At 41.6% G+C, this 143,562-nt stretch overlaps 9 protein-coding genes and 4 long non-coding RNA genes across 17 annotated transcripts; 4 read left to right on the top strand and 9 right to left on the bottom strand.

Annotated features, from left to right (window-relative positions):
* Positions 1–2,052: 2,052 nt before the first annotated feature.
* Positions 2,053–2,809, bottom strand: LOC120895929. Its single transcript, XR_005738392.1, has 3 exons — positions 2,647–2,809; positions 2,446–2,579; positions 2,053–2,367 (listed from the first exon to the last, which is right to left on the bottom strand). It is a non-coding gene; the product is annotated as an uncharacterized LOC120895929 (long non-coding RNA).
* Positions 2,810–8,628: 5,819 nt separating this feature from the next.
* LOC120893918 (protein ovarian tumor locus-like) lies at positions 8,629–9,780 on the bottom strand. The gene is made up of 4 exons (XM_040296151.1): positions 9,559–9,780; positions 9,353–9,450; positions 9,117–9,271; positions 8,629–9,047 (listed from the first exon to the last, which is right to left on the bottom strand). The coding sequence occupies exons 1-4, from the start codon at positions 9,778–9,780 to the stop codon at positions 8,629–8,631; spliced, it is 894 nt and encodes a 297-aa protein (XP_040152085.1).
* An 8,760-nt stretch (positions 9,781–18,540) lies between these two features.
* On the top strand, positions 18,541–19,223 carry LOC120896265. The gene is made up of 3 exons (XR_005738415.1): positions 18,541–18,703; positions 18,771–18,904; positions 18,983–19,223. It is a non-coding gene; the product is annotated as an uncharacterized LOC120896265 (long non-coding RNA).
* Positions 19,224–27,521: 8,298 nt separating this feature from the next.
* LOC120894928 lies at positions 27,522–28,278 on the top strand. Its single transcript, XR_005738261.1, has 2 exons — positions 27,522–27,840; positions 27,917–28,278. It is a non-coding gene; the product is annotated as an uncharacterized LOC120894928 (long non-coding RNA).
* A 7,673-nt stretch (positions 28,279–35,951) lies between these two features.
* Positions 35,952–55,363, bottom strand: LOC120895594. 5 transcript variants are annotated; one of them, XM_040299094.1, is made up of 8 exons: positions 55,080–55,359; positions 53,888–54,502; positions 42,699–42,815; positions 40,961–41,037; positions 40,089–40,597; positions 39,840–40,011; positions 38,213–38,679; positions 35,952–37,866 (listed from the first exon to the last, which is right to left on the bottom strand). In XM_040299094.1, the coding sequence occupies exons 3-7, from the start codon at positions 42,796–42,798 to the stop codon at positions 38,218–38,220; spliced, it is 1,320 nt and encodes a 439-aa protein (XP_040155028.1). In that variant the 5' UTR covers positions 42,799–42,815; positions 53,888–54,502; positions 55,080–55,359; the 3' UTR covers positions 35,952–37,866; positions 38,213–38,217. The 5 variants fall into 5 exon arrangements, with proteins under 5 accessions (XP_040155028.1, XP_040155029.1, XP_040155031.1 ...); XM_040299095.1 differs by lacking the exon at positions 53,888–54,502 and having other exon boundaries at positions 55,080–55,363; XM_040299097.1 differs by having other exon boundaries at positions 39,840–39,975; positions 53,888–55,360.
* Positions 42,832–45,002, bottom strand: LOC120895595 (odorant receptor 82a-like). The gene is made up of 4 exons (XM_040299098.1): positions 44,503–45,002; positions 43,956–44,397; positions 43,715–43,867; positions 42,832–43,646 (listed from the first exon to the last, which is right to left on the bottom strand). The coding sequence occupies exons 1-4, from the start codon at positions 44,976–44,978 to the stop codon at positions 43,575–43,577; spliced, it is 1,143 nt and encodes a 380-aa protein (XP_040155032.1). The 5' UTR covers positions 44,979–45,002; the 3' UTR covers positions 42,832–43,574.
* Positions 55,364–67,886: 12,523 nt separating the features above from the next.
* On the top strand, positions 67,887–78,602 carry LOC120895651. The gene is made up of 6 exons (XM_040299178.1): positions 67,887–68,854; positions 75,257–75,768; positions 75,989–76,077; positions 76,155–76,458; positions 76,531–76,820; positions 76,893–78,602. Exons 2-6 carry the CDS (start codon positions 75,519–75,521, stop codon positions 76,983–76,985), a joined length of 1,026 nt encoding a protein of 341 aa, XP_040155112.1. The 5' UTR covers positions 67,887–68,854; positions 75,257–75,518; the 3' UTR covers positions 76,986–78,602.
* On the bottom strand, positions 72,335–74,499 carry LOC120893913 (ionotropic receptor 75a-like). The gene is made up of 4 exons (XM_040296137.1): positions 74,227–74,499; positions 73,766–74,137; positions 72,880–73,698; positions 72,335–72,739 (listed from the first exon to the last, which is right to left on the bottom strand). The coding sequence occupies exons 1-4, from the start codon at positions 74,497–74,499 to the stop codon at positions 72,335–72,337; spliced, it is 1,869 nt and encodes a 622-aa protein (XP_040152071.1).
* Positions 78,603–79,494: 892 nt separating the features above from the next.
* On the bottom strand, positions 79,495–86,714 carry LOC120893834 (CTD small phosphatase-like protein 2). The gene is made up of 6 exons (XM_040295970.1): positions 86,558–86,714; positions 82,330–84,272; positions 81,808–82,199; positions 81,609–81,728; positions 81,427–81,529; positions 79,495–81,343 (listed from the first exon to the last, which is right to left on the bottom strand). Exons 2-6 carry the CDS (start codon positions 84,265–84,267, stop codon positions 81,278–81,280), a joined length of 2,619 nt encoding a protein of 872 aa, XP_040151904.1. The 5' UTR covers positions 84,268–84,272; positions 86,558–86,714; the 3' UTR covers positions 79,495–81,277.
* Positions 86,715–87,038: 324 nt separating this feature from the next.
* LOC120893762 (DNA polymerase epsilon subunit 4) lies at positions 87,039–88,036 on the bottom strand. The gene is made up of 2 exons (XM_040295849.1): positions 87,572–88,036; positions 87,039–87,504 (listed from the first exon to the last, which is right to left on the bottom strand). Exons 1-2 carry the CDS (start codon positions 87,933–87,935, stop codon positions 87,242–87,244), a joined length of 627 nt encoding a protein of 208 aa, XP_040151783.1. The 5' UTR covers positions 87,936–88,036; the 3' UTR covers positions 87,039–87,241.
* A 1,023-nt stretch (positions 88,037–89,059) lies between these two features.
* On the top strand, positions 89,060–89,824 carry LOC120893496. Its single transcript, XM_040295421.1, is given in 3 exon segments — positions 89,060–89,223; positions 89,285–89,574; positions 89,577–89,824. Coding segments are annotated over 3 exon segments (462 nt in total). The 5' UTR covers positions 89,060–89,176; the 3' UTR covers positions 89,702–89,824.
* A 1,895-nt stretch (positions 89,825–91,719) lies between these two features.
* LOC120895042 lies at positions 91,720–131,760 on the bottom strand. The gene is made up of 2 exons (XR_005738275.1): positions 130,946–131,760; positions 91,720–93,340 (listed from the first exon to the last, which is right to left on the bottom strand). It is a non-coding gene; the product is annotated as an uncharacterized LOC120895042 (long non-coding RNA).
* Positions 131,761–138,193: 6,433 nt separating this feature from the next.
* On the bottom strand, positions 138,194–140,765 carry LOC120896649 (G2/mitotic-specific cyclin-B-like). The gene is made up of 6 exons (XM_040300925.1): positions 140,521–140,765; positions 139,803–140,294; positions 139,552–139,737; positions 139,364–139,480; positions 138,964–139,290; positions 138,194–138,886 (listed from the first exon to the last, which is right to left on the bottom strand). The coding sequence occupies exons 1-6, from the start codon at positions 140,545–140,547 to the stop codon at positions 138,581–138,583; spliced, it is 1,455 nt and encodes a 484-aa protein (XP_040156859.1). The 5' UTR covers positions 140,548–140,765; the 3' UTR covers positions 138,194–138,580.
* Positions 140,766–143,562: the final 2,797 nt, after the last annotated feature.

Here is a 143,562-nt window from a genome sequence, read left to right as displayed (position 1 = left end):
TAGAAAAAGTAGTAAAATAAAAGCATCCATTTGTTGGAAAACTCGCATCTACAAACAAGATTAACTTCTCACCACCACCCAGAGTGCTCATCGCATTTGGAGCACATTATCGATGCATAGTTGCCCGGGGTGCAACTATTTCCACTAATTTCATATTGTGTCCTGGTCCCGGCTGTCCCGGTAGAGCTCATCAGTCCCGTCCCGTTTCATCCAATCCGTCCTTCCTTTTGTGGTAAGCCGCGATATATTTCATCCACAAAGCTCGTCGCCCATATGTGCCTCTCGCTGTGTTGCACGTAAAAGCGGTGTGTATACATGTGTGTGTATGTGAGTGTACAAGTTGCAACGCTTTTCCACCCCTTCCCCCCTTGTCAGCACTGTCACAAAAGTTTTGAGCTTGCAAAAACACACACAGAGAGAAAACCCGCCACATCGCATTTTATCCGGACTGGCGCACACTGCAACGAGCTTTTTTTCTCCTTCCATTTCCGTTGACTCGTAGATAACTCATTTGTTCCATGTGGTCACTCCCATACATGGGTTTTAGCAGCATGGTTTACTGATGATACCACTGTGAAAACTTTATCCACGCTCTTCATCGTGGCACGGCCAAGCGGATTGCGAAGCGCGCCGGGCAAACATATAGGGTAGGGTAAACATCGAGCAACACACCCTCAATGAACCCGGGTGAGGGATAGGTGTGGTGTGCACGGTTTGTGCGAAGCTTTTAAGTTAAATTTGTATTTTGATCTGTTAGGCACTTTATTTGCTTTTGGGCAACAGTGGCTAAGCCTTTGCAGAGTAATTATCAGAAACAGCTGGGATGTAGAAGCGCGGAAAGAGCACGATGGGCACAACTTTTTCCCCTAGGAAGTAGGAAATAGAAACAACTTACATAGAGAGAGGCTATGTGTTGCGGTTTTATGTCTCATTTATCTGTTCACACAAAGCTACTCCTCCTCGCTGGGGTGTTGTTTAACACCTCGCCCCCATACTTCTCCCCAGGCTGGTGTGTGGTTTCTGAAGCGTGATGGTATGATTATCGTGTTAATAATTGATATTATAATTCTGGTTAACCCTAATTGCGCGTTTTGATCGATATGTACATGGTGCGGAAATGGGAGAGCATGCATGCGGTATTTCACCTTACTATTCCGAAAAGTTGTGAAGAGCTAAGACACGGGATGAGGAAGAGATAGGACGGGTAGCGTGTTTGCGGTTTTACAGCATCACACACACGGGAGTTATGCGAGGATCTTTTACCGTCTTGTACTGTTTTACTGTATGTGCTACTGCCGTTTCTTCTACACGGTTGCGTGTAGAAATGGCGTAAGATGTAAGGAGATTTGGCAAAATGAAACTATACACAAGTGAAAAACGTAATAATTCCCAATCTCATGAGCACCAGTATCAGTATGAGTACTGACATATGCCCCATTCATCGCGTTATGGTCGTTTGGAGTAGGGCCTACCACTTTCCCACTATCCTTGTGGACAGATTAGAAAGAACATTACGCTAGGCTAGGTCGCCCAGTTCCATGCGTATAACATTGTTTCCCAGTCCATGCGCACACCGGAGCCTGGCGAGTTTGATACGCAGCATAGCACGACAGTGAGATTGCAGTATACTTCGTTTCTGTATCCAATCCTCCATGGTCTTTCGACACATACGGGACCAAAAATCATCATTTGAATATTCCAAAAATAATATCATTTATAACACGGGATTTTATATGAACTCTTTCAACAATGTAAATTTTAATTCCATAACCTAATATGGTTTGTTGTACATTCTGGCAGAAGCACATTAAATAATTTCGTAGCTGATCTCGTAAAAAAATAAAATTCAACGTTAAGACGCTCAATGGACCAAGATAAAACATATTTTAAGTGTTAGTCTGGTATGTGATACTGCATCCCGCGAACGGGTATAACGCTGCCTTCACTTGCCTTCCCTCTAATTGATTGCGTATTTTCCCATGCGAACACTATTGATGCTATTTTAATAGAAGAATAATACAACATCACAGCATATTGTGTTTTTGTCGGAGAAGTTTATTGGAATGCATTTTTTATTGTTTACATGAAATTCGATCAGTAAATATCGTGTAAATATAGAACATACTTTTCAGTAACGCCAAAAAATCCACACTTTCAATGTAACCCACACACGATCGGATTGGCTGAGTATGTGAGGAATTCACAAAAACAAGTTACGAAATCAATTTCATCAATATCAAATACGAAATACGATCAGTATACGAAATAAAAAAAAAGCGATAAAGAGCAAGAAATGAGATTCTGTTTCGACTACCTCAATCAAGTTTTAAGAGAACTCGTTATGACAAAAAATCGATATTAAATTATCTGTAAATAAATTCAAATGTTAAAATGGTTAACAAACTTCATACAAAACCACATCGGAAAGAAGAGCTACACACTTACCAAAGAAGTAAACCGTTACATTAGCATCAAAAGCAAACATTCAGCTTAATTGTTGGGCCAAAATTGAGCACAATTAAAAGGCGGCGGCGAATTCAACGGGTTTATATCGTACGCCAACGCTATTGTACCATGATCTGTGAAATAAAGAATTTTGTACATATTACTAGCTAATAGGCCAATTCCATCATGTACGAAACTTACTGCTTGCTTCCCCTACGTTTGGCAAACAGTTATAAATGCACCCATGTATGTACGGTGCATGTCCAGCAATCGGAACGTATGGGCAAATGATCTGCGGTTGCTGCTGCTGCTGTTGGTGTTGCTGCTGCTGTTGGTGTTCCTGCTGTTGTTGGTGCTGTTGTTGGAGCTGCTGCTGTTGCTGGAGCTGCTGCTGTTGCTGGAGCTGCTGCTGTTGCTGGAGCTGCTGCTGTTGCTGGAGCTGCTGCTGTTGCTGAAGCTGCTGCTGTTGCTGGAGCTGTTGCTGTTGTATTTGATGCTGCAACACCTGCTGAGTTATCTGAGTTTGTTGCATATGGTACAGCATTGAACATTCGTTGGAAGTTTTAATCACCGTGGAGGAGTTCGGCACAAATGCCAGTTGCTGTTGATGCTGTTCAGAAACAAGCTGTTGATTGTTATTTGGCATAATGGCGGGCAGCTGCTGCTGTATTTGATTCAGTCCAGGTAATGCACGAAATGTCTAAAACACACGAATATTAGTATGTGTTGTGCTATTCAGCATTCAAAGCTTCATCCCAATCCCCCACGTACCATTGGAGCAATAGGGTAGAACGGGAGAATTGTACAGCATCCTACCCCTCCTGCAGAACACTGCCCGTTCTTGTCACCAAATGGAAATTGGTTTTGATCGGAGGCAACCACACCAACCGCGTTCGTGTCGCCGAACTGAACTGGCGGCGGAAGATACCCGCACTGCTCCACCGGATAGGGCACAAGTGCCAGATGAGGATCGGCTACTTCGTTTGTGTTCAATTGCTGTGCAGGGGGCTCGTCTTCCGCTATGGCATCGATCACTTCATTTATCTCGGACGGCTCTATAAACGGATTTTTAACGAATTCTATACGCTTGCCACGACGATTGCCTATGAAAAATGGACGTAAAATGATTCGAGTTTTCCGTGTATTTAAACAAAGCTAATCATACGCATACACAACTCTTACCTTCATGCATATATCTATCTTCGTAAGATTGTCTCGTTTGATCGATTTGGTTCTCGTTATGTGCTGTGTGAGTTATCTGCAAAGATATAGAAACAACATTTTATATTGTAAATCTTCTTCCATGTACTTCCGGTATACAGAGGGGCTAGGTAAATATTGAAAACATTACATACAATAAGTTGGTCATTCATCAGCAACGGGTTAGTATGATAACCAGATTACCATATGGCAATTGGCTAAGCTCGGAGGCCATAACCACACGTGGAAATAGGGCGTTGGTCTTATGATGTTGAGCACACAATTGTTGTTTGCAAGTTGTATGGATTTTACAGTCAGCGCCACGTGGTTGCTCGTCAAATTCAAAATATGTACACAGTTTACTTCTTGTCGTGTTTCCCCTGCAGCAAAAGAACATCGACTCAAGCTGCCGTAGTTGTTTTTGTAATTCAGGACCATGCTACACTTCAGGTTTAACCGAGAAGCTACAACTGAACCACCGTAACAACTGTACGTGTAGAACACAGAATGAATCTTCGTGCATTGGGCATTTAACATTCGGATATACACAATTCTAATGCATTTGCTATTTTGCTTTATCTTCAATATCTAATGGAACCATGACTACATTGTATTCGAAGCAGATTCGTTTCACCGTAATCCTGAACAGAAATCAAAACTCAAACCTCACTCGATGGATTGCAAAGGCAATAATACCGGAGTGGATCACACTTGTTATTCCCATAGAGTATATTCCTATTAAATAATGGGCAATACTGGTGACAGAACACAGGTGATGCTCTGGAAAGCATTCGTTCACCTATGTATATCCCGATGGGACAATGATTGATGAAGAAAGTGAATGTTTTGGAAACAATCTTTGGTTTGAAATCCAAGTTCAGCAAAACTCAGTGTAGAAATCATTTACCTACCTTTTAAAAAGCTGAGTATAGGTTTAACTTTCAAGACAAGAGAAAAAAGTGCAAGAGAAGTCGATGACTTGACTTCATGAGTTGACTCCCCAACAAGCCAGCGTGTGGAAAACAGACTTAAAATACACATTTCGTTCAACATCCCGTTCTGTACCGTAAAACACTCACCTGCAAAAGATGTGCTTTCCATTTCTCCGCCCGGATCTCGTGCCACACGTCAAACTCCACGTTTCGGTAGATGTTACGATCGAGTGCTTTGGCCACCTTGTACGGGAACGGCGTAATGCCTAGGTTCAGCAACTGACGCACGCAGGACAAGTTTTGGTCCTCCAGCAACGGATTCGGCTTCCTTACACCCTGGCGCACGTTCAGCCCAACGTACACACGGTAGCCCTCGGCCGAACCATGGATGGCAAAGAACTGCTGAATCGCATCAAAGTTTGTTATGTTATGGAAATGACACAGCTGCGAATTCTTCAGCACGCATTCCGTTTCGCTAGCCGCGCTCAGCTTCATTTGTCGGCCATCTTCTGTTGTGACGACTTTGCTACCCTGCTCGTCTTCGTCGTACGTGATCCTGTGATCTTCAGGATCGTGCAGCATCCGCTCAACCGCGTACTGCACGTCAGGCATTAGCAACACCTTCGTGTACAGTATGTCATACACTATCGCTAGAGGAACGAGATTTAAAAGAGGATTAGATTACTATAGGACTATGAGCATAAAATTGCCCTTCTTACCCTGGCATTCGGCCATATTAGTAATGTGGTCCATGGTATAAATCGAATCGAAATGATTATTACGCCCGATAAACACTCTCCAAAGATTATCGTACGAATCATTCTGCAGGAACCATTTTCCATCGGCAAACGGTTCGAACAAGCGAACATTGGCTCTGTGCAATCAAAACATTAGGTTATGCGATGTAGTTCACAGCACAGCTATTTCACGGGAATGAAGGAAAGCTACTACTTACTTGTGAAGATGCGCCAAGGCTTTCAGTTCCACCAGGGTACCGTGCGTTTTCTGCCGACTCATATTTTCCAAATACCCTTCAAAGTCCCACTTGATATCCTACGGTGAAAACGAAACGACAACACAAGGTATCAGACTGTGCATTCACTTTTTAGACGGAAAGTGAGGTTAGGGAAAGCGCATCATCCGCGCCAAAGCTGTACGCACCTTTTTAAATTGCGCTCTATTGGCGCGCATGTAGTTTACACATTGCTTGCGGACTTCCTCGTGGTGTAACTGGATGCTGTACTGCTGTTCGGAGACGACGCGGAACAGCGAGGACGAATCTAATGCTGTGTGTTTGCGGTAGTATCCTTGGTTTTCCAAAAACTTGTCGCAAATATCCGGGGCTTCTCGACACCCGAAACCAAACACACGATTCTCACTCATGATGCTAACTTGTGATTTCGTTAAACTGACCACTCCACAGCGAAAAATGCGTAATCCGATCAGAAGAGTTTCCCACTTTTAGGTACGATTCTATCACGCTACGCAGAAGTGACGCCACAATTCACGCTGGAACGCGTTCTGTTTTGCAACTGCGAAGAATGGCAACACTTCAGCTGAAAAGAGATACACAACAGAGGTGATGGTCTCAGCTTTTTTACGCACAATTTTGCTGCATGGCACCGCTTCAACTGGTCCCAAAAAACTAGCTGACCCAAGTGACATTTTCGACCACTACTTTTCTTGTTTTCGAGCTGATTCTCCTTGTGAAAGTTATAATCAATTTTAATTCGATATCTGCTCGACTAGTACTAGAAATAACAGAAATTGTGGATTTGTTTGTGATTCAAAAAAACATGTGTGCCGAAATGTGGCCTTCTTGGAAGACTGGCGTCGGGTTCCCAAGCGCCGCGGATTAAGCTTGAACGATTGGAAAATCAAATATCGGGGAACTTCACGATTCTAGTCAGTTTTTTTGAATGGAGTTTGACAGTTGGAGGCTGATATCATGTAAACACTTCATACAAAACCACACACAAAACTAGCCGGCAATTTTCAGTCTAGATTATTCTAGCCTTAAAGCTAAAATTAGATTCGAGTACCTGCTCGAAAATTGGCAAAACAAGGTGGTGTTTACATTTATCCCAAGGTGCATTAAAGAGATCTGGTGATGGAATCCACAATCCAAGTGTATGTAGGCCAGGTGATCTCATAGCATGTTTTTTATAAACAAATTTGAATATCACTTTTTGACAGCATGGGTGCAAATTTTTGTTCAAACAAGCTTTCTGGAGGCCTGACGAATACACAAAACACTCTCAAAATCTTTATTTAGAAGCAGAAGCGATAAAAATCAGCCTTCTAAATTCATAGACCTTGGGATAAGCCCACCTGTATATTATACCCACTTAGATAGTTGCTCGAAAACTGCTATACAATGCAAACAGCTGACAGGCTGAATTTTCAGCCTACCAACTTAAAACGGAAAGGACCCCATCCATAGATAAATAAACGTAAATTTCATAGCTTCACTGGATTGCTCAATAGATGGCCTTTTTATAACTTGTTGGGTTTTAGTCGTACACCAACTTTATTACTGCGCAATATAATCACGCACAGATAAACGGAACGGAAGAACCTCACGAGCGTACAGTTTGGCGGTCGGAATGATAAGAGAAAGACGATCGCCCGGTGCGATCGTTTATCCCTGCTCTCCTATCGGTGCGATTGTTTATCCCTGCTTTCCTATGGTTCGTGGATGTTCGGTCCCTTCGTCTTACTACTCCCTATTATTTCTGGTGCCATCTAGCGGATGCTAGTACAATGTCGTGATTACACTGCCGGCACTGCTTCTTACAATGTATTAGACTAGCTTCATCTAATAATGGCTCATATACCCTGCAACATTCCGAGTAAAAATCTATATGAATGGTCGTGTGGTCAGATACGTGGGCATTAACAATAACGAGCATTACTCATATCTCACGTGCCTCAGTGCTGGTGGTTTACGTTGGAGTGTAGTATTCCAACCATCGTTTATCCGTTCTTGTACTAGCGATGCATAATTTTTTACGTAACCATACAACAATCAATAGGTTATGATGAGAAAGCTCCGCTGTGTGTCCATGTCAAGAACAGCTCTTGAGCCACTAGCTTTTTTTCTAGTTTTAGAATGCATGAGTCGTTTGCCATCTATTAATCGAAGTCTTTATAGATTCCGTTTAGGTTGAGAGCTTGAGTCGTTTAGAGGTCGTTTAATGGATTTTTGGCACATGGGCTCAATTTATATTTATTTGGTGTTTGTATATGACGAAGGAGGAAGACACATTTTGTGCGGCGTTATTTTGTGAAAATTTGGTGTTTAAATTGAAACTCGTTAAGGCCCGTGTCAGTGCTCCATTGCATGCGATTTTATCGTAGGTGCTGTTTTGCTATTCATATTGCGATTATTTTGATGATTTTAATAGTTTAACGATAATGAAAAAGTAGTTTGAGGGGTTTCCTACAAAATCTTACACAGTAAATTTGACAGATGAATTCGTCTGGAGAATTCAATTTTTCCACCCGATCCCGGGCGACCCTGAACTGCTTCCGGCGAATCCGGACAACTTTGAATCATTCCAACAAACAAAATCAAGATGCTTTAATGTTATGCATCGCGATAATTAGCGAAGAGTGTAAATCGTGCGTAGTGTGTGGTAGATTTTACACTACTCAAAGGTTATATATTATCACCTAACGTTAATCACGGTTAATGGGGATCGAAAATGGCCGCAAAATACAGCGTATCTTGAATTTCGGTGATATCCGAATCTCATGATTTCCAACCAAAATATCACTAATTTTTCTAAAATTTTGCAATTAGAGGGTGATTTTATGCACTCAATTATTTTATATGTGTCTGACTGAATATAATAGTTGTAAACTTTTGAAATAGTTTTTAACATTTAATCAAAAGGGAAATTGTTTGAGATATTTCAATGGATATATCAAATCAGTACAGTCATTATCCAATGTACGCTATCGTACGGGACCGAGCGCAATAGCGTATATCGAGTTTTCGCGTATAGCGGATTCATATGGCAAAAAAGTTTACACTACCAGTTCGAGTTTACACTACCACCTTGTACGGGAACGGCGTAATGCCTAGGTTCAGCAACTGACGCACGCAGGACAAGTTTTGGTCCTCCAGCAACGGATTCGGCTTCCTTACACCCTGGCGCACGTTCAGCCCAACGTACACACGGTAGCCCTCGGCCGAACCATGGATGGCAAAGAACTGCTGAATCGCATCAAAGTTTGTTATGTTATGGAAATGACACAGCTGCGAATTCTTCAGCACGCATTCCGTTTCGCTAGCCGCGCTCAGCTTCATTTGTCGGCCATCTTCTGTTGTGACGACTTTGCTACCCTGCTCGTCTTCGTCGTACGTGATCCTGTGATCTTCAGGATCGTGCAGCATCCGCTCAACCGCGTACTGCACGTCAGGCATTAGCAACACCTTCGTGTACAGTATGTCATACACTATCGCTAGAGGAACGAGATTTAAAAGAGGATTAGATTACTATAGGACTATGAGCATAAAATTGCCCTTCTTACCCTGGCATTCGGCCATATTAGTAATGTGGTCCATGGTATAAATCGAATCGAAATGATTATTACGCCCGATAAACACTCTCCAAAGATTATCGTACGAATCATTCTGCAGGAACCATTTTCCATCGGCAAACGGTTCGAACAAGCGAACATTGGCTCTGTGCAATCAAAACATTAGGTTATGCGATGTAGTTCACAGCACAGCTATTTCACGGGAATGAAGGAAAGCTACTACTTACTTGTGAAGATGCGCCAAGGCTTTCAGTTCCACCAGGGTACCGTGCGTTTTCTGCCGACTCATATTTTCCAAATACCCTTCAAAGTCCCACTTGATATCCTACGGTGAAAACGAAACGACAACACAAGGTATCAGACTGTGCATTCACTTTTTAGACGGAAAGTGAGGTTAGGGAAAGCGCATCATCCGCGCCAAAGCTGTACGCACCTTTTTAAATTGCGCTCTATTGGCGCGCATGTAGTTTACACATTGCTTGCGGACTTCCTCGTGGTGTAACTGGATGCTGTACTGCTGTTCGGAGACGACGCGGAACAGCGAGGACGAATCTAATGCTGTGTGTTTGCGGTAGTATCCTTGGTTTTCCAAAAACTTGTCGCAAATATCCGGGGCTTCTCGACACCCGAAACCAAACACACGATTCTCACTCATGATGCTAACTTGTGATTTCGTTAAACTGACCACTCCACAGCGAAAAATGCGTAATCCGATCAGAAGAGTTTCCCACTTTTAGGTACGATTCTATCACGCTACGCAGAAGTGACGCCACAATTCACGCTGGAACGCGTTCTGTTTTGCAACTGCGAAGAATGGCAACACTTCAGCTGAAAAGAGATACACAACAGAGGTGATGGTCTCAGCTTTTTACGCACAATTTTGCTGCATGGCACCGCTTCAACTGGTCCCAAAAAACTAGCTGACCCAAGTGACATTTTCGACCACTACTTTTCTTGTTTTCGAGCTGATTCTCCTTGTGAAAGTTATAATCAATTTTAATTCGATATCTGCTCGACTAGTACTAGAAATAACAGAAATTGTGGATTTGTTTGTGATTCAAAAAAACATGTGTGCCGAAATGTGGCCTTCTTGGAAGACTGGCGTCGGGTTCCCAAGCGCCGCGGATTAAGCTTGAACGATTGGAAAATCAAATATCGGGGAACTTCACGATTCTAGTCAGTTTTTTTGAATGGAGTTTGACAGTTGGAGGCTGATATCATGTAAACACTTCATACAAAACCACACACAAAACTAGCCGGCAATTTTCAGTCTAGATTATTCTAGCCTTAAAGCTAAAATTAGATTCGAGTACCTGCTCGAAAATTGGCAAAACAAGGTGGTGTTTACATTTATCCCAAGGTGCATTAAAGAGATCTGGTGATGGAATCCACAATCCAAGTGTATGTAGGCCAGGTGATCTCATAGCATGTTTTTTATAAACAAATTTGAATATCACTTTTTGACAGCATGGGTGCAAATTTTTGTTCAAACAAGCTTTCTGGAGGCCTGACGAATACACAAAACACTCTCAAAATCTTTATTTAGAAGCAGAAGCGATAAAAATCAGCCTTCTAAATTCATAGACCTTGGGATAAGCCCACCTGTATATTATACCCACTTAGATAGTTGCTCGAAAACTGCTATACAATGCAAACAGCTGACAGGCTGAATTTTCAGCCTACCAACTTAAAACGGAAAGGACCCCATCCATAGATAAATAAACGTAAATTTCATAGCTTCACTGGATTGCTCAATAGATGGCCTTTTTATAACTTGTTGGGTTTTAGTCGTACACCAACTTTATTACTGCGCAATATAATCACGCACAGATAAACGGAACGGAAGAACCTCACGAGCGTACAGTTTGGCGGTCGGAATGATAGAGAAAGACGATCGCCCGGTGCGATCGTTTATCCCTGCTCTCCTATCGGTGCGATTGTTTATCCCTGCTTTCCTATGGTTCGTGGATGTTCGGTCCCTTCGTCTTACTACTCCCTATTATTTCTGGTGCCATCTAGCGGATGCTAGTACAATGTCGTGATTACACTGCCGGCACTGCTTCTTACAATGTATTAGACTAGCTTCATCTAATAATGGCTCATATACCCTGCAACATTCCGAGTAAAAATCTATATGAATGGTCGTGTGGTCAGATACGTGGGCATTAACAATAACGAGCATTACTCATATCTCACGTGCCTCAGTGCTGGTGGTTTACGTTGGAGTGTAGTATTCCAACCATCGTTTATCCGTTCTTGTACTAGCGATGCATAATTTTTTTACGTAACCATACAACAATCAATAGGTTATGATGAGAAAGCTCCGCTGTGTGTCCATGTCAAGAACAGCTCTTGAGCCACTAGCTTTTTTTCTAGTTTTAGAATGCATGAGTCGTTTGCCATCTATTAATCGAAGTCTTTATAGATTCCGTTTAGGTTGAGAGCTTGAGTCGTTTAGAGGTCGTTTAATGGATTTTTGGCACATGGGCTCAATTTATATTTATTTGGTGTTTGTATATGACGAAGGAGGAAGACACATTTTGTGCGGCGTTATTTTGTGAAAATTTGGTGTTTAAATTGAAACTCGTTAAGGCCCGTGTCAGTGCTCCATTGCATGCGATTTTATCGTAGGTGCTGTTTTGCTATTCATATTGCGATTATTTTGATGATTTTAATAGTTTAACGATAATGAAAAAGTAGTTTGAGGGGTTTCCTACAAAATCTTACACAGTAAATTTGACAGATGAATTCGTCTGGAGAATTCAATTTTTTCCACCCGATCCCGGGCGACCCTGAACTGCTTCCGGCGAATCCGGACAACTTTGAATCATTCCAACAAACAAAATCAAGATGCTTTAATGTTATGCATCGCGATAATTAGCGAAGAGTGTAAATCGTGCGTAGTGTGTGGTAGATTTTACACTACTCAAAGGTTATATATTATCACCTAACGTTAATCACGGTTAATGGGGATCGAAAATGGCCGCAAAATACAGCGTATCTTGAATTTCGGTGATATCCGAATCTCATGATTTCCAACCAAAATATCACTAATTTTTCTAAAATTTTGCAATTAGAGGGTGATTTTATGCACTCAATTATTTTATATGTGTCTGACTGAATATAATAGTTGTAAACTTTTGAAATAGTTTTTAACATTTAATCAAAAGGGAAATTGTTTGAGATATTTCAATGGATATATCAAATCAGTACAGTCATTATCCAATGTACGCTATCGTACGGGACCGAGCGCAATAGCGTATATCGAGTTTTCGCGTATAGCGGATTCATATGGCAAAAAAGTTTACACTACCAGTTCGAGGATTGAAAAATATCGCCACAGAGTTTTTTTGCATTAAAGTTTTTTATTATAAAACAGGTATCTTTTCCACAAATTTAATGCAAAATGCATTAAGAACATTAAGGAAATTCAAAAAGGGCATAAAACATTTCAAAGAATTGAAATATTTGAAAAAAAACATATGGAGTTGTAAAATTTAAAGGAAACACGTACTGCAAATTTGCGTAAATCGAGTATCGAGCACTGCGGATAATTGCTGAACAATTTGCTCAAAAAAGAGTAAAATTTAGAAAACTGCGTATCTCCAAATCCGTATGTAATAGGTACCGTGTGTCTCGGGGACTACCCGTACTGACTTTGAAATATCTTTTTCTTCTATTTGGCGTAACGTCTTACGCGGACATGCCGGCCGATACAGGCTTTCGAGACTTAATTCATTACCACGCAGCCGGATAGTCATTCCTTGCTAAGGGAAGACGGGCCATTCTGGGCTTGAACCCATCCCAAGCGCCACAGATTAAGCTTAAACGACTGGAAAATTGAATATCCATAGAAAAAAATGAAAGCTCCACAGCTTCATTGGTTTGATCAATAGATGGCGTATTACAACTCATCATTATATTGCTATCCTTTTCTTGAAATGTGTTTTCGATGGTTTATACTGCATATTGCTTGACTAAAAGAAACGTGTTTGAAAATGTTTTATTTTTGCTAAATTTGTCCCAACAAAACAAACTGTGTATCTGACAGTTGGTAATCGAAGGCGAAAATTGTGTTATTGAAATGGACACCATCTGACGTGTGAGCAAGTGGTAGACAGCGGTGTCTATTCAAAACGACTTTTGTTATAAACAAGTGGACAGTTGTTTATTATGCTGGTAAACCCTGTATCATGACCTATATAGCCTTCTAACTTTCTGAGCAAAAATCTATATGGATAGTCGTGTGGTCAGATACGTGGGTATAAACACCAACGACCATTACTCAAATCTCACTTGCTTCAGTGCTGGTGATTTCTGTTGGAGTTTAGTATTTAAACAATCGTATCACCGTTCTAGTTCTAGCGATGCATAACTTCAATGCAAAACCATACAACAGTACAGAGTAAATGAGAAAGCTCTCCTCCAAGCGATGAAGCTCAACTGGTTGGGGTATCCCACCAACAGAGAGCGCCACCAGCTTTTTCACTATTTTTAGAATGCATGAGTCGTTTGCCGTCTGCTAAACGAAGTCTTTCTATATTCCGTTTAGGTAGAGAACTTGAGTCGTTTAGAAGTCGTTTAGTGGTCGTTTAGTGGATTTGTGGCACTTGGGATGCTTGTTATTGAGTCATTCGAGTTGACGACTGTACCACGGAACCGCCCCAGACTTTGAAATATGCTTCAACTAAAAAAATATGCATATTATGTATATTTAATATGTATATTTAAATGCATAAACATGAGATACATAAACATGATATAAAAAAAATCGTTCTTTCAGACCGGTATGCGTGGCAAAATGAAATGATAAGGCTTCGAGGATTTGAGGTTCATTTCCGATTCTAATTTCAGTGATTGTTCTTATCTTAAATCTGTGCTCCCTGTCCTCCTGGTTCAGATAATTTTATTGATTTGTTTTATTTTTACTATATGTTCCCGCCAACCTATCTTTTTTAACTATTTACCTAACACCTTCTTATTATCTCGTGTAAATGTCATCCACGGCCTGGGTGTGACCCTTGACTCAAAACTCTATTTTTCGACTCATTACATTGGTTCAATGACTTCATCCCAAGTGCCGCAAATCCACTAAACGACCACTAAACGGCTTCTAAACGACTCAAGTTCTCTACCTAAATGGAATCTAAAAAGACTTCGTTTAGCAGACGGAAAACGACTCATGCATTCTAAAAATAAAAAAGCTGATGTCGCCATCTGTTTTTGAGATAGACATACAGTGAAGCTTTCTTCGCTTTGAGAGCTTTTCGTCATACCTTTTACGTCCGTAGGTGATATTGCGAGAGGTGGACAGTACACACACGAACATAAATAAAGTTGTATTATTTTAAACTAAAACGGATGCTTAATTTCCAACACGAATACGCCGCGCTGCCCCGATGCGAAGTGTTTGTGCTCTTCGCGCAGCAGTCGAACGATCCATCCCACCCGATCGCTTTCAGGCGCTCACGGCTCGTCAACTGCAGTAAGAGCGGCTTACTGCAGAGAGAGAACGCGAGCAGCTGGCTGCATTCTTTCATCTAAGAATACTCTATGTACTGTTGTAAGGTTTGTAAACCAATGCAAACAACCAGCACTGAGGCACGTGAGATTTGAGTAATGCTCGTTGGTGTTAATGCCCACGTATCTGACCACACGACCATTCATATATATTTTGAACAGCTATATTATGATGAGTTATAAAAAAGCCATCTATAGAGCAATCCAGTGAAGCTATGAAATTTTCGTTTTTTTATCTATGGATATTTGATTTTCCAATCGTTTAAGCTTAATCCGTGGCGCTTGGGAACCCGACGCCAGTCTTCCAAGAAGGCCACATTTCGGCACACATGTTTTTTTGAATCACAAACAAATCCACAATTTCTGTTATTTCTAGTACTAGTCGAGCAGATATCGAATTAAAATTGATTATAACTTTCACAAGGAGAATCAGCTCGAAAACAAGAAAAGTAGTGGTCGAAAATGTCACTTGGGTCAGCTAGTTTTTTGGGACCAGTTGAAGCGGTGCCATGCAGCAAAATTGTGCGTAAAAAAGCTGAGACCATCACCTCTGTTGTGTATCTCTTTTCAGCTGAAGTGTTGCCATTCTTCGCAGTTGCAAAACAGAACGCGTTCCAGCGTGAATTGTGGCGTCACTTCTGCGTAGCGTGATAGAATCGTACCTAAAAGTGGGAAACTCTTCTGATCGGATTACGCATTTTTCGCTGTGGAGTGGTCAGTTTAACGAAATCACAAGTTAGCATCATGAGTGAGAATCGTGTGTTTGGTTTCGGGTGTCGAGAAGCCCCGGATATTTGCGACAAGTTTTTGGAAAACCAAGGATACTACCGCAAACACACAGCATTAGATTCGTCCTCGCTGTTCCGCGTCGTCTCCGAACAGCAGTACAGCATCCAGTTACACCACGAGGAAGTCCGCAAGCAATGTGTAAACTACATGCGCGCCAATAGAGCGCAATTTAAAAAGGTGCGTACAGCTTTGGCGCGGATGATGCGCTTTCCCTAACCTCACTTTCCGTCTAAAAAGTGAATGCACAGTCTGATACCTTGTGTTGTCGTTTCGTTTTCACCGTAGGATATCAAGTGGGACTTTGAAGGGTATTTGGAAAATATGAGTCGGCAGAAAACGCACGGTACCCTGGTGGAACTGAAAGCCTTGGCGCATCTTCACAAGTAAGTAGTAGCTTTCCTTCATTCCCGTGAAATAGCTGTGCTGTGAACTACATCGCATAACCTAATGTTTTGATTGCACAGAGCCAATGTTCGCTTGTTCGAACCGTTTGCCGATGGAAAATGGTTCCTGCAGAATGATTCGTACGATAATCTTTGGAGAGTGTTTATCGGGCGTAATAATCATTTCGATTCGATTTATACCATGGACCACATTACTAATATGGCCGAATGCCAGGGTAAGAAGGGCAATTTTATGCTCATAGTCCTATAGTAATCTAATCCTCTTTTAAATCTCGTTCCTCTAGCGATAGTGTATGACATACTGTACACGAAGGTGTTGCTAATGCCTGACGTGCAGTACGCGGTTGAGCGGATGCTGCACGATCCTGAAGATCACAGGATCACGTACGACGAAGACGAGCAGGGTAGCAAAGTCGTCACAACAGAAGATGGCCGACAAATGAAGCTGAGCGCGGCTAGCGAAACGGAATGCGTGCTGAAGAATTCGCAGCTGTGTCATTTCCATAACATAACAAACTTTGATGCGATTCAGCAGTTCTTTGCCATCCATGGTTCGGCCGAGGGCTACCGTGTGTACGTTGGGCTGAACGTGCGCCAGGGTGTAAGGAAGCCGAATCCGTTGCTGGAGGACCAAAACTTGTCCTGCGTGCGTCAGTTGCTGAACCTAGGCATTACGCCGTTCCCGTACAAGGTGGCCAAAGCACTCGATCGTAACATCTACCGAAACGTGGAGTTTGACGTGTGGCACGAGATCCGGGCGGAGAAATGGAAAGCACATCTTTTGCAGGTGAGTGTTTTACGGTACAGAACGGGATGTTGAACGAAATGTGTATTTTAAGTCTGTTTTCCACACGCTGGCTTGTTGGGGAGTCAACTCATGAAGTCAAGTCATCGACTTCTCTTGCACTTTTTTCTCTTGTCTTGAAAGTTAAACCTATACTCAGCTTTTTAAAAGGTAGGTAAATGATTTCTACACTCAGTTTTGCTGAACTTGGATTTCAAATCAAAGATTGTTTCCAAAACATTCACTTTCTTCATCAATCATTGTCCCATCGGGATATACATAGGTGAACGAATGCTTTCCAGAGCATCACCTGTGTTCTGTCACCAGTATTGCCCATTATTTAATAGGAATATACTCTATGGGAATAACAAGTGTGATCCACTCCGGTATTATTGCCTTTGCAATCCATCGAGTGAGGTTTGAGTTTTGATTTCTGTTCAGGATTACGGTGAAACGAATCTGCTTCGAATACAATGTAGTCATGGTTCCATTAGATATTGAAGATAAAGCAAAATAGCAAATGCATTAGAATTGTGTATATCCGAATGTTAAATGCCCAATGCACGAAGATTCATTCTGTGTTCTACACGTACAGTTGTTACGGTGGTTCAGTTGTAGCTTCTCGGTTAAACCTGAAGTGTAGCATGGTCCTGAATTACAAAAACAACTACGGCAGCTTGAGTCGATGTTCTTTTGCTGCAGGGGAAACACGACAAGAAGTAAACTGTGTACATATTTTGAATTTGACGAGCAACCACGTGGCGCTGACTGTAAAATCCATACAACTTGCAAACAACAATTGTGTGCTCAACATCATAAGACCAACGCCCTATTTCCACGTGTGGTTATGGCCTCCGAGCTTAGCCAATTGCCATATGGTAATCTGGTTATCATACTAACCCGTTGCTGATGAATGACCAACTTATTGTATGTAATGTTTTCAATATTTACCTAGCCCCTCTGTATACCGGAAGTACATGGAAGAAGATTTACAATATAAAATGTTGTTTCTATATCTTTGCAGATAACTCACACAGCACATAACGAGAACCAAATCGATCAAACGAGACAATCTTACGAAGATAGATATATGCATGAAGGTAAGAGTTGTGTATGCGTATGATTAGCTTTGTTTAAATACACGGAAAACTCGAATCATTTTACGTCCATTTTTCATAGGCAATCGTCGTGGCAAGCGTATAGAATTCGTTAAAAATCCGTTTATAGAGCCGTCCGAGATAAATGAAGTGATCGATGCCATAGCGGAAGACGAGCCCCCTGCACAGCAATTGAACACAAACGAAGTAGCCGATCCTCATCTGGCACTTGTGCCCTATCCGGTGGAGCAGTGCGGGTATCTTCCGCCGCCAGTTCAGTTCGGCGACACGAACGCGGTTGGTGTGGTTGCCTCCGATCAAAACCAATTTCCATTTGGTGACAAGAACGGGCAGTGTTCTGCAGGAGGGGTAGGATGCTGTACAATTCTCCCGTTCTACCCTATTGCTCCAATGGTACGTGGGGGATTGGGATGAAGCTTTGAATGCTGAATAGCACAACACATACTAATATTCGTGTGTTTTAGACATTTCGTGCATTACCTGGACTGAATCAAATACAGCAGCAGCTGCCCGCCATTATGCCAAATAACAATCAACAGCTTGTTTCTGAACAGCATCAACAGCAACTGGCATTTGTGCCGAACTCCTCCACGGTGATTAAAACTTCCAACGAATGTTCAATGCTGTACCATATGCAACAAACTCAGATAACTCAGCAGGTGTTGCAGCATCAAATACAACAGCAACAGCTCCAGCAACAGCAGCAGCTTCAGCAACAGCAGCAGCTCCAGCAACAGCAGCAGCTCCAGCAACAGCAGCAGCTCCAGCAACAGCAGCAGCTCCAGCAACAGCAGCAGCTCCAACAACAGCACCAACAACAGCAGGAACACCAACAGCAGCAGCAACACCAACAGCAGCAGCAGCAACCGCAGATCATTTGCCCATACGTTCCGATTGCTGGACATGCACCGTACATACATGGGTGCATTTATAACTGTTTGCCAAACGTAGGGGAAGCAAACAGTAAGTTTCGTACATGATGGAATTGGCCTATTAGCTAGTAATATGTACAAAATTCTTTATTTCACAGATCATGGTACAATAGCGTTGGCGTACGATATAAACCCGTTGAATTCGCCGCCGCCTTTTAATTGTGCTCAATTTTGGCCCAACAATTAAGCTGAATGTTTGCTTTTGATGCTAATGTAACGGTTTACTTCTTCGGTAAGTGTGTAGCTCTTCTTTCCGATGTGGTTTTGTATGAAGTTTGTTAACCATTTTTCTATGTGAATTTATTTACAGATTCGGTCTTTCTCTCACAACTTTCTTCGTTAAAATTTGATCGAGATATTTGAAAGAAAATATCAAACAATTTCATTTAACATGCGCCATGATTTGCGTTTTCAGTGTTGTTCTGTAATTGATTCTGATTTTCTTCAGTTTTATATTTTTCTATTAATCAATTATTGGTACTTCTATGAATTCCTCACGTACTTCGCGAATGCAACGAACAAGCTCAGTGTTTCTTTAGAAATGTTAATAAAAGGACAGTGTAATCAGAAAAAATATGGTATGTATTAATCTTGATGGAGCGGTTCCATTGCACAGTCGTCAACTCTAACGACTCAATAACATGCCCGTCATGGGTTCAAGCCTAGAATGAACCGTCCCCCAGTAACAAGGATTTGACTTATCCGGCTTGCGTGGTAATGAATTATGTCTCGAAACCCTGTGAATGAGGCCGGCATGTCCGTGTAGGACGTTACGCCAGATAGAAGAAGATTTATGTAGTATTCGTGAGTCTCGTAACTAGTCTTAGAACAGGAAGCGCACCATCCGATGGCAGCTTTTGGATTCTACAGTGCATTTGATCAGACAATTTTCCAGCGTGAACATTCACATGGTTCGTCTCATATAGTGATGTAGTTAGTTTGGTCTTGGATACGGTCGCCATATGATAACTTTGAACTCGCGTTGGCCAGGGTGCCCTTCGAACATCGTTAAGGAAGGTCATCGTTTTGCAGATATTGCCAGAACTGAGGTGGATACTGTTTCGAATCGGACTTATCGACATTTGATCGTTCAGGCGATCATAGAAACCCTTAAAAGGGTTCCCTTATTTACCTGGGGTAGGGGGACGTAACTAAACTCAATAAATGGTAAGTCGATAGATGTAGAAAGGGCATAGTCCTATCCTGACTGTCCGAACGAATCTGACTAGGCAAGGTCGGAGTTGGTTTTATTTATACTCATGTGATCATGTGTAGGTTTCGTACGGATGGTTCCGGGTTGTATGTTTGGAAGTTATTGTTTTCACTAAGTTAGTTACGTTTGTCTGTTGTTGACAAGAATTATGGTTCTTGTCACTATGTTCCTGTTTTGGGTTATAATGCATAAACTGTTCCTGCTTATGGTTACGATGCATAAACTGTTCCAATCTACGCTATGCTTTTGATGTGTTGGTGAAAAAGGATTTCCTATTTACATTGTATGGTGCGGGTTTCTTTAAGTTCATGTGTGTTCTGTGTTGCAGATGTGCTACACCTTCTCCCTTTAGGAGAATAACGAAAATAATGAAATTGTTTGAATATATTCTTTTCATTCAATTGAACTGTGTTTTTAGCTATGCTTATTTGGTTCACTATTAAAATCGTTCTCATCTCTTGAGGTGATATTTTATGTAAATAGCTCTATTATCTAGAGATAAAGAATTGGGAATATTTAATTTCCTTCTATAATATTTTTATTTGTCAATGTTTCTTTTGTTAGGTCAATTTTTTTAGTTTTCTGCTTTTATCGATTTTATGATTGTTATCATTGAGATAATATTATTACATATTTCTAGGAGCTCTTTTCGAAAATTTTCGTAAGCAAAAGTTTTTACATTTTTCCACATAATGTGGAGTAATTCATTTTTCTAGCAGTTTTATACTTGCAACATATTTCATTGCTTGATTCATTTATATGCTTCTTTGATTTGATGATACGTTTTCTTCTCTTTATATGTTTAGCTCAGTTATATGCTTGTCGTTACAATTAATCTCATTAATTTCTATGTTGTCTAGCAGTGATATACTCTCTTTAACTTGTTCTTCCACTTTATTTTTGACACTTTTTTGACGCATTGACGCTAATTGTATTAATCGTTTGTATGAATTGTTCGTTTTCATGTTGATAATTATTGTTAGTACCATTTTCGTACTTTTGGTAATTTATCATTTTTCTTAATTATTCTTTCTGAGTCATCGCTGGACCTTTTTATTTCATTCATTGTTTCATTATTTCATGCATTCCTTCTTTTTATTTTTTCATTATATTTTTTGTCCTTTTAGTTCGTTTTGCTGTTAAAATCTATGTAATCTTGTTACGCTTTACTGTTCGTTTTATTAGTATTTCTATAACCTCCGCGTTTTTTATTGTAAATACGTTTCTTATGTACTTCATTATTATTATTCAATTGCATATGATTTCTGTTATGTTCTGTTTTGATGTAATAGCATTGGATTTTATTTTATCTATTCTAACTATCACTGTTATAGTTGTATTCCTGATAATGATATCCTTGGTTAACTTTACTCTTACTAATACAATTGTTCAACTGATTGTGACATTTATAGAAACTCAAGTTGTTATTATGTATATAATTGTAGTGGTTTGATATTGTTTTAGTTGTTATAGATTGATTAAAATTTGGACAAATTTGATAAATAATTTGTTTGCCTCTATGTTGAAAATCCCTATAATGTTTTCTGTCATCGTTATGCACCTTATCTTTGAAAATTATGTATCTGTGAGATGTTCCGTTTAGTTTCCCATCCATTTACTATTCTAGTTGCTTCGTATAGTGTTACAATTTTCCCTAAAATTATGGCTGTTCTTAAGCTTTTATTTTAAATCTTTTCAATCAGAGTTTCCACTCCTTTTCTTAGTGCCAATTCGTTTGCAACATCGGCTGGTATATTTTTTGTATATATGACACTTTTAATTTTTCAGTTAGCTCTTCTATCTCGTTGCATAGGGTTTTTAAATTCTTTGATTTTAACGCTTTCATATCAGATATTATATTTCCTAGATCTATCTTTTTCTCGCATCGTGATCTTATATCCTCCACTATTTTTTCTACTGTTGATAAGTTTGAAATTATTCCTGATTCAGCTTTTCCTGTTAATCTCGTATAGATAAATTCAACTAGTATTGATTCCTGGTCTGCTGGAAACATTTTTTTGGCAAATCGTATCGATCTTATGAATGAGTTCATTTGTTCATTTGAGCCATTATATATAGGGATCAGAGCCAAGGCGTCTTCCAAATTGAATTGTGCCATTATTTGCTTCTCAATGTTTTTCACTTCGGTGTAATTGTTTTAGATGATCTTGTCTATTTTTTTTTTGTTTAGTTGTGTAATTTGTACTGGACATATAGTCTAAAGAAAACGTTCGGAGCCTTCTAGTTGGATTATTTACTTACCTTCTTTACTTACTTTAATGTCTGCAGGTAATAATATTTAAATATGCTACCATAGATAGAGCTAATTTGATTGTTTTGTGTTTCTTTGCGATTAGGCATTACTGATGTAGCGCAAACTCGAATGCTTGGCCCGTCTTCGCATTTACGTTAAAATGTACTTTTGCCACCTTAAGGGTTATATTTATTCATTCATCTACATCTGATATGACAGGAAACTAAATTCCTAACCTGTTGTTGTTGCTTTTGCAAATTTATGAAGTCTCATTAGTAAAATTTCAAATTTACAGTACCTGTTTTAAATTAAATCTATTTATTATAAATTGTATCTATTTATTGCTGTTGCTGATGCTACGCTGAATCTATACCAGCCTGGTGTTTAATCGTTTTTTTGGTACATGTACTCAATGTTTGATGTGAATTTTCTATGATGTCGTCGCTCGATGTCTCGTCATGGTAGGGACACTTCTCCATTCACGCCTGCTAATCCATATTAGGCAGTTATATCTTCTTGGCTTTTCGTCTTCCACGTTGGGAACGGTTGTTCCAATAAATCATGCTGGCCTTCATGAATGAATTGGTGGCCAATTGGCTCAAAGTCTCTAAAAAAATAAAGAAATAAAAGGTAACGCTTATGGTTTCAATGCACGTTATTTCCGCTTACGGTGTTTTAGGTTCGGTGCGTTATTTCTCCTTACAAGGTGACTCTGCTTTGCAAACCGATCGCTAGAATGTTTTTTTTTTATTCAAGACGAACGACTTTGCCGTATTGCATAAAAGTGTTTATTTATAACGTTGTTGAATTTTTGCACGTTGAGGTACATTCTCACAATATCATAAAAATTCAGATTTTTTTTTCATCGTGGATAAATGTTCTTCACAACACTTTTTTTCACTTTATACGGTTCATCACTTATATTTTCGATGAATTGTCATTTAGTATACACCACACTGTACTTGCTTCTGGCTGCTCATTCACCGTTATTGTCTATATGTGGGTCACTTGTGCTAGCTGCGCTGTTGAATGTTCGGTTACAAAAAATTCACATTTGACACTTTTTTCACTTCCCGTTATGGATTGGCGGTTATGAACACGATAGTTTTTGGTGCGTTAATACGATCACATTTGACTTGAAAATAATTTACTTAAACTTCTGCCCGTCGATTGCAGATTAAGGTCCCGGTCACCATGTAGTAAGTTTGGTCCTGTCACGATCGCCATGTAATGTTCGGTTCGGGTTGCAATGGGTAGAGTAGTGGTGCCGGAGAAATAAAACATCACACGCGTCGGTAAATGCGAAGCAGAGCTTCGGATACTGGACACTAGCAGCCATCGGGGCTTAGTACGACAAAGGGACACCAACAAATAAAATAACACATTATTGTATTCTTTTACGACTGTGATATGACCAGCGCGACACAACTTGTGAGAATGAATCACAATGAATGAATCACAATGAGACGCGAGTGCGTCTTGAACGGTGCAAGAGTGGGTCTGAACTGATCGAATGAGTGCGTGCCGTGGTTTTATCGTGCATCTTTATTTGTACGGTGCCTTTCTCTTCGGTTAGATTTTGGGTTTTCGCTTTGCTTTCTGTCATGTGGTTACAATTATGCTGTATGATCATTTCTTGGGTTTTGCATATGTTTGCAATTATTCTGTAAGGTCAGCTCTTGGGTTTTACGGTTTTACACAGTGTTTTGTTTTACGCGAGTGTGGAATTCTATTTGTACACACATAGGTAGAGTGTCTTCTATTTCATAATTTATGACTTGACGGTTGCCATCAAGCAATGTTAAGTTTTTACGCTTTCAAGTGCATCCTAACGTTTTTTGTGCTTGATAATGTTTTTCTCACATTTGGAAGTTGGTGTGTGGCCTGCGTGTTTTTAAAGTGCTTTGGGATAAAGGTTTTCTGATAATTTACATTTATTCTTCATTTGTGTTATTTCTGGAGTGGTTGAAAGTTGATCTTTTGTGTTGTGTGACAATTTCTGTTCTTTGTATTTATTAGGTGTGAGGAGAAATGTGTGTGAACTGATTTTTACCAGTATAGCATGTGCTTGCATGCAGTGAATTTTATGTTTGATTAGTACAAGCAAGTTAGAGGATGAATCTTCCATGTGGTACGATCAAGGAAAAATGTTTCATAAATGTATGGGTTGATGTGGTATGGATAAGACCAGACAGCGCAATAACGGTTGTTTTCAATAACAAAGCTCAATTCATTTCATGGAATGTGTTATGATCGTTAAATAATGGTTCTGAATGGCGCTTTCCTATTGTGAGAGTAATTATTACTTGTGTAATTGGTTTGAATGGTATGCTGATACCTTCGACACATCTCTATTTGACTATAGCTTCAATGGAAAACCTTTAAAAACCTTTAAGCAAGCGCACTCTACTTTCATCGAAACAAATTTCCAAGCAAATCGTCCACGACGGTATATTAGATTGCCAATTAATTAACATTCCTTGGTTCGCGATTTATCTTCACACTAGAACTGTTCGGTAAAACACCGCACCGCAATAATTACGCCTGGAACGATTTTCGCTCATTAAATCTAACCGAGTTCGCATATCACTAGCTTAATGATATGCCCTTGTTCTAACGGCTCAAGAACGGGTGTGTAGCCGACGCGTGAGCTTTTTCAGTGAAATTAGCAAACCAATTGGGTGGCTCACTTGCCACCAACCGGCGTGCCGTGTATAAACCGATACTTTTCCTACATGATTAATGATGGCTTTAAAAGGCATAGCAGCGGAGCGATGGTTTTTCGGAGTCTCGTTTCATCACACTCATAAATTAATTAATGACTTTCCGTTTCCGTTTGACAGACTTTGCGTTCGACGATAGGTGGTATAAGAAGAATTCAAATGTTGAGCTTTTGAAAACCCTTGCTACTAGGGGCTACGCAAGGGAACGGCAAGGCACGGCAGTCACGCTAATAAGGAGTGGTACATTATTTTCCTTTTTTTTGCTTAAGTTATCTTCCGTTTTATATGTTGCATGAACGGCCAAACACTACAAACTTTGAACTTGGTCACTATTTAGAGCTCCGTCTTCTCATAATATTAGGTACAAGTGCATATGATTTATTGGTGAAATTTGGCTCAGTTTGCTTTCTTCTTGTACACGCGAATAAATCGATCAGCAAAAAAGTGTACGATGTGTTAAATGACATTTTTTTTCCATAAAACACCCAATTTCAAGATGCTAATGTAATAAGCCATTAATTTTCATAGGAGTTTTCGCTACAAACGCCGTTCTTGCGGTGCGCTACTAAGCGCATGCCATCATCGAGTCTTACCCTTAGCGCGCTGCCATCACTCCAAGCACACCGCTCCGATGCCAAGACCGCAATCATCAAGATTGATAAATTTCATTTCGCTCGTTTTATAACAAGCTCCCGTATCCCTCAATTATGGGCCAAATACAAGGATGCGCCAGCATAATTCGATGTGCCGGATTTAAGGGCAAGAAATAGATTTGTAATTCTCACCGACAGCGCCTATCAATTAAAGTCGCCAGATATAGCGGAGAACCAATTCACCGCCGACGGGATATGACGGATTAACTGACTGAAAGGTCATCGAACACAACGGCACGAATGAATAGTATTATTACAGATGATTTATAGCCATTTTTTCGCAGGGGTGGTGGAACAAAAAAAAATAGATACATAACGACGCCGGTGGTGGTTTCGATGTTAGGTAGGAAAGGTCTCAAAAATGAAGGAAAATGATAAATGATTTAGTGTTCTTTTGAATTGAGCGTGATTTGCTGTCGTGGTTTCACAGACCGTGTGTGTGCGTTTATTACGGAAAACATGCGGCTACCAATCATCTCGGTTCCATTCACTGGCTCGTAGCGTAGATGGATGTAAGGATCATAAGTAAAATTATACTGCTGGTGGTGTTCCTGCAGGCAAAAGACGCTATTTTGTCTGATAAGGATCTAGTGTGATGTCAAAAAAACAATGCTGAAATCAAAAGATCAACCAAAGCACGCATGTAATCGGATCGCATTCTTCTCCAAAGCTTTCACAACAGCTCACTTAGCTATAAACGTAAAAACAGACACTAATGAAAGGTTTCGACTTCATTAAAATTGAATCCTTGAATGTAGTGTGTCCAGGATTCCCGTCCCACCACGCCGGAAACGCGGCTCGTCGGGCGGGAGTCGGCATGCGTTGTCGTTGCTTCTTCGAGTGCTCACTTTGAAGTCGTTTTCAATTTGCTTTATGTAAATTTTACGTCACTCATCTCTTAAATGAAGGGATAAAATATGCATGCCCGTCTTGGTTCATCAACGAAATGGATCACCTGCCGAAGCACTTAAGAAAGCGGGGGCGCTCACTTTTTCAGCTGCCAAACATACCCACAAAAACGTCATTATAAATACATGACTCCTCAGGGAGGGGAGGAGGTGGAGTGAAAACCCCCAAACAAACAAAATCTTGGCCGCCCCCTTCCCCGTCTGTGCGTGGGAGTGACGGTGGGAGTGATGGGTTGCGACGAGGTTGTGGATTGAAACGTCGTTGGTTGTTCCTTCGCGAATTAATTTCTTTGATCTGATGCTATTTTCTTTCCCCTACTTCCCACACATACTTTTGCTCAATGACAAACACATACACGCATATGAAAGGATTCGGATTAAGCCGGAGGTCTTAATCCGATGTACTCTAGCATACGATTGGTAGTTGCATCGTTCCAGTAGATGCGGATAAATTACAATCATTTTTAATTAAATCGTCTTTAGCACCCCTCACGGACAATCTAACGCTGGTAAAACTCAACAACAAAAAAAAATTCTACATTGGCAACCGATATTGCTGTGGCGTTCCGGCCAGCATTAATGCTGCAATCATTCATCCTCCCTACGTAATTTCATTTGCTTTGCACTAATGGCACTTAAACACCCGGTAATTATGTTAATAGCTCTGGAAAGTACGTAACTCCATCACACAGCCAAGCAAGCATGCAAGCAGCAGTATCGTTATGAACATGATGACATTAACCATTGATTTTTCTCTTCCACGACGAAAAGATGAACGACCAATTACGTGTTTCGTTTAAATTTCCTTACCGTTTGGGTGTATAATAAATCTCTTGACAAATGTTCTGCTGTATCACATAAATAGAGAAATGTTTTAAAAATTGTGAAAGAATGTATGATATTTTGAATTTATCCCAAAAAAGCCGTAAATCTCTCTGTCTCTGTCGCTTATGGCACTGTTACCACTATCACTATCACTCAAAGTGAGATAATGGTGCAAATGGTAGAGCCACTCAGGGCTGCTCCTTCCGTAGTAGGCTCTTCTTTCCTTGTAAAAGCTAAACCATCCATCAGGCGAGCGCGGCAGCAGCAGTAGGCTCTGGATATTGATTTTCTTCCAATCCATCGTCAAAACGAACTGATTGAAACAGATTGCTTACGGAAGGAAGCAAGAAATTCCTGTCTAGGCACACATAATGCGGCAGGATACTTCCGAATGGAATTTCAAGTGCTTGTTGTAGGGTGGCGGTGGTGTCTCGTAATTTACACTTACCTTGTACGCTCGGGATTTTCCTCGTGCAATGCTGCTGCTGCTGCTGTTGCTGCTAGCTCGAGATGGAAATTTGATACATTTTCCACTATGCTCAGCATCTCAGCTAGTACGACGATGCTACTGCTGCTGCACGACCGGTGAAAGGTGAAGTTTTTCTTTTCAAGGATAAAATATCGAAGATTTCTAGGCTGGTTGTATTATTTTTCTTTCTTTTTTGTAGCAACACCATCGCCACCACCACCAGGCAGTGCTAGTAGCAGCATAGTTCCACTGTACATGGCGCGGCGAAACTAGGGCAAAAGGAAGCTGTTATGCAAATTGAATTCCAACGTCTAGCCTCTCTTGGAAGCCAGGTTGCTTTATGGTACATTCCGGCTTCGCTTTCATTCCGCTCACCCACTCCGGAGCCCGCCAGTACAAACACACGCGCCGAACAATGCTAACAAGCGTAAGCCGTCTTCTCGATCATCGGTGAGGATGAACAAAGGAGCTTCCCTTTTTTTTTAAAGCTCTGCTCCACAATAGTCAAAGCCGAGGAGGAGCCGGTTTTTGAAATGCAACCAGGTTAAATTAATAAGCATATTCGAAAGATTAGGCGTATACTACGGGTGGTAAGCAGTTGGCGAGGCAAGGAAAGGAGTATAATGGGTTATCAAAACGCCAACGTTGGGTTATCCTCCAGCTGCTACATCTATATCTGACCATCGATAGCTACTTTCACTTCGTTTCTCCAACCCTTTCCCTCCTCCATGGCATTGGTGCTTTCCACTGATGGCCAAGGCCTTTTCCACACGATTGAATATTTATGATGTGTAAAAAAAAGCTCACCATTCCGGATCACCGCCAAAACCTTCGAAAGGAGAAAGCGCACATGCCCGAAATTGAAGCACATTACAAAGGAAAGCTGCCCGCCGGCTGGCCTTGGTGCTCTGCATGCAAAACCGGGCGGGCAAATGCCATTTATCATCCTGAATTTTTCGTATTAAATCCCCAATGTGTGGTTCTTACGGTTTTGTGGAAATCACCCTCCGGTATCAAGCTTGTTTTGTACGGGTTTGTTGCAGTGTTGTAACAATGCGCCACCAAACCACAGTTGGCTACATTGGCCTTAAATTGATGATTCGCATGGATGGATATACAATATCATCGTAGTTTAAATTCGAATGCGTCTCGTATTAGTGTTTGAATTCAATGTTTTATGTTTTTGTTATTTTTGTCTTCAAGTTTCTAAATTTTATTCTAAATATAGAAATTTGTTTTTTAACATTTTTGTATAAAAATCAACGTTCTTTTTAGGGAATTACACAAAAACAAAGCCCAACTGTGATCACATGCCGAGACGTTATACGTATTTTAGATTGAATTTTGTGCTACTTTCGTCGTCATAAAAAAGGAAAACAATTTTACCTACAACGCCCATTGTAACTCAGAATAACAACCCACGTTTAAGACATGCATCTGACAGGAAGATTTCAAACATGACTGTTTCCCTGGCTCGAGAAGAAACGTAGGATTGCAAATTGTACTCGCCGCTGTGCGCTGTGTATAATTCACGACAGCCAGCAGCGCAGCGGGAAGGCAATCGTACGTACAATGCATTTTCCCATTACCCTGACTGATGGGTTTGCTGAATCAACATATTACTCCGATTCTTTTTTCCACAGAAGAGCCGGAGGATTTATTTGCTAAAGCACAACCACAACAAAAAACAAACAAAAAGTGCATTCTAGCCCGTTGCGTCCATCTACTGCCGCGGTTCTGTTCAGTGGCATAAATCTTGCTTATAATTTTATTGTAGCTCTAGGGCGAGCGAGCATGGTTGTTGGGTCTTTTGTGTTTTATGTTTCGTTTTAAATGTATTTAAACAGATTCGAGACATCGACGTATGATCGTTAAAGACCTACATAACGAAAATAATTCCATAATAATTCATAAAATAACCACTCAATTTTTGACTTTATAAACTTTCCAAAAATATTATAACAACAAATTAAGCTAAAAGACATACATACAAATCTTACATTCTTATTCTTCTTTTGCCACAACAGCCGCTGCCGGTCAGGTCAAGGGCCTGCCTCTACCCACTAGTGAAGTGGGCTTGGCTTTCAGTGACTTTTTGTTACCGTAGCAGGACATTCAGTCCTACGTATGGGGGCACGGTCTATTCGGGGCTTGAACCCATGACGGGCATGTTGTTAAATCGTTCGAGTTGACGACTGTACCACCAGACCGGCCCAAATATAACATACAAAATAAAAAAAACTGTTAATCTTTGTACCTTCAAATGAAATCGCATAACAAAACTGACGTATTCAAGCACAAACAACAAATTATTCACAAATTTTCATTAATATCCAAACAATTACAAACATTTGTTTGATATTTGTCAAAAATAAAATAGATTATTTAACTAAAACTAAACTAAAATAAAACAATAAACTTTAATGTTAGTAATATTTTCCTATGAGGAGTTTTTTGGGTTTGGTTTTATTATTTTGCAAAATTCAGATTATTTACGATCCTTGTACGAATTTTCTTTATCAAAACACACAATAATTTAGCGCACAAGTTGTCATACATGTACCGAGAATGTATTGCGTGGCTCCTTAAGTGCAACGATCCATCAATTTTAATTCCCTGTACCTCCTGTCGTGTATGCGGCTCTTTCCTATTCATGAAAATAATTGACATATGTTGGCGACACAAGAGTTACATATGAAGCTGTGCATGATAAATGTAATTATGCATGTAGAATACTGTAACAATGTGCTTAAGCACAGTGCATGGTTCTGAATGCAAGTGTCGTCAGTGTGTTGTGTTCACCATTGATGGAAATATGTTTCTCGTCATTAAAAAGTTCGTTAAAGTTCATGATAGCGCTGCAATTATCTATGAAAGAACTTAATGAAAGAGTTTATTTGAGCGTTTCTTTTTCAAAATGAACAAAGTCATGTGCAGATAAAAATTCAATGTGTATAGTATAATGGTAATGGAAACAGCAATGAATTCAGCGAGTTGACGATTGTATCACATAACCACAGAATTGATGAATACAAATATTTATTTTGAGTAAAATGTTAAATGATGCATCAATCGATTCAATTCCTCAATGCTAAGCGATTGAATTCCTCATAAATTTAATATATTAAAAACTTAATCTCTAATAACGCCTACGCGATAACTTCACGCAATGGTCCAGCATGATGAAATCTATTTTTAAAAAAAGAAATTTGACAATAATTCAATGTTTTCATTTTTATTTTATACTATGGGGAATCTGCATTATTTGGAAAATGTTGCTTTTTTTCTTTTGCTTTTTTATATCTAAGGGAAGATACGTAATGACGGAAATGTTAAATAAAATGTTAAAAATCTAGGGATATATACAAACAACGACCATGAAAATGTGCATACCTTATCTTTTACTCAAAAAATGTGTTCAAAAATTTTAATTACTATCGATTTTTATGTCTTTTTCATGAAATAAAAGCCAAATATTTCTTGCTAATTTCAATACTTTCTCTAGTCGCTGGATGGTTTATATCTTCTAAATACCATTATTTTTAAGGTATTTGATGAAATCTATTTATCACCAATTGATATAAAAAGTAAAATAAATCATCAAATTTGATATACATCTTTCCCTGCGACAGAGTGTCCTTCATTTCCGCTTTGGTGTCAGGATGCTTAAACCACCAGAAAACAGGATTTTTTTATTGCTTGCATTCTCGTTCTTTGCCAGTTTTTTTTGCTTAATAATCACGACAGCTCATGCAATCAAACTTTGGAAAATATAAACAATGCAAATTACAGAGCTTAAGATCCGCAACAGTCAAATTAGATCCACAAGGGACCGCACGATTGAATTTATTTTTTTGTTAATTTAAACAATTTTGCATTTATTACTGTCGTTGCCACTAAATTTTGTCTCGAACTCACCTATTTTTGTCTCGAAGGCATCAATTTTTGACAGCGTGTCACCATGTTTGCCTCGAAAGCATACATTTTTGACAGTGCGCATCAATTTTTGTCTCTTAGGCAGCAATTTTTGATTGAGAGTCAATCGCTTTATTGACAAAATTTAACGTAATTTCTGATTTTTTTTATTCAGGAGGAATAGTACGTGAAGGCCGTATTACTTAAAACGTCATTTCGGAATTATTGGTTATAAAATTATTGAAATTTAGTAAATTAGTGAATAATTTCATTGATAGAATTTACAGGGTTTTACAAGTCAGAATCGAATGTCAGCAAAACAATTTCAGAAGTTCAAGATGTAGTTTAGCTGTCAAAAGTTGCTGTTTCACCGCACCATCGCAATTTATCCAAAAGCGCAATATGATTATTAAGTCGCTCAAGTTGTTTTTTAGAGGCGTTTCGCATTGTTTTGCAAATTCAAACACGCATTTTGAGATTATATGATAGAGATCAATGATTTCATGCGTTTAAGTTTTATATTTATGAAATAATACGCATTCATGGTAAAAATGTGCTCGTAGCTTTTTGCAAATCTTATTTTTTACAATAAATACGTAATATTTCATAAATATAACGCTAGAAACGCACTAAATAATTGATTTGTATACAAATAATCTCAAAATGCGTGATTGAATTTGCAAAACGATGGGAAAGGCCTTTAAAAATCAACTTGATCGATTTAGAAACTTTTTTTCTTCTTTTGCTTTCATTCAATCATTACATTTGCTGACATTCTATTCTGACTTGTAACACCCTGTAAAATAAATCAATTGTTATGTCAACCTTGGAAGTTTTAATGGATTGAAAAAAATGGCAAGTATTTTCGGGTGTAAACGAGGGCTTTAGAATTTATGAAATTTAAAGATTTTTTCTCAAAAAAATGCAGTTAAATTATACGAGTTTTGTTTATGTGATTTATACTTACAATTGGCATAAATCTGCAAGTGTGAAAAATGATGTCTTATAGACAAAAATAGGTGCGTTAGGGTCAAAAATTGATGCGCAATGCCAAAAATTGATGACTTAGATCCAAAATTAGGTGGCAACGACTGTATACCACACTGTAACGTTCTCAAATGTGTGATTTTACTTTCAATTTCGAAGCTACTTTTATCATGTAATAATGAGAATTGTTTATCTTGCCGGCAGTGTCCGTTTTTACCTACCTCCCCTACAATAATTTAGTTACTTCGTGTTTAGCTCGGCCGTTTCGCACCTGCCGTTGTATATTTAATTTTTAAGGCATATGTTGACCATTCGTATATATTTTTTCAACCAAAACATACTACCTAAGAAACCTAAATAGCACACAACAAACTAGTAGTTCTGTGCAATAAATTTTCAAGAAGCTTTGTTAAATTGCACAACCATTTTTTACAGTGCATAGACATAGTGGATGATTACTTTTGCTAAATTACTTCCTCGATAATAAAAACAAAATCCCGCTGCTAGTTCGCATTTCGGTTCGACTTGTTTTTCTACTGGCTTGTCATTTACGGTTGCACGTAGCCGCTCCGAGCAGCTGATATGAACTGACAAATATTTAATATCTCTTCCCAACTGCTTCCAAAGTTCCGTAAACTCCAATAAATTACTGCACTCCAGTGAAAAGTTTTTTTACGCGTTCATTTAGTAGCCTCCGGTACGGTAGGTAGGTAGGCACGATAAAAACACGGGACCGCGTTTCCATTCGTATGCTCTCCCGCCCTTATGCTTTTCTTTCACGCCCTCTACCGTGACCGATGCCTAGCGGCGTGCATGGAAAGAAGTAATCTGTTGAAAGTATAAAGCACTGCAGCTGCACTCTTTCTTTCGGAGCGGAAATTTAATGGAAAAAGTTCTTCGTTTCCACATTGCACACAACCTGTCGTCCGGGGGAAAAGTAGCTGAGGAGGAGGGTAGTAGTTGTCGCCACCGCAATGGCTCTAATTCACTATTGTAGGGCGGGGCAAACAAAAAAATTAACTAAGCCAGCCAGTACATCCAGTTGCAAATAAAAGGAAAAAAATTGCACTAATCATAAATGTAGTTTTAACTATTTAGATGGCACTGTTGCACTGTCAAAGTGCATTAGGCATGTATAATACTTACAATTCCGCTTCACCTTTTTCAATCAATAATTGAACTGAAGTGTCACTAGCTAAACATTTGTCATCCTAAAATAGTGTCACATGATACGGTTCCCGCTAATAGTGGCATGGTTTGATAGCATGGCCGGTTCACCAGCGCCACACCCGATGCACAATGGCCAAAGCCCAGCATGACTCCTGATATACCATAATCAATAATGTCACTCATTTGCGATGGGCGTGTGAGCCGATCTAACAATGCCGCTCCGGACAGTGTCAGTGCCACTGGCAGTGTAGCCCTGACGATGGCAAGTCTTCTCGAAGACCTAATTTATGCGCTCTCAACTCTTCGAGGCGGGCAGTGGTAGTCTAATATATGAGTGTACAGCGACACCGTGTGTGTGTGTCATGATGGAGCAGCGTACACATCGGGGAAAGGAAATCTGAAACGAAAGTGCATCCTCTAATTTATGGTTGTGGTTTGACATGACGCCAAAGCAGGTGACACATAATATTAATTACTGAACAATTTCTAAGGTTGAACATTTCATTCTCTAGTTCACCATCCTCTCAAATGGTTCATGATAAAATATAGTACCCTTTATCGTGATGTATTATTAGATCCTGCGGGAGCGGCTGTGGTGCGCTGTGTGCAACATGCAGTCGAATGTGTATCGTTTGCAATAGATTAAATTCACTTAGAACAGTATCGATTTTTATAGTTTAAATAAAAATAACTACTGTTTGTAAAGTGTGTAGAGAATTTTGAACCTAAAGTTAAGACAAAACAAAACTTTAATCAATACAATAATAAAGTTTTAAGAACACAAAAAACAAGCTCCTCATGAACGAACAACAAACGAAATGCTCTGCCGTGTTGCAACACGATACACGCTCGGTACACTATGGTGCCGTAAACAACGTGGAGCCTCGTACAAGTTTCTAAAACATGCACTTGTTTGCCTGCTGCTGTACACGGTACAAAACCGATTGCAATAATACCTTCCAAAACAGAAAACATATCACTGCAGTGAAACACACACGGGCGCAGCGCAGTAGGAGTCAGTAGTGGAACATGCCAAGTAAATACACCCTTGTCCAAACAAGCTCGCGCCACTGTAATACACAGTACTACAACTACGATGTAACAGTGTGCAAAACAAATTTATCATTGCAACACAAAAATAATATCAACAGACAAACAGGCAAACAGGGCAAAACACACAGACCCACACATCGCTGTAACACTCCTGCTAGCACAAAGGCGAAAGCGGAACAATAGTTTTGCTGCCCGCGGTTGGAGTTTTTGAGCTTTCGATTTTTATGTTAAAAAAGGGTTTTTTGTGTAACGAAACTAAGAAAAGACAGCTTAAGAATAAAATGAAATAAGAGAAAAAGATCGTAAAACTCCTATAAAGTGTAAAAGTAGAACTCGTGTAGCAAAAAGCCAAACCAAAATAAACCCTCGGCAGCTAAAATACTTAAAGCAAACCATCAGACATAAAAGAAAAGCAAACCAATAAAAGTATCAAAGTGTCACAAAGCAAAAAAACAAGTTTACAAGCCCGGCAAAAGACAACGGCATATATGGACCCAAAATTTGATCACTTTGCCTCTGTCGTCTGTTGGATGAGGTTAGTGCGCGCTTGGGATATTTTCCGGAAGAGGCAGTTTTTTTTCGGAAGCATTGGTGTAATGCAAGAAGACTGGCAAGAAGAAGGGGGTGGTCATGGGCCCGCAAGATGTTTTCGCATGTCCTATTTATGGTACCGAAATCAATCGCCGCTCTAGTGATGGTGATGCAGGGGAAAATATTGATCGGACGACATTTTCCACACATCTGACAAAACTTTTGCCAGCGTGTAGCTTAACATCTGCTACACCAAAAGCGAGGAGTGCTGCCGTGCTGCTGCAATGTGACGTTTCTGGGAAAAATTGCTACCAAAAAATTGGTCCTGTTACTACTCCTGTCCATGGTTTAGGTATGCACGGTTCCCCCGCTGTAACATTTGATATTGGAAAATTATCATAATTTGTCATCACAAGTGTTGTGTTTTTAGGAAAGGGGAGAAAGGGATCTTTCTATTGTTGAGAATGGATGAAAGAAAACAAAAACAAAAACAAAGGATGCATAATCTTACCTGTTTAAAGCTTTAATAGAGAAATATACAAAAGAAAAATTAATCAAATACGCTCCATGACCGGCAGTATGATAAGGATAGGTTTAATCGTTTATTGAAAGTATCATCAGTACCAACCAACCTAGTGTATGTCATACACACACAGAGCATACATTTTGGGTTTTATTAATCTCGCCGCAGCATTTCTGTCCATTTACACAGGCTATATCATGTCAGGAAGAGTTTAATGTCATATTCCTACCACTTTGGTTGATTTCGGCTCGTTTTTATCGCGTGTTAGCTTGCTTGCCTTTCATATTTATCTTCGGTAGCCATCATATAATCTTGGCAAGTAACAATGCCGGCGTTTTAACTCTAATAAGACTTCATTAAAATATAATAAATAGATTCACTCACTAGTTCATTTTTTTGCTGTTCTTAATCTGATGGCGTGAAGCTTTTTGCTTGCCCGTCCTGCGGATCTGAACTTGTTGTTGTGTAGATGTGTGTGTTTTTTAATAAGGTACAAAGGCATACAGTACAATAACAAGGTTTCATTTACTCTGCACAACATTCATATACACACATATTAGTTAGGGGTTGTATATTTTGATTTTTGGTTGTGTTCGTTATCTGCTTCTTTTTTGTTCTTTTTGGCAATTTTTGTTCTCTTCATTTAACTTACAGGGTTTCCCACGATTTATTGGTCAGTTCCCATGATTTTTTGGTGCGTTGCCACGAATTTTTGGTCGTATCACATAGATTTTTAGTTCGTTCCCATAATTTATTGGTATTTTCCGATTGGATATCAATACAATTGGACCAACAAAATCTGGGAAACGGCCAAAAAATCGTGGGAACGCACTAAAAAAATATGGGAACCAACCAAAAATTGATGGGATCCAACCAATAAATTGTGAGAAACCCTGTACTCATTCTAAGGACATTGCATTCCATGGTTCCTTTATTATTTTCTGCATTATTCATCAAGAAATAGTTTACATTCGTAATATCTACAGCGGAGGGGCGAGTTAGAGATTAACAAGTTTGTTTTAACCGAAGCAATATCAAATGTTGCCGTTTTTTTTGCTATTTTTCACTACTTTATCTCCCTCACGTGTGCACTCACCATCGCACATTAACACTGTGCTCGGCACGTTGTGGGGGTTTGGTCATGACCAGCAGTCGGTCCATTAGATGGAAAGTTTAACAGGTTTCATAAATTCTTCTCTAGTCGTACACATCTTACATAGGGCTGAACACTGACACATTTGTTTGGGCGTGGAATATTGTTCGGAGTTGGTAGAGACGACGATATTGTTCAGTTTCGGTGGCATGATTGATTAATTGGTTTCGATTGTTGTGAGATGTTTGTAAATGGGGGTTTGAAGTATTAAATCAACCATATGCTAAATCAAGCAACGTTTCTGGGTTTGAATATTTTGGTTTGTTTGTTTGTATGTTTGTTTTATTTGTATTATTTAAGGCTTTTCGCAACAGGCCCAACATCAAATGCCGAAATGGCGATGCATCATATTTACGTATATCATTTATAAATACTAAGAAGTAACAGTAAACATACCTCAAGAAAAGAATAACGCCTATAAAGTCGCATCGCACTAACGTTACGCGCTCAAATTAAACAGAAACTTCCATCACATTAAGCCAACGTTCTTCGATGCGTCTTCCGCAAATACGTTCAATCTCCCCCGAGCGTCCCCCACGCGTTAATCACAGCTTAACAAATTAACAACGCACCATGCTGGACTAAGAGTTTGGCGCGTTAATTTTATGGCTTCAAATTATTGCTTTCATTACCGTCGGGCGAAGTGTAAATAAATAAAACGAATCGAAAATGCTAGCAACACGAACAGGCGCATTGTTCCCCGGGTGCATTGGTACAGCTGAAGCCATCGACGGTAACCAGTACGATGCTTTCCTCCTCCTTGATGGTAGCCGAAAATGTCTCCGAAGTGTCCTCGTTGGCTTCAAGAGCCAAGCTCCTGAAAATGGGACAAGCATTTATACATACACAATACAATAACTTATAGATTATCTACATTTGTCCGTGTTGGGATGCGATCATGATCGATGGAAGATAATGGAATGAGAACTCATATTTTGGAACAAAACACATACACTCTATGGCGTGAGGAAAATGAAACAACCATTGCAAGCTAAATAAACCAGACTGGTACATAACGCTGGCAACACTCGAGAAAAAGCGGGTGCTAGAGAGAGAGAGACAGCTTCCAATTCTCTGACTATGAATTATAAGATCAATAATGGCGAAACCACCAATCTCAGTCACTTTCTATAAACTGCCACTTTAGCCCGATGTATACCCACCTTTCTCATGCAACCTTTATGCCGGTAGCGCAGTCCTCACCGGGCGCTTCCGGCACCGCTAGGCTTTCCTGTCCGGTATGCTCGATTTCGGACGTATCAATTGGCAATTGAGAGCGGTCGTTTGCCGGTAGCTGTCCCTCATCCAATGATAAATTCAATGAAGACGGATTGTGGGTGCTATGCAAATAATGCTGGCATTCATTACCATTGACATCCTCCTGCCGCACGGTATCGTCCGGTCCGTCCCAGAGACGGTTGTGTGCGGGCTGGTTCCGTTTCGAACGGTCACTGATTGCGGGTGTACCACCGGTGCTAGCGAAGGTGGTATCTGTTTCTGGCACCCCCGATACCGTCGAGAGATCATTATAATATGATCGATTCGTGAACAAATTGTCCTCCATGTCGTATGACCTATCGGAATATTCTGAGTATGCGTCCGCATCGTCATCGCAGTCGAAGTACTGACTCTGTGGAATATGGTTGTAATTGGGGAAGCGTGTTAAAATAAATCAGACGAGCTTGTTCCACTTAACAGCATGCTAATTGTGTGAGTTACTGGAACACGAGTGGTTACATGGAAAATGATAGGAAATTTGGAGAAAATGCCAAAACAAATGTGTACTTAAATGTAAGTAACATTGTTAGATTATGCTTTATTACAATATGTGAGCAACTTATGAACACAATATGAATAGCGCACAATGCGTTGAAAGGTATTTGTCAGATCAAATTGATTTTTAATCTTAAGAATATATAAAAAGGAATTTATTCGTAGTTTCCAACGGTTTTTCGTTAAGTTTTTAGTCAACTTGTATTAATTTTGATAAGAAATGTGGGTGATTTCATTGAATATTTAACATTATTTTATGAGACTGATTCTGGCACTCGTTCCTGCTTTATTCAAACAATTAAATAACAACAATTATTGTGAAACAATCCAAAAACTTGTTTAGACTAGATCGTAAAATACGTTAAACTGTTTTTAACCGTGTAATAGCGAACTTTGTAACGAAAATTTTTGATGGTTGCAGAATATGTTTGCATACGTTTTGATTTTTCAGTGAGATTAAAACCTTTAGATCATATTGGACCTTGATGCAAACAACTCTCTACGTTCCTTTGATAACAACAGTGTTCATGGTTCAAAGGTGCGGTTTTCTAAAATTTGAAATTAAAATTGTATTTTATATGCCATATCTTACAATAATAAAAAAAAATCTTACAATAATATCTAAACTATAATAACATATAATAAATCAACAAATCAAATATATACAATAACAAATCTATTTTAGTATTAAACTATAGACAGGCAATTAATCCATTGTATTCGCCTTTATTCACTGGATATTGTCTAAACTATAAGTGTTTACTTAAAATCTCCTCAAAAGTATATTTTTACGATAATTGGGAAGCAGTAACTTCAAAATTATATCAAAAAGAAAAAAGAAAAAGCATGTTCATTTATCTAACGAGAGTAAGTATACCCTGCTACCAGTGGACGATTTTATCAAATATTTCGGCCAACTATTCGGCTGCTCGCATGGGACTTAATTAGTGAGAGACTGGCAATGGTTGGTACAAGCGTGTGACACCAGGGAAATTGTTTCATGCAAAACCAACTCACCTGACAGTCTATGCATCGGCAGCTGTCGGTCAGCGTACACTTTATACCTAGCAGCTGGGCCGCCTCGCTGTACAAATCATTTGCAGATTGGTCAACCGTATCCGCCTGGTCGAGCGTTGGTGCTGCAGCAGCCCATCTGCTGCAAGACAGAACAGACCGAAAAACCCATCCACTGAAACTGTCACCGTCAGCAACGCAACAAGGACCGCAACAACGTTTCCGGCGCCCCTCGTCCGCATTAATATTTACCTTTGCCGAAGCTTATCGCCTATTCGTTCCGTGCTGTTAGCCTTCCGTAACCGGTCCTCGTCGAAGAGCTTCCAAAATTTGGCCATTTTCAAATTGTTCCGCCTGGGCGGTTGGTCAAGGTGGTGGGTGGGGCCATTTTTACTGCTGCCATCGACGCTTTTACTGCTACATTTGTTACGAAAGGCGATGGAGGCGGGTGGCGAGACGGATCCCTTGCTGGATGCAAATCTAATGAATTCGCTCGATTCGATGAAGCGATGCTGGCCGGCAGTGCTGGTGTCATCGTTTTCGCTGATCCTGATGCTGCTGATGTTGGTCGAGTGGATGCTACCGGCCAGCAGACCGCCGATCGTGCTCGGACACAGATGGGGATCTGCCGCACTGCTGCCGATGGTACTGTTGCTTCCGCTTGTGGTCCGGCGGCCGTGTCGCAATTCCGCTGCAGTTTTATTATTCACCGTTAGTGCCCGGCCCGCCGGTGTACCGAACAGCTCTATCATGTCCATGTTCTGTGTACGCGCACAGGGACGAACAACAGGATGTCAATTAGAATAAACGTTGCTCGATGTAGCAGATAATATGGAAGCATTCGGGCAGCCCCAAAAGTCCCGCGCGCGCAATGAATCGGGGGAGAAAATTACGTGTTAATGAACACAGGCACCAGCTACAGCCGGGGTGTGTGTACTCCGGCATACAGCTTTATGAAAGGACAAGGTTTCTCGTCGATTAAATTTCTTGCACCGAGAAATCGCAAACTATTTGAAAGGTTCATGCTTCGTCCCAACTATGTGCGGGCAGTCACTTTCAGGGCATACCAAGGAGACAAGGAGCTTCTGAGCTTATCTTCGCAAGCGAACGTCCCGATTACTTACCCCATATCGGTAGCTGGAATTCAGCACATAGACGGTGTTCCTATTATTGCATTCCTCAACCAGTATATCATCCATCTCTATTAAATCAAGAAGAGGGAATTCAATAACAAAACTAGCAGTTGAGTTTGGGGCGCAAATCACAGCAAAGTATTTTAACTTGTAATCTTAAAATGAATTTAAGTTTTAAATTTAATGAATTGCTATGCAATCCTGGAAATATTATGGAAATTAGGCCTTAATTGTTAAAAATTGGTTTTCTAATTTAGTTTTGTTTTATTCTGAAATTACCTTTATAGAAACGAGACTTCATATGATGTGAATAAAAAATAGATAATTTTATATTCATACATTTATATTAAAATCATTTTTAATAAATAAATAAACAAATGTTGATTTTTTACCAAAATCAAATTCCATGATTGTTTAAAGATTTTTTCAGCTTAGTTGATGATGTTTGAATTTATACAGCTATGCTTTGCCTCGCCAATTAATAAGTTAAGATATATTTTCGGTGGTGAAGCACACTGAATATGTAGCTAGTAGTTTCAAATACGAAAAGCTCCTAAAAGCTTCAAGTCTACAAAGCTTTACACTAATCTTGTGAATCTTCGTTAAAAAAGTTTGAATTTAATTTTGCTTTGTTGCGATTTAGGTATCTGCTTATTCACAAAAAGGACTGGTAAATTAATTTCTACGAATTATAGTGTTAATCTGTTGTTTTGTTGACACCTGATCGAGAGTATCTCAGTAAATGTACACATTTTGAATAAATATTTTTCATAAGATTTATTAAAAATTTCATTGTTTTCATGTTGTTTAGTTGTTGTTGTCTTGAACACATTGTTTAGAACCCTCTTGTAGGAATACTAAAGGGCAAAAATTTTACCAATACTAGTTCATCCGGGGCTGTTCTGTTGGTCCTGTTCAATTAAAACTTTTTGTTGAATAATACTTATATAGCTATTTATTAAGTTATATAACTATGTATAAGTGTGGTAAAAATTTATTTTTACGATTACACTATTATAATAAATTTATCATATTGTATTTTATTAATACAGGTATTCCCCGACATACGCTATTAATGAGGACCGGAGGAGCGTGTCTCGAATATTAGCGTAAGTCGAATTTCGAGGTTTTCAGTCAAAATATAGTTAATTTTCGTATAACTTTGCTTGAAGTGGTAAGTTTTAGCTACTAAATTAGTAATTTGATCTGATTTCAACTGTACATATAATTTTACAATTACAATTACAATTTTGTACTTTTTAAAATGGTTTTTTAAAATTCGACCAAACGGGAATTCATTTTGTATTTGACGTTAAATGTGGCAAATCAGTACAATTTGCTCAAATAACTGTCAACTTAAGAAAATTTCGTATATTGAATATGACATGTATCGGGGAATACCATTATACTTTAGAATGCACAATGCATACAATTATTAAATATATTCAAAAATATGACGCTCTCTATGCAACAGAACAATTATGATAAATGATCTACGCATTAAATTATGATCTTGTTTTTTATCCCACTTGCTGAAAAACTTAAACACATTTGATTTATAACAGAATATGGACTACTAGTTTAGAAATAATTCCTTTATCAGTTAACCAAGAAGAAATCTTTTGTAATGAAATAATTTTACCTTCACCAAATAACAAACTCCTTGCAAACTATTCTCGATAAAACAAGCGAACGTTGCAGCTTGGGATACTTCTACAGTGTCAATTACCTTTTGCGCTAAAGTTCGACGAGTACAGAAAGTTCGCCAACGCCCTTGAAGGATACTCGTCCCGCTGACCTTGGTTCCAAGGGCTGCAAAGCGTAGTCATCCACAGCGATTGGAGACCTGAAACGTAAACAGAACCGCAAACACAATGCTAAAATTAGTTACGAAAGCGATGTCATCATTTACCGATCTTATCTAGAAGCAGTTTCTTTCCAAGCGATTCCTTCGGGGCAGTGGCACTATTTGCAAGTTTAAGGAAGGAACAGTGCATGGTACTGAGTTGATTTAATGCAGTTTTCTCCACCTTTTTGAATACGTTCTGCAGTTGTTGGAGAACTGCAAGTTGTTTTCAAGGTAGACACCGATGTGAACAATATTAATGACCAAAGCGATTTACGTTGACTACATTTGCTGCACTTTTGCACCATCGTTACCGTGCTTAGAACAACTTCGCAACATCTCCAAACAAGTAGCCAAACCATTCACAACTTTTTTATCTATTCGATTTATTCTCATCGGTGGACCGTTTTGGTCCTTGAATCTTTCTTGCTCACAAGTGAATAGTTCTAAATTCAATGTGAAACGAACGCTGTGCGTCAAAAGCTTTAATCAAACAACTAACGAGCAGACAGGTTTTTATCGCCTTTTGTAAGAATAAATATTTGCATTTCACGGCTATGCTTATGCGGCTACGAAAGGTGTTCAACAACATATCAACCACATTAGTGTTCCGGTAGAGCACGAAATGCTTGTTAAATGATGCAAGCTGTGCCACACGGGCTAACGTGCCGTGCCTCCGAGGGATATTCCCCGCAATTGGCCTATACTGTGACTGAGGTGTTACTCCCTTGGGTGTGCCCACCGTTGCTGTGCTACTGCTCACTGTTGCTGATACTGCTCCGTCTCTAAGGAGAGCAGCATGGTGATATATGATCCCGTTGAGTTTAAAATCTGTAACGAAATTTGCATATCATTACATGCTACTACGCGCAAAAGTCTTATCAGTGCCCCAGCCACACCTTCTTCAGTGTGGGCAGGGTGGCCTTTATGAAGCCACCTTTGGTGACGATAGGCTTCTGGGCTCGCATGATACATAATCGCAGCCGCTTCTGTACCGCCGGTGGAGCCTCGTACCAATTGCTCTGGTAAATCGCGTCCGCCACCTTCAAGCTCTGTAAAACGTGGTATAAAAACAAAGAAAAAAGACACTGCTAGACGGGGCCATTTTTCTTTGTTAAAGCGCCCTCCCAACCACAGTACCTCATCGTACATCATGGAACCGTGGTAACAATATATGACCGCTTGTAAAACCATAACGAACGCCATCGACGCCAGCATAAGGACACGCGGCGTGTTCATGAATATCACAAATTGATAGCCAATCACGCAGAGCAGCACCGAGTCTAGCAGCAATAGGTAGAACACGGTGTACTGGAAGAGGTTCGTCATGGCCAGGCACAACTGCAGCACATCCTTATGGTACGCCACGACGACCTCCAGTTCGTCTTCGGCGGTACGAGCCGCAAAGTCAACTGCCTGGAACTGGCGTTGGATGAGCTGAAAGTGGATCGTAACGCTCGTCGCCAGCTCGGAAAAGCACGTATCGACACTTCCGCTAATGAAGATGCTCATGTGTATGGAGTCACAGTTGAACAGGAACGTTAACGCAAACATGAGCGGATGCTGATAGTTGTGGGGAAAGCTAGTTTCGAAAAGGAAGGGAAAGAATAAAAAACAAAACCAATCCACACACACACACACACATCATTGAAATCGGTTTCGTCCACGCGTTCGGACGGATACGTACGCCATCGGTGCTACAAAATGGACCCGTCCTTCCGCCAACGACCGCGAGATTCCTGAGACGATGGCACTTAGTATGTAGAACCAACCCACAATCAGTGCCGATGTCATGTAGATTTTCGTCAGCTTCGCATGAAACGCTCCGCTGCGCCGAAACAGCAGCAAGTCCTCCCTGCTAGCCCGCCGCTGCAGCGCTTTGAACGAATCAATCAGCGCGAACAGGGCGGCCGGGTGGAAAACGAAGATGTAGAACTTGGAAATAGCCACCATGCAGACGACCAGCGTCGGTATGGCATCGCAGATCATGGCGAAGTGGTGCACGTGCTGGAATATGTAGATCGACTGCAGCACCATAAACACGACCAGGACACCGAGACAGACGCTCAGCCGGATTCCACCGAGCACGCTTTTCTCGCGAAACACTCCACAGTAGCGCAAATACCACATTTGGGCGTCGAGAAAATCTTCCACGCAGCTCATACTTCTTCTCAAGCGACCGTACGGTTCTTGGCAGCGCGTGAAACTGGACGCCCGCGACGATTCGCTGCAAGCTCAAAGGTCGATTGCGTGTGGGTGGGAGGTGGCTGTTCACACTGGTTGTAACTTTTTCGCGAGATTGACATTTTCATTACACGGTAATGTGCGTCGAATGGAAAACACAGGGACAATCGCAGTGTGAAAATCGACACCCTCGAACCGGTCGTGCTGGCTGGAATGCTGGTGATGGCATTTACGGCGAATGACCACTTTTTTTTCTTTCTTTCATTCGTTGACAAGCGCTTATTAGTTGACAAGCTTGCAAATTGCAGGGGACCATGTGAAATGATCACCCGATAGATTGCAGAATCAGCTAACTTTACTGGTAAATTAAAGTACAGCAAAGCACAATTGCAGACAAAAGGACTGTTTCCATATGCTTCTACACATTAGCTATTGGTTGTGATTTTTTACATTTAAGGGAAACCCCATTTTAGCAATTTCCAGTGGAATATGGAATGGGTATATGGGTATGAATACGGGATAAAGTTTTTGCCATCATATTCTTGTGATATTAATACTGCTTGCTGCAACGAAGAAAACAAGCCACGTGCAAGTTTCTTGTTGTGTTACTTAATTCGAAATATACAAGATCGAAAAAAATCATTAAAAGTATATCATTGTAGGATGAATGCCAAATGGAAATTATTGCTGATAAAAAAACTCCTGCGGCAGCCCTTACATCCCACAGTTTTTCTCCGAAAACTATGGAAGTCGGATAAAAATATTCCGAAACAGGAAAAGTAGCTTAAAATGAAACATTTATTTTACTCAATGAAAATGATATCCAGATAAAAACCACTGACAAAACAAAACAAAACAAAAAAGTGAATCCTTATTCGCACATGGTATCCAACAATTGCATGAAGTTTACGTATTTCAATTTCCGATCAATATACAGAATAATAACGAATTTTAATAACAAACTCTTGCGCATACATCACCGTTGACTCATAATTGTTTCATCGGCTTTTTGGCGATTCATCAACCGATTTTCAATCTACATTGTCTATGAGAATAATATTTAACCAAACTTTTGTTTTAAATACAAAGCTCTTCACTGCTTCAAAACTATTTTGACAGTTTTTTTTGGGTTCCATTTGTTTCTTTCATTTTGGTATGGTTTCATTCCTTTGGATTGAATTGAAAAAACTATAAGCAGCAGCACAAGGCAGTGATCGGTAAAGTATAGCTAGTGAGTCGCATGCGGGTCTTTGCTGTCTAGATGGTGCCTTTTTCTCTTAACAGATTTCATATAACTATATAACTATAATACATACATAATTATACTTAGTTTATCAATTTAGCTTTCAACGAATACTTCTATGATTTTTTGTGAAGAATTTAACCATTTAGCCAGCAATGTTTTCTGGCCACTGCTTTGAGGCAAAGATCACTGGTTCAATTAATAATTTCTATAAGTTATGATTGATATAAGATCACAAACATTAGTCAAAGTATGTATAGATTTATTGAGCACTGAGAGAAATAAACATACAATCATTAATATAACTGTTTTATATTGCCTTAATAATTGTTTGTGTGTTTTAAGCGTGTTCTTAATAAGTGTATTAAGTGTATGTACCAGTCACTGAAATAAATGCCCTTTAGTGGTACAGGCAGGCCTTGACCGACAGCGGTTATTGTGCCAAAAAGTTGAAGAATAAGTTTATGTAGCGATATGAATCATCATCATCTTCTTCTTCTTCTTTGGCACAACATCCGTTGTTGGTCAAGGCCTGCCTGTACCACTAAAGGGCATTTCTTTCAGTGACTTACTGATTACACATAGCAGAATAGTCAATCCTACGTATGACCATTCGGGGCTTGAACCCATGACGGGCATAAATATTACAAGATTTGCAAGAATTACGAAAACGAAACATAGAATATAACTGTTTTCAAACAAAAACTCAAAAAACTAGTTTATTCAATAATTTAATTGCAGAAGGATAGTTTGATATGGCTTTGTTTGTAACTCTGGATTAACAAAGTAAAACAAATAACAAATTACTTTTCTATTAATAATGCGTCTGCTACGGGGTGAGCGCATAACAGATCTAGAAACTTCGTGTCAAATAGATTTCCACATTAATCCGATTTGCATCAATGATAAGGAAAATACTGTTCTAAATTGAAATCTTGGCGAGAAAAAAAGTAAATGAAACGCACCCACATACTGTCGCTGCCCGTATTTATAAATTTCCACATACTTTCCTTTTTTTCTTCGTGTCTTTACTTCCTAACAAAGTTTGTCAGTGTGGTGGTGTAGAGGTGAACATAATTGTACTGCTTGTAAGATTGAGACTTTCTGTGCCATATCTGGTAACATCTGCGTTCGAGGATGCTATTCTTTCTTTTACTTGTAAAATTTCGCTTTTTTGTCACCACATGAGCACACAAGTGATGTAGAGAAACCAAATTCGCGCTAGGATTTTGATGATGTTTCCCAGTAGCAGACTTTATCAGTAATATCTGCCACGCCTCCACTCCCCTCGATTCGCCCTATTGCAAAAACTCTGACACAAAACATCCGCAGTGTAACATGCGTTCGGGCTAACATATGTACGAGAGTTTTTGTCGTAGAATGGCTTTCTTATGCTGTCCTCGACCGGAGTGCGCTTGTGTACCCTAAAAAGCTATTTCGCGTTGGCCTCGTAATGTGACCACCCACTTGCTAATGAACGAGGTGGATTAAAATAAACCCACAAAGAAGGGCTCATGTACACCCACGCGATATAAAGACAAGCGGAAAGAATGACTCCTTTCGCGTATGTTTGTCTTGTGCATGGGCATGGGCGTGCACAGCGAACATCTTTGGTTTGGTAAAAGCAAACGACAGAACATAATCCACAGTGTGCCAGGCTCATCGAAAACCGGTCACAGTTGGTTTGTTTATGCAACAAAAAAGTTTCAAAGAAGCTTCTTAGCTCGAACCGTAAAAAAATGTAAATTGGAAAAGCAACTTTTCCTGCTATCACAGTTGATTTCGATTTACTTCTTAATTTCCTCATCATTGTGATCCCATTGGAATCTATTTTTTGTTTGTACATTAACAAATAGTAAAGCACACTTTACCAGGAAAACAAAACGCAAAATATATTGCAGAACAAGTTTCAAACATACCGGTAATTCAATCCACCGCTATAAAGCGTGTAAAGTACTAAGCACAACAAGTACGGGATAATAAAGGAGTAGCTTTGCAAAATTAGTCTTATTTATTACCGCGCCACAAACCTTCGCGTAATTTCACCTACCCGCAAGCACGGTGGTCACGGCACGGAACCCTTTGTTGCTGCATAGCAATTTATCCAAACGGCTCCTATTAATGGAGCTGGATTAATGGACACGTTTATCTAATTACTCACTTTGCTGGGCATGGAATAAGTGTTTCTTTTTTTTATTGTTGTTGTTGGTGCTTTACCATCCTTTTTGTAGTACCGCTCGCTGCACACACACACACTGTCAGGATATAATTTAATTCGCACGCTCATTACTAACATGCAGAGTCCTGCCCTGGTTGGTAGCATGCTTGCACCGCTTCTCTTCTTCCTCGCTATTAAAGCCACTGAATGATTACACGTACCGACGACACTGTCAGGGGAGGATCGTTTGCAATGGACAAAAACATCTAAAAAAAGAAGGACCGACCATAGAGTGGGCGTTTAAACTTCGCCATGGTAGTTTTCATTTCATCACGGTACTCGCGGTACTGGCCCATATGCATCTCGCACATCCTAGCTGCCCGGCTGGCTGTCCCATGAACGACGCTCAGCGCAATAATTCCCGTTGTAGCCTAATTGCTACCACTACTACTACCCAGAAACCGCAGTTAGCAGTTGAATGGCAATAAATATGCCTTTTTCAAAACGCATGCCACTGACACGACACGAACACGAACACACACAGACTAATTTCTACAGGCAGGAAGCGGAAAAAATAACATTTTCCTCCCAGCCGGAACACAAAGCGAAGCGTTGGCGACGACGGATGATCGTGTGCAAACGACACAATGCATGATGAAAGCGACTTCTTTTGTTGTGTAACGGACCAATCTCGAGGAGTGTAACCGGTTCCGTTCGTCCTCGACAACGACCAACGCTGAACGAGAGCTATTATTTTTAATTCCTTTCAGGCAGAATTTCGCCAACTACTGCTAATCGCAGATGAGTAGCTTTTAGTAGAGCACTAGCATCTCTCTGCTGGTGTAATGGATGTGTTGTGGTTGGTGCTAGTTGTCCCATGGATAAAGCTTAATTGTACAACAGCTTAATTCTAGTACAATTTGCTTTGCTGAGAGTAGTGAAACCTCTTCAACTTGTGTTTTAAATTTAAAAAAAAAAAAAAAACAATTTATTTCAACAATCTTTTCAACAAATCAAATACAACTCAACTATGTGCTAAAAGAACACCAAAATTACTCGGGAAGTATCTTCTTCTTTGGCTCAACAATCGTTGCCGATCAAGGCCTGCCTGTACCACTTGTGGGCCTTGGCTTTCAATGACTAATTGATTTCCCCCCATAGCAGGATAGTCAGTCCTACGTATGGCGGCACGGTCTATTTGGGGATTGAACCCATGACGGGCATGTTGTTAAGTCGTACGAGTTGACGACTGTACTACGATACCGGCCTACTCGGGTAGTATAGCAGTTGCAAAAACGTATGTTTGTTATTTTAGTAAGTTATCCCTTATTGCACGAGCCTTTAATTATTTATTTTTATTATCCTCCAAAATATGCATTCAAACCCATGCATAGCTAATTAGATATTCATTTCCATTTGCAGTGCGATTATCAAATGATCCCCGTTTAAAACAATTATGCGCACATCCCATCTAACGAACAGCGTGTTTCGATATTTCCCAACCTCACGACCTCACGAAGCCATCGAACCGTGCACTACCTACTACCACCAGCCGCCGTGGCGAAGAATTTTAAACATAAATATCCATTGCACTTAGCTGGAAAGCACGTTTCACTGTCAGGAATTAATTGCTTTCTAGACAAAGCGTTCCCTTTTTTCTGCTCTTGTTTATCATTTGAACAGAGCATTTCGTACAAATACACACACCAAAGCACACGCGACGTGTATTCGTAACTGTGGCATGGCGGCTAAGCGCATCTCGCATCCAGTATAACGAAGCGGATTTTGGTCTCGAAGGTTTATGTTTTTGTGTGTTGCTTTCCATGTTGTCCCATGTGGAAGGCAGCCGGGCAGAAAATACAACATCAAACCGTTTTGTTTTTGTGCGCTCCCATTTTTGTTGTTGTTGCAGCTGCTCATCGGTCTAAATTTTCCGTACCGAGTTGCGAGTGCGATATTGCCAAGCCAGTGACCTACTTGGCACGGCTTTATCACATTATCGGTGTGGCGATTGCATGTGAAAAAAATAAATCATTTTTTATTACGATCCGCCGAATCAAAAGCCACCATTTTCTTTGCTACGCTTCTGTTGACAAACGAGCCCAAAAAGCTTCATTTAATTAAGTGACTAAATTGAAAAATGCTACCTCTACTGTCGAGCCTTTGTGTGCTATCTTTGAAATGTAATTTATATCGTCCTGCCTAGCAACGAGCTGCTAGCGTATATTAGGCGTTCGCTTTTGTTCTTTTCACTACCATACTCACACAATCATTGTCACAGCTCGCTACTATTTAGATAGCGACAAATTGAAAAATGTTATTCATTTCACCGCATTGACCAGCGCGACGACCCTCTCAGCACGACCGCGATGGCGACCGGTCCAGTGACAGTGTTGTGGTGGCCATCTTAAACCTGAAAGACTGAACAGATGCGAGTCCGAAGAGTAGAGCCATTGGGACAGCAACAACAAAAAAGTTCAATAACAAATAATCGAACACCATAAATTTTATTGATTTACGATATGTCTTTCCATCCGCTTCCTTCTCTCGCACGGCGCACGGTGAAAGATGCGGTAGTAATAAATTTTAAAGCTTTCCACGCGCGTTGATACTCGCCAACAGGCGCAGCTCAAATGGGAAAACACACTCGCCCCGGCTGGTCTGCACCAACACTGCCTTCCAGGTCACCAGCAGGATGCGGAACTGGCGCACTGTTTGCTCAAGAAGTGGCTGATTTTTATTTCTTTTCTCACTTTTATCTGCATTAGGATGTAATATTCGTGGCAAACTGGCGTTCCGGCTGTGACGAGCTGCTTTGCAGAGCTGCCTCTGATCGGTGAGTAACGCAAACCCCCGTGAAACACCAGCACCGGAAATTGTAAATGCGGGTGATCAAAGACTTTACTCTCCTTACTTTCAAGTAATCAGCGAAGGGTGGAAGGGCAAAATTGCTAAACTGACTGCCGGAAAATCGTGATCATCTTCATCATAGAGAAGTGTAATCTAGTCTGCTGCTGACAGCTTCACGGGCACGTGGCAAGGCATACACTACACATGCTTTCGTTACGCACCGTGTGCCGTCTTTTACCACGACTGAGCGAGCGTCCTCCAAACATTCGCCGACCTAAGAGTAAGCGTAAGAGTACGGTATAGTTTTATTTCTCCCTCTCAATTACGCTATTCGGAAGTGTGGAATGTTTGTGGGCCAAAAAAGATTTCGGCCTCATTCGGAATACAAATGGTAGTGCAAAGCAGCATGCTCACACTGAGCTGAATGTAGGAATCTCGGATTCCAACACTCCCCAGTGTTCCAACACTGACAGCTACAACAGTCGTCAGCTGCTTCGAGATGCTGGGCGGGCGTTCGAAGTTGTTTCTTTGCAATTTCAGGCCTTCCTTTTCCCACGGTCGGTGTACCGTTTTTTGACTTCAGCAGAATACCATTACCGTCCGGGCGCTGATTTTGCTTGCCTTGAAGCGTCCAACTATATCTGCGAGACAATAAGGTGGGAATGGTTTCCACACCTTGCCGCTTGCTTGTTGTTGGTACAGAAAATTGCAAAAGAATTGAGTAAAAGCTTATGAATTTTCATGCCCGAGCACTGCTTGTTGCTTACGAATCGGGTACGGAAATTGCCGTCGGGACACTGGCGAGAGTGGCCAGAGTGAGCAGCCGTTCGCTGACATGTTAGTAAACGGTTAGGAAGTCATGTAGCATGTTGCGTTATACAAGCGGTGAAGTACCAAATCGTTTCAAATGGCACAATACATTGGAAGAGGCGGCAATGGCAAAGGCTGGTCAGATGATGCAGCCGTAAGCGAGTAAATTATTCGTTGTAAATAAACCCGATTCCTCCAGGTCGGCTCAGTGTCAGGGGAGATCACGGATGGTTCGCCTCGCCCGGGAACACTTGGAAGGTACTTAACGTGCAGGATCTAAACAACCCAACGTTAATTGAAATGCAGAAGCCATTCAAGTGTACGAGGCCAGTGCAGAATTGTACGACCTCCTGGCTCAATGGCTCTGTTGTACTGTACGGCGTTGGATTGCGCTTGGGTCTGATTAGTGTAGCTGGCGAACGCGGCGAACGGGACGACGAAACAGCAGCAAAATAAAAGAGGGCAAAGAAAGCTCGTAACATTACACCGCGCATCTGCTGTGCACTGTGTGTTTGTAATGTCCTTGGTTTGCTTATTTCTAAGTCTCTGTACACAACTTTACCTCGACCGCGAGCTATCTCAGCTGTTCTTAGCGAATGGAACCACTTATTTTCCAACACAGACAGTAAAGGAATACACTACCCTGTTTCACTTTTACTTACGCCCTTCTGAGTGTGGATCTGAAAAAATACATCTCATTCTTTTAATTTAATTTACAGCTGCTGCTTCTGCCCGTGGGCAGGCAAGCAACTATCCAAAGAGCCTGGCGTAAGTAACTTTCCTCCCAGTTGAATAAGAGATTGCAACACACACCCACACAAACACACGAAGGTAGCAAGAAATGGAGCGATGAATAAGTTTAGTGTTAGGCCGCATGCCTACCGAGCCAGTCGGTGGCCTTTCTTCTACCACCGCCATACCGTAGGTGCCGTATTCTTACATCGCACTACACTACACGCAAAATGAATTAAAAGTTGCCGCTCCTTGGGCTGCGCGAAGCCGTACCGAGCTTTTGTACACAATTATGATGGACTGCCACGATTCCGGCTACAAATGAGGTGTGGAAGTTCCAGGTGGACGGGGGCAGTGAATGGTACCGTTGCCGTGGCCATTATGTTTGCAGGACGTTAGAGCGTTCCGCCCTCAGTACGTTAAAGATTATAACTCAAAACAGGGGAGTAGAGAATTTAATAACTCGGGAAGGAGAAGGCTGTGGTGAAAAGAGGGAGGAGAGAGAAGGAAAAAAAGCGTAATAAACACACAAATCTTGAATGTTTGTAAATGCTTATAAATGGTGCTGTGTTACGAAGGAAATGAAATAGCTCGTCTTTTGCACATACCCTTCCCCTTTCGTCCCGCCGCCTCGCCCATAGAAAAGGACATTAATTATGGAGCGTACTTAATGGACAATACCATCTAGATACACTCTTTTTGTGTAACCTCGACGCGTTTCCTTTTATGTAGCTCAAACGGTTCACGTCCTGTGTGTAGATTGCCATCCACGCGCTCACTAGCCCCGCAGCCATCCTTCCCCTCCACCAACCCAAGCGGCCATGTGATGTGAGTCGTCTTTTGTCGTCAGCCCCATCATTCGCCCCTGTTCGTCCTGTCTGTAGTTTGTTTTATTTTTATGAACCTTTTTGGTCGGTATGTCCGCTCAGCGAGTTAACCAAATAAACGAGCACACAAAGCACCGCATGAAAGGCTTTTCATTTTCCCTACCAACCACTCCTCCCTTCTTGGAAGCGGGGTGGGCAGGGAAGAAAAAACAGGAAAAATAAAACGGAGATCCGGCGGAAAGCAGCGTAGCTTTGCTTTATCCCTTACCTTTCTTGATTTCGGCCCACGTCTTGGCGAGTTTTTTCTTCCACGGTTAGCACAAAAAAGGGAACAGCACACGCACTAGCTCCCACAAACTCGACCGACACACACACGAGCGCCCGGACACACTTGCTACACTCCGTAAAACGTGCCGTTGTTGTAGTCCGTCGCCTCCGATGGTCACGATCGATAACGGTTGATCTTGGCTTTCCCAGCGCCAGAAACACCAGAACCTATTGCCTCAACTTTTCAGGTACTTAAGCATAGCACAAAAGCGACCACAACATCAACAATGACACTCGCAGAACACACCATAGCATAACAAACTCATCCCACACCGACGCTGGGGTTGAGCGAGACCTGACCACACGCGCGCGCTCGAGCCTAGACTTTACCACATACGGGCTGAGCAGGGAGAGCACAGTGGCGCTTTGTTGTTGATGGGTTGAGGAAGTTCTTCCTTCATTCCACCTTGTCGCTCCTCCTGCTTACATACATGCACTCACAAACACACACACACACACGCCCTTTTGCTTTTCCCCCGTTTCTGGGGTCGTTTTAACGTCGCTTCCGATTCGGACGATTCTTTTTTCGATTTCCACCCAAACAGCTTTCAGTGACCTGTAACCGGATTAGGTTTTATCTATTTCCACACCGAGGAAAAAGCACTCTCTCACCGACGGTCAGAGGTGGCCCAAACCGGAAAGGAAATTTCAACAAAAAAGATAAAGAAACGAAAGGCTGCCACGAAATGTTCCGAAGGCTTTCGTTGTAGAAGGTGGAAGGGCGAGGGAGGTGGTGGTGGTCTTGCTGAACAAGGTTGACCAAACCCACAACAATCGCGGTGATCGAACGAGCGTGCGATAATTGATTGATTCCGCCCGGACACGGTTATTATTAGCGTTTTTCTTGGTTTTTTTTGTTTGCTCCTTTTCCTTCTTCGTCCTTGTAGGACACACTTATTCAGTCAGTCAATTCAATTGGCCTGCTTTCCCACCAGGCAAACACACTGGAAGGAGTGGATGCTGACGAACTTATCACGGCACTGTACGAATCCTTAAACACAAAAGTCGTAAGCCAACACGAAAATAGGGAACACTCCTATCATCCGTGGTGATAGGTGGTTACCCCAAAACAGATGGTTCACCCGTGTCAAATCGCACGACCTCCAACGAGCTTTGACAAAACTAACACGAACCTTTGGACCGATGCCGTTATATCGCGTTTGTCCCCACAGGGTTGGGATGGGGTTTTTGAAGTGCGCTCGTTGTTCGCTTTACCGAAGACGACGGAAAACTGACTTCATCCTGGCCGGGTCGACTCGTTTTGAATGAAATCCTTGGTGACCCTCGATTTCCACCGGTGGCATCGGCTGCTGCGATGCCCTGATGCTGGCCCGAATTACACGCTACTAGCAAGCAGCAGCACGAGAGAACGTGACGTCTCTCGGATTGTTAGGACAACATAGAGCGAATGAGAGAGAGAGAGAGTGAGTGAGCGAGCGAACGCACCACTGTGAGAGATGTATTTGGAGATGATGATGCTTACAGGGTTAGCTTTCGCACCTTCGTATCGATCCTCCCGAAGGCTCCAGGAATCCTGTCTCCAGCGTAGCGTTGGCTCCGGTTTGTCTCTTGCCCTCGCTCCAACTTCGATGGCCACTATAAGGATATCCGGGGGCGTACTGGGAGGCTAGACTGCTATCTTCTGAGTGTGTCCTTCTAGTAAACAACAAACACTTTATGCTCCCACCTACGACAGAGCGACTGAAACGGATCGAGATACAGAAGAGAAGAACGTGTTTCTAACACAAAGAGTAGAATAGAGAAAGAGAGTAATACAAAAGAGAGCGAGAGTTGTCGAAGATCAAACTAACGGGGTTTTATCAGCAAAACAAATCACATGGTCTCTAGCGTGGCTTGGTGCTGGCTAGCGTTCACGAGGGTCACGAGTGGAAAATCTCATTTTCCTTTCACACACAAACGACCGTGCATCCTGCCCTTGTTCCATGGGGTTTGCGTTCCATTGCACCACCGAAAAAGAGAAAAGCTCGTGCGACACATTTTCAGCGCGCGGACCAGTAAGTAAGTGTATGGGGCCCGGGGAGATATTCGAGAAGCAAATTGAGCGCTGAGTTTTTGAACCGTTGGAGTCGTCTGAATTCCTGGATGCTGCGAGTGAGACCCGATGGGATGGGGATGGAGGTAGTGGTGAAGGGTTTTCCCCACCGGTCGCTAGGGGGAACACAGTCCAATTATAGTTGATCAAAATGTTCGCAATAGATGAATGGAAAATTATCCGTCCGTTCAGGGACGACAGGTCGTCGCCGTCGTCGTCGTCGTTACCATGCTCTAAATATTGTGTTGCTATTTTATTGCGAATTTTATTACGGAATTTGTTTCAACTCCTACGCAACATGCAAATACATCGTGTTTCGTTTTACATTACAAATACCACTAACGAGGCAGAAATTGGCAAAAAGAAAAACGATGGTTTTACGACGAGCGGTGAGCGAATGAATTGCAATAATGTCTACGATTTGCTTTAGATTGCAAGGACGAGAGATTTGACAAATGGGTAATCTCGGTGAACGATTTTTTTTTAAAATTTCATCAAATAAATCTAAATTAATTTTACATTAAACAATTATGTGCATTTCATCACATTTGTTTTCGTTGCATTAGCACCGATGCTACGAACAAATTCAGAACCAATTGGGACAGATGTTCGGGTAGGTGAATGAAACTTTGAAGTCATCTTATGAACTTTAGTTAAAACAACATGAAAGCATGAATCATCCGCAACGATGTTGGCTACAAAACAGTTATTTCATTGCCTGAGGAAACACTTCACCTCAAAGAGCCTGTCGCGACGGTCGTAGGGTTGTACAGCTCCAGTACTCACATATGCCTTTGAGACATGAACATTGTCCACTTTTGACAAATCCCTCTTAGTCGCGTTCGAGAGAAACATCGGAACAACGAGTTTTGGCCCCCATTATGTGTGGATGGACCAAGAAGAAAGCACAACAATGACAAGCTAACCAGACATCGGTAGACTGGCCTGATCATAGCTATGCGTAGTACTGCTCCCTATGACACATTCCTTTTGCCTCGTTTCAGACGTTTCACAAGTGGAGAACATTCATTACTGGACTAAGTTCAGGTTAAAACATTCCAGATTCAGTGTATCTTTTTGTAAGGAAAATACTTTAACAAAAGCACAGTAAATGATAAATCTTTTGCAAAAATGCAAAAAATCGGTAAATGAATCTAAATTTCTGCACACCAAAGGAAAACTTATCGAATGATAATAACACGTACGTCAGTTGCTTTTGTGAAAGCCTGGGCTTGACAAAAAAAATTAAATTATATATACTTCCTGCATATAAAAAACGTTACAAAAGTAATTATATTCTTGCAAAAAAAATAGTAAAATTTCATTTAAAAGAAGCAAGATAAGGGACCCAAAAACTACTTTTGTTTTAAATTTTATTATATTTAAAAAATATTAATATCTTCATGATTCGACTCATTCCATATTTGAGAAAGAAGGATAATAATAGTGTGAGCCGGTCACGTGGTACAGTCGTCAACCGGCAACGACATGACCGTCAAGGGATCAAACCCCGTATGAACTGTGTACCCCATCAGCCCTATGACTATCCTGCTATGGGTTAGCAATAAGTAGGCAGAACAGACGTTCCGTATTTAACGGGTCAGTCCCGTATCTGCAACCAAAGGTTAATGACGACGGGACATATGTGAAAACTCCTAAATTGTTTCGTTGTTTAATGTGCTGGTCTAATGGACATTCATTGTAAAATTATTGCTATAGAGATTCAGGATGGAAATTAAGAATTAGTTTCTATTACAGATCGTTGGGTGCGTGTGTTTAGGAAAAGAAAAAACAAAACCAGTCGCTAAAGTACTGAGATTTTATTACCCAGTTAACTAACAGTACTGGTCCAGGTTAAAAAAGTTGTTCAGAAATGCATAGTATGTGGACGAAATATAAGTTATATCTTAGCGTAAAAAAAATGTTAAGCAAGATTGTTAATGTTACGAAAAATTTTATAAGAAAATAATGTAAAAAAAATTGGAAAATTTCAGGAACCACCGAATTTCGAGAAGAACCGAGAGTGAAGACTTCGGGAACCTCGGATTTCAGATAAACGCGACAAAGACCAAACTGTTGGTGGCCCTATAACCAATCAACATCAGCGGCCCTATAACTAATAACTTCTCCAAACCTACGTGGGCGTCACGTACAGATAAGTGAACGCACTTTGGAAGTCGTCCCAGAATTCATTTGGCCTGAATATTCCTTGCCAAAGGTCAGCAACGACAATAGCATGACAGCTGAGTTACACGCAAGGATGCTGGCTGCCAACCGGTCATTCTACAGCCTGAGAAAGCAGTTCACCTCAAAGAACCTGTCGCGACGAACGAAGCTGGGACTATATAGCACCTATATAGAGCCGGTACTCACATACGCCTCTAAGGTACGGAACCCTCTTAACTGCGTTCGAGAGGAAGATGCTCATAAGGATATTTGGCCCGGTATGTTTGGAGGGATACTGGAAGATCCGTTATAATGACGAACTGTTCGAGATGTGCGGCGACCTCACTGTTGTGCAGGGTACCAAGTCCGTAAAGTCTTTTTAGGCCGTCCACAAGGACAGAAGTCGAGTAGTAGGCAAAATTAAGGTGGCAAGACGCCGTGAAGGCGTCCGAAATTAAGACTGGGATAAAGACTGGCAGACGAAGGCGCGAGACCGTGAGCGATTTGGGACACTCCAAGACCGCCAAGACCGCGGAGCAGTAGTAGCGCCGGATAAGTAAGTAAGTAATTGGAGAGTTTAATTATTTTTCGTTTGTTTTATAACACATCAAATTTAAGTGTGTGAAGAAATATAACCGAAAAACTGAAATTTCATTCTTACTTTAACGCTACACTTGTTCGCACCTAACTACTCTATATATTACATGGGATTCAGGAATTATCATAAGTTTAGGACACCTTCTGATACTTCCTTATGTGAAGTGAACTTTATGTGACGGAAATTGGACTATATAGCACCCTTTTTAAATATGAACATTGAAGGAGGTGCGCATATGAACATCCTATTCTACCATCCATTGGTCAGTATAATTGTTGGCATTAATAGGTATATCTTTGATGAGGCAAGATACACATCGAACACATTGCGAACATAAATACTGTCGTCCATGTCCCATAGCTCACCATTGTCTACGTATAAGTTTCCCAACGTTTCATGGTACTTGTGAAAACAAATCATTTGCTTTATTGCTGCCGAGCTACATTCCATTCCTAACGGGCTCTCATCACAGGATCTCTTGATGATACGTTCTAGCGGCAAGCAGTTTAGTATTAAGATAGCAGCAAATACAATAAAACAAAGCAACTCTTACAACAAAACCGCTTGAGAACAAAACTTCCGACTCCACCGGCATTGAGAGCACAATAGAGCAAAATGTTTTTTTGATAACCTGTAATGGCCAGCGCGCACAAGCGTTAGCGAGCGCCACCATCGCCGTTAACAGCAACAGTCGCGTGTGTGGTATGTCGGAACAAAACACAAAGGGCACATAACTAACAGTTTGTTAGCAGCGTTTGTTTCTTTTGCGGCAAAGTTCGTACATTTCTTCGCAGCTCGGCAGTGCGGGCTTTTTTTTCGCTCGTTCCCATTCGCTTGATAGGGAGTCTCCCTCATTGCTAACACCATCGTAATTCCATCGATAATAGACCAAATGCATAATGAATTACACACCCATTAACATGAATGTGGCAAGCTTACCCAAATCGACCCATATAATATTTATATTCACATTACACTGAGCCCGCCGGTGCGTCTGGCCCGGTGTAGCTGGATCGTGGCTATACATCCCTGCCAGCCAGCCAGCCAGCCAGCCTCCGGCTTAAGATCTGTCGAGTAATACCGAGCCTAGAGGCGGACGGTCGTTCGCACGAAAGGTTTGCAGATAAAAAACAGCAAGTCGACACGATAAAAACGGATCCATGTAGCGGCCTGTGTGTGTGTCGAAAAGTGGGTATCCTCTCCTCCTTCCCCGCTTCTTTGAGAATGGAGCTTCCCTCAGCCACATTCATCTACGCCAAAGGGACAGAGGGCAAGCGAGCAAGCGAGCGAGCGAGCGCGCGGGCGCGCTTGGATTACGCTAAACGTCGACTATCCCAAACCCATGGCCGGGCGCTTACCGCCACCTTTCCGAGCGATATACGACCGGTCCATTACCGGGGAGCCATCCTTCGAAATCAACCAGCCATCGTCATAAGAGCACACCATACATCATTCACATTTCGATGGCCCCTCCGGGAGTACAACTTTTTCGCCGACCGCCAACACTTGCACCAGGGTGGAAAACCGTTCAACCAGCCAGCCAGCCAGCCAACCATTTTCCTCGAGCGGTTTTTCCTTTCATCCTTCAGTTCATTCTCCATAAAAAACGGGTTTTCCCACTTTCCCAACACTTTTCTTCATCTTCATCTCGAGCCTTTCCAGCTCGTTTTCCATACCACACCACGGCCTTTGGAGCAACACTGTGCGCGCATCACACGTGTGTGATGGGACTGTCCGTCTCTTCTTCCTGCCTCTCCCACGCCTCGCGCGCACTCGGTTGACACTCGAGGGAAAATGCTCGACACCATCGGTGTCGGATCGGAAAATTCGCATTCGCTTGCCCTTTTCCTTCCTTCCGGGGCCACAAGCGGCAGGGGGATAACGCATACCTTGCGGTAGCGGGGCGAGATGACGCTAAAGCCTCCGAATGGAAACTAAATTACTCGCTATTATTTCTGCTCAACGCGCTCTGGCATTCATCATTTTTTCGCCCGCAGAAATAAATGGGCTTCCGAAGTGTACTTGTGTGTGTGTGGCGTTGGTTGTGGCTTCCGCACCAAATGAGGAAGGCGACGAAAACCACAGACCGTACGGAAGAGGAATGTTTAGCTATGTACGGTCTTTCACACTCATAAGCACCTAGTGCCCCCATCCCAGCCCTTCCCCAACATACACAGGCGGCGATGGGGGGATGGATTTCATGTGCTTCCCGACACTCCCTCGACATGCTCGCAACGGTGGCGGGAAGGTAACGGATTTTTGTTTGCTGTCGGAATGAAACGGATGGTTTGATTTTCTACGAAACACACTAAAACCACGGCAAAATCAAAGACAACACACGGACGATTTATGAGGATTGTCGCTCCTGTTGTTTTCCCTTTCCGCGGCTTGATGTTCTGACTATCTGTGGCCCTTCTCTCGCTGTGTGTTTGCGTTTGTTTGTGTGTTTAGAATCGGCCCATTCACTCATTCACGGATGGGTTGCAGCAAGGCCCAAGAAGCACTTACAATCGTCTCGATTCTCAACCGTCTGCCTCTGCTCTCAGCTCGTTTGTTTGTTGTCGGTGCCGTTTGAATTTGCTGCGCGTTTTTCCCATAGCCTACTGCTACTGATCCCCGGGTCGTGTTTTTCCCGCCTGCCCGAACGGAATGATCAGGGGGAGAGAGTAATATTCGTCAAGTGGGTTTTGGCCTGACGGTTAGAAATAGCTGTAGTCAGCCGGATGGGTCGTTTGCCGGAATGGCGTGGTGGCTCTGTGAGGCGCCAGAGACACGGAGAATCAATTTTATAGAAAGCTCTTTGCTCCCGCAGGGGGAGTTGAAATGAGATCAAACAAAAGTTGTTTCTTTTAACGGGGGAGGATGCAATACGAATAAAATGAAGACAAATGTGAAACGTTCAACTCGAACCCTGGTGGTGAATAAAAATTTGTTACCAAAGCAAATGTTACTACTGCCAGCTAGCGGGGCCGGTGCAAAGGGGCCAACGTTCGATTGCCGGGAGGGAAGCTTGAACGTGTGCAAAACTTTTCCAAAGGAGTCGAGAGCAAATCATACACGTAGTCCAAAAGTGAAGTGATTTTCAATATCAATTAAACTCTAATGCAAAGGAAAGGGAAAAATTTTCTTACACTCCTAGAGTCTCGTTTGTAAAACTATTCTAATATTAGTTTCCTTTGCGATAGCTAACAAAACACGTTGTTAAATTAGAAATGCTTCAAGCAGTGGAAGCGGGTTTTCGATTCCATGTTTCCCCATGCTGCTGCACAAAGCCATCCGATTCTATCGAAACCACTGACGGTCAGGTCTGAAGGGTCTCCGAAATCACTGGACCTAACAAATGCAAGGCCAAACCGCAAAGTAGTAGTGTTCATTGTTACAAGCTTGTTCCCATTTTTCTCCTCCACCGAGATCGTGCACCCCGTAGCTAACCCACATTTCGCAAATCCCTTCATCCTTCCAGTACGGCAACCAGCATTGGACAGAGTTGGGTCCTTTTTCCATCCACCCAAACGGTCGGTCTGTCGGTCCGACGTTTTCCGAAATCAATGACTCGGCTGCCCTTCATTTGGTTTTCGATTTTCCATCCGAATGCCGTCTGCCGGGACGGGACTCTCACGTGTTTGAAGGGGGTCTGTACTACCGTTGTGTTTCGGATTTGAGTTACAATGAAATGCCACCAACTATCGACGATGCAAGAAGCTGTGTGGCAGGATGTGTGACCATTGCGTGTGTGTCGGGCGTGTCCGTATGTAGGGTGCACTCTGATTTACCGATTGCGATTGTGGCCGGTGCTCTTTTGACCGCAAAACCTAACCGGTCTCCGATGCACTCGACCACGGAAGGATAAAGCGAAAGTGCAATAATTCATCATCATTGGACGCGTTAGCTGATTTTGCTGATTTTGCGGTGCTCGTTATGCAGCAGCAGCAGACACGTTTTGTGCGAGCAGAGGTTGGTGCGTCCTTTCCGGACGTGCTGGACGAGTGATTGATAATTAAAATCAAGCTTCACAAAAGCATTGTAAGTATTCAGTAAAAAATAGTACCATTGTAATAAACGACCGGTCTCGAAGGGCTGACGTACCTGCTATGGGCAAATCAAGTAATTCACTGAAAGCCAAGCCCACTTGCTGGCCTAAAAGGCCAGGCCTTGACCAGCAACGGTTGTTGTGCCAAAAAAGAAGAAGAATAATTATTATAAACGACGTTGTAATTCCAAATGTTGAACAAACTACAATTTTATTTGAGTTCATTGAATTTTGTGAAAATATGTCCAAACCGTAATACCCATCTGAATAATTCAATAAGGTGTCATCCTTCAATTACGTAATGCAAACATTGTAAAATTTCGACTCCCTTCCTCCTTAGTATATCAAACTATAACGATGCAAGTTTGATTAATGCAATAATCTTCCTTTATCCCGCTTCCGTGCAGCACTCTTACTGGATTCGTCCTAATCTATTCTCTCCTCACATCTTTCCCATCCCTCAATCCTCCTTCCCTAGTTTTAAGTAAAAATTGTAAAGCCCAGTGAGGCAATCAATTATGAATTAATAATAATAATAATAATAATAATAATAATAATATTAATAATAATCATAATAATAATAATAATAATAATAATAATAATAATAATAATAATAATAATAATAATAATAATAATAATAATAATAATAATAATAATAATAATAATAATAATAAAAATAATAAAAAAAAATAATAATAATAATAATAATAAAAGTTGTCCCATGCAGCAATTAAATTCAAAAAGATTCTGATAATCAGATTGCAAGCACGGTTTGAAATGTTCTTGCATCACCATCATCAGAAGCATTTTTCGTCCATGCATCTTCCTGGCCCTCCATGAAAATGTCCATCTTTGCGTCTTTTCTTTTAGATGTTGTAACATCATGAAATTTATTATTCTATTTCACATAACATGTGGTGTTTAATATGTTACGCATGTCTTACAAATTTCGAACAAAATCGGTAATGTTTGCAAGAGTTTCGGATGCATTTTCAATGCATTTATAAAATTACAACCAATGATCAACTCTGACGAAAACCCGCTGACTGCATCAACTCCATCTCCAATTTGTTTGAAACAATTTGAGTTTGTATAGAGTTGGATTGGTATTAGACCTGTTTGCAGCGATACAGTAATTTCTTGTGAAATTTGCTTCGAATCGTTACATTTTATTTTGCATTACATAACAAAAGTTCAACTCCCCCTCTCCCCCATGTAACAAATCGTAACATTTGACGATATCTCCTCCCCACTCTATCACCATCATCATCCATTACATAATTGATGGATGACGCCTAAAGAGATCACCACTAAATTGTATTTTCGTTTATTACAACTACAGGGGATAATCAATTTATTCTATGAGTGACGTTCAACAATGAATTCTCCATCAATAAGTGTTGTGCCGTGTCTTTCCATCGCTTAAAATGGCATTTTGTCAACAGCTACTTCATTAATGAAACAGAATTACAACGTTATACTTCAGTAAGGACGTTGAACTGGACGAAAAACTCTCCTTCAGGACACTTATTGAGAGCATTATTGACTGATCAAACAAAATGTTAGGTCTCGTTATCCAACGATCTACTGAATTTAGAGATCCTTTATGTTTAATGTCATTATATTATTGTCTAGTCCGATCCATCCTTCAGTTCAGCTGTGTAGCGTGGTGTCCTCAAACAATAGGGCCCTGTGCAAAATTTGAATCTGTGCAACGTAGATTAACTGGAGTCGCGGTACGTTGCCTCCCTTGGAGAGGAAATTAAAATATACTTAACTATCGCACGCGATGTTTGTGCCTTGGGCTACAATCTGTCGAACATCGCCGAAAAGCTGCACATAGTGAGTTTGCGCACATGAGATTGACGCGCCTGAGTTGCTAAAAAATATTCGCATTTACGCACCAGCCAGACGTAACTCATAGACAACGTAAATTTCTGCAAAATGTGTATAAGAGAATTTTAGCCTCATCCAACGACCCTCTATAGACAATGTGTAGACAGTTCTATTCTTATTTCAAATAAATTGACCTTCATTTGACTACGCAGAGCTTAAGCAACTAGGAAATTAGACTCGTACGCACTCGGTAATAGGAAAGATTAGTTTTAACCATATATATTTAAGTGACAAGTGTTAAAGTCTGTGTAATACCACACCCATAAATTGCCAAAATAAATAAAAAATAAATAAACTAACTCTCTTTAAACTTGGATATCATAAAGCCTAGGCATCGTTTTTTTTTCGCAAAGCTTCAAATAATAAAAATAAGATACACATTAATAATAAGACATATCCTGTGATAGAAAGCATGAAAAGATCAAAACAAAAGATAGGCATCTACTTCAATGCTGTACTCAGTGCAGATATCTTATTCACGAAATTATCTAATGGACATATTTAAATGTGTGTTTTGTGTGTGTTTTTTTTTATTACCAGTTACAATGTTGGTGTATAATGCTATAGCGCATATAGATGTTAGACCGATCCTTTAGTAATAGTTTATATTTTAGTCGACTCCAGTTAAAATTAACAAGTTTCGTGACATGAGTTCTAATTTCGTTTCAATCTTCCCTGGTTGGCTGCAATAACTATTCCGTTTCGCATTTAAGTCTAGGTAACCTGTACAGGACAGTATCAAGAACTAAACTCCAAAATGAATTAAAAGGGCAAGAAAGGGTTTGGCCTAATAGGTGAAATAAATTTTCTCATTTCTCATCTGTCAATAACATACACAAGCACTTCATTGATCAAGTGACACCAACAATCATCTTTTTATATTTCAGGATTACAGGATTGTACAGGATTTCGCTGCTGATATCGTTGTCCGATATAACGACTGTCCCAAGATCGCAGAACTCCTTTACTACCTCGAGATTGTCGGCGTAAACTAATACACTGCCTCCCAGTTGGGCTCTATCACGGACTAAACCATCAGTAAGCTGTTATCTCGTCTTTGTTGCATTGATTCACATTCCAATTCTTGCTATTAAGCGGTTAAGTCGGGTGTTACGCGTCACATACTATAAAAACTTGAAGGTGTTTTACCTTTTGGCTTTTGGCCTGATCACAGAATTGGAACAATACCGATACCTACGCGAAGGCTTTTCCACTGAAAACGACGAGCATTGACAAAACGAACAGCACACACATGACCATTCAGACCTTTTGGCCTGATCACAGAATTGGAACATGGCCGAAACCTACGCGCAGGCTTTTCCACTGCAAACGACGAGCAAGGAAAAAAATGAACAGCACGCACACGGCCTTTCAGTTTGAGCTTAAATTTGCTAGTGTTTATTAACTAATACAAAAAATTGCTTATATTCTACTTTTCTGTCTGTGCTATCCTTATTTTCCGGGGTAGTTTTGCCTGGATCGCTTTTCTCCATCTTTTTCCGCGAGGACCGAGACTGTAAATGTCCACCCGCCTTATCCTTTGTTTCGCATGGAGTTTTTTTGTACCGCGATCCTTTTTTGGCTCTAATGTAATGTGTGCGGGCGTAGGATGTTTATGTTATTTGCCGTGTATGGGTGCATCAATCGCTTTCGTACCTAGTCCGTTGTTTTATTGCACCGAGTTATGCGTATGCAGATCGTGTTGTATGCTTAGTCCGTATGCCGATTCTTGAAGAGAATATTATTTATTTAGCATAGCGATAATGATCCCTAAATATGATATTATGCTAGCCAGAACTGTTGATTCAGTTTTACACGAAAGTCACCAGGTCACCGAAACAACGTTGTACCTAATGTAACCTGCTGTCGCAACAAGGATGGAGTCGACGGATGTAACGAGCCCCTCGCAGTGGGCTCAGTACTTTGATGACTTAGTCAACGACCAGTTTAACGAACAGCTAGAGGCTCCACTAGCAGAAAGTGTCATGCTATTACGACCTAGCATAAAAGAATCCCACAAAAAGCTATCCGTCGGTTGAAAAATAACAAGGCACTCGGAACCGACAGAATAGCAGCTAAACTGGTCAAGAATGGAGGTGCCCGATTAGAAAACAAGATTCATCAATTTGTTACTGAGGTGTGGGATAGCGAATCGATGCCATGTGATTGGAATATCGGCATCATCTAGCCCATATACAAGAAGGGAGATAGGTTGGACTGCAACAACTACTGGGGTACTACGGTGTTGAATACCGCCTATAAAATATTCTCCCTGATCCTTCAGGGTCATCGAAGCGATAGAAACTATCAAAGAGGATTCCGAAACGGAAAATCAACCACTAATCAGATTTTCACCATGTGGCAGATCTTTGAGAAGATGGCAAAATACAGACAAGAGCTAGGAGCTCTTTTAGAATATAAGGCTAAAATAATAAGGCTAGTTAGAATGAATGGGGGCGGTCCCGTGGTACAGTCGTCAACTCGAACGACTCAATAACATGCCCGTCATGGGTTCAAGCCCAGAATGGACCGTCCCCCCGTAGCAAGGATTGTCTATCCGGCTACGTGGTAATTAATTAAGTCTCGAAAGCCTGTATAGGACGGCATGTCCACGTAGGACGTTACGCCAAATAGAAGAAGAAGAGTTAGAATGACTATTACCAACGTCACTTAACGTAAAAACAAAATATGATGTTTAAAGTGTTTAGGATTATTTAATAAGTTCACACATATCTGGAATAATCAGTGGCGGATTTAGGGATTTGGGTGCCCTAGACGGTAAGACGACGGCCCCCTGTAGATAGTGAACGCGGGGGGAGGAATGAATACATTCAAATTCCATCCCCTGAGAATAGAACTTTGCTGTCATAAAAAGGGTCTCAAACATGCATGCTCCTTGACTTGACATAATAAGCAGGTTCAAAATCTTTTAAAGCAAGAAATCTAGAAGTTTCATAACATAGATATCACAATCAACACTTGTCAATCAAATTGTGTTCGTTAAATTAAAAACATCTCGAAAGCTCATTAAATTGTCCTTTCAAAGCTTTTAACAAGCTTTTATGGCATCTTTATGGGAGCCTTCAGAAGGAGCAGGAGAATCTGAAATCAGCACATGCGTAGTAATGCACGCTTCGTTTTGACAGATAGCATCAAAATAGCTTTAAAATAGTGGAGATAACAAGAATATTTATGGTTCTATATACATTTTCGCTGCAAAGATCTTTAAACATTTCAAAAGCTTACCGATGATTAATCTTTTCTTTCAATCCCTCATCACCATGATAGCTAGAGCGGGAGCTTCGCACGCCACGTAAATGATGCCCCAAAACGTACACCCGTTTATCCTTACCTGTCAACCAGCCTGTCAAAAAAAGGGGATATCCGTCGCCGAAGGTCTGTCGCCACATCTCGCTCTTTCTTTTTCCCATCGACGGTACCTTGTCTTGCCCACTGTCACATTTCACACGGGCTGCAATCCTCCACGGTCGAGAGCGCGTCCTTCGAGCGCGTTCTACTTGCGAAAGCCAGACGATTTGTCACGCCATAAGAACGGCCCCATTAACTACGCAGCATTCTGCAGAAAGTAAACTCGTCACCAGCTTCAGTAGTATCCGGACCAGCGTTCTCGGTGCTCGCGAGTTTTTTTGAGAAAAAGTGTTTGCCGTGTTTTGTGCGTAAAAGCCCTTCCACTGTGACGCGTGGCGAAGTGACGTGAATAAGAAAAGGTCCCCGTTTGCATGCGAAGGTTGCTGGTGTCCCCCGGGAGGGTGCGATTAAAGGCAGCAAAGGTATACGTTGCTTGAAGGAATCTTGTCCAACAGTCAGCTGGAGTTAGATTTTTGGAAATAATATTACTAACAATCGGAACCGAGCTGCGGAGGTCATAGTGTAATTGGATGGAACACCCCTTGCACTGTGCAGTGCGTCAGGACTCATCAGACAGTGATATAAACAAACGCACCAGGAAGTGTGTTTGTGTGTGCTTGCGAGGATAGCTTGTGTATTGATTTTCCCTGTGTGAAAAAAGTATGATCCCACTAAACCATCCCCATCGTTGTACTCGAATCGGGGAGGTAGCTTGTTTGGTGATTTATCCCGCAGCTCCCACACCGACCATGCTCCAGGCCAAACGTTCATCGCACTAAAGCTTTAACCGCCCCGGGTAAGTGGCATCCGCATCCAGTTAGTTGCGGTTTCTATACCAATTATTACCGATCGCTTAGCTGTTCAGTAGGTTTGGTTAAAAATTTTGTATTTCATTTCCATATCCATACCATTTTTGGATTCGAGTGTCAATAGGAAGCTATACTTAGGTTGTAGTAGTTGTTGGAGTGCTGTACTGCTTGCTAGAAAGTTGAGTAGCGCGTTTGATGCCGAAAAGCCCGTCCAATTTGCTGGACACGTCTGGCAGCCAGCGCTGTCGCGGATTCGCTAAAACTTTTCCCGTCCCGCAATGCTTATTGCTGCGTGTGTAAGCCTCTCCAGACAATGTGCCGTCTATCGTAGTGTGCGTAGGGACAAAATACGTGCGTGTGTGTGCGCGTTTTGGATGTTGTGTACTACCAATCGTTGAAGCCAGCGTCCTTGTGGTGGGACGGAAATGCACGCCTTCTGAAGGTGTAAGTTTGCGTGAAAGAGAAGCAAGCGCTTGGACTTTCCACCACCAGCTATTACACGCTGCACACCCCAAAAGCTTTAACAAGGGAAACGCACCACACCAAGACGCAGCATACACCAGAGCGACCAATTTTGTGTACATTTGCTTGAAGGATATTATGTTTCACGAGCTCTCCTCGTAGCTGCTCCATGCACACTTACACACAAATAAACGCACACACACACACTAGCGTACACAAAAAAGTTAGGTTGATATACGCTGCTACTAAGAGCACTTAATTAAACCGCTACGCCCTCTTCCCTGGAGCCCGATTTCCCGTATGACTGCGCGGACCTCTGATTCCGATCCGTGCGTGGTGGTGGCGTCAGTTCGTCAGCGGGGTCCCATCTTGTTTGTCTGCGTTTTTCCCTTCACGCTTCATCGTACAATTGGGAAGTGATGAGATATTTGATATATGATGTATTATCACCATTAACGCCCTAGACAGCGCTCAGAGCGAAGCCCTGATGGGTGTCTCCCCATGGTCAACATTGCTTCATTGTTTATTGTTCTTTGGAGCCTGGGGCCTTGGGCCTAAAGATGGTGGGGGGGGGGGGCATCATCGACTGTGCGGGGAGTGGTAAAATTCAAGGACAAAAACAAATCGCATCGATTAAATGTGATGCCTATTGAAGCATGATAGTGATAAGGAACTATTTTTGAAATACGGAGTTCATTACGAGAAAGGGAATGGGGATTCGTTTTATATATTTCAAATGATGCAAACTTGTTTTTATATTGAGATAAATATCTCAAAATCTTGTTCTTTGCGGTAATTTTCCACGCAATTTATACGCAAAACGTGGTATACAACCTAAACATTTAAACACAATAATCGATTCCTTGTTTCAAACCTGACGACGATCATAACAATACGTTTATTCAGATTTTGAGATTTTTGGGGAACTATTTTTTTGTATTAAGCTCATCAACCCTAACTTTAAAATTCATATTATGACTCTGAAATTTTGTTTTTGAGAAAATATTCACGAATTGCTATTCTTAACACGCTTGTGTTAGTGTTGCACGCTTCTGTAATGCATTGTAAATTATAATAAATTCTAGTTTTTATTTAAAAAAAAAAACAAATACAAGCTATGCTACCTCAACAAAACCATATTTGGCTGTGGAAAGCTTCTTCTTTTCACTCGTAAATCAATAATTTCGAATAGTAATAAATACTTTAAAAATCGATAAGTGTGAAGAAAGGACGGAGAATGCTATCATCTTTCACGAATCTCTTGTAATCCCCAATTTCAAATGATCCCAATCTATCAAAACTATAAATCATAGGCGATCCATCAGAGCGCAATTCAACCCCCCCTCAAACATTACAAAACTTTTGAGGAAGCTATAACTCTCGTGTGGTTTTCAACGAATGAGTAACTGTCGTATTGTCAAAAAAATAGGTAAAACTGAAGGCTACATGATCCTTGGAAAGGAGACTTAAAATCGGGTAAACTTTTTAAAGCCTCTTGACAGCGTGTCGAGCATCCTGCTGAATGGGATGTGAAAGATAGGTAGGGAGCACAAAAAGTCGGATTTTAAAATAAGCTGTGTCATTACGTTCGTTGACGACGAGTGTCCCAGCGTCAAGTGGTCCCCTTTAGTGAAAACTGAGTAGCGTGTGCCTGTCCACGGGCTGGGTACGGCGATGGACGAGGCGGGACATACCGGCGTGACGACGGCGTGGTTTACGATGTAAATGCCGCCTCTTGTCATTAATGGAAGCGAAGATGTACTTATTCAAGAATGCATTAGCTATTTGAAAGCCACTACTTGACCCTGGACCGGCTGGTGGCATGCCGCACCGCCGCCACTCCGTAAATAAAATCATCCAGTAAGAGGAACTCGTGCGCATCCGTGATGCTTTGTTTCGCTGGTGTATGTCCTCCTTTCTTTTTTTTGCACCACTTCCTGTAGCCCTTTCAACGCGGTAAGACTCTATCTATTGGGCAAGGTGACAAACATGTTTTTCACGCGCTTACCGTTGCCCTAATCTTTCGAACCGTGCTCTACTTTTGGCAAGAGTGTGAAAAATATACTTTCCTTCCACTGTTCATACACTTCCTATTCATACACTCCCTGTTCATCCCTGCTGCGAGCTTCAGACTGTGTCAACTTACACATTGGTTGGCTTTCCTGCCCAGGCCCAAGAAATTGAGGTCGTAGTTGAGGCACGCTGTCCGTTGGGTTGTGTTGTTATGGTAGCAAAGTTGTCGGGTTCTACCAACAGCTACCAAACGTACCCACTTTTACGTCCATCAAAGATGGACCAGCCGTGTGCGGCAAGCACTGGCAAAACTACACCGCTTCGGGACATTCCCACCGTCCGTACGTCCCCTCAAGCCCCTCCGCTCACCCATTTCGTGTGTGGCTTTTTCTCGCTTTTGGCCCGTAAACGAGTAAACTTTTGAAGGACGAGCCAAGCCGGGCCAGATAATCGATAACCGATGGCAGGCAGAGATGCTCGATGTTAGTTTTTCCTGAGTCATGACCTGGGCTAGATGTTGGTTGCCAGGCCATCGTCGGTTGCTGGCCGTTCTGTTTGCTTTTACCGTGAATTGATTGTGCCGTATAACGAGGAAGAGCGACCATCGAACATGTTGATGGTTTGTGTTTTATGTTTTGCTCGGTAAAATATGTTTTGAAATCTATAAAGATTCGAAAGCCAAAAGCCATTCGGGAGCATTTATCGGTAAAAATAGTTCGCATACATACAGAGAAATAAAAATCAATTTATGACACCTTCATCCTAGAATGAAGCATCGTTCATACAACTCGGATGCGAAAACATAAACATCAAATGAATATCTCCCGCAACATATCGAGCTTGATTGCCATCTCCACGTCCAATGTACTACAGAGCTCGGGCGTAATGGATGCGGAAGCGATTGCACGCTTATCAATATCGATCCCAACGACTACCTTCACCTAACCCTTACCCCGAACGGGGTCCACCGTTCGCTTGGAGAAGATTAATTTTTAAGCTTCATTTTTGCGTCTGATTATTGCGGTACGAGATTTCAATTTCTTTGCCATCCCGCTCCACCAGGACCGTTCCGCCAGCAGGGTCGCGAGCGCGGCCAGAAACCCTACGGCAAGGAAGAGGTACAGGTAGCGCATTTCCACCACACCGACCGAGCTGAAGCCGGCGTTTAGGTTTTCACACTGCGGCTTCTGGTGAATCCAAATCAGGTTGAACCGCTTGATTATGCCGACCTCCCGCTGCCACATCAAGCGTTGCCGGATCAGCTCCCGGTACTTGCTGCCCTTCACAATCGGTATGCCGAACGGTGGAAGCTTGATGGCTTCCAGTTCCTGCAATTTGCACACCTCCTCCGGTGCGAACGTTTCCTTTATCACCTTGTAGGCAGCGTTCAATTCTCCCTGAATGGCGACAAACGGAACAGCGGCACCGGTGGAGGGGAGAAGCAAGGAGAAAGGAATCAAATTAATATCTAATCCTATCCGTCTCTCAGTTCCGGGCTTTCCTAGCACAGGGCCGTGAGCGGTCTTATCAAGCGTACCTCGTAGGCATACATCTCCTGTTTCACGCGTCCGATGCCCTCGTTCGGTTCCAGGAACGCCTTCTCACCGTGCGGTTTGATCTTCTTCCGATACAGCTCCTGCACGTCCGGGTCTTGCGTCTCCTGGTAGTACACCCGACCGTAGCTCGTGTCCATAACGCCCGCCTTCAGTGGAGACCGGACCAAGTCCCCCACGCTCGCGATTGCCCGGCTGGGGCTCTGCAGCAGCGCCACAATGCTGGCCGAGTAGGACGTTAGTATGAAGAAGCTGGTCAGTTGTAGCGAAAACATTAGCAACCGCGTTCCGTTAAACTGTGGCACTATATCGCACCCTCGCTGGCACATTGTGCCGATAATGTACACTAACGATTCGATCGCGCCAAACCGTTCACCGCTCGTTAGCTGACGGATGGCGATCATCGTCATCCAATAGATCGCCATCAACGCGAAACAGCACGCCCAAACACCGACACTAAACGGTAGCTCGAAGATGTTCGCCACTATCGAGAGCGGTGGCTGGCGAAAGATGATGCTGCTCTTGATGATCAGCGTGACGATCATGAAGTCGGCCACCTCGAGCCGCTCGGTACGCATCAAGGTGCCCAAGCAGCCGAGCTCGATCGAGCGGTTCTGGAACTTGCCCATCACCCCACTGAACGTCCCGTTCTGCTTGTAGCCCACCTTGTCCAGCTGCACCATGTTGAGGGTAAAGTTGAGATCGTACATCAGCTCCCGGATGAACGGAAAGTTTGCCTTGGTAAACAGATCGTGCACATCGTTACGATCATCCATGCCGGTGAAGTATTCCGGCGAAGTTGTCTAACGAACGAGATTGCGTGCTAGAAATTATAAATCGGTTTCATGTAAGATCACAGTGCGGTCTTACCGCTGTTCCGCATGGCATAGCAAAGCCCTGAAGATTGCGTCGTCGATCTACAAGCTTTCTTCGAACGATCAGCTGTGACCCGTACCGATCGACCGCTGGTAGGTAATTGGATGCAATGTTCACCACCGATAAACGGGCTTTACGATAGGGTTTGTATAGTTCGAACAATTCCCAGCTATCGGATATTTTCTGGAATGCCAGCACGACGTTCGTGTAGGGCATAACGTCTAGCGGACGTAGTCGTTCATTGTACAGAAGTTCCAGTTGGTCCGAGGAATAGGGTCCGGAGTCGATAGATCGTTTCACTGGGAGTTGTTTCTCTACTATCAACCAGTGTAAATTCCCATACAAAAGCTTGTTCAGTATTTGATCCTGAGTTGAGAGAAAATACATTTCGACAAAAACACAATTCGAGACATTATTAGCTAGTAATAGCTTTCCTTTAGTTACTATTTCTCTACCATCTGCCACAGCTTCGAGATCGGTTCGATCTCACACGATGCATCGATCAGTAGGCCTGCTTGAGATACTCGATTAGGATGTATTGCTATTAAAGCTTCTATGTTCGTTGCATCCACAAACTTCACCAGCAGTCCTTTTCTCGTTGCCGCCAAAAAGAAGTCATACCGTTCCTCTGCCTCCCAGCAACTGATCACCGTCACTGACTTCACATGCTTTGCTGTAAAATAATTCACTGCAAGTGCACTAACATTTTGGTTCCACGTGTCCAGCATAGCACAGCAGCGTCCCAAGAACACTGTAAAACCCAACAGCAAGACTATTCTGTTCACGATCATCACGTTTTTCTTGCTGATGCGCCTTTGTTTCGTCGTAATAACTGTGCATGTGTTAAGAACGGTAGTAAACTACAAGTCGAACCATTTTGCCCGTTTTCCATAGTTTTTATACTAACATAACGAGTAGTAGTAGTAGTAGCAGTGCTGCTAATAATGTCATTAGGAAAATCGCACAATCACGATAATGAAGGTAATTGCGCGTAACATGCGCGTGTAATATTCAACGAGATCGTGGCGTAGCGCAGTTGCCTGATGCAGCTGAAATGCGTTTGATTGTGAGTTACCGCGTTGGTAGAAGAATTGAGAACTAATTATTTTCAATTTTGAAGCATCCTTTCTTAATTGCTTGATTGCTTTACATTATTCAGTATTGTAGGTAGGAGTGGTTTGGTATTTGATTGATATTTTTATCTTTGTTTCAATGTTGCAACCTGTTGCTAGTTATATGCCCTATTATTTTCCTCTGTTTCTTTCTCTCTTTCACACACAATTGCTAGCGTTTACATTATTTTTTTAATTTGATATTGTTTCACTAGCGTATCTTTTTTCCTCTTTATTCGATACTTTCCTACTAGTTTCTGCATCTTTTTGACTGTTTAATCGTGTTCGATGCTGCATTCGCCAAACTGTTTCGCTTTCAAATCTATCTATTATGTTACCCTTATCTCTTCATTATCCTTTACTTTACTTCCAGTGGTTGGGTACACTCTGAATCGCTACTCTGAATTCACCTACACCCGTTGCCTCAGTTGTGTTAAGCTAAACGTTACGCACACGTTACGTTTAACCAAAGTTAACAGATCACGTGGTGTTTCACGTGGTCGCGATCCTTAGTAAAACCATTCCAAAAAACAACCGCTGAACAGCAGCCACCAGCAACAAGCGATACTGCCCCGTGGAAACCCGCGTGCCCTCGCCCGTATCGCACTCAAACCCCATACTGTTCAAATGCAATAATGGCACCCTTTAAGCTTAAGTTCCGCATGGGTAGTGGGTCGTCGCGTAGTACCTCTCAGGAGCAGGATGTCGTAGTAGATAGTCAATCCAATCCGGTCGGACCTCTTTTAGCGAACAGTGCGAACGCAAATGACTTTGGTAGCAGCACGACCCTTGATTCCGAGCAGAATAACGATAGCCTTGTGTCGATGAGCAACGATCGGCGCGCCTTAATACTGACCAGTAACACTACCGACGAACCAATACTAGGTAATTGGCATTAATTGGCCCGAATTTGCAAACGGCACGGGCGTATCTGTGTCTGTTGGCAGATTTAACCGAATGTCCGACAGTAAAGCAACAACACTATCACTGCCCGAATACTATCCCACCGGAATCCGGCCACGAACCTTAACTCCCCCCTACCTTTACTGCTACTTCCTTCCGAAATGTCTCAGAAAGTTCTCACGCGCAACGCCTTTCATTGCAGGATATGACAATCCTTCGCTCACCAACACGGAGCCTACGAACGTTATACCATTAAGCCCACCGCCATCGTACGAGCATGTGTTAGAAGAGGTAAGTATCGCTCTCCATTTTTTTCATCGTAGGTGGTGGGTATGGTGTTTAATCTTTTGTTTCACCATCTGTTAAAGAATCGGCTCGCTGCTTTGGATAAGGAAAACAATCGAACATCGTTACTGAACCTTTCGCCAACTGCCCTCGGGTACGAAATGATGTCGAACAATCAACCGGCTGGTACGGAGCACCAACAACAGCAACCTTGCACGACGGAGCAAGGAGGTTCGCCCGGTGCAACGAAAAAGCAAGAATCGATCGATTCTTCGCTCTACACCTGCAGCTCGACGACGACCCCGTCGCAGGAAAACCTGCTCACCTGCACCGGTTCCTGCGATCCGCTGTATCAGCTGAGCTGCAACGAAGGATTGCAGGATTTAGGTAACGTACGCGCGATCGGAGAGCCATTCGCGGAATAATAATCCACAATACACTTTCTGCATTGCATTGCAGCCGAGGAGATGGAAACGATGGCAATCGACGAGACGTGCCTGTCGAACGAAAATCAGGACACTTTATCGCTGGACGAAGAGTGTAGCTCGTACAGCAACTCGCAACCGATCTACGATCAACAACAGCACACTGCCCCGAAGGCGGAGATCAAGGGTCCGGAGATACTGTACAAATCGAGCAAGCAGCTGTACAAAGCGGTGGCCAAGGAGTGTGGCATCACGTGCAAGATGTCCGACCAGTGCCGCTGCTTAGACTGCCAAAGTCGTTACTTTGACTGCGAGTACGATCAGGTAAGATCGAGCTGCATCTAACCGCTTCTTAAGCAACGACCTCTAATGCATTGTGTTTTACGCTTTTCGCAGAATGAAAATGAGAAAACTGATGGAGGATTAGGTGCTGGTACGCCAATGTTCATCAGTGAGGTCATGCACGGTAGCGCGTGCACCATTCTCTAAACCTACAGACACGCTGCAGCAACACTACCGATTGGGATAGCCGTAGTGGAAGGGAAACGAAATCAGCATCAGTCATCGACGGAACTTCCTACGGAGAATTGTAGTTCCCCGGGGGAAGTGATATGACGCCGTACACAACTGGGCCGCCTACCGGAGTTGTCCGCATGTTGTCCCACACCTTTACGCCCTGTTCATGGACGCTTCGAACCTACGGGAGAGGGATAGTTAGATAAGCATAGACAACACACATCGATGGCCTTCAGCAGCTTGCGTTCATGATTCTTAGGGCTAAAGCATTATTTCCCCCCACGATTGGTTTACATCGACGGTACTACCATGGCGGGCCAGTTTGCCCCATCTCTCTCTCTCTCTTCGTGTACCGATGGTGCAGCAACAGCACACGTGTATCGAGAGGGGGAGCGGGCTAACGTTGGAACGTTTCCTAGATTTTGACTCAAATGGTGATACTACTTTTTGCAGCATACATAAGAAGTGTGCGCACACTTACCAACTAACCGATATTAATGTTTAGTATTTCCTACAGATAGTTACAGTAACAGTAGTAGGTGAGGATGTCTGTCTTTTTTAACAAAACGAACAGTATTTAATAGCAAAAAACCCAGCAAACTCGCTCCTCGTGTGGTGCACAGAATCTCTTTGTGTCTGTGAGAGCATTTTTAAATTGGTCAACTTTTCTGATGGCAAGCAGTTGCTTGCAGACACTATTCTTTAAAACGGTTCTTTAGAATCCTGCCTGTCTGGACGGGAGGAATCGACCAGTAGTAGAACGAACATGTGTAATATGCGATCTATGCACAAAATAGATAGGAAGCGTGCTTGTTCTGTTTTGATCTGTCTTTGAAATCTGTTTGTGATTGGAAAAAGAAACCCTACGATCTGGTATACTGGACACATTCGTTTGTTTCGCATTTTTTTCAGAAGTCGTGTATTATTCGGGCAGGATACATAAGAGCCAAACACTCCTCCTTAACAATGCAACTGTTTGCATCTCCTGGACGAACAAGAATACGAAATATTAGCTTATATTTTTGTAGCAAAAGCAAGAAGACATTTGCAGTAGGATAATGATATGTGGTACTGATATGAGCATATGATATGAATATATTTACACAATGTAGCAAATTTGAGCATAACGATGCAGATGCAACACACTGCAGCATAGGAAACAGAACGCAACAAATGCTATAAAGGTGTGTAAGGATTTTGAACTGTCATCCACAAAAGAAGAGAAACACTCATAAGCTGTACCCGAGCAGCAAGTTCGGGCTTTAGCAGGGTAAAACTACAACAACACTTACATTCCAAAACAAAACCCCAGGTGTTAGCAACCCACGTTTAATTTCGAGAATAATAGAAACAATCTTAACGCGATGGAGCAGCGTTCGATCGAGTGTCGTAATTACTATACGGTCTAATAAAATGCACGACAAGAAAGCAAACGTGATGCCTAGTAATAGCAAACAGTACTGACTATTTGGTAGCCGTTACTGTAAAACCGTTCTTCAATTTACACGGGTCAAGTCAATGCGACAAACGCGAGCGGTATGTTAGAAGAAACCAAAAACAAACCAAGTGAACCATACCAACTAACCATACCAAGTGAACCATACCAAAAATGCCCCACAAACGTACACATCCAACAATATATATATATATATATATATATATATATATATATATATATATATATATATATATATATATATATATATATATATATATATATATATATATATATATATATATATGGATATATGGATATATATATGGACGATGTATTACATATTGGTGAATGTGTGAGTGTGTGTGTGTATGTTTCTATTGCTAAAGCTGAGCAATTGAAGTGCAGTGATCTTAACTAATCCAACCCCATTGGTGAATAAAACGGAACGGAAATCACTAAACTACATTAAAACGAATTCAACACTATACGATTGTCTCATTGATCGTAACGCAAGTGTGCAGACTTATTTTATTTTTTAAATTACATTAGTTAATTTTCTCTTTCTAGAAACCAAATAAGTTACACCTACGTTGGTATGCTTTAAAAAGGTGCAAGCGCGGCTGGTGCAATTTTAAATGTGAAGTAACTTGATCGTATTGTTAGATCGATGTACAAAACAACAACAGATAACAGATGGTATGTTATGTGAAAATTGCAACGACACTTATGTTCCACAAAACACAACTAAAGTTAGAACAGTAAAAACAAAATGCACTAAATAAAGAAACATTTAAACTATTTTGCTGCGTGATTGAACGGTGTACAACAGGAAAGAAAATAAAAATGTCGATGTAGAGGGGATAATTCCTTCCTGATACGAACGTAATCCGCTCACGAGTAGCATTTAGCAGGCTCCCTTGGGCATCAGGCTCCTTTAGTCCGGTTGAACTTTACCAAACAAAACCGAACCAAAACGTCTTTCTGATGTACGGAATTACCTTGTCATCATGTTTGTTATGAAATAGAGAATAATAATAGTGCAAATTTTTAAGAGAAATTAATTTTTATTGAATGTGAAAAAATTCTCATTAATACAGTAATCAAATATGAAGGAAGAACCAAGAGCATTGTGTTGCTGATATTTGTTTATCATGGGGCACATGTTGCATAGCTCGTTTTCGAACAAGAGCACATATTAAAAAAAACTGTTCATCGCAGCTGATTGAACTGATTATTGCCGCTGCAAAACTGCATCACAACCATTCCCTCGCCAATCGGCAAACGGCAGAGACGTTAGTAAACTCTTTCTTACAAAAAGAAACTGTAACTGCTTAAACTCTACCGCGGGAACTATGTGAGCATGGTTTTCTGAAATCCTTCGTTATGAAACAGAAGCTTTTCAAAGATTGCACCTTCAAAAGGTAATCGATATCAGGTATAGAGAATAGTTTGCAGCATTATTGAAGAAAATCGGGATTTAATTATTGTTACATATTTGATTTCTTATTTTTTTCATCTCAACAAAACAACTGCATGCTCCACCCATTTGGTCGGAGGCATTTACCGTAATTCTTTGTACAAACATTTCAGACGTCATATGCATGAGTTAATAAATAAAAAAAATATGTATATCGTTACACGCTAGATATTACAGTATTTCAAAGAAAACGGAAGAAACATTTTCAATTAACAATGTCGATCGATCATGATCGCAATCATCATAAACGGTGATCGTAATAATATTAACTTGCTACGTTTTTGCTCTACGTATGTGTGTGTGTGAGTGATCAAATTTAACCAGGAATTCCATCGTATAACTAAAGCACTCCTAATACCCTTCGCTACGCTGCTTTCGCTTTTCTTCACTTATCGAGACGACATTCAACCGCATCCGTTAAATATTATTTTTCATTTCTTACATTTAGACTAAGGTGAGTTTAAACTGTGTGTGTGTATTGAGATACGTGTAATTCATGTGCTCATGTGATTCTTTCAGCAGTATAGTTAATAGTAATGCATCTGATATTTTCGTAATTTGTTCTGTTCGCTATGGCATCCCAGGTTGTTGATTTGTTTTTGATCGTTATATATCATATTTATCAATTCGTTTGTCTTGCTGCCTTGTAAGCAGCAGCAGGCACCAGCAGTAGGCCACCATAACGGGCTCATTCACTGATCTGGCAAAAGCAAAATTATCATACATCGCCTGTATGTATATTAATTCCGTTCCTTGAACGACGACAAGAGTTGGACATTACGCTAAGCATCTAAAGTTCTCATATTGCTACAATTATTCATTAAATCGATTTCATTTCTAATCTTCTCTCGTCGTTTCGAGTATGGGGATTATGGAGTTAATTGGTGGATTTGTTTAAGATTTGAACATGAATGTGTTTAGCAGCACAGTCTACACAGTCTGCCTTCTTAAGTAAATCTGTCAGTTAAACTATATGCTTGTGCAAAACGGTATCATTGTATCCATATGTTGTCATACTAATTTTGTGTCGCAGAAACATGAATGTATCATCAATAACATACACACAAGCACCAAGTGTCTCGCGCACATTTCTACCATCCTTGCGCGCAGGCTTGTTTGTATCTGTGTATGCTTAATAAAAGAGAATAGTTAACTGAAACTAATCGTCGTAACTATTAAATATTACTTGAGTGGCTTTGTCTGTACACTTCACTTGACGACGCTAGTCCAGAAAAAAAAACAGCTGACATAAATACAATTGGAGTGAAACGTGCTTAATTAGATGAAATTGTGAGATTAACTAAGGTGCTGCCGTCAACAACATGTATTGCCGTTAGATACGAATTAAGTTTAATCTGGCGGTAGGAAAGAAAAGAGTCGGAACTTTTCACGAATGTGAGGACGAACATCTTCGCGCTGTAAGATATACAATAGAGAGTGTCATATGAGTATTTTGTTGTTGGGATACCGTTCATGCACTCGAGTAGTAAAAAACTTACCATTTCAACGAGCCGTTCCAAAAATGGTAAAATTTTCATTAACTCCGAATCGCTCTGATCGACGAACCAACTCTCTATTGGTATACCATTTTCCAGCTGGTATCTGGAATTTCAAACAAATGTTTTGTAAATAATTTTCGTTTTCGAGCCTTGAAACACGTTTGCAATCAACAATCACTTACCCAAATGCCTGTGGTGAATTATCAATGATGATGGTCTTGGAAAGATCCCTGCCCAGTATAGTCAAATCTTTAATGTAATTTCCGTTGACTAGGACACAATGCTCGCGGAACAAACGGTATCTGTTTAGCGAAACGAAAAAATGTCCAAGCAATATTATTTAATACCACGCCTTCCAATTTCTCACGCACAAGCACTTACTTAATGAGTCGGCGATCCGGATCAAGCAGATTGAGCAGCTTATCCGCATAGACCCGCTTCGAGGCGGTAAAGAGAATCACCTCGAACATTTGCGATACCCTCTCGAGAAACTCGCGGAAGTACGGTCTGGTACGAACGAACACTGTGTACTTGCACTCTTGAAATAGCACCGGAAACTTGAAGCTCGCATCGGAAAGCTCCATTAGACTGCAATGCACCAGCGTTTCGTCTAGATCGAGCACCAGGCTGAACTCTGGACTGGAGCGTGTCTTTAGCGGCAACGCGGGACACTTGGAACGCATTTCACAAGTCAACGGAGGAAGATGCTTGATGAATAGGTACGGGTCGAACGCTCTATATGCGGCATCGTCATGCTGTCCATCGTTCGACTCCTAATGGGAAGCAATTTAAAACGTAAACACAATTAATATTATTTAACTATTTTTCGTCAAACAGATAAGGATAGTTATTGACCATTAAATCAATTAACAGATCAACATATCCAATATATAACAAACTTACATCCATTTCAATGCACTCATTATTCTCCAGCTGCATAGCTGCCTCTGTGTCGTCGCCACACATGGGAATTGATTCATTGCACTCAATGTTGTGGATCAGTGATTCCTGCTCCGATCCATCCAGGACTCGTTGGTGTTGCAGATGATGCTGCTGCTGTTGATGGTCCTGCTGCTCCCCTCCTACTCCTCCTCCTCCTCCTCCGTATTCCGTGATGTATCCCGTCGTCCCGTGGATGTTGGGCGAAGCATTGACCCCATCATCCAACATCATTCCGTCCATGTTATGGCCCATGCTCGAAAGCGACGTTAGAGCTTTCAGATTCTCGATGGCCGTTGTGTTGAGCGACGAGAAAAAGGCGGAATCGTTCAAGCTGTCCGTGCTTGATTGACCGCAGCTAAGATTAAGCCCGGCAGCAGCAGCCGCATCGCCACAGCTCAGGAGGGCCTGGGTAAGCAGAGCATTGTAAGAGAAGTCCGTGTACTGGCCGAGATCAGTGGCATTTTTGTAGTGTTCCTCATCGAACATGGAAATCAAATCAGAAGCAACCGCTACGGCGGCGGCTGTCTGACTAGGAGAATAGCTGGATTGCGGCTGCTCCTCGTACCCTGTGCCAGAGAGCGACGAACAGTTGCTATACGCGATTGGTTGAAAATTGGACGACAGCGATGAGGCTCCCATCGATACTGCAGATACGGAGGCACCCAGTGACGTATTGCAAGACGTTGATGACGACGACGACGAGGACGATGATGTCGACGAGGAGGAAGAGGACGAGGACGAGGATGAGGACGACGACGACGAGGACGACGAGGACGACGACATCGACGATCCGGCAAAATCGATGGAGGAAGCGGTCAGCGGGAACGAGGCGATCATATCGCCAGCAATTAGATTAGCAGAAGACGTATCCGGTGATATCGTGTCCGTGGTTGAGTCCACTTCCGGCACAACGATATCCAGCGAGTTAGAAGATATGATTGCACTTGACTTTGGAAAGATTCCCTCCGACGAGGTGGACGGCAGGATTGTATCCTCCTCCACGTAGCAGCTGGGGTTTACTATAGCCTTAACGTTACTTACACATTCGCCCGCAGCCTCAGTGCCGAGGTCTGCCGTTGTACTATCGCATTCGGTGATGCACTTGGAGTTGAGCTGTCCCGGCCCTTCCAGGCATGCAGGTGCCCCTACTGATGCCTGCGCAACGCTGATCGGTGGCAAAACGATCGAGTGGCCCAACAAAGTGTTTTTGTTCGAGTCGTACGAAATGATACCGAACTGATTGAGCGCATCCTCGGCCGAACCGAGTTCGTCTCCAACTTTCCTAGCGTATAGTCCACATTCGGTGGATTCGGTGGAAAAGCTCACATCAGCCACATTATCAACATGCGGTGGCGTGCCATTGTTGGAGGATACAATGCCTGCAGGTAGTTGCTGCGAAGAACAGCTGGAGTGTGTGGGTGAATCTTCGAAGTGCTTCTGATCGATGACAGTGGTACCATCGAATAGAGTGAGATCGTTATTATCCTGCCAGCAGTTTTCTTTGCAATCGTCCGGTATTGTAATCTCTTCGCGACTGGCCGACTTCCGGCTATCCTCACCGCTAGCAGTGGGACGATTATTCCGCGCCGGCTTTCCAACTGTTGTCGCGCGCCTTGGAACGATGCTTCTTGCAGGTGGATTATTGGGCGTAGCAGCGGCGGCCCGGCACCGCGAAACCACGGTAGATGAAGGTTCGGCAATCGTCGTTGACACTTCTGGTCGACATTTGGGCACCGCTGATGGTACGGATCGCCGAGACGAAGACACTACGAGTTCGACGGATGAACTCTTTTTTGCTTTTTGGCTAGCCACTTTGAGTGGGGATGGTTTGAACTTGACCGCGCTTCGCGTACTACTTGAACGCAGTCGACGATCTCTAGTCTCGCTTCGCAGCCACATTTTGACTAAAAAGATATTGTTGAAAAGCATTGTTAGCTCGCACAATTTTGTTATATGAAATGCAAATATTTTGAAATGGATAGCAAAATGACACATTTGGAATGAGTGTTAAAATTACACACATACAAGAACTAGCTCAATACATTACTCTATTGGCAATCTTCATTATTTCATAACCAAGGGACATTTTGGAACATAAAAAGTAGTGAATCAGTGTAAGAATTTCAAAATCATTTCGTGTTGTAATTATTTTCTCGTCATTGGCTTCCCTCGGGAAAGTCCATATCGACCACAACATCCTACATTCGTTACAAGCCGCAAAGGATTGATGACACGCGCTTAATTATTGCATCAGCCCAAGGCAAAGACAATGAGATTTGCTTGTAGTTCTTCTTCTAATACGTTTGCACGTTCATGCCTGCAGTTGCAACTGATTATCAACAACCAAAATTTAAATATATTCATGGCCAACATGGACTTCCATCCGAGAAGAGATCGAAGACGTGCTCCGCCGTACTGCTGCCGAACGGAACAGTATTGTGCCGAGTGCGCGTGCCCATAGTAGAGAGGGAAGTTTGCCGTATCTCTCCATCTCAAATCATTCGCGTCCAGTGCTGAGATTTTTAACTACTCCTTTCCCTTATCCGCGTGGAGGACCACGTTTTTGTTAAACAGTCAACCGGAGATTGCAACTTCTAGTCACAAGAAGACATGAAAATCTATTAATAGCCTTTACATCGTGAGTAATCCATGGTCAATTGGACGGAGATCTCTCTTCTTCCGTGTGCTGTATGTACTCTCTTGCTGCATCGTGTTTTAACGTGTTTAGTTGTATCCTCGGTCTCTCTCTTTCTTTCGCACGCACAAGTACGAAGACTGTTATCGGGAAAAGGGTGTTTCGTTTACGGAAAACTTTTTCTTTTCTTCTGCAACCGAACTCCCTTGCAATGATGCACTTTGAATCAATTTCATGCAATTCATATTAATATCATTAATATGATGAGATCATTCATTTTTGTTTGTTGGAAAACAGGTAGATTATTAAATGGCATTGTTTTTTGATGGTGTCGTATTTAAAAAAGAGGGCACACGAGGGACCCCGAACGACCCATGCAATAAGCACCCATCCATCCAATCCACAGGGGCTGGTGAAACTTCTCCAGAGTAAAGTGACAGTGAAAATGCACTTACTATTCCCCCTTTCCATTGCAGCCCAGCTCGCAGCGAAAGTGTACACACTGCCAGAAAGAATCAGGTGAAAAGCTGATTGTATCCGCGGCAACAGATGAATTCACCCATGCACGAGAAGAAGGGAGAGAAACAAACTCGCCCTTCGCAAACGGAAAGGAATAAAAGAGATGCGAAGAGAAGGAGAAATTGAAAGAGCGAGACCCTTCTAGCGAGATCTTCCGATGCAGTTTTCTCCTTCCCTTGTGCGCACTGATGCTGGCCTGCCGAAGCATCGCGACTGCCACAAACAAAACGGGCTGTTTTCTGTTTTTATTTTCATTTTCGCAGCTTTGTGTCGCGCGATATTTCGCGTGCTTGCTTGTTTCGGGCCTCGCACTCCCCCCCACCACCCTGTGCCACACTGACAACAAAATACTTCCCAGAGTCTGTTCGCGTCCCAACACACTCTCTACGTCGTTCGACTGCATTTATTTCCCTGTCGTAATTTTCAGTGGCAGATCCCAAACATCCGCGCATTCACGCACGCAACTACAGCTTATTTTAGCGCTAGATGAATCTCTTCCATCGCAGCACGCGATACTCTTTCGTGCGTTGGTCGCGTTTCGAACGCGAAAGGAACGAGAGGAGCTAGGCAAGCTTACCCCGTTTCGTTCTTTCCTAACAATAAACAGATATTTGATTATAAACAAATTTGCTGCTGAGCCCCTCCCGCGCCCTACCGCGAGGACGCTTTGCACGTTCGGGGTTGTGCTCTCGCATGCTCTTCGACGCACGACACAAACTCAGCGCAACCGTGCACGATGATACTGGCGCGTTTTTTTTTGTCTTGCCGTTTTCAACGGCGACCACCACACACTGGTGTTCCCTCTAAAATCGATTTTAAAATAAGTAACTCCACTATGATGGAATGTTTTCGCAGCGAGTTGGTATAGAAATATACCGATATTCACCTGACGCTTTTGCCCCTACGGTAGCTGTACACCGAGAACGCCGATTAGTCAGTTTTCGCGGCGAAAAGATTCCTCCCAGCGAAGGGATCCGCAACAAAGCGTATTTTACCAACAACCATACCCTAGCGGAAGGAAAACTTCACACTTACCTTGCACGGCACACGCTTTCCATTCGTTCAAAACATTTCTAGCGCGTTCATCACCAGCCAAACACCGTTTTGTGCGCTTTCACGCGCTCACACAGAATTTTCACTGTTTTGATTTTCTAAAATGGCTACTCTTTTGACATCAAACTACCCCGAGATCACGTACACCATACCGGTTGGGTTGTGTTGGTGTATACGTACAGGACGGGGCATGCGATTCACGTACTAGTGTGCGTGACATCAATGCAACAAAGTAGCCGCCTGTGATAAAACAGCCGCCGTCTGAACACAAGGTTCATATAGATATAATCATGGCGGCTATTAAATTCGTTCCAGTCTTCGTATTTAAAAATAACAAATAATGCACAGATTCACCAATATATTAGGTGTGTGCTAGGGTTATTGTAGTTTTAATCTAACGAAAGTTCCATCCTGAATTATTACATGTCGTCATTTTTCATAAATTTATTACTAAAAATTCAAATACAAGGGAAAAACTACTTTTTTATTCAGAAAGAACGGCTTCGGCCGTATTGCTTAAGGAAAATCTGCTTCTAAACAGCAAAATTAAACAGGACAACGGTATTTTTGCAAGTAAAAGACACGTTTCTAAAAATAGCATGATATGTCTTAGTTTCTATTAGTCGCCAAACTTCTTAAACCTAGCACCATTCCTTCTTACCAACTCTACACATTCATCATTCCTTCAAGAAACACTAGCGAGTCGACGTTATCTATTGCAGTTTCAACATCTCTCTTGCTCATCGTTTTCTTCTTTGAGGCAACCGTATGAAAGCTGGTATCTTTGGCCAATGTTTGAAGAAACAATTCTGCCGCTTTCGTAACCAAGAATATCGCCTCGGCCGACACTATTCCTACTTCCGGGTCCAGCTTCATCATCTGTTTAATCCGAGCAAATGGAAACTGTGCCAAACGTTCTTCGGGTGATTCTAAAAGTATAACAAGTAAAACCGAACATAAGTCATGGTACAATCTGATAGCGGTCCTTCGACGTACCTTTTGTGCTTGCAGCATCAGCTGCATTTGGGTTAGGGACGCTCGATTCTACCACCTCTTCAGTTTCTGTTCTTTCATCGGCATTTTCCACATTTACCTCGGGTTCCATAGGTTCTTCGAAATCGTTCGAAGTGACACCAGCGTTGCCCGTAGAATTGTCTCCCCTTTTCGCTGTTTTCTTTGCCGAAATCGATGTCCTCCGAAAATACAAGATCGGGAGTTTCCTGCTCAGCGGATGCACCCACTTCCTTTTCAGCTGCGCTTGCAGTATCTTTTCCGGGTTGTGCAGGAACATCTTTCTCCTCTGTCGACTTGTGGGTGGGTGCTTCTTGCTCAGAATTTGCATTTCCAAATGCTGCTTCATCTTGCGTGCTAAATAAATCCTCGGAATATTGAGCCTCTTCCATCCTGCGGCTAAATTTGTTTAATTTTACTCTGGCGCCAAATCTCAAATGTCACGAAGAGGTAAACAAAGATAGAAAAAAAAACAAATCCAAGACGTGTAGATTGCACGCAGTGTGGCCAGATATTTTGGCGGTTTTCGGTAGGCGCAACAATATTTTATCGGTAGTTTTCGATAGGTTAAAACTCGAAACCTAACTCGAGTTAAAAGAAGTGAAAGCGAAAGAAGTGTTAAGCGGGATGGGGGAGGGGGGACTAATGCGCAAAATGAAAGTTCCATTTCAAAAGAATATGCATCCTTTACCTAGGATATGGATTAGATTTGGTTCAGCGGTTACACAAATAAAGGTCCCAAGTGCCAAAAATCCACTAAACGACCACTAAACGGCTTCTAAACGACTCACTCTACCTAAACGGAATATAGAAAGACTTCGTTTAGCAGACGGCAAACGACTCATGCATTCTAAAAATAGCAAAAAAAGCTGGTGGCGCCATCTGTTTGTGGGATACCCAACCAGTTGAGCTTCCTCGCTTGGAGGAGAGCTTTCTCATTTCCTCTGTACTGTTGTATGGTTTCGCATTGAAGTTATGCATCGCTAGAACTAGAACGGCGGTAATTTTAGGGCGGTCATCTGTGAATCGGTAGGCATATATAAAATCGGTAGGAATACAGGATTCCCCCGAGTTACGACCCCCTCGAGATACGACGATTCGCAGATACGACGATTTTGATTTTGACAGTTAAAAGTTGTCATTGACAAGAAATTGATATATTTTTTTGAATATCTGGGCTGATAACCCTTATACACACATTTCCAAAGATCCCACAACTACCCTATCTTGAATATCTATGTCGTGTAAACGGCTTTTGGATGGAAATTAATACATTATCGTACATTATTTTTAATAAAATATACTATTTCATAGATTCCGACTCTTCAATTTCGGTTATAAACTTTATATTCACAGATATTCGACATACGACTATTTCAACTTACACCTTGCTTTAGGACATTTTTTCGGTCCCAAATACAGTCGTATCTCGAAGGACACCTGTACAGATAAATCGGTATTTCTGGTCACTCTGATTGCAAACTTCATTACTTCACAAGCCAAAGCAAAACATTACAAAAATCCATCACAACATTGTGTAATTTTCCTACGAAATAGACTTTAATTTATTGACCATACATAAGTTTAAGCATGGCCCAAATTTTAGCAGTCCGCAGATTAGCAGCACTATTGAAAAAGTAAGTGTTTTCAGGAAATAAACCCCAACCACCAGCATTACAAAATTGTGTTTATTTGTAGCACACATCGCTGCCAGTTCCTGCCGGCATCGGCCAACATTGCCAGTTCAACGACAAACCAAAGGCAAGAAAATCGCAAAGAAGAGGTCAACAATGAACCGATCAAATATTTCGGCAGCCAGGCCTCTCGCTGGACGGCACAGCGTAGCCGGGAGGGTCCCAAGGGACAAGATATTCCGTGGTTTCAGCCGTACGTGGTAAACTTTAGTGTGGCAGTATTTCTCATTTACTTCTGCATTTTGCGCGAAGAAAACGACATTGACGAAGGTTTGGGGCGGTCGCTTTTCGAGCATGTTCCGGGCTGGAGGAAAAGCAGCTGATTCTGAGCTACCACTACAACAAGGAGAACGGTCTACCAACGCTCGATATCGAAAACAGGATGAAAGAGCTGGGCATGAACTTTGAAGCTGCCAACTAGAGCGGTTTGTTACAAAAAAAAAGTTGATTTACGTTAAGTGGTTTTGCTGTGTACCATAATATCTAGCCTTTTGGAGTGTAAGCTGTAACACGCGATAAAATAAATTAGTTTCCAAAGTGTAAATGCTCTTTCCGGTTATGATTTTCCCCGATTCACGTGATTATAATGGTTCGTACATAGTGATAGCTTTATTTTGTAAATTGAATACTTCCATTCAAATAGAAAAAATCCCAGGGAAAAAGGGAAAATCTTTTAAAAAGTTTTTCTTTTACTTGATAAAAACAAGCCATGCTTGCTTGTCCCCCAGTTGTGCCAAAAATAACCTGATCCTGGTTTCATTTTCTGATCTGGAACTGTAAGCACCTTTACCGATCCTAAAACTGAACCTGAACCTATCTTTATCCTGTTAGTGATACCGTCTTCAACAAGTTTAGTTCGACAACTGATACCGAATACAACCCACGTTCCATCTAAAATACCCCGAACAAATCCTGTTTCAAGAACTGATCACTAATTGGAACTGGCCATGATACTAATAACGAAGTATTCCAAATCATGAGCCCGCCCTTTGGACAACATTGCACTCAAAACACACCGAATGAAACCCATTCCCAAAAAAATTCTCAATCATTTCACTCATTACTGGATACGGCTTTGTCCATTTTGAACCGATCTCGATCACGTAACTATTGTTTTTGATTTATGTAATTTACTGTACTCTTTATTGTACTTGTACTACTGTATTGTACTCTTTTCAAGTAATTTGCATTTGGAATCCCGGCGAAACTGATAAGATTAGTTAGAATGACTATGACCAACGTCACTTGCCAGGTGAGGGTGGATGGAAAACTCTCAGGATCTTTTGCTACCACCAAGGGTCTGTGCTAGAGGGACAGGCTTGCCTGTCTCCTATTTAACCTGCCACTAGAGAGGGCCATCCGCGACTCGAGTGTGGAGACTACGGGAACCATCTTCTATAAGTCAACCCAGATCCTGGCATACGCTGATGATATAGACATCATTAGTCTGCGGCTCTTCTATGTAGCAGAAACCTACCAAGGGATCGAGCAAGCGACAGAGAGCTTCGGATTGCAGATAAACGAGGCAAAGACCAAACTAATGGTGGCAACATCAGCGGGCCTACCAACAAATAATCAGAATCTACGTAGGCGTGATGTACAGATGTACAGTGAACGCACTTTTGAAGTCGTCCCACAATTCACCTATTTTGGGTCAAAGGTCAGCAACGAAAATAGCATGGAAGCTGAGTTGCGCGCAAGGATGCTGGCTGCCAACCGGTCATTCTACAGCCTGAAAAAGCAGTTCACCTCAAAGAACCTGTCGCGAAGGACGAAACTGAGACTATATAGTACCTATATAGTACCAGTTTTCACATACGCCTCTGAGACATGGACACTGTCCAAATCTGACGAAACCCTCTTAGCCGCGTTCGAGAGGAAGATGCTCAGAAGGATACTTGGCCCCGTATGTGTGCAAGGACAATGGAGGAGCCGTTATAATGACGAGCTATACGAGATGTACGGCGGCCTCACCGTCGTACAGCGTATCAAGCTCGCAAGGCTCCGGTGGGCTGGCCATGTTGTACGCATGGAAACGGACGACCCAGCCCGTAAAGTCTTTTAGGCCGTCCACAAAGAAAGAGGAGGCGTGGTAGGCTCAAACTGAGGTGACAAGATGGCGTGGAGGCTTCCGCCATTAAGGCCGGGATAACGGACTGGCAGACGAAGGCGCGAGACCGTGAGCGGTTTCGGACACTCCTGAGGCAGGCCAAGACCGCAAAGCGGTTCTAGCGCCGGATAAGTAAGTAAGTAAGAATTTTGCAAAGAATTTGGCTATTTGAGTAGATTGCTTCTTTCTGCATTCGCTGGATAACTAATGAACGCATTTAATATATTAAAAAATTGAATCATTAAAAATGTACATATATTTTTACTACTCACATCCTTCAACATTTTCCATCTTTTTAATTCAGTATTTAACTATAAAAAAATGCACAGTTGTAACACCACTTTTGTAAAGTTATATATTTTTATTTGCTCTTCGTGTATACTTCACATCTTTTTCTACTTTTGATTGTTCACTTACATGCTAAATGCGGGGTTTGAAATTCTTTCCATTTATCATTTTGTGTTGTCTCAACTGCACTGTAATTGTGCTCCTCTCCTCATTATTATCAACTGCTTCACATGCTTTGCCTGCGCTGCATTACCTTTTCTCTATCATCTAATTTGTAGTTGCTGTTAGCAAACAGTAAAACGATCATTTAGTCACCTTTCGTTTTGGTGCAACAATGTGTGTCTTTAACCCCGGTGTCTTCTCAACCAGTGTCAGACCGAAACCTATTAGTATAGTTATTTAGCAAGCAGTATAGTATAATAGATCCTGTGAGTGGATCTGTGCAAAAAAAAAAAAGAAGCAAAAGATTGCCAATAACTAAAACAAATGTATATAATTTATTTTCCTCGCATCAAATGTAATGTGATTTTTTGTTCCTCGCTTATGTATCATATCTCGCAAAAGCGCCATCAAATTGCGCAAAAACTTGAAAAAAAAAAACACGCAATTGAATCACACGTGTGTTTTCTCGCGCATCTTTTGCGCAAGTGGATCGCAACGAATGTTAGCTTACTGATGCTAACCGTATCATGCTATACAACATCGCCCTATATCAAGCAAAACTTGTTCATTTCATAATCCTTGAGAATAAAAAAAACCAAACCTTTTTCATTGGTAATTGTAAAAGATTTGCAATGTTCGAAAATTTGAAGCACCTCGTCTTAGGTTTTCCCTTTTCCGACCTCCTGTGTTGGTGTTCGGTTTCTTTGCAATGGATACGGTGTTTGGAGCCAAATGAAAAAGGGATAAGCTAAAAGCGGATTCATTTTCCTCATCGCACAATCCTAAGCAATTAGCAATGTTTGGGGTATTAGTAGGAGATGTTTAAAAACTAAAATGTCTACACCTTTAGCTGATGTTAAAACACACGCCTTGCCCTTCGCTGTGTCATCGTCCATGTCGGTGTTTAACGTACCAAAACAATCCTCGCATACTGTTTTGCTATCGTTAACCACGCGGATGGGCGATAACTGGCATAAAGAATCAGTGTGATACGATGGTGAAGTAAAATAGCTTCTAGTTTAGTAAAATAGAGCGTGTTTGTGTGTGTTGTGCTGGAGGAGCCAGTGTGCGGCCGTATCGATCCGTAGTTGAAACTTCAACCCAATGAGCCTCGACACGGATTGATTTGCAGCATTACACGTCGCCTGTTGTTGTGTCGTCTACCACGGTTCCGCAATCATCATATGTTGAGCGTTCAGCGTACAGAGTTCAGTGCGACCAGAATGCGATCGCTTTCCACGCTGCGACCATTCCGAGATTCCAGATCCATCCAGTCCGTCAGTCAGTCTGCTAGTTCGATCCGTCCGCAACCAAACTCAATCCCGGTTTACGGTTCCCTTTTTTCCTATGGTGGGCTCCAGGTTTGGGGTAAGGTTGCGGGCGGCTCCAACTGGCCAGCCGAATAGCACCAAACAGGCCCGGGGGTGATACACGCCGTGTAGCTGGCACCGCAAATAATCGATTACGATCCTGTTGCTAGTAGCTGCCACAAAGCGATATCTGGATTTTGCAGCCCCGAACCAACCCAAACGAGGCGAAAGGTGTGCATGGAAGTAAATAAAAGAAGAAAGAGGCTTAAATTAGTTAAAATTCCTTACACTCATCAAATCACGTTTATTCGTTTTTCCTCCCCCTTTCCCTTCGTCGCGATCTTTCTCTACCCCTCCATTCATTAGCGGAAATGAGAGCGACGGTTACCGTTGGTGGAAGAGGAAAGGGGGCCCCCTTTTACCGAGCCATGGCAAAAGGGCGAAATTTGTAACGCATTTCATTCGCTAATACGGGCTTGCTCGGCAATGATACGAAATGTTATGATCGTGAGTAATTATTGTTACCCCAGCGTGGAGCATAGGAGCGAGCTTGTAACCACTGCCCGAAGAAAGTATTCAATGGTGAGTTGATCGTTCATAAGATGATGTTCAACAGGGTGCTAGAAGAACATCGCAAAAATTAAGCACGATCGTGTACAATTTATGGCAACTGCCAACCTGCCAACGCATGAGTTAAGATTTTTTATGATAAAAAAATTTTGTTATCAAAACTCAAAACGCCAGCCAACACATCTCAATTAATGTTGCAAATTTTCTGATTGTTCAAACCTTTTTTTAGGGATTATTTAAAAGTATTTCAGTAATAAATGTCAAGTTCAAGGGTTCAAGCTTTTTTATTTAACATTATATTATATGTCGAAATGATTAGTTCAGTTTTATATGATATCGATTTCGGTAAGGTATATTTATTATAATATGTATAGTATCATTACTCCATGTACCTTGGAGTCAATAATGAAATTTAGATAAAAGAAACTCCTATAGGATAAAATATTTGATAAGGTAAAAGAAGAACCTACCAAAAAAACTACCATTCATGTTAAAAAAACTATATTAGAGAGAATATAAACACTGAAAAGTGAAATGAATGAATAAAACTAATATGAATAAAAGCACATAAGATTGTTGACGTTTTTCTCACATCTTTTTTTACGTTAACATATTTATTCATTTATTCATCCATTCTAATCTACTCTATTCATTCATTCATTCACACCAATTATATGTTATTTAACTGGTTTTCAGAGTTTATGTTTAATTATTTGTGCAAATCATCATTGATGAATGAATAATGATGTTGAATAAGCCCAAGAATCAATTATTTCTACTAAAATTGAACCCATTATTAGCAATGTTGGCGCACATTTAGGTTTCAATGTACATCAAACTGATATTTTCATATATTCAAACGATACTTTAACGCTAAGCTCGGTAAACAATTTTTAAAAACAGGAAAGTTGCAGTAATGGAGGAAACATTGTCTTTTTCTAGATAGTGAACAAGTATTCCCCGATATACAGCATACTCGATATACGCGATTTTCTTAATTCGACAGTTCTTCGAGCAAATTGTACAGGGTTGGCATATAAATTAGACAAAAAAACCCTTTTAGTTGAATTTTAAAATCATATTAAAAAGTACAAAATTGAAATGTTCAGTAGAAATTAGAGTAAATAACTAATTTAGTGGCTAAAACCTGACATTTCAAGCAAAATTATACTAAAATGAGCTATAATTTGAGTGAAAACCTCGAAACTCGATTTAATTCTAATATTCACTAATATTCGAGGTACGCCCTTGCGTCCGGTTCGCACAAATAGCGTATATCGGGGAATACCTGTATTATCAAAAATATAAAACCAAAATAATTTGATTAGAAACAACAAAAAAACGTGTTAAAACAAAAACAGGAGTGCACAATGCATGGGTTATTGTAAAATAGCAACCAGCAGATCTAGGATCTGTTTGTTGCAAAGACAAATAAGGCTCCGATAGAGGGAGCAGGGAAGTGGCATATACTTGCAACTGACCCTGCCCTGATTGGAATTTAATTTGCAACGATTTAATCGGTTTTTGTAAGGTTTTTATCGCGACACAATAAAACAAAGGACGACATAGTGCACCGATCACGAAGCAACAGTTATCCCAGCTGTTACCACAACCAAAAACGAAGCGTTGATGGGGGTGATGAAACGAACACGAAACCAAAAAACGAGCAAGTGGTTGAATTTACAAAATTCACGCACGAGTGTTTAAATTGAAAAATAATTTTTGCTCCAACAGAAAATTAATGAGTTTTTCCTTCCACCACGATCTTCACCATATCTCGCCCGAAACTGCATGTTTGCTGCTAGCTGGGGCTGGCCAGTTTCGTGGTCTCGCACAATCGATGTTTTTTTTCACCTCCCCATCGAATCGTTGCGGTATTGCTCCCACAATTGCTTCCCAATCTCACCCTATTCTCCCTTTTACTCCTCAAACTTCTCCCAAGAAATGAGGCGCGGGTGCTCTTATTAATGGGTGTCCCTTTCGTTGCTTCTCTTTCTTGCGCTTGTTCACCACCGCCAAGCTTCATCCAACCCAGCACACCCTCCCTTAGTGGGGTGCCCTTCACCGCTCACACATCGACAGCCATGGAAACATTCTTCTTTAATTTATGCTTAAGGGCAGCATCGTCATCACCAACCAACCCACCCACCATCGCTGCCTTCCTTCGCCTATACGGCACCGGCTCGTTCGCGAGGGAAGCATGTGCGTCATGGGCCGCGATCGACATTGCATATCAGCTAGGGGCAAGGAAGGCGCGAGGGGTAGGCCGCCGCGATCATTATTAACTGGGCAAAAAGGAGAGCAATACTAAACCGCGAACCCGGAGCAATGGCCGGGCCGCAACGGGGAGAGAAGCAGCATCGATGCAGGCAATGTTCCGTGGAACCATAAAGTTGTTTCCAATTTTCATTCCCTCCACACGCCGGTTTGGGGAGGGTGTTGGTGCTGGTCGTGTAATTTTCGTGCAAATGAAATGAGGCATCCGAGAGCGAAAAGGGTACGAAACATCACCACGGGGCGTTAATAATCCGGTCCGGAAGTTTTTATAATGAGAATGTGCTCATTGTTGTGGTGCTATCAAACTTTACCTCATCCCGCATCCCAAAACTATCAGTTTTATCATGGAATGAATGAGGCGGCGCAGGGCAGGGGTGAATCTGTTTCTGTTAAAAGACAGGAACTGCCATAATTTATCTCCAGACATCTGAGCGCACCTCCGCGCACGGTGAAATGTAGATGCACTAAATGCACACGATGTGTTCCACCATCCTCGGCCCAGCATCTGGTATCGCCGGCAACTGGCCGAGCCTGCCTAAACCTAGGACCCTAGCGGGGACGGTGTGCAGTTGGGCTGAAATTACGAACCGATCTCTTAATGTTACTCGGTCACAAACCATGCAGCACAGTACAGGATAGATGGAATGAGTTGCGGATAGCCTCGCACAACCGCACAAGAAAGTTGATGCATTCCCGCGGGCAACAAAAGTGCATAATTCACCCCTTATAATAATATGCACTAGGTGGCGGTGATTCGTGGTGCGGGTGCGGACAAAATGAGGCATAAATAATAATAAGCAAAAATCAAAGTCAAAGCACTTATAAACACACATACACATGCACCTACAGCCCCATCCATTCCATTGGACATGGGCAGGAAAAGCCACGGGGGAAAAACCAAAGGATACGCGCCCGAGAAAAGTGCAATGTGGGCAACCACGGGAAAGATTCTTTCACCCAACAACTCCCCCTATCGCTCCCCCATCACCCGTGGGTCCGTTGACCCACCCGCCGGTACCATTGCAGAATCCCGGCAAAAAGGTCACGTCAACGTTTGCCGGATTAAAATCGCACCAACCGGGGCAACAAGGCGAGTTACGATGAGATACGAGATGACGGCGGAATGGCAGCAAAACGGCCCGGCGCAAGCAAATGAGCAAAATGAAATAAAATAAAAATGAAATGAAGCTTATAAAGGGAGAGCACCGCATTGCAAATGGAGTGGGCAGGTTGTGGCTGGATGGTAATTCACGAAATATAAACCCAAGTCCCAAGTCGATGCCGGGTAGTGCCAGCAATCCATCCAACACACGAAAAGCAACACCATGCCGTAGCAGAATCCGCGGAACGGAGCAGAGATGATTGGGTTTGCGGTGAAAATACACGTAATTACCTCGGGTGGACAATTATTCCGGTCAGTCGCTTCAGTCGAAGGTGGCAGGCGAACAATGGGCCCGTAATTGTGACCATCAGATATGGAGTTTCGCCATTGCATGTAAATACAATTTGGTGTATTATGTGCATTTTTTAATAAATAAACAGGTAAACTATTGGATACAGTGATTAAATGATGATTACATTGATTTACAGCCTTTTTCGACCAATGTAAAATCAAACACTCTTCTGGATAGCAAATGTGTCAGAATAATAATATGCCAAGATTCTTAATTACTACTTTTATATTATGTAAAACGGATACATCATATTATAAATCATTCATGGCATTCATTTCTTACATTTCCATCCACCAATCCGTATCCATCAATGGACCGGTGAAGAACAGATGGTGATATATAGCGCTATATATCGATGGTAATATAGAAATATGCTCAACAACCACTACATCGGTACTATGGTGCTTAATACAACATATTGTAAAATAGCTAAAAACAATTAAAGATAATTTCCGTAATGGAATTTTAATTTTTTTACACATTTTAACAGTGGTATGAGGCGATTTGCTGTTTGAAAATCTGCCAAAATAATCAGTCTAGTTAGAATGACAATGAACAACTTCATCTACCAAGTGAAGGTGGTAGTAAAACTCACACAAGATTTTGTGAAGACCAATAAGGACAGTATGGACGTCGAATAGCGTGCAAGGATACTGATTATCTGCCGGTAATTATATAGCATGTGAGTTTTCACCTCAAAGAACATATAGACATGTTTGAAACTGAAGTTGTATGGTGTCTGTATACTTCCAGTTAACACATGTATCTCTGGAATCAAATTTGAACCCGTTTATCGAGAAAGAAAGATAGCAATATCGTTGGAAACTTCAATTATGATCTTACCTCCATCAGCAGATCGCTGAAGTACAAGAAACTAAAACTGAATATGAATAAAACGAAGATGTTGATCATTTCAAATAGACTGTTAAATGCACAGCTTGAAATTAAAATAGATGGGGAAATAATTGATGTAGCGTCAGAAATTAAACATTTTGCCCTCAGATTGCGCTTTAGTTCTTCTATTGATGATTTGATTAATAAAATGGCCAGCAAGATTGGCGATCTCACAAGACTTAGATATTATATTAATTTGGCGGGAAAGATTGAACTATACAATATATTAATCGGGTCATACATTAATTTCTGTCGTACTATACTTTTTCTGTCTTGTCGAATTGAGTTGCCACGATTTCAGAAGATTCAGAACAGTAGAAGAAGTATGAGAGCTGTGCTAAACTGTGGTAGTTTTACCACGTCAGTGATTATGCTTAATATTTTTCAATGAATGTCCAAAAGGCAAATTATAATCTACCTAACAATGTTGTTCATCTACAAAATACTGAATACCAGTACACGGGTGCGGGAAAGCATGATCTGGTGTAACAATATTGTACACGCATATGGAACACGCAGAGACCTAGAATGTTATCGTCTAATGCAGGAAACTGTTTGTAATTTACGGGGCTCCAAATCTACAATAGCATGTCCCATACAGCGGTTAACCAACAGCCACTAGACAGATAGATGACCATAGATTTTTTAGTTACACTGCATCGTAATTACTTTGTTGAGTGATGATGATGAGATTTTCTTTTTTTTTTGTTTTGTGGAATACTAAGAACATATCAAAATAAAAAATAGACGACAATCACTTGCGATGCACTCACTCGGATCAGCTCATTATGGGCTCATGTGTTGGGTTTTGATATGGTCAGACCTAAAGTGACCAACTATGTTGTACGCTGTAAACCGTATCCATCTATATTGTATGAGGCTGTAACTCCCTGATTTTACCGAATTATCTTCAAACGTGTAAATTTAACATCCTAGAGATAAATTCGTTCCTCTCAATGCATTGTCGGGGTAAGAGGTGGGACTCATCATCATCAAGAATACAATATCATTTCAGCAAAAGGTTTTTTTGTTTTTTTTTCTTAATTAATTGCCATGCGAAAATATTGTGAACAGGTGACCCCCGAGATACTACTGTATTTGGGACAGAAAAAATGTCCCAAAGTAAGGCGTAAGTCGAAAAAGCCGCATGTAAAATATGTGTCAATATTAAGTTCAACAGTGTTTTAATTTTACTACAAAAGTCGTTTACATGATATTAATATTCAAGATTGGATAGTTGGGGAATCTTTATAAATGTATATAGAACGGTTATCAGCAATAAATTAAAAAATACAGTCTTTCCCCGAGTTACGCGAATTCGAGTGACACGAATTTTTAGTTTTGACAATGCATACGCCTAACAATTTTCTCTAACTATTGCCAAATTCAAAATAAACTGCAGTTTTACTAAATGTTTAAAGTTATAATGATCATTAGGTTATTAAATTTGATTATAAATAACTTTTCATCCTTCCTATTTTGGCTGAAATTTGAATTATGGTGATATTGTATATACGTGAAAATCCTAGTTACGCGAATGTCCCTGGAATGCATTATTCGCGTAACTTGGAGAAAGACTGTAATCAATTTCTTCAAAATAAAAATCGTTGTATTTGCGAATGGTCGTAACTCGAGGGTCGACTGTAAATGTTTTTACAAGTTTTCACAATTTCACAGAGCGTTGTAATACAATCAGCCGCAAAATGATTGGAAATAGGAAACATGATGTCAATGATAGTAATTAAAAATGCACTGCTTTTCACAACATTTTACAAGTAAATAATGTGACACACATTAAAAAGAGTAATTCAAATAACATGAGCAATATTTTAAAACAAATATTATCTATTATTGGTTTTCATTTACTTGAAATATTTAGCCTATTGCTTAAAAACCTAATTATACTGTTTGATAGAGGAAATTTTAGAAGGTGTTGCCGTGTGAGAATCAGTGAGTAGTTTCATTTTTAAAACGCCTAAACACATATTGTCCCACTCGTGAAGATAAATTTAGCATAAAAACACGCGAATTCGCCAAACCAAAAGCAAACCTCAGAACCCACGTAATCAAAGGTAATGGAGAAAGAAGAAAATGAAGTATCCACCGGTTTGATTACCAAACAAAGAGATGGAGCAAAATAAGTTAGCACGGGTAAGTTTTACCACCGTCCAAATTGAGAATTTTCTTGCAACCTTTTGCTTGGCTCGTTTCGTTGGGGCATTCGCATGCGGAGGTAGGAAGCTGCGTACGTACTGGAGGGAGCTACGCAGCACCCGGAAGCCCCATAACAATTCCTCACCTTTCCGTATCATTGTCACAAAGCGTAGCGGTTCATTTCGAGCTGCCCCCCCCCCTTCCCGCTACTCGGCCGGTTGCATCGAAGTTAATCCTTTAATTTTGCATTAATCTTTCTACCTCCGTTCCCGTGCTGCAGGACAACGCACAGCAAACGTAGGGAATGGTACCGGGCAGTTACATTCAATACTGTCCCCTTACTCTGGGCCCATACTACTCCTGCATTGGTATTGCAATGGGCGGGATAGCTAGCGCTTTTTCTCGTTACTGCTCCTGTCTGCAGTGTTCTGTCCGGGCGAGGGCCGGGACCGCTCGCACGGGAATAAATTATTCCAAAACCATAAACGTATTTGGTGCAGCTGCCATAAGAAACCTTTATTATCGAGCATTGCCTTATTTTGCCGTGTTGGATAAATCTGGTTCCACCGGCGAGCGGGGATCACCCCAAGTGGAATCCATCAACTTCTTACTTATTTCAAAATTATTGTAAACCGCTGCCACTCATCGTACTGCCAGCTCTGTTTTGTCTCTGTGCCTTTTCCTGCTCGCACCGGTGGATGCTGGATTCAACGCTTTCCTTCCATTTAGAGTCGTTCGCTACTGTTTATCGGCGTCCTCTGAGTGTACCAACTTATACATACAAATGATCACTGCTTCCCCATTCTGTCTTTCATCGATCAGGGTTGATCCCTTAAGCTTTCCACCTCGTCTGTTATCTTCGTCAGTCACCATCGCCAGCGTCATGCGGAAAAGCACCTTATCAATGTTTCTGAGCACTATAGTTTTTTTTAATAATCAGTTTGAAGCGGTTTTTATCTTAAATTAAATCGAACAAAAAACAGTTTACGTTTTTTAAGTTTACAACATTTACGCAATTCGTTTAATTTAACACATGTCACAATTGCATTAAAATATAATATTGATAATAGTCACATGAGAAAGTTGTTCAAAAATTAATTTGTTGTAAATTCTGTGCATCATTCACCTCTGAAATCAATAAGCCCCACGCATTGGATCCGTGTCGTTTGGAATAATCCGTCTCGTTTCTTTACCGGCCTTTACCATCCATTGTTTTGCTCATCCAGCTCTCATCGAGAAACGTGTCGCGGTGCCTATGGAACAAATCTTTCTACCAAAGCGACCAGGAGGCTAGATATTCAAGTCAGCCACAGTGCTAAGCGTAGTCGTCAATAGTTTAAGAAGATTTACAGGCTCGTTCGCACAATTCACAGCTCCGCTACCATCTCACCAGTCTTCCCCTCCTTTCTGGGCGATGCGTTAAGCAGCATAAATCTTTGCCACATATCGCCAGATCACATCCCTTTTCCATTGCATTTCGTTGTATTTATACGTTTGCGATCAAAAGTAATAAGACAGTGTGGCGGTAGTGGCCGGGAGAGAGTGTCCCCTCTTAACTCTTATCCCCCCGCAGAGAGCCCTCCCAAACGACGCAGAGAGACGACGCAAATCAACCCGCAAAAACTGACCGGCAGACCGACCGATCGACCGGCCGTACCATAATAATGGGCATCTAGAAGGAGCCCGTGCATCACATCCACCAACCAAGGGATGCCGATGCATTGCCATCGATCGTCTTCGTCGCATTTCCAACCGGGCGCTCAGTATCGACCGCGATCGATTCTCGGTTCTGACAATTCATCGCCAAGGATTGTCGTGCAATGAGTGCTGCGCGTTTGTTTCCCCCGTTGCGTTGCCTGCCTCGCTTGCCAGATGCAATATGTAAAATAGTTCTCCAGCCATCCCGTACCTTCTCTCTCTCTTATTGTCTCTCCTCTAGGCCATTGGTTTGTTTGATTATTTATATTTTTTCTCGTAGTATCTCGCTATATTCTTTATTGAATTATTTCATTCCCATTGTATTCGAAACGATTTTTCCGGCGCTGTCGTCCCCTCACTTTTAAGCAGCTTGACAGTTTTTTTTGTTACTTCCGTGTATCTGCTCCTTTGCTTTTGCGATCGAGCACACAGGATGAGATTTGATAACTGTTTGACTGCATCTGCATCGAGATCTCCAAATTATATTTTAAATTTGCATACATTTTGGCTAACGTAATGCATATTTATGCTCTTATTCATTCCTCTGCAGCGTTCTAGAAGCAATTATAAATTAAAATTAGACTTTTGCAACGTAATGGAATAAACTTAAACTTAAACAGGAAGTACAAAAAAAGACACAAATAATCCTTATTCTAAATTAAAAACAAAAAAGGTAAGCCCCGAAAACAGCATCATTTCACACGAGGTAAGCAAGTAACTCATTCCTTTCGCAACAAAACAAATCGCAGTACTGTACCGTACTAAAGGACAGCTGTAAATCCCATACGCTCTGTGGGTGTAAGCCAAAACCTTCGCCCAAACGCCTGCTCGTCTGGCAAGATCGACGGGATCAAGCATAACAGCTTCACGATCGCCCTCGAGGCTACTCACACCATGGCGAGAGGAGAAAATCAGCACAAAACCCACCAGACAGACCGCAGCCTGGTACGAGGTGCGCAAAACTTATTTCGATAATTATTGAATAATAAATTACACCTACAGGGTCGCATTATGGCGAATCGATCCGGAGGATTAAGAGAAGCCACCATGAATCGTTCAAGATCGACGGACAACGGTGGAACAACGTGTTTATAAGCAAAGAGAAGGGTGGTGGTGGTAAAGGCATTCCTGCTCGAGGCTGCAGTTTACATTTTGCAGTTCGTTTTTTTTTGTAAGATTGCACCACTTCATTCGCGCCTTGCTGATGCTCGTGTTTACCACCTTGCTTTGGTGTCCTTTTTACCTTTCACACTATGGGAACAGTGAATTACGGGTGTGTCCGAAATAAGGCGATAAATTAATTAATTCAATAGTGAATGCTAAGCATCTTCCTGCATTTTCAAACATTTATTTTTTTTTTTTTATTGAAAAGAAAAAGACGAATAAAGAATAATTTGCGGCATTTTGGGCACAACAAGCTTCGCACAGTGTCCCTTCCTCGTTATGAAGAAAGAAAGCTAAAGCAAAAGGATGTTACATTCATTCATCCAGCGCAGTAAATGTCCAGTATCTCTCGGTTCGGCCAGAAACCACCCCGGAATGTTATTTTTTGCGTAACAATGTCTCACTTCTTCGCTTGGCGGCGGCATGGTACACATCTGTACTCCACACTATCACTGATTTACACGCTCCAAAATGTGGCACCGTTTCATGTTCGCGAAGGAAACGTGTTCGTCCTGATTAAATAATTAACGTTCCTGCTTAATTGTGAATCAATTCATGAATCAGTCTCCGCGAGACTATCAATTGCATCACGTCTCGGCTGGTATGTAAACGTTAATTTAAGTAATTGGATATTTATTTATTATTGTTACACTCTTATATGTACGATTCGTATCGAGCAAACGGCGGAAAGACGCGTGCAAGTAAAGCGTAAGTCATATAAGCTTGGCGTAATTTAAAAAAAATGTAATTACAAAACTTGTCTCAAATTTCTAATGTAAATGCAATTTCCAAATAATTGAATTGTAGTTTGCAGCATACTTCTGTAAAATAATGAAACTCCTTTAAAGAGACCGGAGACTTGCTCTTATCATAGGGAATTAATGCTTGAATGATGTTGAAGCTGCAAAGCATTTCCAGTCGCTTTACTTTTTTTAATCAGTTGGCAATCTTAGGTAATTGGTTATAATTTAATAAAAAAGAAAAATTAATAAAAAAAACATGTTTAACAAAGTAACATGAGACAGACTCAAATATATATAAAAGTAATACAAATTAGAATCTATTGAAGCATAATCTGTAAAAAACCTACAGCAATCAATTTTGGTTTAATAAAATAATGAATAAATCTAATGAATAAACAAATGAATAAATAAGCAAAATTGTAATATTGCAATTATATCCTAATAATTGTACATATTATGGATCTGCGTTGTTTGGTTGTCAGTAATTAACTAAGTTTTAAAATTACGACCGTCCTTCAGTAAATAAATAAATAATCAACACTCAATTTCGCAGTGCTATTAGTTTCATGGTTGTAAAAGATGGTTGGTGATGATTGTAAAAAAAGTACGATTTTTAACGCTTAAGCCTCGTGATGATCCTCGAACTGACATCACGCGGCTTAAACGAAACCGCATTAACACTACATAGCAGACGCAAAAGATTAGCTTTTACGACACGTTACCCGCCCATTGTAATGAAATGCACGAAGGTTCAATTATCATCGTCGAATGAACAAACTTGAACAGGACCACAACAAGAAACACCCGAAATGAGAGTAAACTGTGTTCCAATTGATGCGAAGCCTTCGAAATCGAATCATTGCGCTAATTGGGGCCGCAAACAGCCGAACGTCGAGTCATGAGCTAAGATTTAACTTATTAATTTGACACAATCCCCAAAAAATTAGGGCTTTCGTCAAGGGGAGAGAGAGAGAGAGAGAGAGGGAGCAAAAAAGGACATCCGACGACGGGTGGTGAGAGCAGCATTAGCGAGGGGCAGCCTGTAGCAACCAGCCATTTAGCATCCGGCCAACGGTGGCCCCAGTCGCAGCTAATCGGGTTCACATCTGTACCGAGCAGTGCGCTCTCATTTACATTACAGATTATCTACACTAATTGATATGCGGATATTTTCGTCCACTGATGAACCACGTGATAGGTGGGCCACCCCACACACACACACACACACACGAACACATACGGCATACACCGAAAGTACGCTACGCGCACGACTGGGCTGGAGATGAGGCGGACCGCGGTCCCAGCAGAGAACGTAATAAAAAAGGCAGACAGCAATCCCAACTGTCCTCCGTATGATAATTGTACATTGTAAATACAGACGAGTGACGACGAGCTCGCGTTTCACCCTCCACCCCGCCCCCACGCCGGTGCCGTAAAGGTCCGGCGTACGGCGAAAACTCTCGCACCGTGATCGCCAGACCGGACACTGCATCGGCGGACACCCATCACAATGAAGTGGGCAAACTCTAGTTAATGGTGCTCGAAAACACACAGAGACAGCGGACCAATTTTTAACCGACACCGAATGTGACACACTCCCCAGTCCCCGGGATGAGGTTTATTTGTGCTTTCGTTTCCGATCCGATAAGCTTCGGACGGACGCGGAAAAGGGAAGATCCGCTCCAAATGGTGCATTAGGATTTATGCTAATTGCGATTGAAGGTGGACAAAGGCAAAGTTGCGATTTAACAATTCATGTCTGGCTGCGCTCCGACCCATCTTCGGTGAATGTTTTTAGGTGATCTTTGCTTGCCTGGAGTTTGTTTCTCCCACAAAGAATGTGTGTGTGTGTGTGTGTGTGTGTGTGTGTGTGTGTGTGTGTGTGTGTGTGTGTGTGTGTGTGTGTGTGTGTGAATTTTTCCTTCTTCCTGCCCGAATGACGCTGGAATCGACTCGCGATGATCTGCGGGTGGCGCAAAACAAAAGGATCCGGATGTCGATGTCAAAAGCCTGACATGATGCATTCATTGATTGGCAGTGAACGGTGGGTTTGAAAAAAAGGGAAGGAAGGGAGCATTTAAATACAAAACAATAAAATGTACATCACTGCCGCCACGTCATTCGATCCATGCCCATTTTTAATTCACACAATCAGCGGCTCATTAAACAAATTCGCACTGATCGCTCCAGTAAGATCATTTGATCTGCTCCACTCGTTAAGGGTGCTATTCGACCGATCGTCGCAAAAGGGCAACGGATTAATAAGCGTTCCCGAGAAGAAGGGAAAAACGCCAAATGACAAAACATTAATCCAAACTCGAAGGGACGAGATGGACGATGATCGAACGAAACCTAGCGGACGCAGACGAACGGACGATGCAGCAGTATTCCTCAACAAAAGAAATCCAATTATAATTTCGTTCATTTTCGTTCCCCCTCGGTTTCCGACACTTTTCTTCGCTCGGATCAACTCGGAGCCCTTTGCAAAAAGTGAAAAGCAATAAGCAAGGAATTGTCCTTGTCACATTCGGGCAGAGGAAAGGAACGCTTTATCTCTCTCTCTCTCTCTCTCTCTCTCTCTCTCTCTCTCTCTCTCTCTCTCTCTGTCGTTTCTCAGCTCGTCCACCAGCCAGACCACCAGAAGGTCTCTGTCTCTGAATCTTTAATGTCATTCCACACCTTCTCGCTTGTGTAACGGATCCCGGTTCCCGATTCCGCTGGTCGAACGTACCAGGTTGCATTATGTTTTTTGACTCAGGATTTTTCCAATCCTCTCGCCTTAACCTAATCGCGTTTCGCCCTTTCGCCCTACCGACAGTTTGCCATCCTTTTTCGGGGTGGGGTTTTGAATGATTAAACAAAACCAAAAACAGTCCACCTTTGGCAAAAACCCGTTAGCCCCACCGTTCGTCGGTTGTCTGTCGGACTTTGATTTTCGACTGGCCAGTCTGGCCATCATCAATTATCAATAAAATAAAATACGGAACCAAATCTTGCGTGGCATCAGAGAAAAGGCCAAGCTGGCCAGAGTGACGTATGGGGAGGATAGGGTTGCGATAGGGAGGAGGATGGTTGAAAGGAAAGCGTACTCGCCAGGAAAAAGATTTGTTATTCGAGGCCAAAAATCGACCGAAAGCGAAAGAAAACAACCAACCTCCAGTAAGTGGAAGATCGGGGAGGAAGGAAACTGTATTATTAAAAGCGAAGAAAAGGATGTCAACGAATCGATGAATGGAATTGTGAATGGTTTACAATTCACTCCGCACATTATTCACCGCATCGAAATGGCGAATAATGGCATAATATTAAGCTACACCAAATAAGGGCGCAAGTGGAGGGGGAGAAATATTGATGGGTAAAATTTTATCATGCTTGAATAGGAGAAAAACCTGGAGAAGGGTTATGAAATGCTTTGTAAAGTCTTATCTTAGTTGAAATGTCGCTATCAAAAGCTGTAATTATAAATCCTTATTGCAGGCTATTACTAAAACCCGTTTTTTTCTTAATAACTCTTCTCAACTTTACCTATACTCAGTAATAATTATGATTTCAAAGAAACCTAAAGCCCATTCAAACCAAAAACTTGAACCAAAACCCTTTCCTTCATCGAAACAATCGACATAATATGTTGCATTTGCTTCGATTCCTAACCCTCATTAATGATCCTTTTCCGATTCCTGGGGCATCGATTTTGAATGCAAAAAGCTAACGGTGCACTGTAATTAATCATCCATTTGTAGTTCGCCGAACACGCCGAGTGGTCGCTTAATTTATTCGTTCCAGTGATGCTTAAACGCGTAGGACCGAAGATAAAACACCCCTTAAAACAATGCTCAGACCAGGACAGAATATCCAGCATCCTGTCAACTACATTTAAACGTACGCACAACAAAAAACAACAGCTTGAAGTCTAAAGGTGTCCTTTCCGCGTCTTTCTGCGCTCACGATGGAGTGTGTCGCTGCTCTTGAATAACAAAAAAAAACATCAAAAAAGCAGTCACCATCCTTGATGGTTGAAAAATGTGTGAATGGTCCCCGCGACGACACCGATCCTACGCTCTTCCTCTACGCAGGGAACCACCCGCCCCAATGATGCAGAGGCTGGCGCTGGTTGTGTTTGCATTCAAAGCGGAGCCCTATTGAAATCGAGCGGCCCTAATTAATGGGGCAACCGTGAATGGATCATCAGCTGCAAAAGCTCTCCTCGAAACGAAACGGACGCGCATTGTAGCATCAGCCGGAGAATGCTAAAAAATCGGAGGTAAATGTATACATAAATTCTAAAACAACGAGAAACTGGACAACGTTACGGCTTTCGGCGTCGTGGGCTTGCATAGCTGCTTAATCACCCTTTGTTTTTGGTGCAGATTCGGGCAACGGATTTTTGTTTTTTGTTTTTTGGTTGGTTTTAGCATCCAAAGGACACGATCATCCCAAATGTACGAGATCCCGGTCTAAGAATAACCAGGCCTGTCTGAAACGTGGTTGAGGCGCAAGCGGAGCCCTTCTTTTCGTTAACCCGGTTTGCGAATTTACTGTTCTCAAATTTTACAGAAGCGAGCGAGTCGGCTTAATCGACTTGCTGAATTTCGGTAGTCTGGAACCGCCCCGAAAACTGCAGCGCCAGCCCCACCTTAACGGGGATTTTATTCCCTATCTCACCTTAGCTCTGCCCAACTCCTTCACCACGCAGTTTGTTTTAAGCCCTCAAATGTGTGACGATCTTTCGCTTACGAATACTGTCATTCTGCACTTACGCTTATATTTTTACTTCATTTTCCGATACCTTAGCGCTCACTTCATTACGTACGGAGCCATGTAGTAAAGTCGAACCGTATATTGAATGGATGTTTGCTGCCTAAGGAAAGGACAAGAAAGGCTGCAATGCCGGCACGGGTGCGATGGAGGCCCTTTATGTCGTTCCCTTCAGCACCAACGTATCGATTTAATGGTTCTAAGTGTGTTTATTTGTTCAGTTTCGTCAACGCAACGACTCGGCTCGTTTTCGGCTCGTTTTGACATTCTGTTCGTCACTTCGAGTTTCTTATGCCGGTAGCAGCAACTGTCACAGCAGCTCGCTTTCCGAGCGTATGGGGCGAACTTTATAAAAAAGTGGCGAGTTTCTTACGTTTCTTTCTACTATCTTTTTACACCGTTACCGTCTTATTTCATTCAGTTTCTTATTCCACTTCGGTAAAACATATAAAAGCACAGCATCATCAGTCGCGTAAGAAACGATTCATTCATTGCTTTGGTTTGGCTGGACGCTTGTATTGCTTTATTTCAGTGGCTATAGTGGAACGATTAAGGCAATTAAAACCTTCTTGATGGAATCGTAAAACATTATTTAGAAATAAATGGTAAAGAAAATTTAAATCCTTTACTTTGAAGCGATGGAGAGAAATTGGTTTTCTATTATTGGAAAATCAAAAAAAGTAAATTAAAAGTTCTTTACATAATCAAACATAAACACCTCTAAGTCTATTTATTATATTATGCGATTAGTATTTGATTGATGATTGTTACTAATGTAATAATTTATGTTCTTAAATACCTCCAAATTAGATGTATAAAAATTCAGTAGTTACTTCCAGTCGGAAGTAGTTAATCAGTTATTCTTTGTATTTCAGTTTTAACATTTTAATTTAAAGACCGTTCAATTTTCTTTAACAGCAATTTTAGATTGATGATAGGGATTTTGTTTATTTATACATATCTGCACTTTGTATCGATTAAATTTAAGAATACTGAACTGAATAGTAAAATAAATGTGTAATAATACAGCCAAGGAGGAAGAGTTTTTTTCCCAATATGAAGCTGAATATAAAACAAGATTACATTGAGCGTGTATGATAGCCTAGAGCTTTATATTTTAAAAACAATATCTTCAATCGAAAAGCTACACAACATAAAGCCTTAATTTAAACTCAGAAAGAATAACAGAAAGTATTGTTTAACACTTTTAATAGTAGTAGTAGTATTAGTCGAATTTAATGTTGAGATTACCGTATTACCGGGCTGTTTGAAATATCTACCCGATCAAAAAATATACATTAAGTATTGATGATGCAGACAAACCAATCATGATAATTTTTGATTCTCAGTTTAGCATTTAAAAGCGTTTCTGTTTAATTTAATATTGAATTGCTTTTATTTGATTTCATATTAATTAATGTAAAGTTGTTAATTAATTTATACAGGTTATTTTTTTTTTTTTTGTAAATTGAAAGTGTAAAAAAGGTGATGGAATTTTGTTTTTTTTTCACGTTTTAAATAATTTAGTCAGTAATTTTGTCCTTAAAGTTTTTAATCATAGATTTAAAATTGTGACCATGTTCCTACAAGTAACGGTAATATCTCCTAAATTCTTTTTATAAATGATTACCAAAATTCATCTATATTTATACATTTGCTGCGGCAGCTCGGAAGTATTTAACAAAAATTTTCATCACAAAATATAAATTTAAGTTAACACAACAATTAATGTTGTGTGGCTTTGGTGTGTGGTTGGTTTCTATTAATACGATTTTTGTTTATTGTTTAATCATAACCGTTTCATACAACATTATCTTTTCCTACACCTTTCAAATTACTGTTCAATCGAACACCGCTACAATATGAGTTTTGCGCTATTCCCCTTCATTGCCACTCAATGCTACTTCACCCTACCGATCGGTACAGAGAACCTATCAGACAATTATCGATGCTTTAACAAATAGACAAAGTTGGTCTATTTTATCACACGCCGCCATGTAATTGGGAACCATCAAATTATACTCCCCAGAGTTGCTGGCTGATGAGGAATGCTTTTATTTTGACCTCCTCATTTGCGATTCGCCCCGTTCTGGACGGTAAACTGGCCGAAAAACATTTGGAGCAACACGAGCACCGAACGATCATGCGAAGGCTCATGGTAAAATGGTACGCTTTACCAACGCCCGCCAACACAGCCGTTGTTGCATACAAACAATAATAACCTCCTTCGCCTCAGCTCTACCACTCCAACCCAAAAGGTATGGAGAAAGTATGATTACACGTTTGCAAGGGCGCAAACGCCCGGTGAAAGGCAAGCAGCGCAAAAATCGCGGTACCTCTTTAATTGAATTAACGCGTTGAATTTTTAATCCAGCTGTTTTTTTTTCTTCTTCTTCTTCGCTCTCTTCCTAAATGCAAACGATCGGATCACCGATGGACTTCGATTGGCCGCCACTCACGACCGAACGGGGTTGAAAGATCGACAGATTCCATCTGCGGGAGGGGTAGGTCACAAAACTATATCAAATCATTACTAACAAGAGAGGTCTCGTTGCGATCTACTAAGAAGGGAAGAGAGAACAGAAAGGTGATCTGTGTGTGTGTTTGTGTGCTTATCCATCGACGGAAAAGCGCGCACAGCGGTTGGGTGCCTCTCGACCCCGTCGTCGCACGCCTTGAATCAGCAATCGAAAACCAAACCCATTTCTCCAGCGACAGTGGAAACGAAGGGATGAAAAGGGGTTTCATTTTACCTCTTTTTTTATTTACCAATATCTTTCCTTCAGCGACTTTGCATGATTACGAAACGGCGGAGCTCGCGGGGCTTGAAACCGGCCTCTCATTCTACCACCGTTCTCGGCAGTAATCGCGCATTCGGACGGTATTTCTCATCGTCATCATCGCCATCATCATCATCATCGTGATCATGCTCCTCCTCAACAAAAGCCGGAACGGGACGGGGCCCCTGGTTAGACGAGTGGCCCTCGCCAGATTTGAGTTGAATATGCGCATGCGGCTGATTAATTATTATTGAAATCACAGCTTTGCCTTGCGCACCCCGTATGTCATTAACCTCCTTGACTCGGGGCTCGGAAAGATTAATTGAATGACTTTTAATTTTATCTGACATCATTTACTTGTAAATTAATAAAAGCTTATCCACCCCAACACCAACACTAACGAGTCGTCACAGTCGAGCAAATGGAGTCGAGGAGGAAGGTGGAAGGAGGAAGAGCAGTGTCGAAGGGAGTATTGCGGGCGTACCGGGAGTGATCACGCGCGACGAGGATGAGATGGCAGTCAGCACGGGGAAGAAATGATCCACGACGGACGATCCGCACTGTCCGCGCACCGCCGAGCTTACGGGGTGGCGCGGTGTGGCGCGGACAATAACAATGACAGTAATAATAACAGACACTTTGATAGCAGCATAATGTTTCGTGTTGCCGTGCTTGTGTTTGTGTATACGATTGAAGGGCTGCGGAAAAGGGGAAGGGAATGATTGAGAATTGAGAAACACAGCAAACGATTGAAGACCGCAGGCACGATCGTGAGTGTGCCGCGGTGCAAATAAGCTCGTTGAGCTCGAAAATTCTTCTCATTTCAATACAAAACTTAATGGGTAAACTCGCTCATAGACCGATCGAGCCGGGGAGCGATCGGAGTAGATCATTGGGGAGAAAAGTGTTTCTCCCTCTTTGGTGTGGAAAATGAAGCATGCCGGGAGTCATGGGCCGGAGACAACAGCGGAGACTACGTACCGCACATACACACGCACAAGACAAAACAAGACGACCGATCCGCATTATTTATTCAACATTCGTATGGAATGTATCATTTGTATTTATAACAGAGCGAGATTCATGTGCAGTAAAATCATCATCTCCGTCGGGATGGCGAGACCAATCTGTCCCTCTCGCTGTACAGGGAAGGTTTAGGCCGGACGACGGATGGGAAAGAGCCACCAAATGAGTGGAAAGAATTAGCGATCGAACTGAGGAAACAAGAAAGCGAACAAAAATCCGGTAAAAATGTGGGAGAGACACATTACGAAAGAAGAAGGGGCAAGGCGAAGGGCAACTGGCTGAAACAGGGGAATCATCGCACGAAAAAGCGCCAAACACACAGATACACACACCGCCGTCGCTCGAACGCTTCAATCAAAACGAATTAAGAATTCAAAAAATTAAATAAAAACACAAATAAACAGAAATGGAAACAGAAACACCACCTGAATCAGGGCGAACGGGGTAGGTGCGGAAAGCGGGGAGTGAGCGAGTGGGTGGAAGTGAAAAGATAAAGCATGAAATAAAATACCGACCACACCAAAGCCACACGGCATGGCTGAGCGAACGAACGCGGTGGGCATAACAAAGGAGAAATTATAAAGGACACTCCTTAATTAATTAAATCTCGCGCTTGTGTCAAAATCACTCGATCGTCACGCGTTCGATGATCTGGCGGCGCACGCTGATGGCGACGCATACCGTCGTCGTCGTCGTCGTCCATGATAGTGGGTGCGGTTTGATGATGTCGTGTTTTTTCGCTCTCTCTTTCTCCTTCTCTCTCTCTCTCCCTTTTCTGGCTTTAGTTTTTATATACTACATTCAATTCGTTGTTCGACATTTGTCGGGCTATTGGACGAGAGGATAAAGGAGATGAGGAAGAGCGGGACAGTTGGAAAGATTGGTGATTTTGGGGTGCGGTTGCACAAACGGTGGCCACCCCCCGATCGATGAGAAGCGCCCCTCACTTTCCCTTCTCCTCCCGATCTTCCATTTCGTACACCCACGCGGCCCGCGTTCCTTGACCCGGATACGAGCACGTCCTCGTTTATTTACATACAATACACGCATCCAACAGTTCACAGCCTAGAGTGCGTAGCGTTTTGGGTAAATTATTGTTCTTTGGATTTTTAATTTTACTCATTGGGCTAACAACGATGGCAGGAAGGAAGCTTAATTTTAAATCAATCGTGAAGGCCACATAACACCCTAGATTGTTGGTGCTCTTTATGAGGGTAGACTGATCAACGTGTCGGGAATATGTGACTGTTTGAATTTTACAGCATTTTTTAGAAACATCTAATAAATATTTGATGTGAAAGAATGATGTACAAATCAGACCGATGAACAGGGTTATTGTAATTTTTAGAAGAATTATACTCTCGTAGCTTATGATCGAAGCAGTGACGATGGATGTTAAATTCATCTTGAATTAAAAAAATAAAATTCCAAATGTTGGTATGTAAGTTTCAACTACGAAATTGATTTTTATCATCCTGTACTAAATTGTGTTTGATTCTGATCAACTTGATTCCAAACTAAATAAACAACTAGCAGCCACATAGAGTTCAATAGTAAGTGTTGTATAGTAATTAGCAATCATAACTGTTAGAATGTTAATATATGACTAAATCACTGTTATTAATATTGCAGTACCTGTTGATCTGAAATTGTTCTTAGTTAATGAGGAAGATATTATTTACCAAGGTAAGCTAAATTTTGCCATATTAAGAGTCATTATTTATATTTTTGAAATACTTGTATAGCGTTATAAATAATTAAAGAGCCCCATGACGGAGATATTAGGAGTTAAAAAACGACCAATCAGTCTTCCATTAACGTCTCATAATCTCACGTAAGTCGGTACGTCGAGAAGAATACAAAATAGAATGTTTTTGTGCAACAATTTTTGATGTTAAAAATTGGGTTGTAGTTTTAATTTTATTGTATTGAAATTAGTTATAAAATGACTAGTTCAACGAAGTAATTAATTTCTGTATACGGATTAAATCGAACAACGTCCCTTAGGTGATAGTTTTCAAAATTGCGTTTTGCTACTTGTCAATGTAGCACAATCCGCACAATTTATGAAACACGTTTAATTATCACTCACGCATCTAAGCCACTGTATTTCCCTTTAAAAGTGCATCAATATGCACCATTGTGATTCGAAACGCACACTGCCCAGGATGCATTGTTTTGCTAAATGCAGCAGATGCCAGCCGCCGCGCGATGTAATTTCCTTAAATGGATTTATGTAGCACCACCCCGCTCACTACTGCCACGATATCGCACACAATTGCATCGAGGAGACAATTGGCCAAAGTCCAGCTCGGCAGCTGCCGGCCCATGATGTGTGGCGGAGCCCGCTAGCCGAAAGGATGCAACGATTCAACGCTTAAGACTAACAATGCTTTTTTAAATGCTTCGCCCCGCTGCTGGTGACAAAGATCACGGGACATACCCATTTACACGGTTTCGAGCCATTCCGGGAAATGGGTTGTTATACCGGCATCGGGAGTAGCACTGCGGAAGGAAAAAACAAATGCACCATTTTACACCACAGGCCATAGGCAGGCCAATGGTTTCATCTACCATCGTGCTCGGCCATTATGTGGCGAATGAAGGTGATTTTGTGTCGCATCCCTTTACTGGTTGCTGTTGGTTCTTGTTGTTTTGCATCACACCTTGGCGGTGGTGGATAAGCGGAAGCAACAATGGAAATAAAGCACGGAAATGCAAGCCACAAATTGTGGATTCTACGAAATCGATTAACGAAACCTCCCCAACCCACCAAAAGCATGGATGTCAGTGAGGCGCGCAAAGATTGCAGTGCGCGTTTTGGCTTATGAATTCCACGCTTTTGGCATATTTATGAAAATTTAATAACTTTCGCCCTCTTGGGACCTGAGTGGGTGGCAAGCAGCAGTAGGAAAGGAAGCGGGAATACATATAAGGAGTGTTTGTGGAAGATGCCCGCAAAACGATCCTGCTAGTAAACCGGACTGATGATGTTCGAATTGGAAACCGTCGGAATTCACATGCTTGCCCTCGAACACACACACACACACTCAATACGCGTTGTTGTCGATTGGTTTATGCATTATGGAAAGGTAACCAAAGGGATGTCGAGAGAGCCAGCACAGGGGAAATGCAGGAATCAAGGTAACATCATTAATTCTTTCTCACCTCATTTTAATATCATTTTCCTTTTCTGCACCTTGAATCGTAGAAGCATCGTATGGAAGCATGATGATCTCTATGCTGATCCGATACGACGGTGGGACTGGAGCTGCGAGTGTAAGGGTGCTGCTGGTAAGCGACGGCATGAAGTGCAACCGCGAAATGCATCACACCATTCGCATTCGCCACCTAAAGAATGCAACCATGGAAGGAAACCAATCGGCAACCGAGGCTGCAACACGGGTAGTCTAGCCGAGTAGGGGGCAGAAGACCTTGTGCGAGGAAACGAGAAAGCAGCTAAACCATTGGGAAGATAATGCAAAAGGGCACTTCTTCCCAGTGTAGACAAGCTGCCGCATGCTCGCTAGAGGGCCATGCTAACAAAAGGTGCGAGAAGAATCTTTCTTCACGTTTTCACATCGGCCGGGGCCAGCAGAGGCCACAGAGTCAGGACCGTCGTCGGTGGACGGTGCAACTTGGCGAGGGTGAAAATTTCCGATCACAAAGCCGCGGATGCGCGTCCGCAAGGGCCACCGAGTGCCGGCCTAACCGCAAGACGATGCTCGGTTTTCGCTAGACTTATGGTCTACCTCCTGTGGAGCACTCGACGAAGCTCGACCAGCAGCGCTCGGTGCGCTGTACGGGTTCGGTTCAACCGGTTTGCCGACCGGGATGACTTCCATACGGTGAAACATCGGACTACCTTCTATTCCCCCGCCTTGTCTTCCTACTCTCCCTCGCCAGAAAGACAATGAAAATCTGTTTTATTATCAGATTAAAGGCAGATGAATTATGAATACAGAAAATACCTAATGAAGTTCATTATAATCGCTCGGAGTTGGTTGGCGGTTCGCGGTACCACCGCGGTGACACGGGTAGAGCACAAACGAAACAGCAAAAAAACACACTCATGTGCAGTCACATAAGCGGCAAAATGCATTCTTCATTGCAAAATGCTCTGGCATCATTCTGCAGGGAGCAGAGATGCAGGGAGCAAGTTTACCGGAAAGCGCAAAAATAATAAGTAACAATAAAATGAGCTCTGGGTGGAGCAAATGAGACAGAGTTGGTGAAAATCGTTTTGATAGGAGCATCAAATTTTACGTTCAGGACGTTGTATCATGATATACGGTTTGAAAAGTTAGCCATAGAGCAAATGATTTAGCAAAATCCAGCCCGTATTTTTTAGTGCGTTAGAAAACTCAGTTTCATAACTTTCAGTGATAAATGATTAGCACTTCAATTAAAAGTTATTTGGAACCTAAATTTTGTTTCTATATTGTTATCAATTAAGAGTTTTTATTTTATCCAATACACCACATATTATTCACAAATTATTCACCATAGATCTTTAATTAAGTAGAAATAAGAGAACATAGAAATAAAACCATACTTGGCAAATTAGTTCTTTATATTTACTTATACCTTCAGAGGCGGTTACCCTATTTCGATTATTTAATAATTCTTATGCATTGCTCCAGACATGTGCTCGATATCAGAAGATCGTCTTCACACGAGGACTTATCGGCTATGTTAATGCAAAAATCATACCAGTATCTAAAATCCAAGCAAAGCCATTATTTTCATTTTCGGAGCAAGTGTTCTAAACATAGGCCATTTCACAGGCATATAAAGTACAAATGAAGCCTTTTGACAACGCTAATGGCTAATATGTAACGATAATTCATGATTTATGCACTGCATCCGCCAATATTCACTATCCATTTTGGCCATTTTGTGAAGGAAAAGAGACTATCCGACATACATTCGTTCTCATACAATTCATGCCTTTTTTGCAATCGTTTTCGAGATTTTTAATGATATCAGCCTGATGTTTTGCAAAAGCATAAGTAAAGAGTACCCTAATCAATGAAGAAAAGAAAGTAGTATTCCGAAGTCTCAAAGTCGGAAAATGGATGAAAATATGCCCTGACCAAAGAAGCACCTGTGCTTACTGCACTCTTCGTTAGTTGAATTACTAATACTGAAATTTGAAACTTTATTGCTAAGCGGATCAAAAATAGTACTCCCGTTTTTCTTGCCTTAAAATTTACAATCTATTTCTGTTTCATTCCAATAACTGCCTAAGTTCTTCACAGGCCGTATTGAAAGCCTTTGTGGACCGTATCTTTGACATGTCGCCCAGGTCTTTATAGTTTATATAGAACCTTAAGTAACTGCAATGAGTGAAAATCATTTTACCATTATTCAAAGACGTTGATTATTATTAACAGTGAATCTTAAGTAGGTCAATACTATATGCTTCAAAACTACTTATTTACGATTAAAAATAAAATGTTTTTTTTAACAAATGCGAGTAAGGGGTTTTAACAACGCGATTTTCTGAACATTTTTGTCTGCTTAGTATACAATACATTTTGTTGAAAGAGGTTACTTACTTAACTTACTAAACTTGTTTTTTACTAAAAAGGAACGATCCACATACGTAGTATTGCTTAACTTTAATTTTTTATAATGTACCACCAATATCACATTTGGTACCACCAATATCATCAATATCACAATTAAGTTATTTCTCTCGTTCATTTAAATATTTTCCTTTCCTTCGAAGTTCGAATCCCAATCCCATTCGTATTTATTCGAATAAAATACAAATAAATTTAAAATTCTCAACACTCCACGTTTTCTATTACTTATAGTGTGCTATAAAAGAACACTAGCAGCTACGATTTGCTCTGCATTCAAATAAGTTTTTTTGTAGTCTATTCCTGTATTTTAACTAGCTAAACCCATGTTCGCATTGATCAGTTTAGATTCCCACGAAACCTAATCGTTCATTCGTTCCCCATCTCCGGACCGGGTGATGGCGGTGGCCCGCAAAATTCCTTCCACATCCGCCGTTACACACCCGTCAAAAATTGCGGCCAAACAGCAATGCTCAATCGTCGTCGCTTCTATTATTTAGTGGTTAAATTAAAACTGTCGATTGTTACCATCGTGCACAAACGTGAGCAAGCCCCGCTCTGGTGAACCGTTTATAATTGTCAAGATTTGAATATTAACGAGTTGCCCTCCGAACCAGACCCCAGTAGTCCACTGGAGGGGAAGGGGAGCTTGTGATGAGCAAAAGAACGAACCTCTTCCCGCTTTTTGTTATGTTGATTACTCCTACACATACAAACGCACGCCAATGCTAACTACTTTTTGTTATGCTGTTGCCCTCAATAAACTGTTGCCTGCGGTTGCGCAAGTAACCGGGCAGTGGTGGACAGTGTGGATCGGCGGCAACGATCGCCGATCTCGTGTGACCGGTGGCGAACAATTATATTAATGGTCATTTTAATTAAATTCATCCCGTATGACACCGTCACGGATGTGCTGTGGGGCGGTGTGGCGTGTACGTAGTAGCGTGCCAGTGACAGATACTGACCGCATTCTGGAGAACACGGTGCCAAAATGGGACGTGCAAGATGAAGGAATGATGTGACGGTGACACGAAAATCGCGCATTTCGTCCAGAGAATAGCAATTATATTCATTTGCATTTGTGTGTCGTACCAGCGCGGGCAACAACAAGCAGGAGGACGGAAACTTAATTTAATGCTCTATATATATTCATCTACGTACGTATGAACGTGCACAGAGGATCATGTTTTCGGTTTGTGCACAGGAGAAAAACCCCCTTCTTCTCACTCGATTTTGTTTACCGCTTAAAGGTTACCACTGCGCTTGTTGGTAAAGCTGGAAAGAAACCCGTTGATTTGTATGCAACCGATCTGGTTAGACTTCGTTTTCTGTCTCCAGAAACATTTAACAAACGATTAGAAGCACTATTGCCAATTCTACTGTGTGCATGAGTGTATTTATTCGAGTAGACCAATCTGGAGCATGTAATGCAAACATGTCACTTAATAAGCTTGCATAGCTTATTATGCATACACGTGCACACACACACAGAGCTATCTAGGGCCTGCTAACCACACAATTGTGAAGCATGTGTAATCATCTTCATCACACAAGCGTAAAATAATGCAGCCAATTATGGCATACAGCTGGAAGGCAAGCACATTGCACAGGAACAAACCCTTGCAACAGATTTGGGCTACCGAGTAGCAGTGGCAGTAGTGACGGTAATGTTGTATTTAAATGTAACTGTACAAAATAATGTTATTTTATGATTTGAAATTTATTTGTTTCAAAAATGTATGCCAGATATTGATGAGAAATCAAATAACAGATTTTTTGATGATTATATTGTACACATTTACCATTACACATTGACTAATAATTGATTGCTCTGCAATGTTAACAGTACGGTTAGTGACACATTCATAATACACTTCATCTACATTATAATATTAATATATATGATCATTTGATCGCTAGCAAAGTGCTATTAAACAAGATCAACACAACAACAAAATTGTCACATTTGCGTTCGTCCGGTCTGCACTGAAAGTGGAAAGTATTTTTATCCAATCTGGACTTAATTGACTTTTCACACCTTTAACACATCCCGTTCAATGTAAAGCGACACAGCCCCGCGCAATGGGTCGCGCTGTAAGCGTTTCTAATTGAGCTGAACAATCAAATGTTGAGCAAACCGTACCGTGGTGGCAACCGTCGGTTGTATCCGTCGATGCAGGCCAGCCCATCGGGATGAGGCTAAAACATCAAATCTCACTCGTTTGCTCATTGCCTGCTCAACTTGCCTCCCCGAAACTGTGCTTCTAATGATATGATTGTAATTGCCATCAAATTAGCTCTCCTACCCGATCTCACCCTTCCCATGCTGTCGTGACTATTGTCCGAAAAACTTTCCAACCCGTCGTCACCTTTGAGCCTTGACGCGCGCAAGCACCGGCGACGGCCCGACAGGCCTCGGGCTCTGGCTACCCGGAATGTCACCTTCAATTATGATTTATTATGAATTTTATTCGCCCTTTTTACGTCTGCACTGACCAAAACGGCGGGTTCTGAAAAGCGCGTTTCTCAGCACCTAACCGCGAATTGGTGGGGTGCGGACTAGCTGCTCCCCATGTGATAGACGTGTGTGTTGTTGTTTCCCGTTTGCAACCCTCTCGTGCTGCTGTTGTTGCTGTGTGTGTCTATACGGGGTAGTTTGTTGTTTTCATTTTTTTCCATAGTTCGTTTCCACTAAACAATGTAAGCTGATTATCAGCAATTATTTTCAGCACGAAAAATCATTGTGTAATTATTCTGTAATTTTCGTTTAATTTGAATAGCCGCGGGGCATCGAGCGGGTGGCAGCGAAGAGGGAAATAATGCTTAATTTAATAATAATGGCACAAGACACGGTTACCCGGAACGGAAATTAAACGAGAGAAATAGAAAATGTTTGTAAACACAACGTTCGGCTGTATGGGTGTGTGTGAGTGCTAAGTTCTTCCCGCGCATGTGTATGTTCGTGTGGTATTACTTTTTTGTTTCATTCATATTGCATTCATTTTCCTTTCTCTTGAAAAGGAAACATCCGACCATATGTTTAAATGCCTTCATTCCGTGGCTAAATAAATCTAAACGTTGCGAGATGGCACAAGGCAGTACACACCAAAAATTGGTAATACTCTAATGCACTAAATTGTGCTCTATGGCATATATTATCGAACTAAAACTAAATCTTACTTACCCATAGTCGCGCATATAGGTCATGCGTGGTCTCAAGCAGATGCACCGCATTTCGATTGGATTTAATAAGATTAATGAGCAAAAATTTCCCTCCATTAGTTCGCAACGGGCAGGGGAAAACGGGCTTAACGATAAGCAATAGTAAATTATGCAGCAATGACGCTGCGCAAGATGGCACAAAAAAGTTGCATAAATGCGTTCAATTATTTTCAATTAAATTCTAAACTAAATCAAAAGAAACTGTCCAGCGCTCATGGTCCAACCTGCACAAAACGGTGCACTGCAACCTCTTTCTTGCAACTGTCGAATGCGTATGGGTTTGCGCGTCTGTGCGCATCAAACGCGCATGAAAGCACCATTAACGAAGCACAGATTGACAATGATAATTGGCCTGTTACCGCTACCGGTTTTTCGTCGCTTGCCATCAAGAAAGGGCCTTCGCGAGGATGTCTAAGGAAGGGGAAGGGGTGGGGGGAGAAATCACACAATCTTTTGCTGCGCTGTACTGCTGTGACTCGACTGCGTTTTGTGATTTTCGCTCCAGCAATCGGTAAGACCAAGATGGTTTCTTCTAACGGTTCGACGGCGATCAACATTGGTATCGTCATTGCTAAAATGCGCAACAATGGCACAATTTATGATTGTTATGTAGCGTGCCAACGACATTTGGGAGTACGCATAGTATCGTTTAGCGGGGCAGTATGAGTGAAATCTGTCTGCTGGGGGAGGATTTGTTGTTAGTCGATGCCCTACGCTTATTTAATTGAAGAGTGGCAAAATTTTCCATTACTTATTTAGGTAATGATACAACACTTTAATAAGACAAATTACAGGTCATTATGTTGAATTAAATTCCTTGAATTACATATGAGGTGTTATTTGAGTTTTGTTAATATTCAAATTTTCATACGTCCCTTTTTATTGCAATGCAATGTTTAAAAATAGTAACGGTGTTCGTTTAGAAACGTGATATATCGTTCCGTACATATTGATAGATCCAACCAGTCCTAACTTTACGATCGTTCCTACCAATCAGACCGTTCGGATTGTTGTGATAAATCCGACCAGGTTCAAAATTTCAAAACTAAATTTAGTAGCAAAACAAACATACTTGTTTCGTTTCAAAAAGTACATCACTATATTACATGCTCCTGCAATTTCCCAATTTTTGTCCAATTATTCAAGTTTCCGCTTCCTTTTCAAAAATATAAAATTATTCAAGGTTCTCCAGATATTCGTCAAAATTATACTATAAAAGCCAACCTTTGCATGACTTTGTTTTGCAAATTCAGAATTTGATTGGTCTGATTGTCTAACGTAAGACTAGCAATGATTTAGTTTATTTTGATTGTAGCATAGTTTACTTATTTAGCTTAATCAAACTAGCCTATATCCACAAGCTTTCATTCAGCTTTATGTTTCAATTTTGTGTGATCATTACTCTTCATGAAACGAGATTTTGTTGCAATAGGCAATGCACAATGTAATTTGTATGCATGTAAACAAACAGTTCACATCGATGGCTAGGACACCAAGTCCCGTTACGCTGAATAACCCGTCGTGAAAATATTCGATGACTCACCAATTCTACCATAATGCTATAGGCCACCCACTGGCCGTGGTTTCACCCTGCTAGGAACGCATCGACGATAAATCACCCTTAAAGTTGCGCGTTCTCCAATAAAATCCCGTTTACTTCCATGCTTAGGTAGCACCTCCGTAAGACACTGGTGATCGAAAAGTTGTCTTAGGTATTAATCGAGTGCATCCAGAAACCCCGCCACCCATTATGCAGCTTTTTTTGGTCGTCGCTTCGACGTCTAGTTTACTCTCTGCTATCACCTCATTCCGTCCGTCGGCTTGGCCGGTTAAGCTAAACGATAGAAGCAACAGCTTTCCATCGATCCAGCAAACGGCACACAGAAATAACAGAAACACTCACACCGACCGCGATCATGGGGCACCGTGGGCATCCTAATGTTTTACAAACGAGCAAATGAAAGTTCGAATCCGACTCGAAATCGAACGATGGTTCAATTCGATCGGACGTGTGTTTAAAATATCTGCTGTTCCCGGCTCGATCGCGCCTGCAAGTCAAACCAGGTATCGATCGCAGTGTTTGAGAACGTCTTCCCAGTTGTGCTCGCGTTTGCTTTGCGTTTCCTGGTCTCGCGCGTTCGTCTTCTTCTATGACATCTTCATGTTTTCTACCCTTTGGTCGTTTGTCCGAATCTCGTTATAGATCGACTAGCATAAAGACACCAAAGCAAACAAACAAACCCGCCGATCCGTATGAATGGAAGCAGTCTTGGAGCCGTGTGCTTGAAGCAGATAAGTAGTGGAGGAGAAAAAAAAGACTATCGATCCTCGAGACACCGGACACAGCGCCCGGGCTCGCGCGGAAGGAAGAAACTCTGAGCACGCTTTAGATAGACCGTTTTTTCACACCCAACAGCACCTATAACACTCTGCCCGAAGCATCCGATAAGCCTCCCACCCACCCACTGCGACGATGGTTTGGATAGCTTGGTACAGATCCAGCCTTCGTCATCTCGACCGGCATCATCCCTTACGCTTACCGCGGCTCCAGCCTGTCAGAACAGTTCGTCGTGCCGTGTTTTTCTGGTGTATCTGCATAAATAATTTCAAACAATAAAACCACATATAACCATGTGTGTATGTGTATGTACCTATGTGTGTGTGTGCGACTCAGGATGGAGGGTAAACCATTGATTCGGGCGCGAGTTTTACCCGCGGCCCCGGCCAATCATGATCACGATCGGGAGATAATGATGATTCCAATATTTATTATTTTAAACGCACACATAAAATATGCACCGGGTCAGCAAAGCCGCCACACGACACGAACGCGTTTCGGTCGTTTCGTTTCGTTTCAGTTCGCTGTACAACATTCTGTTGTCGCGGTTGTTCTGGTTTCGGAAATGAGTGGGAAAAGCGATTCGAGCGGACACGAAAAACATAAATACCCCATGGTAAAAGTAAAAGCATCCGCGGAAGAATGATACTGAGTGTACGCCATTCTGTGCCCGAGTACGAGTGTGTATGTATGTTTTTTTGTTAGTTCGGCATGCGGCAGGGGCATGGCAATTCGGCATGCTTGCAAAGTGGGTATACGGCCAAACCTGAAACAAACTGAACAAAATAGTTTGATATTAGACATACTTTCAGTGCAATCATCGCTGGGAAATGTAAAATAAAAAGATTAACTATAACACCGATTGTCACCATTTGCCGGGATTATTGCGAAAAAAATAGAACAGATAATCTTTGGAGATGTTTCACGAAATCCAAGTTTCAGTAATAGTCTGTACGTCAATTAAATCATTACAAATTTAATCCCAGTCGACTTCTGGTAAGTATGTAGATGTTTGATAGAAGTTTGTGCATCGATCAAAACATATGTATTATATCATTGACTTCTACAAATTCGATATCAAGGAAGCACCATTCTTAGAAGTGCTATATACTTTAAACAATATAAATGAGACATGGACTAAGATTTTGTAAAGGTGGTAATGATTACCTAATGGTAGACGGACACAATAATTTCATTTAAAATAATTTCAATAAGAACAAATTTGAAACAAAGTTTGAATATTCTAAACGATTTTTTGTATGATCCTTGACATTTTTCGGAAGAAATCTTATCAACACTAAATACAACATCAAGCGTCAAGCTTGTTAAACAAAATAAACAAACGCCGAGTTATTATATCTTCCTATTATTTACTTATTACAGTTATTATTACTTGCACTAAAATAATGTTTTGAAATGGATTAAAGTCATATAACTTATTAAGGATGCACAATTTTGTCAATCAATCGTAGAAATCCAATATATTGATCTGCAATTGTCGTCTATGATGAATATTTCCACTGACACAGGCTGAAATTGTCGCATTTTGGTATAAACCAACAAAAAGATACCAAAGTCTGTTTTGTAACAAAAACTTGAAAAATAACAAAAACAAATAAAGCGAGATTTTTCCCGGCGGTAGCGTACAATTATACCGTCAGATAGAGTCGAGAAAGTGTACCTAAAGAATCAGAGCAATGTAAAGTTTCTTCAGCCTACAGGTTCTTGAATAAAAGCTCATTTAAAGCTTATCAACTAACCAAACCAATTAATGTACGAAATTGTTGAGTAATGCAAATTCGATTCTTGTTTAATAAAGTATTAGCTTTTGTATGGTATGTTCTGTGGAGCTGCAATGACTTCCTATCATGTTCCTGTCGTTTTTTGTATTTTATTTTTTTTTTTTAATATTTAAATCCTAACGAATTTAATAGTTTATGATTGTGAAATTTTGTCAGCTTTGATGGTTTGACAATTTTGTTAATTTTTGCTTAATTAAAATAAAATCCGATACGTTCGTCGTATATTGGATTAAACAATAACTTAAGTACAGCCAAGTACATGAATTTAAATTAAATTAATTCAAAATTTGTACTACATATAAGATAACAATAAAATACACTAAAATAAACAAATCTGAAACCTTAAGCTTATTTTAAAACATTCTACACATTATTACAGGAACTTTGCTGAGAAAATGCATCGTGTGATGCAACACAACGACCAACAGCAAATGTCCAACCAAACATTACAAACCAGCCATTGTGGCGCAAAGAAGCCTTCAGCATTTCGGGCGCGAGGATCAATTAAACACCAAACAAAGCCCACGGGAATGAGCGAACAGCCCGCGCATCAATGATCGTATCAGCACGATCAGACGAAGCGGTTTTGCCGGCGCTGAAGTTTTACAAACACACAAAAAAACACACTACCAAACGATTCCATAGGTCGGCACCGGCAAACATAATGCTCGCGCTACAATCATAAACCTGCAAAAGCTTACTCAGGGGCAAAGCAAAAACAAAGGCGCGTTAAAATTGCGCGGTTTTTCCAAAGAAACAAAAAATACACACGATCAAATGCACAACCTACACACACACACACACATACATTCACCACAACCCTAAGGATGTCCTCTCTCCGTGCTTCATCATTTTCCTTTGCGATGTAAGGTAACAATGGTAAACCAAAGCGCAGCGCTCCTGTCCTGTCCGCCCCAGACTTCAGCGAATCCAAGCGAGAAAAGGAGTAACGTTTCGACAAGTAACGATCTGGGCTGTCCATTAGCCACCAAATGATCCCCACCCCGGGTTTTGCAGGCGGCCGGATCTGGAGGATCTCCCGTTGTACCTTCGTATTTCATTCGTAGCTCACACATTGTGAGTGTGTTTATTTTTTGTTTTCGTGTGTGCCGCTTTTCCGCACCTTACGCTCATGGGCCACTTTTGCGTGTGCAACGTAACGAGCACGCCCGAAAAACGACACACATCACCATCGCATAAAGGGAGAGGGATCGTTTCATCTGTAAACCGCGCGTGTGTGCATGAGCGAGGGCGCGCGCGCGCGCTCCCGATCGCTTCTGCAATAGGTCAACCAGCTTCTCTACCTTCACCACGAGGAGGCAAACCGCCAAGAAGGAATCAACCACCAACGACAAGGTTGAAAAAAGGGGGCCGGCAGTGATGATCGCTTTTTTACAGCAACGAAATGATATAATTAATTCACGCGTTCCTCTCGCGCCACAGATGCGCGACAAAGGGTATGCGGTACGTCAGCCGCACGGAGAGTTAGGGGTCGTACCAAGACAACCGTTGAAATGAAGTTCTAACCAATAGGGCTGTATCTGCGTCTGCGTACTTGCACCAGAGTGGGGCACGTACCCGCCGGCATGGCCCGGAACGGAACAAAGCATTGGGTGAGCTTTTCCCGTGCGAAGTGCGTTCAGATCAAAGATCAGTCGGAGGAGAACGGAACGAACCACAATGGCACAGTAACTGTAGAAAGAAGAAGAAGAAGAAGAAGAAGAAGAAGAAGAGGAAAAAAGAAAGAAATGGACCACATCTCGGCGTGTCTCCGGAAAGTCGTTCAAAAGATCAGTGAAAAGATCCTGAGGCAAAGTGACCGGGCCCGGTTTAACCTTACCGATCCTTTCTTTCCGCTTTTCTTTCCGTTCGTACGCTTTGCCACCCTTTTCTGCACCGCAATGCACCACCGGGTGCAGGGTGCCAAGGGAGGCTGCTGCAAGTCATTACTTGGGCATCATATTTTATGTTTGAATTTCATTTCTGCTTCGTACCACTCGGTACCACACATCTACCACCACCACTAGCCGCCGCAAGCCGGTCAACAAAAGCGTGGTTCGTTTTTTAATTGTCAAACGTCTTCTCGCACAAGGGGAGACGGAAGGGGGAATGAAGATCGGGCATCTTGTGGCATTATTCTTACTCAGCCAGCAAGAAACGAACGAACCAAAGCGTACGAGAGATTTCTCACAATAATTGACATGGCTTAAATCATGTGCTTTATAATTCTCACTTTACATCCGAACCGGGCAGGGACTCATTGAAAAATCATTGGCCAAGTAATGTACCCTTCCCTTTCGTGCGGATAGATCCAAAATCGCTCGATGTAATCGCGCTTGGACCTGGAGACCCTTTTGTGTCTTGGCAGGCGAAGAGCTCGTTTGCATTTTTAATTCATATTTGGAATGTTAATTTGTTTCGCGCCAACTCCCTCTAAGAGTGTGCCTCGTTGTCTTCTACCCTCGCAGGCAAATTGGACCGCGAACACGGTCCAAGAGGAGAGAATTCCCCACTGCCACCTCCGCCGCTCATTCGCACGGCCTTCCTGCGTGGGGTTTGTCTTAACGGCGGGAAGGAAAAGCCACCATAGCTAACGCGACCACGGGGTTGCAGCGCAGCACATCATCCCCGGCGAAAAGATCGGCCGGGACCGACTGACCGATGCACCCGGAGGCGATCTGGCGGTGCAAACTCATTATTGGTTCCTCTCGATCGTATAAGCATTATTATTTATTGAAAATTGTTTTGCGCTGCCTCAAAATATATAATTACCTACGCGAGAGCGGCTCTCTAACCCCGCCGGCATGGTCGACGCTGCGGTGCTTGCGCGGTGGTGTGGTCGATGGATTGCGCCGCATCATCGAATTGCACCACTTCAAGCGCAACACTGCATACCCACCATAATCACCAACTGCACAATAAAGCACACACACAAAACACCCAGAGCATCCAGGGGCCGCGGGGCTGGAGCAGAGCAGAGGGTTGACAGGAAATATCGCGATCGATGCTAGAGCACTCTCTTTGTGCCATCATGTGCCCTTTTTTTGTTTGTGTATGTGCATTCTGCAGCTGACTTCAAAGCACGGGAGATTGCAGATCAACCATCGGCGGAAGAAAGGCATAAGGGAATAGGGGACCCGGGTTGATCCTGCCGGTCCGGATGGATGGTGATGTGACGCAGCGCTGGTGCTTGAGATGGATCATCGATTTCAGCCGAGTCATGTTTGCAAGCCCTGAAGCTGTGCTGGGCGAAGCTGTGTATCGCAATTAATAGACTTCTATGCAAAGTTTGCCCAGATGCAGCAACGGATTGGCCGTGCTAGGCGCATTGCTGAGGATCGAGGGATGTCGAGAATAATTTTGCATCTCCTGTGTGATCACACACTTACACACACTATACTAGCAGAGATCTATATTGAGCAGATCTTCCGCCACTCCGTCTTGGGCTGATATTCATTTAATCGAAGTTTTCGCATGGTTCAACTAATATTATTTTAAATGTAACAAAATGTTTCGGATATTAGCTTTAATGAACCAAAGTTAAAACAGCAATCGAATCAATCTAGTTTAGGCTTTTATACAAAATAACGATAGCATACATGTTACAAAATGAATATAGCAGAACAAAATAAATCCAACAAAATACCGTCGGCAATATAAATTGTAAATAGCGAAAGGGTAGTTTGATTGTAAATCTTGAGATCATACAAGCCTCCTTTTTTACCCAAGCCGTGTGTGAAGAAACGGCTTTGGAGATCGCGCCAAAAGCGATTAATGCTGTATCAGACAGACTCTCTTTACGTTTTACTAGGATAGTCCGGATTCAGTATACGTATTTGCATACATTAAAAAACGTATCATTTTATATCGTATTTGTTAGGACGAATTGTTTTAAGATTTGAATGACAGTGCTAAAAGCCACTGTAAAATAGTCTATTTAAACAAATCGTTACATTCCACACAGGCTGGCGTAGCTTGTACACTGTATATCTCTGTAACAATTTGGACAAAAAAAGCTACACTCCACCTCCAACTGTTACATAATTTCACGTGTAAGTTTAAGAATGGTAAATACACGTATTCCAATTAAATAATCAACGCCTTCAGCGACGATTGAAGATCGCAGTGTAATAACCCAAGGGGGAGAGGGGGAGGGATACAATTGGAACAACACTGGAAGAGAGAAACCGAAACGATGTAATGAGTTGATCGGAACACAAAAACTGTGGTACACAGTATCCAGATCTGGAAAATAATGTTCTTCCCTCCACAAAACCTAAAACCTGTTAGAAAAGGGAAAATCTAGCATACAAAAAAGGAATGGAATGGAAACTGATGCATTGTAGCTTCAAAAAAAAAGTTGGAAGAATGAAAACACCAAGAAGCATACAAAAATAATAATTACTAATAATTATCCTTTTCGAAGGTACAAATTTAATTGAGATGTTTTCGTTTCGTGGATTTCGTGGGCTATCTCGCTCGGCAGTCGGCGGTTAGGTTCGTGCCGTAAGCCAGCCAAAAAAAACCCCATGTGGAGCCCTACGTGATGGCAACTGACGAAGTGTATGTGTATGTGTGTATGTGTGTACTGTCCATAAAGTGTCTATTAAAGCCAGCAAGCAAAAACATGGACCGGCATGGCATCGGCATTGGAAAACTACACGATTCGACGCTCATCAGACTGGGAGGAGCGACCAGCAAGGGAGTAGATAATTACTTTCCATGTTCAAAACAAATTATTAAAATGATTAGAAGGCCAGGCACGCTCATTTGGCGCATTAGTATTCTCTGGCTCGTCGTTAATGTTGCATTCGGCCGCATTCTGGAACGGGGAGCTTGCGCGAATTCCAGCGCCCCAGCTACCGTACCGACCCGACCTGCTGCTGCTGTATGCAGATTGAGCGCACATTTGGGAGGATCAGGCTTGGCGCCCTATACACACACACCAACACATAAAAACACACAGACACACGCACACGATGCTTTACTGCCCGCACCTTCCTGGCAAGGTTTTTAATTTGGGCGAGCTGTTGCGCTTTGCCAACCGATTCCCGATTAGTTACTCTCAGCCGTCGGTTTGATGATTAGTTTTGAAATCGTGCTTTGTAGCCCCTGTGTCCCTTTCTGTTCAGGTTGGTATATTACCCTCTCGCCAACTGCCTCTTCCCTCGGTGTTCGCTTTCTCATTGACAATAATTACGCGGTTGGGGAGAATTAACGAGAAGATGATGAACAAATATACACTCTACACAACGGACACAGCTACCACGAACGAACCACACACATACACGTTCATGAACCACAACGTACATACACATAATTACAATTACCTTTTTTCAGAACGGCGAAAATATCCCAAATTAACGATGTACATCCGCTTCATGCCTTCGAGGGCTTACTCCTCTCCCTCTTGCACCCCGCGGATCTTGAGATGATGATGGCGATTTTAATTTCAGCTCCGCAAGACACGCAGCAGCACATGAGTGTACACGAATTCGCACATCCGATCGCGGTACGATCGATTAATACGCCCGAAACCGACTACAATGTGTTAGCCGTATGCTCGCAGAACCATTCACACGTTAATCATGTTGGGTTGTTTCTTCTGGTGCACATTGCACCGTTCCGCGCAGGTGGAAACATACACCAAGGATGCATCACCGTATGGACGGGGGATGGGCTCCTCTGACACTTGCTTTTCACACACTTGGCATAGTTTCAGACGGGGAAAGAAAGCAAAGCTGGTTGCGTGAAGGTGCACCAAACAGAACAGGCTTCAGATGTAAATGTATTCTTACACTGTAAATGCAACACGTCGATTGCTCTGTCTTAAATTAATTCGAAACCCCACCAGCACTATTTTTCCAGCTTCTGATTTACTTGCTAAAAACTATCGATAGGAAGCGATAAAACGAAGGCGATGTGAAGTATGTTGCTGTTTTGTTTTTTTGTTTTTTGTTTTCAACTTTCCGTAACTTTTTCCGTAGCACAATAACGCACCGCGCCTCGTGGACGAGATACTGATCAGCGGACTGCAAGGCAAGGGTACCGCCGGTGGGACCATGGCCAGTGGTCCCACCGAAGCCACGCCGCAGACGGGCGTAAGCTCCGCGGTTACGCGCCACAGTCCGCGCACGCCGGTGGTTTGTTTACGAATAAACGCTCGGGAAGGCAGCCGAACCCGACGAACCCCCGTGTTTTGGGCCGAACGTATACGCCAACAGCTTGCGCGCTTGCACCACTACAGTGAAACGCGCGGCACCGAGCATTAGTCACGTGTACCGCTAGATACAGTGCCGGAAGTAAGTATTTAAATTTAACGCTTTAGTTGAATTGAATTATTTTATCAGCACACTGTTTTAACATAAATTATTTATCCTTGGAATTAGCGTTAATGAAGAAAGAGAAAATTAAGTATACAATGCGTATCACAACAGCATAAAACAAACCAAGAGAAAAAAAAGTCAGATGAAATTAATTTCATAGTGATTTACTCTATAACTTAAAAAGAACATAAAATACATCTTTGACTCCTTTGCGTATTGACCTAATCTAATAGGCTCCTTAATGCTTTAAAATTTAGTCCTTCCTACGGATGATAGTTCGAATGGTTATCAAACGACGTCATATAACGAAACAAAAATCATTTAATTTATTCAAAATAATTATGCCTTATTTTTTACTAAATTTTAACATAAAAAGGAGTACATATGCCTAATCAAAACGTGATTAATCGAAAGCGAAACTCGTCTTAACATGATGATGATTTTTTAACATGAACATGAGGGATTTTTTTAAATAATGTAATTTAAAGACAAGCATTAAATCTGAGTAATAGTTGTTTGGAGAAAAATGAAACAACTTGATTTTTGTTACAATATTGGAATTAATTTTAAAAAGAGCATTCAGTTGCAGTTTAGTAGCTTCATTGTCGCGAAAGGTACTTCCAGGAATCCATAAATTGCATTTTTTAATTCAATTATCGCTAGTAGTCCTTCAATTATACAACTGTGCCAAGTCAGCTGTTATTAAAAAAGGTTCAATTAATCTATTTTATTATCCATTCCATCCTTTTCCAGAAGTGAACAAGTTCAATTTCGCTCCGATTAAAATTTATCCAATTTTTTGCTAATCGCTATCTGAAATCTCAGATCGTATTGATTGATCAGGTTTTATATCTTAACGCATTAAGCACAAGGCAGATATACTCTGAATTGGCTGGATACTTTAATGGTTGATACGCTGGTTCTTGTAAAAAATTGTCGTAGTTCGATTCCCATTAGGGACACTTCCCGCCTTTTCATGAACTGAATCTCTGTGATTTACGAAACTCGACCTAATTTCATAGAGCACTAAAGTTTTAACGAGATTAAAAGTCGAAAGAACTCCGTTGGAGCCAAAGCCTCTATAAACAGTTCAAACAACACCATTGTTTCAAGAGCATAATTTTAAAATGTAAGCATTGCAATTGCAATTTCTTCTTCTATCTACTTTGCGTGACGTCCTACGCGGTCATGCTGGCATATAGAGGCAGCGCCACGCAGCCGGATAAGCAGTCCATTCTAGGATTGAACCTGGACTTGAATGAACATATTTTCTAGTTGTGCTAGTTAATCACTGTAGGCGACCACATGCAATACAGATTAATAATGTAATAAATGAAAACATATTATGATTTAATTTTGAAAGATTTTCTCTAAAAAACCATTCTGCGAATACCGCTCTTTAAAGGATCTACCTAATTGTAGGATATTGCAATGCAACGGTTGTGGCTCGAAAGCGAAACTGTTCAGGTGATACTAATTTGAGTGTTATTTTTTGTGTATATTTTCCTGGGGACCAATATATGATAACCCCCCTAGAGAAGTATAATTGAATATAAACAAACTGAAAAGTCATGAAATTTTATGAATTAAAATACCTTTTTGGCTTGATGTCTTGGAAACAATCCTCGTATTAAGTTTCGGTTCTAATCATTAAATCAGCATCAGTTTTAATTTGAATTTGATTGTAACAAAAGAAAATGTTTGTTTGATGAAATGGAAATACCGATCATGTAAACAACGTAGGTCGATATTCAGTAAATATTTTAAATAATATTTGCTATATCTCAGATGGTTAGGTAATTAAGGACAATAAATATACCTAGAATTTATGTGGCTACAATATATTTATCAAAGAAATTGTTATTTTGAATTTATATTCTTGATCTTTTTTTAAATGAATTATTAAACAAAAATAGAACAAAATGATTGCTTGCAAAACCATATACATAATAAGGTTATTTAACATTTATTTAATCTTGTTGCTAAATTTAATGATAAAATGCTTGTAATCTCACAGAAATAATTAAGATTTAAAATCAGTAATTCCTGGCTATCAAATATGGTAGCAATGGCCCCCCACATAACATAACTTGCTATCATATATGATAGCCATGCTTTTTTATTATTTGTTTTTAAAATACTTTCAGAGTAATCGATGAACTTCGTCTCTTTAAATTATTATTACATTAAAAGTCTCCTCAACGGTCAAAATTGCTGCGTATGATTCAGAAAGTTCTAAACAAGTTCTCGCACTCATTTCAAAAGATCGATCTGCATTATATACTGAACATACGAATCCGTTCAACGAATCCAAATCCATTGGTATCATTATCGTTCGCCGCCGAGCAACGAGCAGACACTTTCATCAACGCAATCAACTGAAATTAACGGCCGCAGTCCGCCGCTCTACAGCATGTTGAAATCGTTCATTTTCAATGAATAACATCCCGTAAAGTAAGCGCGCGGATCACCCCGCCAGCCATTGTCCTTCCTCGCCAGCAGCTGTCATCATCGGATAATCACATTGGACGAGATTTACTTTTATCTTTCGACGGACTCACACGGGCGTCCGCGTACACACATCCGCAAACCGATCACCCATGGAACGACCGTCATCACCAGCGGCCATCCCCTCTCAAAGCTCACTATCACCGAAAAGTGCTCCCGTTGGGTGTAGCATTATTCATTTCAGCATCAGTGACAATGAAATCAAACCAACCAACGGCGGTGTAAGTAAGCACTCCATCCACCACAAAATCCTGCTCATTCGACTGACCCGGCGGATCCCATCAGCTATCGGTGGACTGCCCCGTGCACGCGCTTCTGACCCTCTTTTCTACAACCGTTCCAGCGGGGACGCGGCGCACCACTCGATGGTTGTTACTGTTAATATATATGAAAACTGTCACCCATTATCGTCATTATTTCATTTAAAAATGTAGATCTAATTAGGTGCGGCTGTGGTTACTGGTGTGTATGGAAGCGGCTCGGTTCACTTAGAAACGAGTGTAGACCCTGCGCTGCTGGCGGCATTTGAGTCTACCAGCAGATACAGGGAAGACGACACTACCGTCTCGAAACCGTTACCAGCATCCGCACAACGCACAACGCAGTCCGGGAGCTTCGGCTGCTGCCAGTTGATCGTTCTTACCATTGAAATCGAAATGGGCACGAGGGGTGCGCCTTGGTCCGCGCGAAGGATAAGCCAATGGTGTGATGAGTGTGAATTAAGCCATAATAAAATGACGTCTTTGATAAGTAAATAAATCTCTGTCCATTAGGTGTATGGTGCGCGACCGTCATCCAGTTCGCTCCCGTTGTCTCCGATTGTCGATGCGACGCGCATTCATTGCGTTGGCTTGATTTGTTGTGCGTTGATTTCAGCTAAAGCACACTACTGGATGTTTCCCGACGAATGTATCTCTTACGCTTATTACCACGCGCTTTCAAGCATCGTTCAAAAGAATTAGAAATTAATTCAATACTTCCGGTCATTACGCCGCACGGATCACTGTCGCCTTACCGGTAGCAATAGGGGAACTGAAGCATCAACTGCGTCCGGATGGATGCATCATTGAGCGAATTACACTTCTGCGCATAGGGTGCGGAGTGTAGACCATTAGAAAAAAAGTAGGAGACTCAAATTACTATGACTAATAATGAACCACATCGCTCGGATACTTAACAGCAATTCGTGCACTGGGTTGATGTATACGGTTTGTGCGCAACAATTCAAATTTAAATTTGTTTAAAATGCGATAAAACACCTTTTATATCGCTCTAACGAGTGAACTAAAGGACAGATTAATAAATAGATATAATACATTTAGAACAATTTATAATTCTAAATTCACATTATTAAACACAAATTACACAGGATTGTTTCAAACTCGTTTTTAAAAAGTGAATTAGTTTTTGAAATGAAATAAGAAATTTCAGAGGCGAAATCAGTCCGGGACTCTCCATAAGAATTGATCGTTTACAAGTAAATTTTGATTCTTTGCGGCTATCAATACGTAGCATCATTGAACCCAAACGCCTATTCTTATGGAGATGCCGAAACTGACTCCGTTTGGAAGCCGATTGTTATTTTGGTGCCAATTCCGATGCCGGAGCTGATTTCGATTCCGGAGTCGTTTCCGGAATCGATTCCGGAAACTAAATCCGGACCTACTATCCGGATTCGATCCCAAAAAACTTTGGAGCTAGCCGGAATCGATCCGACAAAAACTTCTCATCACTAGTCGTACGGCCAAACGACATGCCCATCATGGATTCAAATCTCGTCTAGAGCGAATCTCCCATAACAAGGTAAAAATGTTGTTGATGACGATGATGATGATAGAAGGATGAATGAAAACATTTATTACCAATGCATTTTCTTCTTCTTTGGCGTAACACGACCGGTGATATGCCACATTCACATGCACCTCAGACTGAATTGTGGCACGCATATATAGCAATAGCAAACATAGCAATCAAATAATAGTAACTTTAATTTTTTTAGACAAAATAGATGATCAGTAATGGTGTATTGTTGAGTGGTATCAAAAAGGTGACGGTATCACCATCATTTTAGTGAGCCACTGTATAAAGACAATCACATTGAAAAGTATTATTGATCTTTTTGTCCATCAATTATAGATCGTACGTTAATTTTAGATGTGTAATTCCAGGAACATGGAAACCGTAGACTTGAGACTGCTCATGTCTAATATAAAAAGTTGTGCATTGTGTATGATTTTTAAATTCATCTTAATCAAAAACTTCATCCCAAGATCATTGGACATTCTTTTCCAAAGCTCTATACTAAAAGCTCTAGTTCCGTTAGAGCCCGGACTAGTCCGTATGAGTCCGGTCAAACCAGGACGAGTCCGAATGAGTCCGGTCGAAACCAGATGAGTCCGGTCGAGTCAGGATGAGTCCGATCGGGTTTAAAAGAGTCTATTCAGGTTCGGTCAAGACCAATTGGGTCGATTCCAAATGACTCGCGACGACTCCGAACGACTCCGGGCCAATCCGGGCAAACGAGACCGGATCTGGATTCAAGCAATTTGTGTGGAATTTGTGACAACACAAACAAACAAAAATCCTCCCATACCCTAGGACCAGTGATGGTCGCTTCGGAGCGCACCAACGGCTTCGGGGCTACTGCTCCGGAGCCAGTTTCGACTTTTACCCGGAGCCGGTTCCGCACCTACGGCTCTGCTTCAATGGCTCCGGAGTCGGCGGCGAATTAACGGCATCGGAGCAACGCTTCCGGACTAACGGTGTAATAGAGACGGCATTGTATGATAGCATAAAAAACGAATATATCTTCTCGCAAGTATGGAAGCTAAAACCCGATGTGATTGCAGTATTGACATGCATGATGTTTGACCCGTATTTGTTAACAATCTTCAAAATTTATCAATTCATTTTTTTTAATTCCTTTAAACATGACTTACACGGCTATTTACGGATTTTCACGATTGAAACCTCATAAAAAGGTTTTTTTGGTCTGCTGTGTTAAAACCGGCTCCGGAGCCGTGGGTACAGACAGCCGAAACTCCTGCAAATAGTTCCAATTTAGTTCATAACTTGTAAAATATGCCGCTGAAATAGAATAGCCGCTAAAACCACCCGGCTCCGAAGCCGTTGGTTCGAAACTGACTCCGAGCCGTTGGTTCCGACCGATCTGGAGCCGGTCGGAGCCGGCTCCGGAATCAGAGCCGTTTGCTCATCACTACCTAGGACCCTAGCCCCTTTAAAAATCATATTGTAGATATATAATTGTTAGTTTATTCCTTCCTTCCTGCAGGAGTCAAGATCAACTTCTTTTTTTTTTCTTTGGCATAACAGCCGTTGTCGATCTACTGTACCACTAATGGGCTTTGGCTTTCAATGACTTATTGATTACCATAGCAAGATGACTATCTTCGTCCTACGTATGGGGGGGGGACACGGTCCATTCGGGGCTTGAACCTATGATGGGCATGTTGTTTAGTCATACGAGTTGACGACCGTACCACGAGACCGGCCCCAACGGCAGGCCAACGTGTCTGACAAAAGCAGAAACACAAACCCATAATGTTAAGCCTTGCATATCTAACAGCTCATGTTCCCATTGTTTTTGGTTAGTAATTAATTATCAAGTTTTTTTTAATGAATGCATGCAGGAATGGATTATAAATTAACATATTGCGGTTATTAGTTGCAATAGACAATAGAACAAACTTGCTACTCAAAAGTACACATTCTCGCAGTCGTAGCTTTGTTGGTGCAGACATTTATTTTATTTAAGTAACCGATAGATTACATTATCCATTGAAGTAACAGGAAGGTAAAGGCTCCCAACAATACATTTTTAGCTGGCTATTACACACAAAATGATTGCTTAAACCTACTCTATTCAGTCAATTTCATTCTTGGGGCTATTGTTAAAATTGATTCCCCGTCGACAGACCGATATAATTAACATATATCTGCTGTTCAATTTCTTATCATTATCATTAAAACAATTGTATCATTATCAAAACATGATGACTCAATCAATGGAACTTGTTTAATACATTAGATACACACGCAGAATTAAAAAGTCACAATTAAGAAACATAAACCACCTTATAAAAATTACACAAAATAGCGCGAAAAAAAATCTTAGAAAATGAGTTTGCCCTCGGCTAGCGTGTCCATTTCTGTTCCTTTGAGCTTTGAATGAGTTGAAATTTTTAAGAATTTAGAAGAAGAATACTTCAGCCAACAAGATTTTTGCTTCTTTTCCATCATTTTGGGAACAGCCTTGATCACGTTTGCGAGCCGCTGCACAATTGGCGCCAAGTACTTTACATTGTAGTGCGTGTAATGCTCCAGTGTTTTAGTCCAGATTATTGCACTCGTACCGTTCCCGCCGTTGGATGTTAGTGGAAACAGATACAACGATATGTACAACGCAGCTGCCGCAATCTGTAAAGACACATACGATACCACATGTACCTGGTTTTGGCTCGAAAAGCAGATTTCCTGGCAAAATGCTAACTTACCTCCGATGGTTTGTAATGCGCGGTACTGTAATCCACACTGGCAAGCTCAATAAGATACTTTGCCAGCACATGATTTACGTCCGACGCCTTCGCTGCCTTCGAAAACCGACGCAGGAAATGGGTTGGAAGAGGTTTTCCCAGATTGAAGTCCAACGTTCTCACCATTTCCTTTTCCATCTCGAGAATTTGATACTTCTGGTATGTGTCGTCGGTTATGTACACAAAATCTTGTATCTCTGGTGGAAACAGTTCCTCGTATTTGGATGCAATGAACATCGCCGTCACGCCTACCAGCTGTAGCTTCTTCTTCGGAACAGTTTTCATCGTCTGCAAAGCGCAAAACAAAGCCAACGGGTGTTTTAATTTCACGTCATTAGACTGGAGACAAGTTTGCACCTACCTGCAGATAACGGTCGATGAGCGACACTGTCATGTGGTAAGTGTCGATGTCCAGTTTGAACTGATAATGCACTTCATTGATCCAATCGATCAGAATCGTTCGCATCTTATGTGTAATCTGCGTATGAATAATGCGTTAAATATACCCACACCTCTTGTCATAACACCTCTTATTTACACACGACTTACCTCTTTATGACCATCCAAGAAGTTCTCGCACAGCGCATATCCTGGCCTGCTCTCTAGCTCGTTCAAATAGTTGTAAATGTCGTTCACGTACTCCGCCACCAACATCGGATTCCAGCCATCATTCGCATCGATGTTTTCGATGTTTTCCAACAGCTTTTGCGAATGGGCCTCCACTCTTTCGGGTTTCTGCACAGACACATATGAATTTATATCTCATTGACCTTCGACTTCCCATACATTCGAATACGTACCTTAGAGATTGATACTATTTCATGTTCGTCCGATGATGAGGTGCCGCTGCTAGGAGCGCTTTTCGGTTGAACCTTACGATTTTGCTTCGCCAATGTCCGCAGCGACAGCTGGCTGTCTTCACGCTTTAACGCTACATGCTTTACCTCGTTTCCTTTGTTCAGTTGGACGTGCACCTTTACAGCATCCGCGTTGGCAGACGGTTTAGGCTCTACCGCAACCTTTTGCGAATCGGATCGGGTGACTACTTTTTTGGGAACAACAACTGCCGCCGCAGCAGTATCCGCCTTTCGCCATCGAGTGTCCACGCGTGGCTTAATATTCTTCAGCGTCGGGTTGGCATTCTTCAGCGCAGCTCCCTTCTCCACACCTTTGCCGAGCAGGTCCTGGGAAGCATTGCGCAGCACCTTGTTGCCAAGCTCTCCCAACACAGGGCGTCTGGCAGCAACCACTTTCTTCATTCCACCTTCATGCAGGTTTCCTGCTACCTGGTTCTGAACGACAAAAGGGAACAATCAACAACAGATGTACTCATCGATCTCTTTGCAAATACTTTCTTCTAGAAGGACTGTGGGGCAAGCTGTGCAAAATGGTTCCGGCGGCCATCGATTTTTGTATCTTGACGCGGCTTTGCTTTACCATGCCGAATCAAAGCCAGCCCGTTTGATCCAAAGTCAATGGCGTCATCAACCGTGCGTCTACAATAAAAATTCATCTTACCTCATCAATTCTCATAATGCGGGACATTTTCAGTAGGTTTAGAGAAGTTTCTTCGACTATGAGAGAAGTAAAGGTAGCACAAACAACACGGCACAAAAAGGCGCTACAAAAATATACACAGCTGTTTCACACGCCAACGGCTTGCCGAGCTTCACGATCGGCCGGACACAGCAAAACCGTTTGAATTCGTACGAACTCTTGGAGGCGTTGAGCGCTAATGAAACAAAAGGCCTCTTCGCATCATCCAACACACACACATGCGAACTGTCTACAGGAGAGTGCGTTTTCAATGCGTTCTGCGATGACAGTGCCGGGGGGGTACATGGATGGCAAAACCGTCACAGCCACGTAGCGCTAAATAAACAGCAAAACGAAATCGTTGACTGAAAAATTATAAAAGCATATTCTCCCAACCAGTATTCCCACACTTAAATTTAGAATTCTAAATACATGCCAAATTGAGGCAATTTCCAAAATATTAACCGTGTTTGCCCCGTACATGAGCTAATTCGAGCAGCTTATGATCGGTGGAGCATTCTAAATGTGTGGGTTTTTCATGAAGGATACAGTCATAGGCTTATTAGACGATGGAAAAAAACTGTCACCCCTTGTTTGGTATTTTTCTGTCAAACTCATGCTTTGTCACAAAAAATACTTGACGTACATTTAAACTCTTCTCTATACAGGTGACCCCTACAGGTGGGATTTTGAGGGAAGTGATTGTGATTGTACAGTAAATTGTGATACATTTCGTGTAATTTATGAATATTAAGGACTTAAAAAAATACACATGTACACAAACAAAACAAATCCTGTTGTTTATTTCATCAATGACGCTTGCTTGAAAATAAAAGACCAAGAAAAATAATCCCCGGCACCGAAGCATATGTAAGCTACTTTAGGCGCTATTTAGAAGGACCACCTGGAACTTTGATGCTGTTTATCTACTGCAAAAGGCGAATTCAAGCAGCGTTCTTTAGCATGCCAAAATTAGCTGCTTAAGTAATTTTAGCTATTTGGCAGGCTGTTCCCAAGTTACGCGGTTTCTGCGTTCCCGACGAATCCACGTAACTCGAATATCCGCGTAAGTAGAATTTCAAGTTTTTTTACTAAAATAATATTGATTAGTCGGAGTTTTTACTTTAAGTATTTTACACACTTTATCATTTATTTGATATGATTCGTGCAGAAAATTCGAATATTCCTGGCTTTTAAGCGATTTCAATTTGTTAGCCAAAAGGCAACCCAAGCGCCACAGATTAAGCTTAAACGACTGGAAAATTGAATATCCATAGAAAAAAAATGAAAGCTCCACAGCTTCATTGGTTTGATCAATAGATGGCGTATTAAAACTAATCATTATATTGCTATCCTTTTCTTGCAATGTGTTTCGACAAGTTTCTTCTTATTATGACCTATATAGCCTTCTAACTTTCTGAGCAAAAATCTATATAAATAGTCGTGTGGTCAGATACGTGGGTATCAACACCAACGACCATTACTCAAATCTTACTTGCTTCAGTGCTGGTGGTTTCCGTAGGAGTTTAGTATTTAAACAATCGTATCGCCGTTCTAGTTCTAGCGATGCATAACTTCAATGCGAAACCATACAACAGTACAGAGGAAATGAGAAAGCTCTCCTCCAAGCGATGAAGCTCAACTGGTTGGGGTATCCCACCAACAGAGAGCGCCACCAGCTTTTTCGCTATTGTTGCTACGGATGTAGCTATCTATTTATTTCGAGTAGCTTGATAGACGTTTTTAGAACTGGCTTTGTATGTTTCTATTTATTGCGCAGTTTAAAAATTCGTCTGTCCTTTCTGGCTTAATATTTGCTACTAACTGCGTTTGGCGATGGCGCCCTGTTCCTCGATCAGCTGTGCTATTTGACCCTATTTGACCTGCTCGCGAATTGGCCCTTATTTCGGAGATCTGGTTGTCGCACAATCTAATCGTGTTATCTCTCTTTGTGAATCTTGTACGCCATCTGCCGGGTATTTTGGGTATTTGATCGAGTTGTCAAGTCAGCATAATGTTTGTAAATAATGCTGTTCCCTGTCCGATCACATGCGGTCGATATCGTGCCAACACCCCACCCCGTGAATCCTTCGTGAAGCAGGATTTACTTAAATTCTGCACGATATCTGTCCCCTATGTCTCGACACAATTGTGGAGACATAAAATATTATCAAAGGTCGCCTGATTAAGCGCTGGTTACACCGCTCACCATTGTTTGGCACATCGTGCGCTTGGTGTACCTTCCTCACAGCACCTTTGAGACGGTCGCGCCTGCGCTTCCCTACTATCAAACCTTCAATCAACTGTAGCTGATTTTCTGAAAATATTACGACTTTAGGCTTGTTTACTCTACCGCTATCTAGAGGGGCGTTAATACGCAAATATAGTTGATCCCTAGCACGCAATGCGTAGGGTGTAAACCTAACCTCATTTGTATCAGTATAGGTGAGTGTGTGTGTAGACTGGTTTCTAACTTGCTTATTGTTTTCTTTTAGACAAACCCTATCGACGAATGTAATGCGGTGCATGTTATGCTGCGATCTATCTTTGAACAAGGTAGTGAAAATAGTTTCGGTCCCGCTGAGGTTGCCGGTACCAAATATTGTCCCTCTCAATCGTCTTCGCTCAGCTACAGGGTCACCAATGTTGCCTGTTGGTGCCATCGAATCGGTGTGTTGTGTCCCGATCATTAACCTTGACTCCCCTTTCAGGAACGGCAGAATCGACAGTTCCTGAAAGTGAGTAAAATAATGATTAGTGGATTTATGTACGGTTCTTCAAGCGGCAAACTTAGCTGTGTTGTGAAACGAGTGTTGGCAAACTCGTGTTGTGTGCAGTTGCCGCTCGCCGAAATTGCCAAGTTCCGCCGTCTCCCAAACGAATCGTCCTTCGTTACGCCTACCGCGCAGCTGCTCTCCTGTGATCCTGGCCTTCTGGTTACACCGACGTTTCGTGCCAGTTCTGTTCGCACTTCGCAGTTCAGTACGGTCGCTGGTTCTTGGTCAAATGTGTTGGTATTTTGTT

This window comes from Anopheles arabiensis, chromosome 2 (genome assembly GCF_016920715.1).
Source record: "Anopheles arabiensis isolate DONGOLA chromosome 2, AaraD3, whole genome shotgun sequence".
Lineage (NCBI taxonomy): Eukaryota > Metazoa > Arthropoda > Insecta > Diptera > Culicidae > Anopheles > Anopheles arabiensis.
The sequence above is the reverse complement of the archived record's forward strand: the minus strand, read 5'-3'. Positions and strand labels throughout refer to the sequence as shown.

What these genes read in the sequence shown, in the direction of transcription:
- LOC120893913 (XM_040296137.1), bottom strand. Translation starts at nt 74,499, where the DNA reads ATGCTGGACACGTGGAACCAAAATGTTAGTGCACTTGCAGTGAATTAT. An exon ending in CTATGCCATGCGGAACAGCG is followed by an intron (nt 73,699 to 73,765) that starts GTAAGACCGCAC and finishes CTCGTTCGTTAG; the next exon opens with ACAACTTCGCCGGAATACTT. An exon ending in AGGAGATGTATGCCTACGAG is followed by an intron (nt 72,740 to 72,879) that starts GTACGCTTGATA and finishes GTCGCCATTCAG; the next exon opens with GGAGAATTGAACGCTGCCTA.
- LOC120895651 (XM_040299178.1), top strand. Translation starts at nt 75,519, where the DNA reads ATGGCACCCTTTAAGCTTAAGTTCCGCATGGGTAGTGGGTCGTCGCGT. An exon ending in CGAAGGATTGCAGGATTTAG is followed by an intron (nt 76,459 to 76,530) that starts GTAACGTACGCG and finishes ATTGCATTGCAG; the next exon opens with CCGAGGAGATGGAAACGATG. An exon ending in TTGACTGCGAGTACGATCAG is followed by an intron (nt 76,821 to 76,892) that starts GTAAGATCGAGC and finishes CGCTTTTCGCAG; the next exon opens with AATGAAAATGAGAAAACTGA.
- LOC120895595 (XM_040299098.1), bottom strand. Translation starts at nt 44,978, where the DNA reads ATGAGCTGCGTGGAAGATTTTCTCGACGCCCAAATGTGGTATTTGCGC. An exon ending in CATTTTGTAGCACCGATGGC is followed by an intron (nt 44,398 to 44,502) that starts GTACGTATCCGT and finishes TTTCGAAACTAG; the next exon opens with CTTTCCCCACAACTATCAGC. An exon ending in CCCTGCCCACACTGAAGAAG is followed by an intron (nt 43,647 to 43,714) that starts GTGTGGCTGGGG and finishes ATTTCGTTACAG; the next exon opens with ATTTTAAACTCAACGGGATC.
- LOC120893918 (XM_040296151.1), bottom strand. Translation starts at nt 9,780, where the DNA reads ATGAGTGAGAATCGTGTGTTTGGTTTCGGGTGTCGAGAAGCCCCGGAT. An exon ending in ATAGAGCGCAATTTAAAAAG is followed by an intron (nt 9,451 to 9,558) that starts GTGCGTACAGCT and finishes TTTTCACCGTAG; the next exon opens with GATATCAAGTGGGACTTTGA. An exon ending in GCCTTGGCGCATCTTCACAA is followed by an intron (nt 9,272 to 9,352) that starts GTAAGTAGTAGC and finishes TTGATTGCACAG; the next exon opens with AGCCAATGTTCGCTTGTTCG.
- LOC120896649 (XM_040300925.1), bottom strand. Translation starts at nt 140,547, where the DNA reads ATGTCCCGCATTATGAGAATTGATGAG. An exon ending in TCTTGGATGGTCATAAAGAG is followed by an intron (nt 139,481 to 139,551) that starts GTAAGTCGTGTG and finishes ATTCATACGCAG; the next exon opens with ATTACACATAAGATGCGAAC. An exon ending in TCATCGACCGTTATCTGCAG is followed by an intron (nt 139,291 to 139,363) that starts GTAGGTGCAAAC and finishes TGCGCTTTGCAG; the next exon opens with ACGATGAAAACTGTTCCGAA.
- LOC120895594 (XM_040299095.1), bottom strand. Translation starts at nt 42,798, where the DNA reads ATGACTACGCTTTGCAGCCCTTGGAACCAAGGTCAGCGGGACGAGTAT. An exon ending in GTCGAACTTTAGCGCAAAAG is followed by an intron (nt 41,038 to 42,698) that starts GTAATTGACACT and finishes TTGATTTAATAG; the next exon opens with AGATGGATGATATACTGGTT. An exon ending in GCCGATGCATAGACTGTCAG is followed by an intron (nt 38,680 to 39,839) that starts GTGAGTTGGTTT and finishes CATATTCCACAG; the next exon opens with AGTCAGTACTTCGACTGCGA.
- LOC120893762 (XM_040295849.1), bottom strand. Translation starts at nt 87,935, where the DNA reads ATGAAGCAGCATTTGGAAATGCAAATTCTGAGCAAGAAGCACCCACCC. An exon ending in TGATGCTGCAAGCACAAAAG is followed by an intron (nt 87,505 to 87,571) that starts GTACGTCGAAGG and finishes TTATACTTTTAG; the next exon opens with AATCACCCGAAGAACGTTTG.
- LOC120893834 (XM_040295970.1), bottom strand. Translation starts at nt 84,267, where the DNA reads ATGTGGCTGCGAAGCGAGACTAGAGATCGTCGACTGCGTTCAAGTAGT. An exon ending in ATGAGTGCATTGAAATGGAT is followed by an intron (nt 82,200 to 82,329) that starts GTAAGTTTGTTA and finishes GCTTCCCATTAG; the next exon opens with GAGTCGAACGATGGACAGCA. An exon ending in CCGGATCGCCGACTCATTAA is followed by an intron (nt 81,729 to 81,807) that starts GTAAGTGCTTGT and finishes TTCGCTAAACAG; the next exon opens with ATACCGTTTGTTCCGCGAGC.